This window comes from Pan paniscus, chromosome 20 (assembly GCF_029289425.2).
Source record: "Pan paniscus chromosome 20, NHGRI_mPanPan1-v2.0_pri, whole genome shotgun sequence".
Taxonomy (NCBI): Eukaryota; Metazoa; Chordata; class Mammalia; order Primates; family Hominidae; genus Pan; species Pan paniscus.
Window position 1 is genome coordinate 62273170 of NC_073269.2, and position 132954 is coordinate 62406123.

Below are 132954 nucleotides of genomic sequence, written 5' to 3' on the forward strand. Positions count from 1 at the left end.
CTAAATAGTTATAGGAATGTGTAGAAAAGCTTATTTTCTTGCTATGGTTCTATTTTGAGCAATACAGCACATAAACTTCAATGTTCTATCATCAGTGTTCACGTGTACCTAGTTTTTTGGTCTTCCATGGATGGGTAATTGTAAGAATACCTCAATTGTTTTGATGAAATTCATTTATGTCTACTTATCTTCTACTAAAATGATTTTTTAATGGGAGGTACTTTTTAGTATTTGGTGATTTTTGGTGTGTGTGTGTTAGACAAAGTCTCCCTCTTTTGCCCAGGCTGGAGTGCAATGGCGTGATCTCTGCTCACTGCACCCTCCGCCTCCCAGGTTCAAGCAATTCTCCTGCCTCAGCCTCCCGAGTAGCTGGGATTACAGGTGCCCGCCACCACGCCTGGCTAATTTTCATATTTTTAGTAGAGACGGGGTTCCCCCATGTTGGCCGGGCTGGTCTGGAACTCCTGACCTCAGATGATCCACCCACCTCAGCCTCCCAAAGTTCTGGGATGACAGGCGTGAGCCACTGCGCCCGGCCTTTTTCAGTATTAATTTGAAAGAGCAGCAATACGAGAAGGTGTGGCGGGAAGTGTGTCCTTCCCTGCCCCCATAGTGTCTCTTCCCTATTTTCTGCTCATCACCCAAAGACATTCTGCGCACGTGTATGGCGTTAAGAGCCTTACAGATGGGGCAACTTTCTGTGCTGATGTGCGTTTTTAAGGATGCAGGGCACGTTGGTGCTTAACCCACCTGTTATTAATCGACTCCTAAATGGTCTTCAGTCTAGCTGTTTTACACACGGCTGGGTCTAATTGTATTTAAAATGGATAAAGATTGCTAAAGTACCGTCCAAAAAGATGGCACCCATTTACACTTCCACTAATGTAGGAGCACCTTTTCCCTCACCCATCACAAAGCAGGGTCCAGTGACACATTGTGGACATTGTCAGCCTCACATGTCAAACGTGGTACATCATTTTGACTATTTACCTTATCAGTAATATTTTTTTTAAAGTACATTTAAAAGTCATGCCGTTTCTTTTTTTTTTTTTTTTTTTTTTTTTTTTTTTTTTTTTGAGACATTGTCTTACTCTATGCCCAGGCTGGAGTGCAATGGTGCGATCTCAGCTCACTGCAACCTCTGCCTCCCGGGTTCAAGCAATTCTCCTGCCTCAGCCTCCTGAGTAGCTGGGACTACAGGCACACGCCGCGATGCCCGGCTAAATCACGATGTCCGGCTAATTTTTGTATTTTTAGTAGAGATGGGGTTTCACCATGTTGACCAGGCTAGTCTCGAGCTCCTGACCTCAGGTGATCCACCTGCCTCGGGATCCCGAAGTGCTGGGATTACAAAAGTCATATGCAGTTTTTTAACTCTTCAAAATCCTTCTAATAGGCTGGGCACAGTGGCTCATGCCTATAATCCCAGCACTTGGGGAGGCCGAGGCAGGTGGATCATTTGAGGTCAGGGGTTTGAAGACCAGCCTGACTAACATGGCGAAATCCCCTGTCTACTAAAAATACAAAAATTAGGCCGGGCGCGGTGGCTCACGCCTGTAATCCCAGCACTTTGGGAGGCCCAGGCGGGTGGATCACGAGGTCAGGAGATCGAGACCATCCTGGCTGACACGGTGAAACCCCGTCTCTACTAAAAATACAAAAAATTAGCTGGGCGCAGTGGCGGGCGCCTGTAGTCCCAGCTACCGGGAGGCTGAGGCAGGAGAATGGCGTGAACCCGGGAGGTGGAGCTGGCAGTGAGCCGAGATGGTGCCACTGCACTCCAGCCTGGGCGACGGAGCTAGACTCTGTCTCAAAAAGAAAAAAAGCCAGGCATGGTTGAGGGTGTCTGTAATCCCAGCTACTGGGGAGGTTGAGGAAGGAGAATCACTTGAACCCAGGAGACGGAGATTGCAGTGAACTGAGATCATATCACTGTACTCTAGCCTGGGCAACAAAAGCAAAACTCCATCTCAAAAAAAAAAAAAAATTCCGCTGAGCTGTTGATCATTATCATGGATTGGAAGAGCTGTTTATGTAATGCATTCTTTGTCATGTCTCAAATTTATTTGCAGCAGTTTTTTCAGTGGGACTTTAAAGATTTGTTTGTTTTTCTGGAGTGAGGAGGGTACTGTATTGAATTAATCTGTCATCTTGTCTCTTTTATACCATTTGATTGAGACCTTCTATTCCATTTGCTCATTATTTGGGGGCTAAATGTAAAGTAGGAATTCATGAACATAAATATTTCAAAATTTAGCCCCCGGAAATGGTGACCTTCTATCGTAGATGTTAAAGTGCAGCCTAGACATCAACAGAATGAATATCATTCTTCTTAGAATTCTCTTGTCTAGTTTTGGCTTTTCATAGAAACATTGAGTTTCTTGTCCTGATAACATTATCAGCAGGACTTCTTGGATGATGATATACTGATGGAGGATCACTGATGTGTTGGGAATCTGCCTCTGCCTCACCACATTGAGCCTTTTATCTAGTAGCCACATTTTAAAGCTCTCAAAACAGAGATGCCACTTTTCTAAATTATGCATGTGTTTTACCTCTATAGTTGCTGTTCATTTGATCTCACGTTTAACTGGTTATTAGATTTTGTATGGGATTTCATAGTTACATTTGTTACCAGCCCAATTTAATAACTACATATAATTTAAAATTGAGTAATTTATTAGGCATACATACCTACATACAAATGTTAATTTTCACCTTTTTTCCACTTTTATACCTCTTCTTTATCTGATTGCTTTCCTATCAAATATAAATTAGGTAAATATAAATAATAGTGGAATATCAAATATAAAGAATAGGGAGAGAGTACAAAACTGAACGGAAGTGCTGACAGCTAACATTCTTTTTTTACCTTTTAGTTTTGGGGGTACATGTGAAGGTTTGTTACGTAGGTAAACTTGTGTCATGGGGGTTTGTTATACAGACTATTTCCTCACCCAGGTATTAAGCCCAGTACCCAGTTGTTATTTCTTTCTGCTTCTCACCCTCCTCCCACCCTCCACCCTCAGGTAGACCCCAGTAGCTGTTGTTCCCCTCTTTGTGTCCATGTGTTCTTATTTAGCTCCCATTTATAAGTGAGAACATGTGGTATTTGGTTTTCTGTTCCTGTCTTAGTTTGCTTAGAATAATGGCCTCCAGTTCCATCCATGTTCCCGCAAAAGACATGATCTCATTCTTTTTTATGGCTGCATAGTATTCCATGGTGTACGTGTACCACATTTTCTTTATCCAATCTGTCCTTGATGGGCATTTAGGTTGACTCCGTGTCTTTTCTATTGTAAACAGTGCCACAGTGAACATTTGCATGCATGTGTCTTTATGGGAGAATGCTTTATATTCCTCTTAGTGTATATACCCAGTGATGGGATGGCTGGGTCCAACGCTACTTCGGCTTTTAGCTCTTTGAGGAATCTCCACACTGCTTTCCACTATAGCTGAACTGATTTACACTCCCACCAACAGTGTATAAGCTTTCCATTTTTTCCTGCAACCTCAGCAGCGTCGGTTTTTTGACTTTTTAATAATGACACATAACATTCTTATGGGATTCTCTGTAGGGCTTGTATGTCAAATCCAGCCCATTGCCCGGTTTTGTAAATAAAGATTTATTGGAACACAACTTTCCCCCTTTGCTGACAAATTGTCTACAGCTACTTTCCCAGCGCAGGAGCAGCTAAGCAGGGGTGGCAGAGAGCAAACGTCCCCAAAGCCGAAAATGCCTGGCTCCTTCTGGGAGATTTGCTGACCCCTGATCTTTGCCAAAAATAGATACATTTGCTGCAGTTTTTCCTTTATTTTAGGTGACACATAACTGTACATATTTATGGAGAGATTTTTGTTTTGAAATGAATTTTTGCTCTTGTCGCCCAGGCTGGAGTACAGTGGTGTAATCTTGGCTCACTGCAACCTCTGCCTTCCAGGTTCAAGCGATTCTCCTGCCTCAGCCTCTTGAGTAGCTGGGATGACAGGCGCACCACCATGCCTGGCTAATTTTGTATTTTTAGTAGAGATGGGGTTTCTCCATGTTGGTCAGGCCGGTCTTGAACTCCCGACCTCAGGTGATCCACCCACCTCGGCCTCCCAAAGTGCTGGGATTACAGACGTGAGCCACTGCGCCCGGCCCGAGTGATATTTTGATTCCTGTATACAATGTGTCATGATCAAATCAGGGGACTTAGCATATTCATCACCCCAAACATTTGCGTTGTGAACACTCTGTCCTCCCTTCTAGCTTTTTGAGAGTGGACAATAAGTTATAGTTCACCATATTCACCTGCAGTGCTGCAGAACACCTGCACCCATTTCTCCCTTCTACCTGTAATCTTAGCACCCATGAGCCATCCTCTCCCCCCTCCTCTCCCCCTCCTCTCCCCCTCCTCTCCCCCTCCTCTCCCCCTCCTCTCCCCCTCCTCTCCCCCTCCTCTCCCCCTCCTCTCCCCCTCCTCTCCCCCTCCTCTCCCCCTCCTCTCCCCCTCCTCTCCCCCTCCTCCCCCCCTCCTCCCCCCTCCTCCCCCCCTCCTCCCCCCCTCCTCTCCCCCCTCCTCTCCCCCCTCCTCTCCCCCCTCCTCTCCCCCCTCCTCTCCCCCCTCCTCTCCCCCCCATTCTCCCCCCCACACCCCTCTCCCTCCTCTCCCCCCTCCCTGCCTCCCCCCACTCCCCTATCCTCTAATACCCACAATTACATCCCCTACTTCCATAGTCCCATTTGCTCAATTTAACTCCCACATATGAGTAAAATACATTCCGTATTTAGTTTCCCATGCCTGGTTTATTTTGCTTCACACAATGAACTACAGGCTGTAGCTCACATGAAGAGCTAGAGGCTCATCCATGTTGTCACAAATGGCAGGATTTTTTGAAGGCTGAATCATGTTCCCTTGTGGGTGTATACCACGTTTTCTTGATTCATTTGTTGATGGACAGTTAGGTAGATTACATATCTTAGCTATCGTGAATAGTGGGGTGGTAAACATGAGAGTGCAGACATACCTTTGATATACTTCGGGTAAATCACCAGATCGCTGGATCATAGGGTATTAATCTATTTTCAGTTTTTTGAGACACCTCTACACTGTTTTCCATAATGGCTGTGCTAATTTACATTTCCACCGACAGTGGAAAGGAGTTTCTTTCTCTGCATCCTTGCCAGCATTTATTTTTCATCTTTTTTGATAATACCCATTCCAACTAGAGGGAAATGCAAATCAAAACCACAGTGAGATTGTGATGATGAGTAATGTTGAATCTTTTTTCATATCTGTTGGTCATTTGGATGTCTTTTGAGAAATGTCTGTTCAGGTTTTTACCCACTTCTTAAATGGATTACTTGGAGTTTTGCTATACAGTTGTTTGAGTTCTTCGTGTATTCTGGGTATTAGTTCCTTGCCAGATCATTATTTTGCAAATATTTTCTCCCATTCTGCGGGGTTTTTTTGGGAGGGGGGACAGAGTCTTGTTCTGTCACCAGGCTGGAGTGCGGTGGCGCCATCTCAGCTCACTGTAACCTCCAACTCCCTAGTTCAAGTGATTCTGCTGCCTCAGCCTCCCCAGTAGCTGGGATTTCAGGCACGTGCCACCACACCCAGCTAATTTTTGTATTTTTAGTAGAGACGGAGTTTCACCATGTTGGCCAGGATGGTCTCGATCTCCTGACCTCATGATCCACCTGCCTTGGCCTCCCAAAGTGCTGGGGTTACAGGCCTGAGCCACTGTGCCCAGCCAGGTTGTCTCTTTACTCTTGGACTATTTCCTTTGCTGTACAGAAGCTCTTTAGTTGGATATACTCTTATTGGTCTATTTTTGCTTTTGTTGCCTGTCCTTTTGAAGTCTTAGCCACAAAATATTTGCCTTGACTTGTATTCAGAAGAGCTTTCCCTATGTTTTCTTCTGGTAGTTTTATTATTTCAAGTCTTATATTTAAGTACTTTATCTTGAGTTGATTTTTGTATATGGTGAGAGACAGGGGTCTAGTTTAATTCTGCATATGGTTATCCCGTTTTCTCAGTACCACTTAGTGAACACAGTGTACTTTCCCTAATCTTGGTGCCTTTGAAAATGAGTTGGATGAGTTCATGCTCTTTGTAGGGACATGGATGAAGCTGGAAACCATCATTCTGAGCAAACTATCACAAGGACAGAAAACCAAACACCGCATGTTCTCACTCATAGGTGGGAATTGAACAATGAGAACACTTGGACACAGGGCGGGGAACATCACACACTGGGGCCTGTCCTAGGGCGTGGGGCTGGGGGAGGGATAGCATTAAGAGAAATACCTAATGCAAACAATGAGTTAATGGGTGCAGCAAACCAACATGGCACATGTATACCTGTGTAACAAACCTGCACGTTGTGCACATGTACCCTAGAACTTAAAGTATTAAAAAAACTTAAATATTAAAATATTCTAACAAGTCCTGAAAAATACATTAAAAAAGAAAGAATTGGCTATAAATATATGGATTTCTGAATTATCTATTCTGTTGGTCTGTCTGTTTTCATGACAGTGCCATGCTGTTTTGGTTACTATAGCTTTGTGAAGTCAGGTAATACGCCTCCAGCTTTCTTTTTGCTCAAAATTGTTTGGGCTATTTGGGATCTTTTGTGGTTCTATACAAATATTAGGATTGTTTTTCTATTTCTGTGAAGAATGTCGTTGATGTTTTGATAGGGATTGCATTGAATCTGTAGATTGCTTTGGGTAGGATGGCCATTTTAACAACATTGTTCTAATCCGTGAACATTAGATGTCTCCATTTTTATCTATCCTCTTCAATTTTTTTCAGTATTCTGTGGTTTTTACTATAGATATTTCTTAGCTCCTTAGTTAAATTTATTTCTAGGTACTTTTTTGTAGCTATTATAACGGACATTGCTTTCTTTTTCAGCTAGTTCATTATTAGTGTTTAGAAATGCTGTTTTTATGTTGAGTTTTGCATCATACTGAGTTCATTTATTATATAAAAACTTGCATCATACTGAAAAATTTATCCAAAAATCAACATTTTTGTATGTTGATTCTGCAACTTTACTGAATTCCTTTATCAGTTCTCTGTCTTTTGGTGGGGTCTGTAGGCTTTTCTAAATGAAAGATTATATTGCCTGTAAACATGAACAATCTGACTTCTTCAATTTTGATGCCCTTTGTTTCTTTTTCTTCCCTAATTGCTCTGGCTAAGACTTCCAGTACTGTGTTAAATAGGAGTGGCGGAAGTGGGCACCCTGTGTGCCAGTTCTTAGAGGAAAGGCTTTCTTCTTTTCCACATTCAATATAATGCTAGCTGTGGGTTTGTCATACATGGCCTTTATTGTTCTGAGTTATGTTTCTTCTGCGTCTTATCATAAAGGGATGTTGAATTTTTTTTTCTTTGTTCATCTTTTCTTATAGTTTAAGTTCTAGGGTACATGTGCACAACGTGCAGGTTTGTTACATATGTATACATGTGCCCTGTTGGTGTGCTGCACCCATTAACTCGTCATTTACATTAGGTATATCTCCTAATGCTATCCCTCCCCCCTCCCCCCTCCCCCCACAACAGGCCCCCACAACGGGCCCCCCACAACAGGCCCCTGTGATGTTCCCCTTCCTGTGTCCAAGTGTTCTCATTGTTCAGTTCCCACCTATGAGTGAGAACATGCAGTGTTTGGTTTTTCATCCTTGCGATGGTTTGCTCAGAATGATGATTTCCAGCTTCATCCATGTCCCTACAAAGGACATGAACTCATCCTTTTTTATGGCTGCATAGTATTCCATGGTGTATATGTACCACATTTTCTTAATCCAGTCTATCATTGATGGACATTTGGGTTGGTTCCAAGTCTTTGCTATTGTGAATAGTGCCACAATAAACATACGTGTGCACGTGTCTTTATAGCAACATGATTTATAATCCTTTAGGTATATACCCAGTAATGGGATGGCTGGGTCAAATGGTATTTCTAGTTCTAGATCCCTGAGGAATCACCACACTGACTTCCACAGTGGTTGAACTAGTTTACAGTCCCACCAACAGCGTAAAAATGTTTCTATTTCTCCACATCCTCTCTAGCACCTGTTGTTTCCTGACTTTTTAATGATCACCATTCTAACTGGTGTGGGATGGTATCTCATTGTGGTTTTGATTTGCATTTCTCTGATGGCCAGTGATGATGAGCATTTTTTCATGTGTCTGTTGGCTACATAAATATCTTCTTTTGAGAAGTGTCTGTTCATATCCTTTGCCCACTTTTTGATGGTGTTGTTTTTTTTCTTGTAAATGTTGAATTTTATCAAATGCTTTTTCTGCATGTCTTGATGATCGTGTGGTTTTTGTCCTTCAGTCTGCTGATGAACCACCCTTGCATCCTTGAGATGAATCCCACTTGATCATGGGGAATGATCTTTTTGATGTGTTCTTAGATTTGGTTGGCTAGAATTTTGTCAAAGATTTTTGTATCTATGTTCATGAGAGACGTTGGCCTGTAGTTTTCTTTTTTGTGTGTCCTTTTCTGGTTTTGGTATCAGGACAATGCTTGGCTCATAGAATGAGGAAGAATTCCCTCCCCTTCAATTCTCGGAATAGTTTGAGAAGAATTGGTATAAGTTCTGTAAAAGTTTAAAAGGTAGCTGGGCATGGTGGCTCATACCTGTAATCCCAGCACTCTGGGAAGCCAAGGTGGACATATTACTTGAGGACAGGAGTTCGAGACCAGCCTAGCCAACATGGTAAAACCCCATCTCTACCAAAAATACCAAAATACCAAAAATTCTGGTTAAAATACCAAAAAAATAGCTGGGTGTGGTGGCTGGCACCCGTAATTCCAGCTACTTGGGAGGTTGAGGCAGGAGGATCACTTGAGCCCAGAAGGCAGCAGTTGCAGTGAGCTGAGATTGCACCACTGCAGTCCAGCCTGGGTGACAGAGCAACACTCTATCTCAAAAAAAAAAAAATTAATTTGAAGTATATCTAGTCCTGGTTTGTAAAGTGTTTCTGTTGATACTATTTATACATCCATTGAAGCTATATATTTTTTTATTCTCTGAATGTTGAAGGTAGGGAGCAGGAAGTACTATCTACTCTTACAAATGGTTTTATCATAATCAAAATAATCAAAACAACCATGGTAGCATACACACACAAAGAAAACATCTTTTCCTGGAGGGTAGGTAGGTTAATGAAAACCTTGCCTCTTTTAATGAAATTAAGTAGGAATTCCAAAGATTGGATTAGATTTATCTTATCTCAGTCCTGAATTTCAGACATTCTAAAATTATAAAAATACAAGAAACCAGGTGTGGTTGTGTGCACCTGTAGTCCCAGCTACTTGGGGAGTCTGAGGCAGGAAGATCACTTGAGCCCAGGAGTTCAAGGCTATATGGTGAGCTATGATAGTCACCACACTCCAGCCTGAGGGACAGAGTGAGACACTGTTTCTAAAAATATATATGAGGCCGGATGTGGTGGCTCACGCCTGTAATCCCAGCACTTTGGGAGGCCGAGGCAGGTGGGCCACAAGGTCAGGAGTTCGAGACCAGTCTGGCCAACCTAGTGAAACCCTGTCTCTACTAAAAATACAAAAAATTAGCCGGGCATGGTGACAGGTGCCTGTAATCCCAGCTACTCGGGAGGCTGAGACAGGAGAATTGCTTGAACCCGGGAGGTGGAGGTTGCAGTGAGTTGAGATTGTGCCACTGTACTCCAGCCCGGGTGACAATGCAAGCCTTCGTCTCAAAATATATGTGTGTGTATATATATATGTGTATATATATATATACACACACACTTTAGCCTCACCTGCAGATTGACAAATTGAAGCAATCCTAAATCCACTTTTATTTTTAATTGACAATAATTGTATATATTTGCGAGGTACAATGCGATGTTTTGATATATGTATACATGGCAGAAAAAAGCTAACATGTCCATCGCCTTAGTTACTTTTTGTGGTGAGGATGTTTAAAGTCTACTTTTAGCAATTTTGGAGCATATATTAATAATCTTTTCTTGAATTCCATGGCAGGTTAAATACATCATCATTAACTCTAGTTGCCATGCTGTGCAGGGGATCCCTAAAACTCATTTCTCTGACTGAAACTTGTTTGTACATTTTCATCAATATTTCCTTTTTCCCCATTTTATCCCCCAGTCTCTGGCAACCACCATTCTTCTCTCTGCTGCTGTGAATTTAATTGTTTTAGAATCCACACAATTGAGATCCTACTAAATCTTTTTTTTTCTTTTTTTTTTTTGAGACAGAGTTTTGCTCTTGTTGCCCAAGCTGGAGTGCAATGCCGCAATCTTGGCTCACTGCAACCTCTGCCTCCCAGGTTCAAGTGATTCTTCTGCCTCAGCCTCCCGAGTAGCTGGGGTTACAGGTGTGCACCACCATGCCTGGCTAATTTTTTGTATTTTTAGTAGAAATGGGGTTTCACCATGTTAGCCAGGCTGGTCTCGACCTCCTGACCTCAGGTGATCTGCCCGCCTCGGCAGTAGCGTCGTAAGCCTGAGCGCTTGTGTACCGTAACATACTCTTCTGCTCAGGACGTCTCGGTCTGGCAGGTAGCTTTAGAGCAGGTGGCGTTCAGGGTTCCCATGCATGCTCTGTGCCAGCCCTTCTGACCGGCTCACTTGTTGCTTCACTGAAACCCCACAGTAACCCTTGAAGAGGCAGGTACTCTGATTTCCAGCTTCCAGAGGAGAGCCCAGCCTTAGACGTTCAGTTACTTTCCATGGGGATGTTATCATGAAGGTTGCAGGAGGACTTGAACTTGGAGCTGTTGCTCTGCTCTGAGCATCACATGAGTCGACAGCCTCTTAGAGTTGAGTTACCTATGAGGAAACTGACCCTCAGCCTTGGTACCATGACACACGGATCGAATTCCCTGCCCTCGCTGCTGTCTGCTGCAATGTTATTAGCAATCCGTTGCAGCAGAACACTCCCCGGGGTAGAAAGAAAGTGAAAGAATGCAGGAAAAAGCCTATTAGCTTCTCCAGGGAGGTGGTCAACCCATGACAGTTGTCCAGGGACTGCCGCCTCCCCACTCTTTTCAATGACAGTTGTCCAGGGATGGCCACCTCTACACTCTTTTCAATGACAGTTTTCCAGGGACGGCCACCTCTCCACTCTTCTCAATGATGGTTGTCCAGGGACTGCCACCTCTCCACTCTTTTCAATGACAGTTGTCCAGGGACGGCCACCTCTCCACTCTTCTCAATGACAGTTGCCCAGGCACGGCCACCTCTCCGCTCTTCTCAATGACAGTTTTCCAGGGACTGCCACCTCTCCACTCTTTTCAATGACAATTGTCCAGGGACTGCTACCTCGCCACTGTTTTCAGAGGCCCTTCCTATAAAGAGGATATTCATGATAACATGTCCCCTGTGTCCCAGGGGAAAACGTGTACCCACATATATCACCTCATGTTTTTTTTTTTTTTTTTTTTTTTAAGACAGAGTCTCATTCTGTCACCCAGGCTAGAGTGCAGTGGCATGATCTTGACTCACTGCAAGCTCCGACTCCTGGGTTCACACCATTCTCCTGCCTCAGCCTCCCTAGTAGCTGGGACTACAGGCACCCGCCACCACGCCCGGCTAATTTTTTGCATTTTTAGTAGAGATGGGGTTTCACCGTGTTAGCCAGGATGGTCTCGATCTCCTGACCTCGTGATCCGCCCACTTTGGCCTCCCAAAGTGCTGGGATTACAGACGTGAGCCACCGCGCCCAGCCACCTCATCTTGTAAAGCATATTAAATTACTAAATCAGAACAGGGTTAGAAATATTCAAACTTGGTCGGGTGTGGTGGCTCACGCCTATAATCTCAGCACTTTGGGAGGCCGAGGCTGGTGGATCATGAGGTCAAGAGATCGAGACCATCCTGGCCAACATGGTGAAACCCTGTCTCTACTAAAAACACAAAAATTAGTCAGGCATGGTGGTGCATGCCTGTAATCCCAGCTACTTGGGAGGCTGAGGCAGGAGAATCGATTGAACCCAGGAAGCAGAGGTTTGCAGCAAGTAGAGATCATGCCACTGCACTCCAGCCTGGGGACAGAGTGAGACTCTATCAAAAAGAAAAAAAGAAGAAGAAAATATTCAAATTTGGCTGGGCGCAGTAGCTCATGCCTGTAATCCCAACACTTTGGGAGGCCAGGGGTAAGAGGATTACTTGAGCCCAGGAGTTTGAAACCAGCCTGGGCAACATAGTGACACCTTGTCTCTACTTTTTTTTTTTTTAAAGGCCTGGTGCAGTGATAGCAAGCCTGTGGTCGCAGCTACTAGGAAGGCTGAGGCGGGAAGCTTGCTTCAGCCCAGGGGTTCAAGGCTGCAGTGAGCTGTGACTGCACCACTGCACTCCAGCCTGGGCAACAGCAAGACTCAGTCATTTAAAAAAACAAACAAACAAACAAAAAACACCACAGCTTATTGAATAGATTTTAGCTACCATGACATCTCTAGGCTCTTGTCTCCCACCTCTACCCTCCTTTAAATATTTTCTTCTGTGTATTTTATAATTTATCTTCTGACTCTCCTAATTAATTGAAGTAATCTCAGCAAGCCCATCTTAAAACTTTCCCATGGAAAGAATGGTAGGCAGAAGGAAAGACGGGGGCTAAATACTGGGGACAACTTTGTCCCTGCAGGTCAAGGGAGTATAAAGCAGGTGCCCCGTCTAAGCAAGCAGAGCCAAAAATCCGTGTTAACAGAAACCCTGCAGGCTGATTTTTACCTTGGTGGGATGCTTCCAGTTCCAGGGAGGTGACATGACAGGACCTTACTGTGTATCTGCAAGTTTAGCTCAAAAACTATAAACGCACAGATGGCAAGCAAGGGTGAACTCACACCAATACCACCCCTCAGACAATGACAAGCTGCTGTCTACCTGAGTCTTTAAAATGTTTTATTACATGGTATTCCTTCGATTGCTTTGTCGTCTACCACAAAGTAATGGTGGGGGGAAAGAAGATTTGCTCAAACTGGCCAACCAGTACTGGCTGTCAGTATTTATAGGGCTCTTACAATGACAAGAGAAAAGGAAATTTGAGAGATTTAGGAATTATTCCTGGGGCCTTATAACAATGGCTACATTTTGATGTCATCATAGACCAGGCTTCTAGACAACTCAGAGAGGTAATTGATAGCAGAGGTCCTGGACGTGCACCTATAAAATGAGTTAGCAGGTAGGGATAGAATTGGTCCTGATGGTGATTTACGACATTAATCTTTTCATGTGCTCATTAGCCATTTGCGTAGCTTCTTTGGAGAAACGGATATTCAGACCCTTTGCCCATATTAAATTGGATCGTCTCCCTTTTAGTGCATGTATATTATCTAGATATAAATCCCTTATCAGATATGACTTTTAAGTATTCAGCAGTTTATTTTTACACCAAAACTGTTTACTGTGTTTATGGAACCTGATGTTAACCGGTGTAACAGAAATCAACTGATCTAAGAACCCTGTAACTGGTTATTAGTAACTGGTAGGAATCTATTTGCCAGTGGTTTTTTTTTTTAATTTTATTATTATTATACTTTAAGTTTTAGGGTACATGTGAACAAAGTGCAGGTTTGTTACATATGTATACATGTGCCATGTTGGTGTGCTGCACCCATTAACTCATCATTTAGCATTAGGTATATCTCCTAATGCTATCACTCCCCCCTCCCCCCACCCCACAACAGTCCCTGGTGTGTGATGTTCCCCTTCCTGTGTCCAAGTGTTCTCATTGTTCAATTCCCACCTATGAGTGAGAACATGCGGTGTTTGGCTTTTTGTCCTTGCGATAGTTTGCTGAGAATGATGGTTTCCAGTTTCATCCATGTCCCTACAAAGGACATGAACTCATCCTTTTTTATGGCTGCATAGTATTCCATGGTGTATATGTGCCACATTTTCTTAATCCAGTCTATTGCTGTTGGACATTTAGGTTGGTTCCAAGTCTTTGCTATTGTTAATAGTGCGGCTATAAACTAGAATGGCGATCATTAAAAAGTCAGGAAACAACAGGTGCTGGAGAGGATGTGGAGAAATAGGAACACTTTTACACTGTTGGTGGGACCGTAAACTAGTTCAACCATTGCGGAAGTCAGTGTGGCAATTCCTCAGGGATCTAGAACTAGAAATACCATTTGACCCAGCCATCCCATTACTGGGTATATACCCTAAGGATTATAAATCATGCTGCTATAAAGACACATGCCAGTGGTTTTTTGTTTGTTTTTTGAGATGGAGTTTCACTCTTGTCCAGGCTGGAGTGCAATGGTGCAGTCTCGGCTCACTGCAACCTTCGCCTTCCAGATTCAAGTGATTCTCCTGCCTCAGCCTCCTGAGTAGCTGGTATTACAGGCATGTGCCACCACTCCTGGCTAATTTTTTTATATTTTTAATGGAGATGGAGTTTCACCATGTTGGCCAGGCTGGTCTTGAACTCCTGACCTCAAGTGATCCACCTGCCTTGGCCTCCCAAAGTGCTGGGATTACAGGCGTGAGCCACTGCACCTGGCCATTGCCAGTGTTTTTGAGTATGACATACTAGCTAAGAGCATCTGTGGCATGCATGTCCAATTTTATTCTAAGATGCTGTTTGGGAACTAAGGGTACAGACAACAAAATGTCCCAGCACTGATGTCTAGTAATAGGATAAACAGATATTGTGGCAACAAATGCTTCGTCCATGATGAATTGAAAACAGAAGGCCGTTCATCTAGTGAGGTGATTGACATTAGTTGTATCTACTTGAGAATTTGCTGCAAGATCCTCTTTTAAGTCTTGTCACTCTTTCCACAGGTCCTACTTGCTCTATATTACCAAAGAATCCACTTTTCCCCCAAAACCTGAGTTCTCAGCCTTGTATCAAGATGGAAGGAGACAAATCGCTCACCTTTTCCAGCTACGGGCTGCAGTGGTGTCTCTATGAGCTAGACAAGGAAGAATTTCAGACATTCAAGGAATTACTAAAGAAGAAATCTTCAGAATCGACCACATGCTCTATTCCACAGTTTGAAATCGAGAATGCCAACGTGGAATGTCTGGCACTCCTCTTGCATGAGTATTACGGAGCATCGCTGGCCTGGGCTACGTCCATTAGCATCTTTGAAAACATGAACCTGCGAACCCTCTCGGAGAAGGCACGGGATGACATGAAAAGTAAGCGAGACTTGGGACAAGTCTAGGGCAGGGAGGGGAGGTGATTTCAGGTTCTCATGGGAACAGGGAAGAATCGTTGTTCAGTAACCGGGTCCACCTCTGCAGTGTGAGTCTGAGCCGTGAGAAGGATCTCATTGGTCATAGTCATTGGCTAGAAATCATTGTAGTCTCTAGCCTGTAAAATAATGGAGGAGGGAGAAATGGGTAGACAACGGCTCCACCCACACGGACTTCATTGAAGTTAATAGGATTTGAGTTGTAAGTGCTAAGCTTGAGCTCTGGCGCTATCACGGGTCGGTTGTGAGACTTCGGGCATGTCTCCTTTTGTTCTGACCCTTGGATCCCACATCTTGGAACAGGAAATGTGTTACTGTGTGTGCCATTGCAAAAGTTCAATAATGTGTAATGCATAGAAAGTGGCTAAGAACCTCATTGGTTGATAACACTGGTAGTCGTTTGGTGCGAGTCTCGTGCTTGGCCGTGGGATGAAGGACTGAGGTTCCAGGTGCTCATCTGAGGCTTGGACTTTCTTGGGCTATTGGTGTCCGTAGTGCAGCAAGAATTCGGATCAGATTCTATGATTATTTTAGGGTACTTAGGAGAAAGGTCATTTAGAAAATAGCAGTTCTTTTTTATCTAGAGAATCTCTCCAACTGTAGACTGAAAACAAATCCCTTGACTGAGCCCTTGAATTGGCCCTACAAATACAGGTGTGGGCTGGATGCAGTGACTCACGGCTGTGATCCCAGCACTTTGGGAGGCTGAGGTGGGTGGATCACCTGAGGTCAAGAGATCGAGACCAGCCTGGCCAACATGGAGAAACCCCGTCTCTACTAGAAATACAAAAAATTAGCCAGGCGTCGTGGCACATGCCTGTAATCCCAGCTACTCAGGAGACTGAGGCAGGAGAATCACTTGAATCCAGGAGGCAGAGGTTGCAGTGAGCCGAGATCATGCCACTGCACTCCAGCCTGGGCAACGGAGTGAGACTGTGTCTCAAAAAAAAAAAAAAAAAAAAAAAAAAATATATATATATATATATAATATATACACACACACATATACACACACATATACACATATATTTTTATATATACACACATATATTTATATATACACATACACACACATACACACATATATTTTATATATACACACATATATTTATATATACACATACACACACACATACACATATACACATATATTTTTATATATACACACATATATATACACACATATATACACATACATACACACATATACACATATTTTTTTATATACACACATATATTTATATATACATATACACATATACACACACATATACACATATATTTTTATATATACACATATATTTGTATATACACATATACACACACATATACACATATATTTTTTATATACACACACATATTTATACACACACACGCAGGTGGCATGCCTATACACATATATATTTATACACACACACACACACGCAGGTGGCATGCCTGTACACACATATATATTTATACACATGCACACATGCAGGTGGCATGCCTATACACACATATATACTTATACACACACACACGCAGGTGGCATGCCTGCACATCCGTGACCTGGATGCAGCTCAGCAGCATTAGCTGCAAAACGCTTCAAGGGCTCTCTCTCCTGAGCTTGGAAAGGCCCAGTGTGGAGGGCATGAGGGTATTATTCCCAGGAAGAGAGTGCATAAAAATGAGAGCTAGGGTTTATCAAGTCAGCACTGCACTGAAACTGTCATGTCCCCACCATCTGACTCTCAACCCCACCCAGTGAAATGGGTTCCCCATGGCTGAAGCTGTGATAGAGGATCTTACAAGTTACATAACTTGACCAACTTCATGGGCTAATAAGTGGCAAAGATGAGATTGATTGTTGAACATTCATCTACCGTGGCATATGTTTAAATTCTCATATGTCTAGTGTCAGAGATTTGCAGTTTTCCATGAGGTAGAGAGAAAGAAATGGGCAACTTTAAAAATGAATGGTAGCCATAAAAAAGGATGAGTTCATGTCCTTTATAGGGACATGGATGAAGATGGAAACCATCATTCTCAGCAAACTATCACAAGGACAGAAAACCAAACACCGCATGTTGTCACTCATAGGTGGGAATTGAACAATGAAAACGCTTGGACACAGGAAGGGGAACATCACACACCAGGGACTGTTGTGGGGTGGGGGGAGGGGGGAGCGATAGCATTAGGAGATATACCTAATGTAAATAACGAGTTAATGGGTGCAGCACACCAACATGGCACATGTATACATATGTAACAAACCTGCACGTTGTGCACATGTACCCTAGAACTTAAAGTATAATTTTAAAAAAAAAAGGATGGTATAGGCCAGGTGGTTGTGGCTAATGCCTGTAATCCCAGCATTCTGGGAGGCCAAGGTGGGTGGATCATTTGAGGTCAGGAGTTTGAGACCAGCCTGGCCAACATGGTGAAATGCTGTCTCTACTAAAAATACAAAAATTAGCCAGGCATGGTGGCACACACCTGTAATCCCAGCTACTTGGGAGGCTGAGGCAGGAGAATCACTTGAACCCGGGAGGTAGAGGTTGCAGTGAGTCAAGATCGCGCCACTGCACTCCAGCCTGGGTGACAGAGCGAGACTCCGTATTTAAAATAAAATTTTTTTTTTTTTTGAGACGGAGTCTGGCTCTGTTGCCCAGGCTGGAGTGCAGTGGCGCAATCTCGGCTCACTGCGAGCTCCACCTTCCGGGTTCATGCCATTCTCCTGCCTCAGCCTCCTGAGTAGCTGAGACTACAGGTGCCCGCCAGCACTCCTGGCTAATTTTTTGTATTTTTAGTAGAGAAAGGGGTTTCACCTTGTTAGCCAGGATGGTCTCGATCTCCTGACCTTGTGATCCGCCCACCTTGGCCTCCCAAAGTTCTGGGATTACAGGTGTGAGCCACTGCGCCTGGCCTAAAATAAAATTTTTTAAAAATTGTATATAAAAATGTCTTATGGCTGGGCACCGTGGCTCACGCCTGTAATCCCAATACTTTGAGAGTCCTAGGCGGGTGGATCACTTGAGGTCAGGAGTTCAAGACTAGCCTGTCTAACACGGTAAAACCCTGTCTCTACTAAAAATACAAAAAATTAGCCAGGTGTAGTGGCAGGCACCTGTAATCCCAGCTACTAGGTAGGCTGAGGCAGGAGAATCGCTTGAAGCTGGGAGGCGGAGGTTGCAGTGAGCTGAGATTGTGCCGTTGCACTCCAGCCTGGGCGACAGATTGAGACTGTCTTTTTTTTTTTTTTTATAGAAAGTCTTACAGTTCCTATTCCAGATGAGAGGGAAGTTTAGAATCACTTCCTAGAAGGAGTAAGCTTTAGACTGAGACAAATGAAGAAGAGGAGTTGGCCGAGTTGCCTGAGCATGGTAGAGAAAAACATTCTGAGCATAAAGTCGAGGCATCCCAAAGCCTTTAACAGAGGGTTTGGCTGGGCCACGGAGAATGAGCAGGAGGTGAAGACGGAGGGACTAGAAGTCAGACAACATGGCATCTTGAAAATACTTGTAATAGCAAGTAGAAGCAATTACATAGTTTGAAAGGGGTGGTAATAGAAATCATCAAACTTTCATTTCAGCACTGTTGCAAAAGTGTTGAGTGACCCAGAGGGAGTTGTGGAATAAACACAGGGAGACGAGTTTGAGGTCTTTCTACTGTCCATGAGATAAATAAAGGTGGCTTGGAATAGGGTGATGGCACAGAAAGAAGTAGAAATGGAAGATGCTTCCGAAGTGTACAAGACAGTTTGTGTGTGTGTGTGTGCACGTGTGTGTGTGTGTGTGTGTGTGTTTGAAACAGAGTCTTGCTCTGTCGCCCAGGCTGGGCTGTCGCCCAGTGCAGTGGCGCGATCTCGGCTCACTGCAAGCTCCGCCTCCCGGGTTCACGCCATTCTCCTGCCTCAGCCTCCCTGGTAGCTGGGACTACAGGCGCCTGCCACCACGCCCGGCTAATTTTTTGTATTTTTAGTAGAGACGGGGTTTCACCATGTTAGCCAGGATGGTCTCGATCTCCTGACCTCGTGATCCACCTGCTTCGGCCTCCCAAAGTGCTGGGATTACAGGCGTGAGCCACCGCGCCTGGCCACAAGACAGTTTTTAAGAACTAAATGCAGAGAGAGAGAACGCAGTGTCATGGGTGATCCCCAAGTTTCTGGCATGATAAACTGGGTGGATGGGGTTCCATGGCCTCACCTCATGGAAGAGATGTTTTGCAAAAAGTAGATTGGGGGATGGGTAGTCAAGCTTGGACCTTGTAAGTTGTTGAAGGTACCTGTATTTGGGTAACTCATAGGCATCTAGTGAGTCATTGACTAACTGGGTCTGGAGTTCAAGACAGGTCTTGAGGAGGACTCCTGAAAAGAAAAATCACCATAATTAACCTCATTGTGTGACTTACCCAAGGCCATCCAGCAAAATGGCCAGAGAATTCATAAACCTCTGTTTCTTCAGTGTGCTTCTGCTGGCTCAGGAAAGTCTGACTCTGTTGTCTCCGTTATAGGCCAATCATGGAATAAACTGAGATCCTGAGGTTTGTCTTGGTTCCCCTCCATAATTTGGACACAGGACATTCTTATCCTTGGCTTGGGTAATTACAGTGACTTCATTGAGGCCAATCTCCCTTTTTCTTTGTCTTGCAGGACATTCACCAGAAGATCCTGAAGCAACGACGACTGACCAAGGACCAAGCAAGGAAAAAGTACCAGGTTAGTGGGGTGGAGTTGGGGGAAATAGGATGTGCTTAAAGACACATGGCAGCCAGTTTGCATCTCTAGGGGTTAGAATCATGACTTCTGATAGTCTAGTGTTCTTTCTAGTCTAACTACCCTACCATTAGCTGATCGGATAGGTTCTGAGGATCTGGTAATTCTGGTATTTCTCTTTCCAAGTTGAAGAGTTCTGTGGCCTGGGGCCAGGCCCAGTGGCTCACACCTGTAATCCCAGTACTTTGGGAGACCGAGGCGGGGGCAGATCCCCTGAGGTCAGGAGTTCAAGACCAGCCTGGCCAACATGGTGAAACCTCGTCTCTACTAAAAATACAAAAAAATAGCCAGATGTGGTGGTGGGTGCCTGTAATCCCAGCTACTTGGGAGGTGGAGGCAGGAGAATCGCTTGGACCTGGGAGGCAGAGGTTACAGTGAGTCAAGATCACGCCACTGCACTCCAGCCTGGGTGACAGAACGAGACTCCATCTCAAAAAAAAAAAAAGTTCTGTGGTCTTCAGGCTTTCTTAAAACTTGAGGACTTCCCATCATCTTCAGTTTGGGTAACCTTATGACCCCACTATGACAAGCTCCTCCCAATAACCCAGTGGGAGGCTTTGGTGGAAAGAATCAGATAGCATGAAACCAGATTCAGTACAATTCCCCAAACATTTGAGCACTGACCTCATGCCAGCCACTGCTCTGCATATTTACAATACATCGTTGGCCGAAGCACACGTGTTCATGAAATTCACACGTTGTGGGACAGGAAAGACAAACCGAAAAACTAAGATGACACCGGGGAAGGCAAAACACACAGGGAGAAAGGCAGGCTGCGTAGACACCATGAATTCTCTGCTGCTACCTGCGCCGCCACCATCTTGCTCAGCTCCCAGCAGCCAGTGTTGACCGTGAAACCTAACCTGGTTTGGAAGGGGTTGAAACCAACCTCGTTTTGATGGAGCTTTGCTCAGGCTGTGGGTGGGAAAGAGCTCTTCAAAGCTAACATCTGAGTAACTGGCATCTGAGTCAGAGGCTCTGAGTCCCAAAGGTTCTACATTGCTCACAGTTTGATGTCAATCTAGGCTTCACCGGGTGAGTGTGACGTGTTATCCTTCATGTGATAGGACTGTGTCTCAGAGGTTTTATAAGTTACCGAATGGTGGCTTAGAGAGAGCGTAAAATAAACACACAGAGTAACCTTGATAGTAGGACTGAAACAAACCTGACAAAAGCCGGGGGTCTTGCCATCAGCCACATTAGGAGATCCCTCTGAGCTGCTCCTGGACACGAGAACTACCACTTCTCGAGACCACGTGGATCACGCACCGTGCCAGTGCTTTAGCCCACGCTTCTCAATCCTATGTGGTACTGACTGTCGTTAGTCATGCAGTGAGACCCAGAAGCTCAATGCACACCAAAGTCTCACATGGTTAAATTGAGGCAAGGTGGGCTTGTGCCAGAAAGACCTGACTACAGGTGTTATCCATGTACAAAGATGAAGGCCATCAGAGACAGACACTCTACCCTCAAGGAGCTTACATCATAGGGGATCACAGGCCTTCATTGTTGCTCCTGATGGGCTGGGTATGGAAAGATGTCCCTCAAAGGCTGGGCGCGGTGGCTCACGCCTGTAATCCCAGCACTTTGGGAGGCCAAGGTGGGTGGATCACCTGAGGTCGGGAGTTCGAGACCAGTCTGACCAACATGGAGACACCCCATCTCTACTAAAAATACAGGGAAAAAAAAAAAACTAGCCAGGCATGGTGGCACGTGCCCGTAATCCCAGCTACTCGAGAGGCTGAGGCAGGAGAATCACTTGAACCCAGGAGGTAGAGGTTGTGGTGAACCACTGCACTTCAGCCTGGGAAACAAGAGCTTAACTCTGTCTCAAAAAAAAAAAAATCCCTTGAAACTAAGCCAACCCAATAAATGCAGTTGTTTTTTATCAAGCTATAGAATCAAATGTGGTATATGTATATAATAGTATATTATTTGGCATAAAAAGGAATGATGTGGCTGGACACGGTGACTCATACCTGTAATCCCAGCACTTTGGGAGGCTGAGGCAGGCAGATTGCTCGAACCCAGGAGTTCGAGACCAACCTGGGCAATGTAGCAAGACCCCACGTCTACCAAAAAATTAGCTGAGTGTGGGAGTGCGCACGTATAGTCCCAGCTACTTGGGAGGCTGAGGCAGGAGGATTGCTTGAGTCCAGGGGGGTTGAGGCTGCATTGAGCCATGATTGTGCCACTGCACTTCAGCCTGGGTGATAAAATGAGACTATGTCTTTAAAATATATATATAGATAGATAGATAGATAGATATATGTATACACATACATACACACACTAATGTATGCTACAAGATGGACCTTGAAGACACTAGGCTAAGTGAAGGAAACCATCACAAAAAGATATATATTGAATGATTCCATTCATATAAAATGTCTAGAATCGGCAAATCCATTTAAATACTAGATTAGTGGTTGCCTAGGGCTGGGGTGAATGGGGAAACTTAGAGGGTGAGGACTAAGAGGGCAGGGTTTTTCTCTTTGAGGGTGATTAAAACGTTCTAAAATTGTACTGATGGTTACAATCTGAATATTCTCAATCATGATTGTACACTTTCAATGGGTGAATTGTATGATTTGTGAAATTTATTTCTGTAAATCTATTACAAAACTCTAGAGAAGACAATAAGATACATCCATCTGAAGTCAACATCGTACGTATGACGACTCCAAAGCCCAGAGAGACAGATTTGCCCAAGGAAGATCAGCCAACAGAAAGCCTGATTTTTTTTTTTTTCTTTCCAGACTGAGATGTCATCTTTGTGTTAGATCTTTTTTCTTTTCCTATTTTTTTTTTCTTTCCCGCCTAGATAGTCTCGCTCCATTGCCCAGGCTGGAGTGCAATGGCTTGATCTTGGCTCACTGCAGCCTCTGCCTCCCAGGTTCAAGTGATTCTCCTGTCTGCCTCCCAAGTAGCTGGGATTACACACATGCACCACCATGCCTGGCTAATTTTTGTATTTTTGGTAAAGATGGGGTTTCACCATATTGGTCAGGCTGGCCTAGAACTCCTGACCTCAGGTGATCCACCCACCTCGGCCTCCCAAAGTGCTAGGATTACAGGCATGAGCCACCACACCCAGCCTAGATCTTATAAATTCTATGTAAGTTCAGATTCTTTCATCTCTTACGTGGTGAATCTATTTAGTCTAATAGATTGAATGTATTATGATGCTCAAGACATAGCTCCTAATATAAATCCACCCCCACAAGGAAAGGTGTTCTTCCCGTAGTGGCTGCTTTTTTTTTTTTTTTCTTTCTCCCACAGAGTCTTGCTCTGTCACCCAGGCTGGAGTGCAGTGGTGCAGTCTGGGCTCACTGCAAGCTCCACCTCCCAGGTTCACACCATTCTCCTGCCTCAGCCTCCCAAGTAGCTGTGACTATAGGCACCTGCCACCATGTCCGGCTAATTTTTTGTATTTTTAGTAGAGATGGGGTTTCACCATGTTGGCCAGGCTGCCTTCGAACTCCTGACCTCGTGATCCGCCTGCCTTGGCCTCCCAAAGTGCTGAGATTACAGGCATGAGCCACTGCGCCTTGGCCTTTTTTTTTTTTTTTTTCCAGATAACTCGATTCAGGTTTACATATCGTAAAATCTTGAGAATACAATTCGAAAATTTATAAACATGAACCTATTACCATAATCCAGTCTTAGGACATTTCTATAACCCAAAAAAAAAAATCCTTCAGCAGAGACAAGGTGGACAAAATTGGCCTGTCTTACTTTTGCATAATTTGGAACGATCTTACAATTATTTTCCCAGAACCTGTTATTGTAATGAATGACACTTACAGCCTTCTTTCAAGTGTTAAACTGCTGTTGCTTTCCTGGAATACCTGTGAAATAAGCACCATTACATACCTTTGATACACTTCTGATACAGTTTGCTGATAAGTCACTTCAAATTTGGCGTCTGTGTTTGAGTGAACTGGTCTGTAATCTCTTTATATACTTTCCTTGCTTTTTTAAAGTTGAGAGAAAATTCATATATCATAAAATTCATCTTAATACAATTCAGTGTTTTATTTTATTAACAAAGTTGTGTAACCATCACTGCTATCTAATTTCAGGAAATTTTCATCACCCCAGAAAACCACATACCTGTTAGCCATCACTCCCCCATACCCAGCCCCTGGAAACCATTCATCCACTTTGTGTCTGTGAATTTTGCCTCTTCTGGACTTGCCATGTAAATGAAATCAGACAATTATATTGTGTGATTGGCTTTCTTCATTTAACATAATGTTTTTCTTTTGAGACGGAGTCTTGCTCTGTTGCCCAGGCTGGAGTGCAGTGGCGCGATCTCGGCTCACTGCAACCTCCGCCTCCCTGGTTAACGCCATTCTCCTGCCTCAGCCTCCTGGGTAGCTGGGCACCCACCACCCCGCCCGGCTAATTTTTGTATTTTTAGTAGAGATGGGGTTTCACAGTGTTAGCCAGGCTGGTCTCGATCTCCTCACCTTGTGATCTGCCCACCTCAGCCTCCCAAAGTACTGGGATTTTAACATAATGTTTTAAAGATTTGTCAATATCATAGCCTGTCTCAGGACTTCATAACTTTTTATGGCTGAACAGTATTCCTTTTATGTATATACCGCTTCTTGTTCATTTATCACATGATGGACATTTGGGTTTGGTTTTGTTTTGTGTTTTTTGTTTGTTTGTTTGTTTGTTTGCTATTATGAACGATGCAGCTATGGATTCCCACGTGTGTGTTTGTGTAGACGTGTTTTCGATTCAGGGAGGCCTATACCTAGGAGTAGAAGTGGTGGGTCATATGGCAACTCTGTTTAACTTTTTGAGGAGCTGCCAAATGGTTTTTCTTAAGTGACTGCACCAGTTTGCATCCTCAACAACACCTTAATGAAAGCTACAGTAACATTTGCTCCTCTATTTTTTTATTGTAACCATCCTAGTAGGTATGAAACATTCACTGTGGTTTTGATTTGAATTTCCGTAATTATGTTCAGAATCTTTTCATGTGCTAATTGGCCACTTCTATGTCTTCAGAGAAATGTATATTCAAATCCTTGGTCCGTTTTTAACTTCATTATATTGTTGACTTGCAATACTTAGGTTTTATCATCTAGATTATGTAGAGACATAATTTTATATATTCCCCTGTTCTCTGAGTTGTCTTTTCACATTCCTGATACTGTCCTTTGAAGCATAGCGGGCTTTTATTTTATGAAGACAAATTTATTTCCTTGATTGTGCTTTTGGTGTTATATCTTTAAAAAATTGTTTAACCCAGCTGGGCACGGTGGCTTATACCTGTAATCCCAGCACTTTAGGAGGCCCAGGCGGTGGATCACAAGATCAGGATATCCAGACCCTCCTGGCCAACATGGTGAAACCCTGTCTCTACTAAAATACAAAAAAATCCGCCGGGCATGGTGGCACTTGCCTGTAGTCCCAGCTACTTGAGAGAGTGAGTCAGGGGAATTGCTTGAACCCAGGAGGTGGAGGTTGCAGTGAGCCAAGATCGTGCCATTGCACTCCAGCCTGGTGACAGAGAAACGCTCCATCTCAAAAAAAAAAAAAAATTGCTTAACCCAAAATCGGAAGGTTTATACCAATATTTCCTCTTAAGGATTTTGTAGTTACAGCTCTTAAAAACATGTAGGTCTTTAAACATTTTGAGTTAATTTTGTATATAGCATGAAGTAGAGGGTTCAACTTCATCCTTTTGTGTGTAGATAACCAGTTCTCCAGCAATATTTATTGAAAACACTATTCTTTATCATTGTCTAGATATTCTTGTCTAAAATCACAGATATATGGGATTATTTTTAAACTTTCCAGTCTATTCCATTGATCTCTATATCTGACCTTGTGCCTGAACCACACTGACTTAATTACTGTTGCTTTATAGTTTTGAACTCAAAGTGTGATTCTCCAACTTGACTTGAAGATAGATTGGCTATTCTGGGTCTCTTGAATTTCCATGTGACTTTTAGTATCAATCAGCTTTACAATTTCTGCAAACAAAAAAAGGTAGCTGGGATTTTGATGAAGATTGCATTATGTCATGTAGATTAATGTTGGGTATATGACACAGTAACAACATTAAGTCTTCAACCCATGGACACAAGGTGGTCTTTCCATTAATTTAGGGTTTTCTTAATTTTTTTTGGTTACGTTTGTGGCTTTCAGGATACAAGTCTCTCATTTCATTTGTTAAATTTGTCCTGAAATATTTTGTTCTATGCCATTATAAGTGTGGAGTGTTTGTTTTGTTTTTGTTTTGTTTTGTTTGTTTTTGTTTTGTTTGTATTTTTTTTGGACAGAGTTTCGCTCTTTTTGCCCATGCTGGAGTGGTGTGATCTCGGCTCACTGCAACCTCTGCCTCCTGGGTTGAAGCAATTCTCCTGCCTCAGCCTTCCAGTAGATGGGATTACAGGCACACGCCACCATGCCTGGCTAATTTTTTTGAATTTTGAGTAGAGACGGGGTTTCACCATGTTGGCCAGGCTGGTCTTAAACCCCTGACCTCAAAAGATTCGCCCGCCTCAGCCTCCCAAAGTGTTGGTATTACAGGAGTGAGCCACTGTGCCTGGCGTTGTTCATTTTATTTTGTTTACTGCCAGTGTATAGAAATACTTTTGATTTTGAATCGTCAGATCTTGAATCTAGTGCTTATGTTACTGGCGCACACTGCCCTGCCGCTGAGCCAGTGGTTCTGTGCTCTAAACTGGTCAGAAAATTAACTATGGCATGACTAAGTTTATCTGGGGTGTCCAACATCTCTGATTTGAATAATATACACAGTACGTTTGTGTTGATTCTTCTCCCTTCTCTTTTGCAGGAATTTCACAAGCTGTGCAACAAGATAGTGCCACAGCTGCCGAGACAAAAGAACAAGGTGAATGAAATAGATCTATTCATTTCTTGCCCTCCTAGAAGAAAGTTGGGTGAGAGAAGTCCATGTAGTTCAAACGACGGGGAAATCCACTTTCCCTTTCTTCATCCTCATTTGTCTCTGGTGTGTGAGTCCCTCTTCCCTAAGAGATCTTGGGATCAGCACCATGGACAGAACCTTGCGTGTTCACTACGATTATTTTCACTACAGTTTTTTATTTTTAACTGAAAAATAAGAATTGTATATACTTATGGGGCGTGAGGTTTCAATACACGTATATATTGTAGAATGTTCAAATCAGGGTAACTAATGTATCCATCACCTCAAATATTCTTTGTGCTGAGAACATTTTATTTTTACTTATTTATTTATTTTGAGATGGAGTTCTTTTCTTGTGGCCCAGGCTGGAGTGCAATGGTGTGATCTCGGCTCACTGCCAGCTCCGCCTCCCGGGTTCAAGCGATTATTCTGCCTCAGCCTCTCAAGTAGCTGGGGCTACAGGTGTGCACCACCACACCCAGCTAATTTTGTATTTTTAGTAGAGACAGGGTTTCTGCATGTTGGTCAGGCTGGTCTGGAACTCCCGACCTCAGGTGATCCACCCGCCTCAGCCTCCCAAAGTGCTGGGATTACAAGCTTGAGCCACCACACCCAGCTGTGCTGAGAACATTTAAAATCCTCTTAGCTATTTTGAAATATACATTGTTATTAACCAGTCACCACGTTGTGCAATAGAATACCAGAACTTACTCCTCTTGTCTAGCTGTAACTTTGTACCTGTTGACTAATGTTTTCCAACTTTCCCGGTCCACTCTCTGCCCCACCAGCCTCTGGTAACCACCGTTCTACCCTCCAATTCTGAGTTCGACATTTTTAGATTCCACATGTCAGATCCTCTGGTATTTCTCTGTGCCTGGCTTACTTCACTTAACATAATGTCCTCTAGGTTCCTCAATGTCATAGCAAATGACAGAATTTCCCGTATGTTTTAGGGCTGAATAACCCATTGTGTATATATACCACATTTTTTTAAGGGAGTCTTGCTCTGTTGCCCAGGCTGGGGTGCAGTGGCGCGATCTCAGCTCACTGCAAGCTCCGCCTCCTGGGTTCAAGTGATTCTCCTGCCTCAGCCTCCCAAGTAGCTGGGATTACAGGCGTGCACCACCATGCCCAGCTAATTTTTGTATTTTTAGTGCAGATGGGGTTTCACCGTGTTAGGCAGGATGGTCTCAATCTCTTGACCTCGTGATCTGCCCGGCTCGGCCTCCCAAAGTGCTGGGATTACAGACGTGAGCCACTGCGCCCAGCCAAAATCCCTTTCATTTCTTTAAGGCTGTTAGTTGTGACCCTCTTTCATTCCTGACTCCAGTAATTTTAGCTGTCTCTTTTTTTCCTTGGTCAGTCTGGCTAAAGGTCTGTCAATTTTGTTCTTTTCAAAGAACAAACTGGTAGGTTTGTTTTCTCTACGGTATTTCCATCTTGTATTTTGTTTACTTCTTTATTCCCTTTCTCTGCCTGTTTTGGGGTCAGTTTGCTACTCACTAACCCCAAAGGGGGTTCTTTCCTACTTTAAGGTGGGAAGTTATATTATATTTCAGATCTTTCTTAGGCATTTATGGCTATAAATTTTCCTTTATGCACGGCTCTACCTACACGCCGTAAATATTGCTGTGTTTTGTTTCCACTCATTTCAAAGTATTTAATTCCCTTTTGTTTCCCCTTTGACCTATTGAGGATTGTGTGGCTTCACTTCCATATATTTGGAAATTTTCAAATTTTCTGACTGATTTCTAATCTTATTTCATTGTGTTAAGAGAGCATACTTTGTATAATTTCAAGGAACATAAACTTGAAGCATGTTTTATGCCTGATATATCTATCTTGAAGAAGGTCTGTTTGCAGTTGAGAAGGGCATATTTTCTGCTGTTGGGTGGAGCGTTCATTTGATATCTGCCTTCAATGTTTTCCATATCGGTAAATAGCATCACTATATGCCTGGTCATTTACACCAAAAGCTTAGTCATTTTTTGTTTGTTTGTTTGGTTTTGAGATGGAGTCTCACTCTGTCTCCCAGGATGGAGTGCAGTCGCGCAATCTTGGCTCACTGCAACCTCCACGTCCCAGGTTTAAGCAGTTCTCGTGCCTCGACTTCCTGAGTAGCTGTATTTTTTAATATTTATTTTCTCCACCTTATATCTAGCAAATCAGAAGATCATATGGTCTCTACCTGTAATATATGACCCATTTTTACACAGTTCTTCCCATCTGCTGTATTTAAAGGCATTTCATTTGCGTCTCAAACGCAATCCACTTTTACATACAATCAATTTTTCATACAATAACCAAGGCGATCTAAAAATTTACACCTGTAACTTTACTCCCATGCTTAAAAATCCTTAAATGGTTTTTATTCTGTTTGTGATTTTAAAAAATCTATAATTTTTCTCTAATTGACAAGACAAAGACCACCCTAATGATTGTTCTTTAAAATGGCAAATCTCTTCTCATATATCCTAAGACGAATTTGTATTTAGCCTCACATGGTAACTATTTCCTGATAAATATATATAGTGGTTATTCTGAGTCAGTGGTAGCTACTGTATGCCAGAGGCTGTGTTATTACTCTACCAAATCATCTCCACAGCAACTCGACAACATAAGAACAATTTCTTTGCTTTTCTAGATGAGCATACAGAAACATTTAACTTCAGTAACTTGATGAAGATCTTACAAATAGTTTATGACAACTCACATTTGAATCCTGTGTCTAATTCAAATCCAATTCTTTTTTTAAGAGAGTGAGTTTTGCTGTATTGCTGAGACTACAATGCAGTGGCTATCCACAAGCACAACCGTAGCTCACTACAGCCTCAAACTGCTGGACTCAAGTGATTCTCCTGCCTCAGCCTCCCAAGTAGCTGGGACTACAGGCACGTACCACAAAATCTGGCTCTAAGATCCTAAGATCCTTAATTCTTAACTGTAGGTTTTGCCCCTCATTTAGTTTTTGTATTCTTATTATTATTTTTGGAGTGCAGTGGCATGATCTCAGCTTACTGCAACCTCTGCCTCCAAAGTTCAAGTTATTCTCCTGCTTCAGCCTCCTGAGTAGCTGGGATTACAGGCACGTGCCACCATCCCTGGCTAACTTTTTGTATTTTTTAGTAGAGATGGGGTTTCATCATATTGGTCAGGCTGGTCTCGAACCCCTGACCTCTGGTGATCTGCCCGCCTTGGCCTCCCAAAGTGCTGGGATTACAGGCGCAAACCACCACGCCCAACATACCCTTCATTTTAATAACTTGTGCAAGGCTCTCCAAGGAGAAATGAGCCTGGGACCCCCTCACCCTCAAGCTTTGAATTAGTGCTCATTGTACTAGTGCACTCTGTCTTCTAGCTGAGACAGTGGTTGCCATGTTTTCAACTGGCCAGAAAATAAATATGGCATGACTAAGCTTATCTTGGGGGTGTCTGACATCTCTGACTTGAATAATAAACACAAATATGTTGGAATTCATTTTCTTTTGCAGAAATTTCACAAGCTATGGAACAAGAAGGTGCCACAGCAGCAGAGACAGAAGAACAAGGTGAGGAAAATAGATTTATTCCTTAGTTGCCCTCCTGGAAGAAAGTTGAGTGAAAGAAGTGTAAGTAACTTAGATTTCAAGGGTATGTAGTTTAGATTGCCTTTCTTCATTCTCATTTGTCTCTGGTGTCAACCCCTTCCCTTCAAGCTCTTGATCAGTACCATGGATAGAGCTACACAAGTTCACTGTGATTATCTACAGTCAGATACTATGAAGACAAAATTCTAAAGAACCCATAATTCTAGGGGACTCGAATCAATCACAACTTTGATGGATGTTAAACATATGGCCAAGAGTAGTCAAATGCTTTCTTCAAACTTAAGTAGCAGTAATTATTTTCATAATTACTTCTATCAACTAATATGTATGTGAATACCTGCCATTGAAGAATTGTGCTGGAATTACAGTGGTAAGAAAAACATGTCTTGCCTTCATGGCTTTTTTTTTTTTTTTTTGGAGAAGGAGTCTCGCTGTGTTGCCCAAACTGGAGTGCAGTGGTGGGATCTCGGCTCAGTGCAACCTCTGCCTCCCAGGTTCAAGCGATTCTTCTGTCTCAGCCTCCTGAGTAGCTGCGATCACAGGCACCTGCCACTGTGCCCAACTAATTTTTGTATTTTTAGTAGAGATGGGGTTTCACCATATTGGCCAAGCTGGTCTCGAACTCTTGACCTCGTGATCTGCCCACCTCGGCCTCCCAAAGTGCTGGGATTACAGGCATGAGCCACCACGCCCGACCTACCCCTCATTTTAATAACTTGTGCAAGTCTCTTCAAGGAGAAATGAGCCTAGGACCCTCACCCTCAAGCTTTGAATTAGTGCTCATTGTACTAGTGCACTCTGTCTTCTAGCTGAGACAGTGGTTGCCATGTTTTCAACTGGCCAGAAAATAAATATGGCATGACTAAGCTTATCTTGGGGGTGTCTGACATCTCTGACTTGAGTAATAAACACAAGTATGTTGGAATTCATTCTTCTTTTGCAGAAATTTCACAAGCTATGGAACAAGAAGGTGCCACAGCAGCAGAGACAGAAGAACAAGGTGAGGAAAATAGATTTATTCCTTGGTTGCCCTCCTGGAAAAAAGTTGGGTGAAAGAAGTGTAAGTAGTTTAGATTGCCTTTTTTCATTCTGATTTGTCTCTGGTGTCAACCCCTTCCCTTCAAGCTCTTGATCAGTACCATAGATAGAGCTACACAAGTTCACTGTGATTATCTACAGTCAGATACTATGAAGACAAAATTCTAAAGAACCCATAATTCTAGGGGACTCGAATCAATCACAACTTTGTTTGATGGATGTTAAACATATGGCCAAGAGAAGTCAAATGCTTTCTTCAAACTTAAGTGGCAGTAATTATTTTCGTAATTCCTTCTATCAACTAATATGTACGTGAATACCTGCCATTGAAGAATTGTGCTGGAATTACAGTGGTAACAAAAACATGTCTTGCCTTCATGGCATTTTTTTTTTTTTTTGAGAAGGAGTCTCGCTGTGTCGCCCAAGCTGGAGTGCAGTGGCACAATCTCAGCTCACTGAAACGTCTGCCTCCTAGGTTCAAGCGATTCTTCTGTCTCAGCCTCCCGAGTAGCTGGGATTACAGGCCTGCCACCATGCCCGACTAATTTTTGTATTTTTAGTAGAGATGGGGTTTCACCATATTGGCCAGGTCGGTCTCACACTCCTGATCTCGTGATCTGCCCACCTCAGCCTCCCAAAGTGCTGGGATTACAGGCATTTGCCACTGTGCCCAGCTGCCTTCATGGCATTTATCATCCAGACTTACACATTAGCTAAACCTTATGGAATGAAGATGAGTCTAAATGCTATAACTTTGCAGGATGATGATTAAACAGCCAAAGATGTAAGAGCAGGCTTCCCTGAGAAACTGTTGATTGAGGCTTTTTTGTTGAGATATAATTAGGATTTTATATACCATAAAGTTGACCCTCCTGAAGTACATGATTCAATTATTTTTAGTCTATTCAGTTATCTAACTGTCATCACTAATTCCAAAACATTTTTTTTCTCCCAAAAAGAAACCCCATACCCCTTTGCAGTCACCAGTTTCCTCTCCCTCAAAACTCTGGACAACCACTAATCTACTTTGTGTCTCTAAACTCTCCGATTCCAGATCGGTCATGTAGATGGAATCATATGATACGTAGTTTTCCGTGACTGGCATGTTTCACTTGGCATAAAGTTCCAAAGCCCGTGTTCCAGTGTCTATCAGCACTTCATTTTTGTTGCTGAATAATATTCCATTGTATGGAAAGACCCCATTTTCTTCATCTGTTGTTCAGTTCGTGGGAATTTGGCTTTTTTCTCACTTTGGGGCTGTTAACAGTGCTCCCTGAACACTCATGTCCTAGGAGGCAGTAATGGAAAGAAGTGACTTGACTAGCATGAGATATTGAAGATATAAAGCTAACTGGAATTGGTGATTGGCAGAGTTCTGAAAAAAGGGGCTCTGGGAATTGCTCTCACCTTTCTTCTGGAACGATCTGGTGGGTGGTGATGCCAGGAGTCAATGACTAACATTTTGAGCTCTGAGACAGCTTCAAGCTGGGCTGTTATCCCACCTGTGCAATGTAATGTCGATCCTGTGTGAGCTACGTAATCATTCACTAACCAATATTTGAAAAACTAATGGTTGCCAGTGTTGTCAACTTTAAATTGGGATGAATAATATACACAAATATTGGTGACATTTTTAGAATAATTACTCTGGTCTAGGCACTGTTCTCCACATTTTGATTGTCAAGACACCTTCACGCTAACCTAGTAAGGGGAGATACACTCTCCACTCCACCCCTTTTTTGAAACAGGGTCTTGCTGTGTCGCCCAGGCTGAAGTACAGTGGCACAATCACAGCTCACTGCAGCCCCTAACTCCTGGGCTGAAGCAGTCCTCCTGCCTCAGCCTCCTAAGTAGCTGGAAATTAGGCATATGCTACAACATCTGGCTAATTTTCATATTTGTTATAGAAAGGGGGGGGCAGGGGTCTCGCTGTGTTGCCCAGGCTAGTCTTGAACTCCTGCCCTCAAGTGATCTGCCCATCTCAGCATCCCAATGCACTAGGATTACAGGGCTGAGCCACTATGCCCAGCCAATCCCTACTATATAAATGAACAAATTACCATATACCGGATTGATGGGAAGCTACAATTAAATTTATGTAAAACAAGAAAAACAATGAGCTCAGCATCTGCTCCAAAGTAGGATCACAAACACAACATTTTTTCTTATTATCACTTAGAAAAAACCTATGAGAGAATATTTTTTGTTAGAAGTAAAAGATGAGGTATTTTGTTTTTTGTTGTGAGACTGAGTTTAGCTCTTGTTGTCCAGGCTGGAGTGCAATGGCGCGATCTCAGCTCACTGCAACCTCCGCCTCCCAGGTTCAAGCGATGCTCCTGCCTCAGCCTCCCGAGTAGCTGGGATTACAGGCATGTGCCACCACACCTGGCTAATTTTGTATTTTTAGTAGAGAGATGGGGTTTGTCCATATTGGTCAGGCTGGTCTCAAACTCTCAACCTCAGGTGATCCGCCTGCCTCGGCCTCCCAAAGTGCTGGGATTACAGGCGTGAGCCACTGCACCCAGCGAGACAAAAGATGAGTTTTTGATGCTTTGAATTTGTGGTCCTGTGACCCCTTAAGGGGGGAGAGTTAGACACACGAGTCTGGAATTTTAGGAAAGAAGCCCTCACAAAGGAGAGGATGGGAACTCTGAAGTATAGACGTGATAATTAAATCCATAGAAAAAGAGGTGTTTGAGGAAGAACTGAGGGAGGCCTGAGTTTGAATGCAGACTGGCTTCCTGGGGTTTCCCTCCCTCTGTAAAAACCTACATTCCAGTGGCACAGCCAGTCCTCTGAGGACAACAGGTCGGTCTGAGCTCAGCAAATAGAGCTTCTATTCTTAAGGTGTATTTCCCGTGGTTTTAACGTGGGTCTGTTAATGGCTTCCCCTGATGTGGACGACAGACGGCCCTCCGTTTCCATGTGTTCTGTGTCCATGGATTCAACTAACCATCAATCAAAAATATTCAGGAAAACTCCACAAAGTTCCAAAAAGCGAAATCCGAATTTGCCACATGCTGAGCGGTGCATTGAGTCCACACAAATTGAAGCGATGTGTAGACATCGTGTTAGATATTATAAGCAGCCTAGGGATGACTTAAACTACATGGGAGGATGTGCATAGATTATATGCAGTAATACCATTTTATATCAGGGACTTGAGTATCTGGAGATTTTGATGTCATTTGGGGATGTCCTGGAACCCATCTTGGACTGATTCAGAGGATACAACTGCAATGAAGTGTAAGTTCTAGAATTTTTATGTGGAGACTTTGCATACAGTTAGTAATTGTATTACACATTTGTGCAGAGAGACTCTTGCTGCCTTTTTAAGGTAAATAGTGGTACCAGTAAACTTAAGGTCCCAGGATATGAATCTTTTTCACGTTCATTGAGTACCTATCAGATATCAGAGGCTGAAGAGGCTGGAACTATTGAGGCAAAAAGACAAGGTATTTTTCTCATGGAGCTTACATGATAAGCTAGGGGCTGACAAAAACTAAATGCATAAAAGAGTTGAAGTTTGTGATAAATGTCAGGTGGTATAAAATAATTATAGTTTGTGATAAGTTTCATTTTTTCACATTTTCAGGCCCTGTGCTAATGTTGAATGCATATTCTTAAATCTTTATCAGGTGAGCCGGGCACAGTGGCTCACGCCTGTAACCCGAGCACTTGGGAGGCTGAAGTGGGCGGATCACTTGAGGTCAGGAGTTCAACACCAGCCTGGCCAACATGGTGAAACCTCATCTCTGCTTAAAAAAAAAAAAAAAGAACAAATATATATGTGTGTGTGTATATAGATGTGTGTATATATATGTGTATATATGTATATGTAACATACGTATATGTACATATATGTATATACATATGTATACACGTATATACATACGTATACGTATATACATATGTATATACGTATATACGTATATGTATACATATATATACACATATATACATACACACACACACACACACACACACATACATATGAAATTAGCTGAGCATGGTGGCAGGCACCTGTAATTCCAGCTACTTGAGAGGCTGAGGCAGGAGCATTGCTTGAACCTGGGAGATAGAGGCTGCAGTGAGCCAAGATCACGCCGCTGCACGCCAGCCTGGGCAACAGAGTGCAACTGTGTCTCAAAAAAAAAAAAAATCTTCATCAGGTGGGGAAACTGAACAGCAACTTGTATCAAATCACACAGATGCTCTACAGCAGGGGTCCCCAACCCCCAGGCCATGGACTTGTAGGGTGGCCTCTTAGGAACCGGGCAGTATAGCAGGAGGGAGCAAAGCTTCATCTGTATTTACAGCTGCTTCCCATGACTCATGTCACCACCTGAGCTCTGCCTCCTGTCAGATCGGATGTGGCATTTGGTTCTTCCAGGAGCATGAGCCCTATTGTGAACTGCACATGCGAGGGATCTGGGTTGCTTGCTCCTTATGAGAATCTAATGCCTGATGGTCTGTCAGTGTCTCCATCACCCCCAGATGGGACCATCTAGTTGTAGGAAAACAAGCTCAGGCTCCCACTGATCCTACATTATGGCGAGTTGTATGATTATTTCATTGTATATTACAATGTAATCATAATAAAGTGCACAATAAACGTAATGTGCTTGAATCATCTCAAAACCACCCCCTTCCACTCCAGTGTGTGGAAAAATTGTCTTCCATAAAACCGGTCCCTGGTGCCAAAAAGGTTGGGGATCACTGCTCTACCGTAGAGCTTGGGTTCCAGGCGGGATCTGTCTGACCTCAAGGAACGTGCTCTGTTCTCTCTCTCTCTCTTTTTTTTTTTTTTTTTTTTTTTGAGATGGAGTCTCGCTCTGTTGCCCAGTCTGGAGTGCAGTGGCACAACCTTGGCTCACTGCAAGCTCCACCTTCTGCGTTCATGCCTTTCTCCTGCCTCAGCCTCCCGAGTAGCTGGGATTACAGGTGCCCGCCAACACATCTGGCGAATTTTTTTTTTTTTCGTATTTTTAGTAGAGACGGGGTTTCACTGTGTTAGCCAGGATGGTCTCAATCTCCTGACCTTGTGATCTGCATGCCTCGGCCTCCCAAAGTGCTGGGATTACAGGGGTGAGCCACCACATCCGGCCATTCCCCTCTTTATGTACAGCAGGATTCCCCCATTGCATGGGGGAAACCAAGGGATGGAACAGGAAGGGCACACCTGTCCTACAGATGTAGAACTTGGGGCCATGGTACATGCATCCGTGGCTCCCTCAAGTTCCCCTCCCCCTCCCCAAGGCTACGTATGTTGGCATACATCATTCATTTAACAAATACTTGAGTTCCTACAGAGTGCCAGGCACTGTCATAAATACTGAAGGTCCAAGAGTGAGTAAGAAAGTCCATGTTTAGATTCTACGGGAGGAGACCATCAGCAAATACAGCGTAACCCATCAGGTCCCCAGTGCAAAAAGGGACATCGGGTTGAACAAGGGAAGCAGAGCTATTGCGTAGATTGTTAAGAAGCTTTTGAGGCCTTTAAAGTAGGGAATGAAGAGTGAGCATGTTCTCATCACCTGGCTAGGAAGAAACAAGACCCATGTCTGGAGGCTGACTCAGGCCCCACTGATGCTCAGTCCAGGGTTTCTGTGAGGTATATTTTTACTAAAATTCAGATTGGCTTCAGCTGGGCGCAGTGGTTCATGCCTGTAATCCCAGCACTTTGGGAGGCCAAGGTGGGCACATCACTAGGTCAGGAGATTGAGACCATCCTGGCTAACACAGTGAAACCCTGTCTCTACTAAAAATACAGAAAATTAGCTGGGCGTGGTGGTGGGCGCCTGTAGTCCCAGCTACTCAGGAGGTTGAGGCAGGAGAATGGGGTGAACCCAGGAGGCGGAGCTTGCAGTGAGCTGAGATTGCGCCACTGCACTCCAGCCTGGGTGACAGAGCAAGACTCCATCTCAAAAAAAAAAAAAAAAAAAAAAAAAGACTGGCTTCAAATTTTGTTTCCCGATTTATTTTTATTTTTATTTTGAGATGGAGTCTCGCTCTGTGACCAGGCTGGAGTGCAGTGGTGTAATCTCAGCTCACTGCAACTTCCATCTCCCGGGTTCAAGCAATTCTCCTGCCTCAGCCTCCTGAGTAGCTGGGGACTACAGGTGCCAACTACCATGACTAGCTAATTTTTGTATTTATTAGAGACGAGGCTTTGCCATTGACCAGGCTGGTCTCAAACTCCTGACCTCAGGTGATATGCCCATCTTGACCTCCCAAAGTGCTGGGATGACAGGTGCGAGCCACTGCCTGGTCCGTTTCCTGATTTTCATTCTACCCTCTCTGACTTCAGGACATGGAGGTGACACATGGGACTACAAGAGTCACGTGATGACCAAATTCGCTGAGGAGCAGGATGTACGTCGTAGTTTTGAAAAAACTGCTGCTGACTGGCCGGAAATGCAAACGTTGGCTGGTGCTTTTAATTCAGACCAGTGGGGCTTCCGGCCTCGCACGGTGGTTCTGCACGGAAAGTCAGGAATTGGGAAATCGGCTCTAGCCAGAAGGATCGTGCTGTGCTGGGCGCAAGGTGGACTCTACCAGGGAATGTTCTCCTACGTCTTCTTCCTCCCCGTTAGAGAGATGCAGCGGAAGAAGGAGAGCAGTGTCACAGAGTTCATCTCCAGGGAGTGGCCAGACTCCCAGGCTCCAGTGACGGAGATCATGTCCCGACCAGAAAGGCTGTTGTTCATCATTGACGGTTTCGATGACCTGGGCTCTGTCCTCAGCAGTGACACAAAGCTCTGCAAAGACTGGGCTGAGAAGCAGCCCCCGTTCATCCTCATACGCAGTCTGCTGAGGAAAGTCCTGCTCCCTGAGTCCTTCCTGATCATCACCGTCAGAGACGTGGGCATAGAGAAGCTCAAGTCAGAGGTGGTGTCTCCCCGTTACCTGTTAGTTAGAGGAATCTCCGGGGAACAAAGAATCCACTTGCTCCTTGAGCGCGGGATTGGTGAGCATCAGAAGACACAAGGGTTGCGTGCGATAATGAACAACCGTAAGCTGTTCGACCAGTGCCAGGTCCCCGCCGTGGGCTCTCTGATCTGTGTGGCTCTGCAGCTGCAGGACGTGGTGGGGGAGAGCGTCGCCCCCTTCAACCAAACGCTCACAGGCTTGTACGCAGCTTTTGTGTTTCATCAGCTCACCCCACGAGGCGTGGCCCGGCGCTGTCTCAATCTGGAGGAGAGAGTTGTCCTGAAGCGCTTCTGCCGTATGGCTGTGGAGGGAGTGTGGAATAGGAAGTCTGTGTTTGACGGTGACGACCTCATGGTTCAAGGACTCGGGGAGTCTGAGCTCCGTGCTCTGTTTCACATGAACATCCTTCTCCCAGACAGCCACTGTGAGGAGCACTACACCTTCTTCCACCTCAGTCTCCAGGACTTCTGTGCCGCCTTGTACTACGTGTTAGAGGGCCTGGAAATCGAGCCAGCTCTCTGCCCTCTGTATGTTGAGAAGACAAAGAGGTCCATGGAGCTTAAACAGGCAGGCTTCCATATCCACTCGCTTTGGATGAAGCGTTTCTTGTTTGGCCTCGTGAGCGAAGACGTAAGGAGGCCACTGGAGGTCCTGCTGGGCTGTCCCGTTCCCCTGGGGGTGAAGCAGAAGCTTCTGCACTGGGTCTCTCTGTTGGGTCAGCAGCAGAAGGCCCCAGGAGACACCCTGGACGCCTTCCACTGTCTTTTCGAGACTCAAGACAAAGAGTTTGTTCGCTTGGCATTAAACGGCTTCCAAGAAGTGTGGCTTCCGATTAACCAGAACCTGGACTTGATAGCATCTTCCTTCTGCCTCCAGCACTGTCCGTATTTGCGGAAAATTCGGGTGGATGTCAAAGGGATCTTCCCAAGAGATGAGTCCACTGAGGCATGTCCTGTGGTCCCTCTATGGTGAGTACCCCAGGCAGTTTTATCCTATGCCGTGTGCTGAGCTCTGTGTCTCTACTGCTGGGACTTGACGTGACTTCCAGGAACTTCAAGGTCCCAGAGAATTCTCTCAGGATGAATGGCCCAGATGACGTCCAGCTGGCTAAAATGCCAGGACCGGAATCTGGCGCATTGTCCACACCTGGGAAAGGTCTTTCACAATACAGGGCCCCGCCTAAGACTCTAAAGGAAAGGCTCTGGGGTTGAAACCCAGGAATATGTGGTTTATTTTATTATTTTAAGTCAGAGTCTCACTCTGTTGCCAGGCTGGAGTGTAGTGGCACGATCTCGGCTCACTGCAAACTCCACCTCCCAGGCTCAAGAGATTCTCCTGCCTCAGGCTGCTGAGGAGCTGGGACTACAGGCATGCACCACCATGCCCAACTAGTTTTTGTAATTTTAGTAGAGATGGGATTTTGCCACGTTGGCCAGGCTGGTCTCGAACTCCTGACCTCAGGTGATCCACCCTCCTCAGCCTCCCAAAGTGCTGGGATTACAGGCGTCAGCAAGCCCCTCCCATGAATGTGACCGCTCAGGTTTGTGGACTGCTTATTTGGTATGGGGTCCAGGGCCGTGCTGTCCAGTAGAGGGTTCTGTGATGGAAATATTCCATGTGCCTTGTCCAGTAGGACAGCCACCAGCCTCATAAGCCTGTTGAGCATCTGAAACGTGGTGAGTGAGACTGTGGAGGTGAAACTCATCTCACTCCATTTCAACTCGTTTGTATTTCTTTTCTTTTTTTGAGACAGAGTCTCACTGTGTCACCAAGGCTGGAGTACAGCAGCATGATCTTCGCTCACTGCAACCTCTGCGTCCCGGGTTCAAGTGATTCTCCTGACTCAGCCTCCCAAGTAGCTGGGATTATAGGCATGCGCCACCATACCTGGCTAATTTTTGTATTTTTAGTAGAGACAGGGTTTCACCATGTTGGCCAGGCTGATCTCGAACTCCTGACCTCAGGTGAGCCACCTGCCTTGGCCTCCCAAAGTGCTGGGATTATAGGCATAACCTGCTGTGCCCGGCCTCATTTGTATTTAAATAGTCACATGTAGCTGATGCTTACTGAATAGTGCAGGTCTAGAAAACACACTTTGCTGGACTGTCTCAGTGTCATCCTCCTATGACCCAGAACACAGCAGTGACGAATGTGGACAGGCTGGCTGGACGAGGATTGCTTGAGGGCAGGTTTTTGAGCCCAGCCTGGGCAACAAAGTAAGACCCTGTCTGTGGACAGGCTGGGTGCAGTGGATCATGCTTGTAATCCCAGCACTTTGGGAGGCTGAGGTGGGTGGATCACGAGGTCAGGAGTTTGAGACCAGCCTGGCCAACATAGTGAAACCCCATCTCTACTAAAAATACAAAAATTAGCCAGGCATGGAGGCGCACACCTGTAATCCCAGCTACTCAGGATGTTGAGGCAGGAGAATTGCCTGAACCCAGGAGGCGGAGGTTGCAGTGAGCCGAGATCACGCCACTGCACTCCAGCCTGGGCATCAGAGTGAGACTCCATCTCAAAAAATAAAAAAATAATAAAGCATCAAATTATCACATGGGGCTGGGCGCGGTGGCTCATGCCTGTAATCCTAGCACTTTGGGAGGCTGAGGCAGGTGGATCACATTAGGTCAGGAGTTCGAGACCAGCCTGGCCAACATAGTGAAACCCCATCTCTGCTAAAAATACAAAAATTAGTGGGGCGTGGTGGTGGGTGCCTTTAATCCCAGCTACTCGGGAGGCTGAGGCAGGAGAATTGCTGGAACCCCGCGGGCAGAGGTTGCAGTGAGCCAAGATGGCACCACTGCACTCCAACCTGGGTGACAGAGTGAGACTCTATCTCAAAAAAAAAAAAAAAAAAAAAAAAAATTCACATGGGAGAGGTCTGGCACAGCACCTGCTGTGAGCTAAGGCCTTGATAACATGGCAGCTACCCTTGGTTGGAAAACAAGTACAAATGCTTGCTTTTTAGGAGGTGAGCTCATGTCAGTGCAGAAATAAAGAACAGCTTGCCTGTTACTTTGTTCTTTCCACAGCCAAGGGGAGTCACAGTCTGGGCAATTTTCCTGTAGATTGGCTGAAAACGTGCACAGCCACAGGCTAAGCACTGAGATGGGAAATTTACATATAAAAAGTCACAGCTACTTGTGTTCACAGCTACCCTGTGCTATACTTCCATTCATTCACTTTCTTCTTCTTTTTTTTTTTTTTTTTTTTTGAGACGGAGTCTTGCTCGGTCACCCAGGCTGGAGTGCAGTGGTGCGATCTCGGCTCACTGCAACCTCCACCTCCTGGGTTCAAGCGATTCTCCTGCTTCGGCCTCCCTAGTAGCTGAACTACAGTTGTCCACCACCACACCTGGCTAACTTTTGTATTTTTAGTAGAGATGGGGTTTCACCATATTGGCCAGGCTGGTCTCGAACTCCTGACCTTGTGATCCTCCCACCTTGGCCTCCCAAAGTGCCGGGATGACAGGCGTGAGCGACTGCGCCCGGCCTCTATTTTTCTTTTATTCTTCAGGGCAAACCCATGAGGTTAGCTCCCTGTTCACAAACGTGGGAAGGTATACACTCAGACACGTGGGAAGGTATAAACTCAGACAGGAGGTGATTGCCAGTGGACGGGAGACTAATTGCTCCAATTTTTAGGTGTACGATACAATATTAACTACAGGCAAGACATTGTACAGTGGATCTCTAGAACTTTTTCATCTCACATCACTGACCCTTCATGCCCATGAAACGATAACTCCATCTCCCCTGCTCCCCAGGCCCCCGGCAGCCTCCACTCTATTTTCTGCTATTTTAGACATTTCAAAGTAGAATCATGAGCCCAGTGTATTGGTGGCTCACGCCTGTCATCCCAGCACTTTGGGAGGCCAAGGTGGGTGGATCACTTGAGGTCAGGAGTTCGAGACCAGCCTGGCCAACATGGTGAAACCCCATCTCTACTAAAAAAATACAAAAATTAGCCAGGCATGGTGGTGGGCACCTGTAATCTCAGCTACTTGGGAGGCTGAGGCAGGAAAATCACTCGAATTTGGGAGGCAGAGGTTGCAGTGAGCCAAGATCATGCCACTGCACTCCAGCCTGGGAGATAGAGACTCCGTCTCCAAACAAAAAGTAGACTCGTGCAGCATTTTGCAGTGTTTGTCCTTCTGTGACTGGTACAGCTCACCTAACAAAATATCCTCCAGGTTCGTCCACGCTGTCATAAACGGTAGAATGTCCTGCTCTAAGGTCGAGTAATATTCCATTAACGTATGTATCACATGTTCTTCGTTCGTCCATGGATGGACATGTAAGTTTTCCAGATCTGAGCTATTATGAAAATACCACAGTGAGCGTGGGAGACCAAACACCTCTTCCACATCCTGATCTCAGTTCTTCCAGGTATATACCCAGAGGTAGGATCGCTAGGTCCTACGGTAGCTCTATTTTAATATTTTTTTATGAACCTCTGTACTGTTTTCCACAGCTGTTGCACAGTTTTCCACAGCTGTTGCACAGTTTTACGTGCAAGTGGGGCTGGAATTGAAGCAAAGATCTGATGCAGGGCTGGGCGCGGTGGTGGCTCACACCTGTAATCCCAGCACTTTAGGAGGCCAAGGCGGGGGCAGATCATGAGATGAGGAGTTGGAGACCATCCTGGCCAACATGGTGAAACCCCATCTCTATTAAAAATGCAAAAATTAGCTGTGCGTGATGGCATGCGCCTGTAGTCCCAGCTACTCGGGAGGCTGAGGCAGGAGAATCGCTCGAACCCAGGAGGCAGAAGTTGCAGTGAGCCGAGATTGTGCCACTGCGCTCCAGCCTGGGCAACAGAGCGAGACTCCATCTCAAAAAAAAAAAAAAAAATCTGATTCAGGAGCTGGTGGTTCCCAGTCATGCCTGCATACCCCCTCAGGTATCGATATATCCGGGAGGCAGGGTGGACACAGGGCTAGTCATGCAAAGTGTGATGGCAGCCGCTAAGTTGCCTCAGGGCCTCTAAAGCCACCCTGGTCTCACCTCGACAGCTCGGTCCCTCTCCTCCGACGTGTTGTCACGACTGCTCATGTTAAACTCCATCCCACGAGCCCATGTTTCTATCCCCCCTGATGTAGGATGCGGGGTAAGACCCTCATTGAGGAGCAGTGGGAAGATTTCTGCTCTGTGCTCGGCACCCACCCACACCTGCGGCAGCTGGACCTGGGCAGCAGCATCCTGACAGAGCGGGCCATGAAGACCCTGTGTGCCAAGCTGAGGCATTCCACCTGCAAGATACAGACCCTGATGTAAGGCTGCCCGCCCCCTACGAGAGAATCCCTTCCCATGACGCTATCCAAGCTCTCCCCTACCTCCTGAGAGACCCATCTGAAGCCTTTCAAGTGCAGCCTGAGGGCATAAGTGCCACCAAAGGTGTAGGAACCAAGTTCCCAAAAGCACAGAGTGGGGAGTCGCTAAAGACCTTGTGATCGGCCGGGCACAGTGGCTCACGCCTGTAATCCCAGCACTTTGGGAGGCCGAGGCGGGTGGATCACCTGAGGTCAGGAGTTCAAGACCAGCCTGGCCAACATGGTGAAACCCCATCTCTACTAAAAATAAAAAAAAAAATTAGCAGGGCATGGTGGTACGTGCCTGTAATCCCAGCTACTTGGGAGGCTGAGGCAGGGGAATTGCCTGAACCAGGGAGGTGGAGGTTGCAGTGAGCCAAGATCGCACCACAGCATTCCAGCCTGGGTGACAGAGTGAGACTCCATCTTAAACAAAAAACAAAAAAAAACCTTGTGATGATGTTACTGAAGCAGGCTCCTTGACACCAGGTTTGGACGGGTTTGGATGGATTAAGCTCCCCAAGGCAGGGATTGTTAATACTCTTTCATACACCATTCCCAGTAGCTGGCCCATCACAGGCACTCAGGTATTCGTTGTTTTAAAAGGAAATACAATTAATTAGAAATTTGCAAGTTAGAATGGGAAAAGGATGGGAAGGAAAAATGAGGATACAACTAAACATCACCAGTGTCGAATGTGTCTCCCCTTCCCCATTGCAGGTTTAGAAATGCACAGATTACCCCTGGTGTGCAGCACCTCTGGAGAATCCTCATGGCCAACCGTAACCTAAGATCCCTCAACTTGGGAGGCACCCACCTGAAGGAAGAGGATGTAAGGATGGCATGTGAAGCCTTAAAACACCCAAAATGTTTGTTGGAGTCATTGAGGTACGTCTCTGGTAGAGCTTTTGCCTTGTTTTTCTTCGTTTACTTGCGTTTGAAATGATTACATAAAGTGGCAAAAATTAAAGAGCTGCAAAGATGGAAAAGTTTTGGTGATGGATGGTGGTGACTATTGCAGGAGTTGAGTGCCACTGAATTGCACACCTAAATAGTTAAAATAGTGCATTCGGTTATAAATACTTTATCACAATTTAAAAAACTCAGTTTCATTAAAAATTGTTCATGCAGAGGCAAGGTCTCGTTTGTTTGCTCAGTCTGATCTTGAACTCCTGGGCTCAGGTGGTCCTCCCACCTTGGCCTCCCAGAGTACTGGGATTATAGGCTTGAGCCACCATACCCAGCGAGATTTTAATTGTATAGAGGTTGAATGTGCCCTTCTGGGCCGGGCACGGTGGCTCACGCCTGTAATCCCAGCACTTTGGGAGGCCAAGGCAGGCAGATCACTTGAGGTCAGGAGTTCAAGACCAGCCTGGCCAACATGGTGAAACTCCATCTCTACCAAAAATACAAAAATTAGCCAGGCGTGGCAGGCACCTGTAATCCCAGCTACTCGGGAGGCTGAGTCAGGAGAATCTCTTGAACCCGGCAGGCGGAGGTTGCAGTGAGCTGAGACCGTGCCACTGCACTCCAGCCTGGGCAACAAGAGCAAAACTCTGTCTCAAAGGAAAAAAAGTGCCCGTCTGGCAGTTTCTCCCAGTGGTTAATCTTACATACTATCGCATAATATCAAAACTGGGAAACAGATCCTGGTATGGTGTGTGTACATTATTCTATAGCAGTTTATTACATCTAGATTTGTGTAACAGTCACAGTAACCAAGATGCTCTGGGGTCACACACCCCTCCCTAACCGCACCGTTCCTAATCCTCAGCAGCCACGTGTGTCTTCCATCTCTGTATAACCTTGTCATTTTGACAATGCTCTTAAAGTGAAATCGGTGTGGTACATCGTCGCCTGAGACTGGCTTTGCTCCATCAGCGCTTGAGATCCACCCAAGCAGTCAAGTGTTACACACTTTGTTCCTTTCTGTTGGTGACGGCCATTCAATGCTATGGAGTGCCACAGTTTAACCATTCATCCAGGGACACGTTGGTTGGTTGGTCGGTCCCAGTTTGTGGCTCTTACTGTGGTTTGTAAGTCCTGGGAAGGTGGTTTTTTCATTAGATTAGCTTGGTTTAGAGATACAACTATTTCATGTTTATATAGTTTTCTTTTCTTTTTGACTGAGTCTAGCTCAGTTGCTCAGGTTGGAGTGCAGTGGCGTGATCTCAGCTCACTGCAACCTCCACCTCCCTGGTTCAGGCGATTCTCCTGCCTGAGCCTCCCAAGTAGCTGGGATTACAGGCACCCGCCACCATGCCTGGCTAATTCTTGTATTTTTAGTAGAGATGGGGGTTTCACCATGTTGGCCAGGCTGTCCTCGAACTCCTGACCTCAAGTGATCCACCGGCTGTGCCCTCCCAAATAAAGTATTCTGAGACAGACAAGTACAAGCCCTGCTTTGAGCTTTGTTAGCTGGCACATCAACTAACATCGAAGAATAGTAAGAAAGAAGAAGAATTTGCTTTGCACCATGTGGTGTTTGCCTGGCAGCCAGGGAACTGCACTTTAAGAAGATGTAACCCAGGGAAATTAGCCAAAGCATAAATGTTGTCTCAGGATGGAAATGCTGTGCCTGACATTGTGTGGGGTTTATCTGGGAACAGATGGAGGAAGCTGCATGCTCACTCTTTTGCTCACTGTCTGCACCACAAGTGCAGAGAGCTGGAGCTTAGATTCAAAGAATAAATAAGATAGACGTTGTCGGAAAAGATGGATGGAGGCTATTTGGGGCCAAGGAAGGAAAAAGCATGAAGTCACTTAGGTCCAGCTTCCTGGAAGTCTAACGAATTTACCTTCTCATAACTCAACTAATGAATTTACCTTCTCATAACTCACAGGGGCAGGAGTGTTGCTCTCTTCTCTTCACTCCTGTATTCCCGGAACCTAGAACTGCTCTATTCCTAACACCTGGCCCGTATTCCCCAAAGTACTTATTGGATAGAGGGATGGGATGATCAGCTAAGTCTCTAAATGGGAGACTTTGATGTTGGAAGATGGATTGGGCCACATCGTGAAGGGTTTCCATTTCACTATCACATTGAGGAGTTGGAACTTCCTTTATTCAATAACGACAGATGCTTGATTCTGCGTATAGTACATGTTCCAGGGATGTGCTGATGAATGAAACGAGATTCTTTGATTCGATAACGACAGATGCTTGATTTTGCATGTAGTACTACGACATGTTCCTGGGACATGCTGATGAATGAATTGAGATTCTTTTTTTTTTTTTTTTTTTGGAGACAGAGTCTTGCTCTGTTGCCCAGGCTGGAGTGCAGTGGTGAAATCTCGGCTCATTGCAAGCCCCACCTCCTGGGTTCACGCCATTCTCCTGCCTCAGCCTCCTGAGTAGCTAGGACTACAGGCGCCTGCCACCACGCCCGGCTAATTTTTTTGTATTTTTTTAAGTAGAGACAGGGTTTCACCATGTTAGCCAGGATGGTCTCGATCTCCTGACCTCGTGATCTGCCCGCCTCGGCCTCCCAAAGTGCTGGGATTACAGGCGTGAGCCACTGCGCCTGGCCGAGATTCTTTTATTCAATAACGACAGATGCTTGATTCTGTGTGTAGTACTATGACATGTTCCTGGGACATGCTGATAAATGAAACGAGATTGTTTCATTCAATAACGACAGACGCTTGATTCTGCGTGTAGTACTACGACATGTTCCAGAGATGTGCTGATGAACGAAACGAGATTGCTGCTCTCATGGTGCTCACAGGCCAGCACAGGGAGAGCTGAACAAGACAAAAAGAATGATGTGTGCACACACACGGCAGGAGCATGTATAGGCTTGGAGAGCTCTAAAAGTTCTGTCCAAAATTCAACACAGACCAGGCACGGTGGCTCATGCCTGTCATCCCAGAACTCTGGGAGGCTGAGGCGGGTGGCTCACCTGAGGTCAGGAGTTCGAGACCAGCCTCGCCAACATGGTGAAACCCCGTCTCTACTATAAATACAAAAATTAGTCGGGCATGGTGGCATGCACCTGTAATCCCAGCTACTTGGGAGACTGAGGCAGGAGCATCACTTGAACCCGGGAGGCAGAGGTTACAGTGAGCCGAGATTGCGCCACTGCACTCTAGCCTGGGTGACAGAGTGAGACTGTCTCAAAAAATAATAATAATAAAATAAACCTGCTTCCTTCATCTCTGCCCTAGCCAGGCACTGGCCTAAGTGTTTCTTGGCTATTCTAATATTCTAATCCTCACAACCATCGCTGAGGTCGGTAGTGCTGTTGTCCTCATTTCCAGGGCATAAACTGAGTCACAGAGATGCTAAGCTATTTGGTTAACAGGGAATTAAGTGATGTGTTAGATTTGGGGGTGGATGTGCTGGCTCGTGGGGTAGCTGTGTACGTTCCTCTTTCGTAAATACTGCCGGTCATCCCGGAAGCTCGTGCCCTTCAGCAAATGCTCGAGTGCCCTTTGTGTACCAGGCACTGTCGCAGCTGCCAAGGGGACCATAGAGAACAAAGCAACCAGGCCTCCACCTTCATGGAGATGACATTCTAGGAAGGAAGACAGGCAGGAAACAAGCACTAACATAAGTATGTGGAACGTTGGGTGGAGGCCGGGCACAGTGGCTCACGCCTGTAATCCAGTGCTTTGGGAGGCCAAGGCGGGTGGAGCACAAGGTCAGGAGTTTGAGACCAGCCTGGCCAACATGATGAAACCCCATCTGTACTAAAAATACAAAAATTAGCCAGGTATGGTGGTGGGCACCTGTAATCCCAGCTACTCAGGAGGCTGAGGCAGGAGACTCGCTTCAATCCGGGAGATGGAGATTGCAGTGAGCCAAGATTGCGCCACTGCACTCCAGCCTGGGTGACAAGAGCAAGACCCTGTCTCAAAAAAAAAAAAAAAAAAAAAGTTGGCTGGGGTGGGTTGCTATTGAATGTTGAGACAATGGAGGGAAGTGGGGTAGGCACCATTTAAGGTCTGGCTTACCCGAAAGGCGACCTTCAAGAGACATGAAAGGACGTGAACCCCATGAAAACCTGAGGGAGGGAGGAGGGGAGGTTGCACTGGAAGGAACAGCAATTTCTCAGGCCCGGAGGCAGGAGCAGACAGAGTTCGAGGACCAGGAAAACGGCCAGCGCTGCTGGCGTGTGCTGAGTAGAGGGGAAATGGGCTGTTTTGGACAAGAGCTGGGATTGCTTCATGCTGCCTGTCTCTGCAGGCTGGATTGCTGTGGATTGACCCATGCCTGTTACCTGAAGATCTCCCAAATCCTTACGACCTCCCCCAGCCTGAAATCTCTGAGCCTGGCAGGAAACAAGGTGACAGACCAGGGAGTGACGCCTCTCAGTGATGCCTTGAGGGTCTCCCAGTGCGCCCTGCAGAAGCTGATGTGAGTGCCACTTCCTTTCCACCAGGATTATCGTAACTTCCACCGGGATTATCGTAACTTCGATTCTCCAGGTCATGGTGGGAGGGAAATGAGCAGATGTACAAACCAGGGGTGAGGAAGGAAGTTGGGACCTCCCAAGACCTGCCCAGTGTGGGGTGTAAGAGTGACCTGAAAAACATCTGTTCTTGCTCCCAAACTCTAAATGGAGATAAAAGGTGGACGCGGGAATCAGCCAGGTGGAAATTGCATAATGACCTTCCCTCCTGATAAAGCTCTCCTGGGCGTGAGGCTTATGTGTGCAGCTTACACTGTGGGTTAGTGAATGCTTGGCCCCACGACTGGAGAGGTATACCCACTCAGTCACTCAAAGAACACGGGTGGGGGTCAGGCTCCCCTCTGCCTGGTAAAGTCCAGGCCAGAGCTCATGCATTCTGGGCTTCTGGGCACAGAGAGGCTCAAAAAGGAGGAGGGTCACCCAAAATCCCAATCCCACCTCCTTCTATGGAGACGAGGGAGCCCAGTGCAGGGATGAACCCAGGCCTGTGTTGTTCTAGCAGAAGGGCCTCCGAGTGGAAACGCAGGGGGCAGCAGTTCTGCACCCCTAACACCTAAAGGGATATCACTTCTTTCCTTTTCCGTGTCAGAGTTTTGTTGTTGCCCAGGCTGAGTGCAGTGGTAAGATCCTAGCTCACTACAGCCTCAACTCTTGGGCCCAAGTGATCCTCCCACCTTGGCCTCCCAAAGTTCTGGGACTACAGGTGTGAGCCACCATGCCTGGCCCACTTGCTTACTGATAACTGATCTAGGCAGGGAGGCGAAGCAGCAGCAGCAGTTATAGCAACCACTATTCAATGCTTACTGAGCTGTGCCAAGCACAGCGCTAAAATCCCTCCAACCCTTCCTCGCCGAGTTCTCAAAACAGGTCTACGGAGCAGGTGCTCTTGATAACCCTATCGACAGATGAGACAGCTTCAGAAAGGCCGTGTCACTTGTCCACAGTTGGACGGTACTGGGATAGTGATGCCGGGAGTCAAGGGTGGAGCTGATTCAGCTGAGCCACCCAGTATGGCAGCCACTATCCACGTGTGGCCAGCCAAATCTAAATTAAATGGGAAAGTCAGTTTCCTCATCACACTAGACCCATGTCAAGAGCTCAGTAGCCATGTGGGGCTAGCAGCTCCCATTCTGGACAGCGCCGCTCTAGGTGACCTTTAATCTTACCTGGATGGCAGTGCTGGTATCAGCAGTGAGACATCCAGGCTCAGAGGGTGACATCTGAGCTCTCGATCTTGGGTGTCATATTCTCAAGGGGAAGGGGCGTTCACTCCAAGTTCTCGTTACAGGAAAACACATATCACTCATGTAGCAGACTGTGTCTGGAATCACTTCAGTGCTACATAAAAAGCTGCTTAAATAGCCAGGTGTGGTGGCTCACGCCTGTAACCCAGCACTTTGGGAGGCCGAGGTGGGCAGATCACCTGAGGTCGGCAGTTCAAGACCAGCCTGGCCAATGTGGTGAAACCCCATCTCTGCTAAAAATACAAAAAAATTAGCTGGGCATGGTGGCAGGCGCCTGCAATCCCAGCTACTCGGGAGGCTGAGGCAGGAGACTCACTTGAACCCGGGAGGCGTAGGTTGTGGTGAGCCAAGGTCACGCCATTGCACTCCAGCCTGGGCAACAAGCGCAAAACTCCATCTCAAAAGCAGACAGAGTATCTAGTTTATGCCTAAGGGTCATGATGTGTTAGATGTAGTTTTGGGGGGTGGGTCTTGCTCACTGTTCTGGAGTACAGTGGCACAATCACAGCTCACTGCAGCCTCTACCTCCCAGGCTCCAGGGATCCTCCTGCCTCAGCTTCCCAAGTAGCTGGGACTACATGCATGTACCACCATGCCCGGCTAATTTTTTCTTTTTAGAGACAGAGTCTTGCTATGTTGCCCAGGCTGGTCTCGAACTCCTGGGCTCAAGCAGTCCTCCTGCCTCAGCCTTTCAAAGTGCTGGGATTACAAACACAAGCCACGGTGCCCGCCCTAAGTGTACTTTTAAATTGGAAAAATTGGCCCAGTACAGTGGCTCACGCCTGTAATCCCAACACTTTGGGAGGCTGAGGCAGGCAGATCCCCTGTGGTCAGGAGTTGGAGGCCAGCTTCGAGACCAGCCTGACCAACATGGTGAAGCCCTGTCTCCACCAGAAATACAAAAATTAGCCAAACATGGTGGTGCATGCCTATGATCCCAGCTACTCAGGAGGCTGAGGCCGGAGAATCATTTGAACCTGAGAGCAGAGGTTACAGTGAGCTGAGATCATGCCACTGCACTCCAGCCTGGGCAACAGAGCGAGACTCCATCTCAAATAAATAAATAAAAATAAATAAGAAAATAAATAAATTGGAAAAATTACTCATTTCGGCAAAGCCTTACATCACAGCCATGTGGGGACTGGAAATGGCTGAGCAGTGATTGTTGCCCAGCCATTCCCCATTGTGACTGGCAGATCTAATCACCCACAATACTTAGAGTATTCTTTTGGGGCTGATGCACTGGAGTTGAGTTTGCAAGTTAAAGGCAGAGAGGATGCGACTTCACCATATGTCTGCAAGGACATGCCAACTATGGGGGTGGTACGTCTTTCCCCTCCTTGTAAAGGAGGGAGAGATGGAACTTTAAGAAGGCATCTCATCATGTCCTCTCTGGGGCTCTCTTCTTGCAGACTGGAGGACTGTGGCATCACAGCCACGGGTTGCCAGAGTCTGGCCTCAGCCCTCGTCAGCAACCGGAGCTTGACACACCTGTGCCTATCCAACAACAGCCTGGGGAACGAAGGTGTAAATCTACTGTGTCGATCCATGAGGCTTCCCCACTGTAGTCTGCAGAGGCTGATGTGAGTCTGCCTTGCTCCCCTGCAAGGACTTCCTAGCTTTCTAACATAGCGTGGTGTAGCTCTCAAAGCAGAAAGCAGTGGGGAGGGGGTGTGGACATCATCACATGAAGGGACCTGGTATATGCTGAATTCTGTCCATGTCTCCTAGGTTTCATCCTTTCTTGGAAAATTCTGTGTCTGCCTTTGTGTTATCTTACAGTGGGAAGTCATTTGTTCAAGGACAGTCAGTTCTCATAATTGGAGGTCATCATGTTCTACAAAGTCACTCTTGAGCACTGAACCAGCCAGCATGGAGCCATTGCCCCTGGGAGAGGTACAGGGTTAGCTTCCTGTGAACCTCTAGTCACGTTTTCATCAATCGATGAAAATGTATTTCATGTTTCTGTTCAATGACTTTTACTTGATACACATCGTTGATTCGTTAACATGGAGCACATGACCAACGGCACCATGACTCGTGCCTGACAAAGCCCATCTGACACAAGTGATGGACCTCACAGCCTCCCCACGCTCCCCAGCATTGGAGAGCACTTTGGCGCTATGCTAGGAGGTCATTTTAAACATTATTGCAGCGGGGCGCGGTGGCTTACGCCTGTAATCCCAGCACTTTGGGAGGCTGAGGCAGGTGGATCACTTGAGCTCAGGAGTTCAAGACCAGCCTGGCCAACATGGTGAAATCCCATCTCTACTAAAAATACAAAAAATTAGCCGGGTGTGGTGGTGCATACCTGTAATCCCAGCGACTCAGGAGGCTGAGGCAGGACAATCACTTGAACCTGCGAGGTGGAGGTGGCAGTGAGCTGGCATGAGCTGAGATCGTGCCATTGCACGCCAGCCTGGGCAACAGAGTGAGACTGCATCACAAAACAAACAAAATTGCCCACAAAAAGCACAAAAATCCAACAAACACGGCACTCTAAATACCCTCAAAAAGGACATTGTTGACAGTGGAGAGCTGAAATCAGTTCAGCCTCCACTGGGAGCAACGTGTGTCTGGAGACTCAAGTTCTTCTCTGCTCTGCACACGTGCATGACCAGGAAGAACTGAGCACTCCCAGTATTGATTTGGAGAATTACCAACACATTATAGCAAGTAGGAAAATTCACAAATACAGAATCCATGAATAATGAGGATCAATTGTGTTGATTACTACTGTGTTTATTAGTTGCTAGTGATACAGACACAGATGCAGTTCTCATTATTTTTCCAAAAGTTATTGGGGTACAGGTGGTTACATGAGTAAGTTCTTTTCTTGTTGTGTTTTGAGACAGTCTGGCTCTGTCATCCAGGTTGGAGTGGCATGGCGCAATCTCAGCTCACTGCAACCTCCACCTCCCCTCCTAGGTTCAAGCGATTCTCCTGCTTCAGCCTCCCAAGTAGATGAGATTACAGCTGTGCACCACCACACCTGGCTACTTTTTGTATTTTTAGTAGAGGCAGGGTTTTGCCATGTTGTGTAGGCTTGTCTTGAACTCCTGACCACAGGTGATCTGCCTGCCTCGGCCTCCCAAAGTGCTGGGATTACAGGCATGAGCCACCATGCCCAGCTAGGTTACATGAGTAAGTTCTTTAGTGGTGATTTGTGATATTTTGGTGCATCCATCACTCAAGCAGTGTACACTGCACCATGTTTGAAGTCTTTTATCCCTCGCCTCCCTCCCATTCTTCCCCCAAAATCCCCAAAGTCCATTGTATCATTCTTATGCCTTTGTGTCCTCATAGCTTAGCTCCCACATATCAGTGAGAATATACGATGTTTGGTTTTCCATTCCTGAGTTACTTCACTTGGAATAATAGTCTCCAATCTCATCCAATTCACTGCAAATGCTGTTAATTCATTCCTTTTTATGGCTGCATAGTATTCCATCATATGTGTGTGTGTGTGTTTCTTTATCCACTCATTGATTGATGGGTATTTGGGTTGGTTCCACGATTTTGCAATTGTCAGTTGTCCTGCTATAAATATATAGGTACAAGTATCTTTTTCGAATATTGACTACTTTTTCTCTGGGTGGATGCCCAGTAGTGGGATTGCTGGATCAAATGGTAGTTCTACTTTTAGTTCTTTAAGGAATCTCCACACTGCTTTCCATAGCGGCTGTACTAGTTTACTTTCCCACCAGCAGTGTGGATGCGTTCCCTGATCACCACATCCACCCCAGCATCTACTGTTTTTTATTTTTTGATTATGGCCATTCTTGCAAGGGTGATGTGGTATCACATTGTGGTTTTGATTTGCATTTCCCTGATTATTAGTGATGTTGAGCCTTTTTCATATGTTTGTTGGCCATTTGTATATCTTGAGAATTGTCTATTCATGTCCTTAGCCCACTTTTTGATGGGATTGTTTTTTCTTACAGATTTGTTTGAGTTCATTGTAGACTCGACTCTAGATTATGAAGATTTTCTCCTACTCTATGGATTGTCTGTTTACTCTGCTGACTTTTTTTTTTTTTTTTTTTTTTTTTTGAGACGGAGTCTTGCTCTGTCGCCCAGGCTGGAGTGCAGTGGCGTGATCTCCGCTCACTGCAAGCTCCGCCTCCCAGGTTCACGCCATTCTCCTGCCTCAGCCTCCCCAGTAGCTGGTAGCTGGGACTACAGGCACCCGCCACCACACCCGGCTGATTTTTTTGCGTGTGTTTTTAGTAGAGACGGGGTTTCACCATGTTAGCCAGGATGGTCTCGATCTCCTGACCTTGTGATTCGCCTGCCTCGGCCTCCCAAAGTTCTGGGATTACAGGCGTGAGCTACCGCGCCCGGCCTCTGCTGACTATTCTTTTGCCATGCAAAAGCTCTTTGGTTCAATTAGGTCCCAGCTATTTATCTTTGTTTTTATTGCATTCACTTTTGGGTTCTTGGTCATGAAATCCTTGCCTAAGCCAATGTCTCGAAGGGTTTCTCCCATGTTATCTTCTAGAATTTTTATAGTTTCAAGTCTTAGGTGTTTGTTTTTTTTTTTTTTGGAGACAGAGTCTTGCTCTGTCACCCAGGCTGGGGTGCAGTGGTACGATCTGAGCTCACTGCAACCTCTGCCTCCCAGGTTCAAGTGATTCTCCTGCCTCAGCCTCCCCAGTAGCTGAGATTACAGGCACCGGCCACCACGCCCAGCTAATTTTTGTATTTTTATTAGAGATGGGGTTTCACCGTGTTAGCCAGGCTGGTCTCGAACTCCTGATCTGCCCACCTCAGCCTCCCAAAGTGCTGGGATTACAGGCGTGAGCCGCCGCACCCAGCCAGGTTTAAGTCTCTAATACATCTTGAGCTGATTTTTGTGTTAGGTGAGAGATGAGGATCCGGTTTCATTCTCCCACATGTGGCTAGCCAATTATCTCAGCACCCTTTGTCGAAAAGGGTGTCTTTCTCCACTTTAGGTTTTTGTTTGCTTTGTTGAAGATCAGTTGGCTGTAAGTATTTGGGTTTATTTCTGGGTTCTCTATTCTGTTTCATTGGTCTATGTGCCTGTTTTTGCACCAGTACCACACTGTTTTGGTGACTATGCCTTATAGTTTGAAATCAGGTAGTGTGATGCCTCCAGATTTGTTCTTTTTGCTGAGTTTTGCTTTGGCCACACTGGCTCTTTTTTTGGTTCCATTTGAATTTTAGAATTGTTTAATTCTGTGAAGAATGATGGTGGTATTTTGATGGGGATTGCGTTGAATTTTGTAGATTGCTTTTGGCACTGTTATCGTTTTCACAATATTCTACCCATCCATGAGCATGGGATGTGTGTCCATTTGTTCATGTCGTCTGTGATTTCTTTCAGCAATGTTTTGTAGTTTTCCTTGTAGAGGTCTTTTACCTTCTTGGTTAGGTATATTCCCAAGTTGTGTTGTTTTGTGTTGTGTTTTGCAGCTGTTGTAAAAGGGGTTGAGTTCTTGATTTGATTCTCTGCTTGGTTGCTGTTGGTGTATAGAATTATTGATTTGTGTACATTAATCTTGTATCTGGAAACTTGAATTATTTTATCAGTTCTAGGAGCTTTCTGGGGGAGTCCTTAGAGCTTTCAAGGTAAACATTCATATTGTCAGCAAACAGTGACAGTTTGACTTTCCTGACTTGGATGCCCTTTTTATCTTTCTCTTGTCTGATTACTCTGGCTAGGACTTCCAGTACTGTATTGAAGAGGAGTAGTGAGAGTGGGCATCCTTGTCTTTGTTATGCATGCATCTAAGTGAAGAGACAACCTGAACAGGCCAAGTGTGAGCAACAAGGCTGTGTATTCACTTGGGTGCGAGCAGGCTGAGTCTGAAAAGAGAGTCAGCGAAGGGTGATGGGATTGGAGCTAGTTTTTTTTTCTTTTTTTATTATACTTTAAGTTGTAGGGTACATGTGCACAACATGCAGGTTAGTTACATATGTATACATGTGGCATGTTGGTATGCACCCATTAACTCATCATTTAACATTAGATATATCTTCTAATGCTATCTCTCCCCCCACCCCACAACAGGCCCCAGTGTGTGATGTTCCCCTTCCTGTGTCCATGTGTTCTCATTGTTCAATTCCCACCTATGAGTTGAGAACATGTGATGTTTGGTTTTTTGTCCTTGGGATAGTCTGGAGCTAGTTTTATAGGTTAGGGGTAAGCAGTGGAAAGTAACAGTCTGGGACCGTTTATTGCGGGCAGGGGAAGAATGTCACATGGTACACTGTCACAAGGTGGGAGGGGTCACAGGGCACAATGCCACAAGGTTGATTGATCAGTTAGGGTAGAGCATGTTACAATGATAGAATGTTGCAGGGTTGGCTAATCAACTAAGACAGGAGCTAGCTGTTTTTCTTTTGTGGTTTTCCTGTTATCCTAGACTTTCTGGCTCCAGGAGGCCTTCTGGATGTGTACATGTGGGTCACAGAGGTCACCACGGCTTGACCATGTTGCATGCTGCTCAGAAGACCTCAGTCTTATTCCAGTTCTCAAAGGGAATGCTTTCAACTTTTCCCCATTCAGTATTATGTTGGCTGTGGGTTTGTCATAGATAGCTTTTATTACATGAAGGTATGTCCCTTGTATGCCAACTTTGCTCAGAGTTTTAATCATAAAGCATTGCTGGATTTTGTCGAATGCTTTTCCTGCATCTATTGAAATCACGTGATTTTTATTTTTAATTCAGTTTATGTGGTGTATCACATTTATTGACTTGTACATGTTAAACCATCCCTGGTATGAAACCCACTTGATCATGGTGGATTATCTGACATGTTGTTGGATTTGGTTAGCTAGTATTTTGTTAAGGATTTTAGCATCTATGTTCATCAAGGATATTGCTTTGTAGTTTCTTGTGTGTGTGTGTGTGTGTGTGTGTGTGTGTGTGTGTGTGTGTGTTTCTGTTATGTCCTTCCCTGGTGTTGGTATTAGGGTGATGCTGGCTTCATAGAATGAATTAGGGAGGGTTCCTTCTTTCTCTATCTTGTGGAATAGTGTCGAAAGGATTGGTACCACTTCTTTTTTTTTTTTTTTTTTTTTTTTTTTGACACGGAGTCTCACTCTGTCGCCCAGGCTGGAGTGCAGTGGCGCGATCTCGGCTCACTGCAAGCTCTGCCTCCCAGGTTCACACCATTCTCCTGCCTCAGCCTCCCTAGTAGCTGGGACTACAGGCGCCCGCCACTGCGGCTGGCTAATTTTTTTTTGTATTTTTAGTAGAGACGGGGTTTCACCGTGGTCTCGATCTCCTGACCTCGTGATCCGCCCGCCTCGGCCTCCCAAAGTGCTGGGATTACAGGCGTGAGCCATCGCGCCCAGCCACCACTTCTTCTTTGAACGTCTGGTAGAATTCTGTGAGTCCGTCTGGTCCTGGACTTGTTGGTAATTTTTAAATTACCATTTCAATCTCGCTGCTTGTTACTGGTCTGTTCAGGATATCTAATTCTTCCTGATTTAAGCTAGGAGGGTTGGATCTTTCTAGGAATTTATCCATGTCTTCTAGGTTTTCTAGTTTATGTGCATAAAGGTGTTCCTTATAGCCTTGAATGATCTTTCGTATTTCGGTGGTGTCAGTTGTAGTATCTCCTGTTCCGTTTCTCAGTGAGGTTATTTGGATTTTCTCTTCTCTTCTTGGTTAATCTTGCCAATAGTCTATCAATTTTATATTTTCAAAGAACCAGCTTTTTGTTTCATCTATCTTTTGTGTTTTTTTGTTTCAGTTTCACTTAATTCTGCTCTGATCTTGGTTATTTCCTTTCTTCTGCTGGGTTTGGGGTTGGTTTGCTCTTGTTTCTCTACTTCCTTGAGGGTGTGACCTTACAGTGTCAGTTTATGCTCTTTCAGCCTTTTTGATGTAGGCATTGAGGGCTATGAACCTGTTAGCACTGCCTTTGCTGTATCCCAGAGGTTTTGATACATTGTGTCATTGTTGTTCAGTCTGAAGAATTTTTTAATTTCTGTATTGATTTCATTTTTGACCCAGTGCTCATTCAGGAGCAGGTTATTTAATTTCCATGTGTTTGCATGGTTTTGAAGGTTCCTTTTGGAGTTGATTTCCAGTTTTATTCCACTGTGGTCTGAGAGAGTGCTTGATAAAATTTCAATTTTCTTAAATTTATTGAGGCTCATTCTATGGCCTGTTATGGTCTATCTTGGAGAAAGTTCCATGCACTGTTGATTAGAATGTGTATTCTGCAGTTGTTGGATGAAATGTTCTGTATAGATCTGTTAAGTCCATTTGTTCCAAAGTATAGTTTAAATCCATTGTTTCTTTGACTTTCTGTCTTCATGACCTGTCCAGTGCTGTTAGTGGAGTATTGAAGTCCCCCAGTATTACTGTGTTGCTATCTATCTCATTTTTTAGGTCTATTAGCAATTGTTTTATGAATTTAGGACCTCCAGTGTTAGGCGCATGTATGTTTAGAATTTTGATATTTTCCTGTTGGACAAGGATTATATAATTATATAATGTCCCTTTTTGTCTCCTTAACTGCTGTTGCTTTAACATTTGTTTCATCTGATCTAAGAATAGTAACCCCTGCTCGCTTTTGGTGTCGATTTGTGTGAAATGCCTTTTTGTACCCCTTTACTTTATGTGAGTCTTTATGTGCTAGGTGAGTCTCCTGAAGGCAGCAGATGGTTGCTTGGTGAGTTCTTTATTCTGCATTCTATATCTTTTAAGTGGAGCGTTTGGACCATTTACATTCAGTGTTAGGATGGAGATGTGAGGTACCGTTGCATTCATCGTTCTCTTTGTTGCCTGTGTATCTTAGGTTTTGTTTTTTGTTTTTGCTTATTAACTTATATTTTTGTTTTGTAAGTCCTGTGTGATTTATGCTTTAAAGAGGTTCTGTTTTGATGTGTTTCCAGGATTTGTTTCAAGATTTAGAGCTCCTTTTAGTGGAGTCTTGGCAATGGCAAATTTTCTCAGCATTTGTCTGTCTGAAAAAGACTGTATCTTTCCTTCATATAAAATGCTTAGTTTTGCTGGATACAAAATTCTTGGCTGATACTTGTTTTGTTCGAGGAAGCTGAAGATAGGGCCCCAATCCCTTCTGGCTTGTAGGGTTTCTGTTGAGAAATCTGTTAATCTGATAGGTTTTCCTTCATAGGTTATCTGGTGCTTCTGTCTCACAGTTCTTAAGATTCTTTCCTTCATCTTAATTTTGGATAAGCTGATGACAATGTGCCTAGGTGAAGATCTTTTTGTGATTAATTTCCCGGGTGTTCTTTGTGCTTCTTGTATTTGGATGTCTAGTTCTCTAGAAAGGCCAGGGAAGTTTTCCTCAGTTATGCACCCACGTATGTTTTCCAGGCCTTTAGAATTCTTTTTTCTCAGGAATACCAATTATTCTTAGGTTTGCATTTAACATAATCCCAGACTTCTGGAGGCTTTGTTCAAATATTCTTTTTTCTGTCTTTGGTGGATTGGGTTAATTCAAAGACCTTGACTTCAAGCTCTGATTTTTTTTTTTAATTTTTTTTTTTTTTTTTGAGACAGAGTCTTGCTCTGTCACCCAGGTTGGAGTGCAGTGGTGCAATCTTGGCTCACTGCAACCTCCGCCTCCTGGACTCAAGCAATTCTCCTGCCTCAGCCTCCCAAGTAGCTGGGACTACAGGTGTGTGCCGCCACACCCAGCTAACTTATTTTTTATTTTTTATTTTTATTTATTTATTTATATATTTATTTACTTATTTATTTATTTTGAGACGGAGTTTTACTCTTGTTGCCCATGCTGGAGTGCAATGGTGCAATCTCGGCTCGCTGCAGCCTCTGCCTCCTGGGTTCAAGCGATTCTACTGCCTCAGCCTCCCGAGCAGCTGGGATTACAGGCATGCACCACCATGCCCAACTAATTTTTTGTATTTTTAGTAGAGACAGGGTTTCTCCATGTTGGTCAGGCTGGTATCGAACTTCCAACCTCAGGTGATCCACCCGCCTCGGCCACCCAAAGTGCTGAGATTATAGGCATGAGCCACCGTGCCCAGCCTGTATTTTTAGTAGAGATAAGGTTTCACCATGTTGGCCAGGATGGTCTCGAACTCTTGACCTGGTGATCCTCCTGCCTTGGCCTCCCAAAGTGCTGCTGGGATTACAGGTGTGAGCCACCGTGCCCAGCCTGAATTTCTTTCTTCTACTTGTTCAATTCTATTGCTGAGACTTTCCAGACCATTTTGCATTTCTAAAAATGTGTCTAAAGTTTCCTGATTTTTTTTATTGTTTTTAAGCTATTTCCTTGAATATTTCTCCCTTTGCTTGTATCATATTTTGGATTTCCTTACATTGGGCTTCACATTTCTCTAATCCCTCTCTGATTAGCTTAATAACTAAGCTCCTGTATTTTTTCAGGAAATTCGAGGATGTCTTCTTGGTTTGGATCCATTGCTGGTGAACTAGTGTGATTTTAGGGGGATGTTAAAGAGCCTTGTTTTGTCATATTACCAGAGTTGGTTTTCTGCCTCCTTCTCATTTGGGTAGGTTCTGTCAGAGGGAAGGTCTTAAACCTGGCCAGGTGTGGTGGCTGACACCTGTAATCCCAACACTTTGGTAGGTCAAGGTGGGCAGATCACCTGAGGTCAGGAGTTCGAGACCAGCCTGGTCAACATCATAAAACCCCATCTCTACTAAAAATACAAAAATTAGCCAGGCGTGGTGGTGCATGCCTGTAATCCCAGCTACTCAGAAGGCTAAGGCAGCAGAATCTCTTGTGTCCAGGAGGCAGAGGCTGCATTGAACTGAGAGCTTGCCACTGCACTCCAGCCTGGGTGACAGAGCAAGACTCCTCAAAAAAGAAAAAAAGAAAAAAAAACAAATATGACCCCACCCTACACAGAAGCAGACTGCAGCTGGGAGGAGAGCAGCAGCTCACTTGAGGCCATGCTGGGGAATGAGCGTCATGATCTTCTTTCCCATGTGTGTGCCCCACAGGCTGAATCAGTGCCACCTGGACACAGCTGGCTGTGGTTTTCTTGCACTTGCGCTTATGGGTAACTCATGGTTGATGCACCTGAGCCTTAGCATGAACCCTGTGGAAGACAATGGCGTGAAGCTTCTGTGTGAGGTCATGAGAGAACCATCTTGTCATCTCCAGGACCTGGAGTGAGTTTCCCATGGGCGTTGGGTCAACTCTATCATACTGGGGTCTGGAGTTCCTGAAAGGTCAAGAGATAGGAGCAGGGAGACCGGAACCAAAAACTGCTTTCAGGGTGAGCTGACACTCATTTTCCCAAGGGCAATCTAGGTAAACTGAGGTGTTGACACCACGGTGAGCATGGGAAGGGCCGATGGAGCCTCATGGGAGGAACCATGAGTTCTGAGAAGCCCTTGATACCTAAACACTGTGCATTCCTCAGAGGAAGGCATCTTGCCCTAAGTTCATCTTCAGCTATTTATCTGTATGGAGAAGGGAGAGTGCTTGTCTCTTAATCTCTTTCCCTCTGGGGCTCAAATTTCTTCACCCTTTGTTGAAATGTTTCTATTGAATAGGAATATCCCATTATTAAACAGACTGTAGAAAAAGTAAAAGAGCTCAGTGAGCAAAAATCGATCTTCAGTCTCACAACCATGCAGTCATCCCTGTTAGTGGTTTGGATGTCTTCTGGGGTTCTCTTGTTCTAGATGCAAGCGTGCATTTGATGTTTTACAAAGAAAGGATCATAGTAGTCAGCACTTAATGCAACTTAATGCGTTCTCTTTTTTTCTTTTTGTTTGTTTGTTTGTTTATTTTGAGTCTTGCTCTGTTGCCCAGGCTAGAGTGCAGTGGCATGATCTCTGCTCACTGCAACCTCCGTGTTCCAGGTTCGAGCGATTTTGATTTTTCTGCCTCAGCCTCCTGAGTAGCTGGGATTACAGGCGTGTGCCACCAGGCCTGGCTAATTTTTGTACTTTTAGTAGAGACGGAGTTTCACCATGTTGGCCAGGCTGGTCTTGAACTCCTGACCTCAGGCAATCCACCCGCTTTGGCCTCCCAAAGTGCTGGGATTACAGGTGTGAGCCACTGCACCCCGCCAAGCACTTAATGCATTCTTAACATGTGGCAGGCAGAACACTTAATATTTTGTATATCTAATCTCATGTAGTCTCACCACCCCCCATCATATCCAGTGGAGAACTGAACTCCCAAGAAACCAAAACTTTGGCATTGGTCTCACATTGTGTCTAAGGATATGTCTATTATAATAAATGAAGTACAGTAAGGTATTCCATTGAATGGTGTAGCCTTTAAAAATCTTCTAAACTTTAAAAATCTCCTAAAGCTGGACACGTACCTTATATCTAGTGTTTTCATCATGAGCATAAATGATTTCATTCCAAACGCTTGTATGCTTGGTAGCATTTGCTTATTCATTACAAAGGCAGAATTAATGGACCACAAGTGGGGTATCATTTTGAGATCTCTCCCTTCCCAAGAATAAAATAAAGGACTTTGGTATGGATTCTAGTTCACAAACTTCTGAGTGCCCCCAAGTATTAATTCTACCATTTGTTTTAATTGTTTCAAGCCCTACTTCTGCATGGTGTAGAATCTTAATCTTAGTCAATTAGAGACATCGTTTTTTTGAGATGGCATTTAAGTGCTGGGAGATTAACTGGATCTCTCCATCACCATTTATCCATGCTAGCGCCAATGACTAGGTCACCCCCACCTGGTCTTCAAGGGTTGGCCCTCACAACTGCATCCGTTTTTTCTTTTGTTTGTTTTTTGCTTTGCTTTGTTTTGGTTTGGTTTTTTGTGTGTTTTGTTTGGCTTTGGTGGGGTTTTGTTTTTGTTTTTGTTTTGAGACAGAGGTTCTTTCTTGTTGCCCAGGCTGGAGTGCAATAGCGCAATCTCAGTTCCCTGCAACCTCCACCTCCTGGGTTCAAGCAGTTCTCCTGCCTCAGCCTCCCGAGAAGCTGGGATTACAGGCACCTGCCACCATGCCTGGCTACTTTTTTGCATTTTTAGTAGAGACGGGGTTTCACCATGTTGGTCAGGCTGGTCTCAAACTCCTGACCTAAGGTGATCCACTCACCTTGGCCTCCCAAAGTGCTGGGATTAGAGGCGTGAGCCACTGTACCCAGCCTGCATCCCTCTTTATTCTTCACCCGATGGCTCCTGAGGATGGACCGTCCCCCTCCCCAGTGCTATCATCCTACCCTTAGCCTCCCAAGCTGAAGACAGACTTGGAGGCCGTTTCAGTAATTTCTCCTGCGATAAACCATTTAGATGTTATTTATGGGGCCACCCACCCCATCTTCCCCATTTTTCCTAAGAATAGAAGCACAAAACTTCCCCTTTTGGATTCCAGACCTTTCAGCATTTCAGTAACTTCTGTCCCCTTTTCTCTCCATCTTGGCTCTGTCAGAATCTTTCCAGTTTCTCCTCCTCCCCCGTGGAGAATCTTGACCTCATCTCCAAGTGGAAGCAAACTCTGCTGTGCTCATTTCTTTTAAAGATACCTTTAGCTGGGCGTGGTGGCACACGCCTGTAATCCCAGCTACTCGGGAGGCTGAGGCAGGAGAATCGCTTGAACCCAGGAGGTGGAGGTTGCAGTGAGCCGATATCGTGCCATTGCACTCCAGCCTGGGCAACAGAGTGAGACTTTGTCTTGAAAAAAAATAAAAAATAGGCTGGGCGTGGTAGCTCACGCCTGTAATCCCAGCACTTTGGGAGGCTGAGGCAGGTGGATCACCTGAGGTCAGGAGTTTGTGACCAGCCTTACCAACATGGAGAAACCCCATCTCTACTAAAAATACAAAATTAGCTGGGCACAGTGGCACGTGCCTGTAATCCCAGCTATTCGGGAGGCTGAGGAAGGGAGAATAGCTTGAACCTGGGAGGTGGAGGTTGCAGTGAGCCGAGATCACACCATTGCACTCCAGCATGGGCAACAAGAGCAAAACTCCATCTCAAAAAAAATTAATTAAAAAATAAAGATACCTTCAATCACACCAGACACTTTCCCCGCCTCCGCTATTATTCCTCTCTCAAGCCAACAGATACCACGTGGTCTAAGCCCTTCGCAGGAGTGGACAAAACAGTGGCCCGTCAGGAAGGAATAAAGGAAACTCCAGTTAATGCTGCTGAACCTTCTCCCGCTGTTCCACTTTCCTCGAGAGAAGCAGACTCGCTCTATTCCCCGCCTCTTGCAGGTTGGTAAAGTGTCATCTCACCGCCGCGTGCTGTGAGAGTCTGTCCTGCGTGATCTCGAGGAGCAGACACCTGAAAAGCCTGGATCTCACGGACAATGCCCTGGGTGACGGTGGGGTCGCTGCGCTGTGCGAGGGACTGAAGCAAAAGAACAGTGTTCTGACGAGACTCGGGTAACTTCCTGGGGCGCCTCTTTGCGGGCCGGGCTGGGAGGAGGTGGGGGACCCCAGCATGAGGTTGCTTGAACAGGGATGATGATGATCTGGTTTCCATGAGTCCCTCAAGTTAGATGGAGTGCAACCTTCGCAGCACCACAGATCTGGGTGTAAGTTCCAGCTCGGCTCCTATGGATGAGACGGATAAAGTGGCAAATGCTTGGGAACAAGGTCTGGAGGTAGAAAACTCTCAACTGCCGATTGAATGACCCCTGCGTGCTAGTCCTGGTGCTAAATGGCGGAAGTATGGAAGTGAAAAGACCTTTGCGTTGTAGTGTGAACAGTCTAGAGACAAAGACGGGCAGAAAGCAAGTGATTACCCGAGTGGTCCTTAAAACTTCAGTGAGCATCAGAGGCAGCCGGGGGCTTAAGACAGAGCTCCAATATAGTGGACTATGGTTCAGCCATAAAAAGAAAAGTGCTGAGGCCGGGCACAGGGGCTCACACCTGTAACGCCAGCACTTTGGGAGGCCGAGGTGGGCAGATCACTTGAGGTCAGGAGTTCAAGACCAGCTGGGCCAACATTGGGAAACCCTGTCTCTACTAAAAATACAAAAATTAGCCAGGTGTGGTGGCGCATGCTTGTAATCCCAGCTATTCGGGAGGCTGAGGCAGGAGAATCACTTGAACCCAGGAGGTGGAGGTTGCAGTGAGCCGAGACCACACCACTGCACTCCAGCTTGGGTGACAGAGTGAGATTCCATCTCAAAAAAAGTGAAAAAAAAAAAAAAAAACGTGCTGATACGTTCCACCACATGGATGAGCCTTGAAAACGTCGTGCTGAGTGAAAGAAGCCAGCCACAAAAGGTCACCTGGTATATAATTCCATTTGTATAAAATACCCAAAACAGTCAAATTCGTACATAAAGTAGAGGGGTTGTCATGGCTAGAGGGAATGGGAAGTAGAAGGGGGGCAGCTGAATTGGTATGGGGTTTCCTTTTACGGTGATGGAAATATTCTGGAAGCTAGCAGAGGTGGCTGCAGCGCACTGTGAACTACTCTAGAATGGAATGTTTACCATGTGTGAGCACTGACCATGCACTAGTCTTGTATGTGTGCTGCTTATAACCCTCCATGGCACTAGGGGAAGTCACATTCCTATTGTGTTGAGTAAGAGGCTTTAATCTGGACACCCCTCCCCTTTTTTTTTTTTTTTTTTTTTTGAGACAGAGTCTTACTCTGTCACCCAGGCTAGAGTGCAGTGGCACAATCTCGGCTCCCTGGAATCTCCGCCTTCCGGGTTCAAGCCTCAGCCTCCCGACTAGCTGGGACTACAGGTGCCTGCCACCATGCCCGGCTAGTTTTTTTTGTATGTTTAGCAGAGACAGGGTTTCACCGTGTTAGCCAGGCTGCTTTTAAACTTCTGACCTCAAGTGATCCGCCGGCCTCAGCCTCCCAAAGTGCTGGGATGACAGGCGTGAGCCACCGCACCTGGCCGGGACCCTTTTCCTTCTTGAAGTCACACATTGTTCTTCAAGCTCATCACACCTTGGTTCTCTGTCCCCTCAACTTCTTTCTACGTGGTCATGTCCCTTCTTTAGTTCCTCTTCGATCTAGCTTTGTGTTTTATTTTTATGATTTTATTAAACTTTATCTTATTTCTTATTAAATCAAGGCTTACTTATCTTACTATAATACCATCACTCATCTTTTAGCTCCATGTTCTATTTTTCTTTCTCTGTCTTTTTTTTTTTTTTTTAAGATAGAGTCTTGCTCTGTCCCCCAGGCTGGAGTGCAGTGGCACGATCTCAGCTCACTGCAAGCTCCGCCTCCCAGGTTCACCCCATTCTCCTGCCTCAGCCTCCCAAGTAGCTGGGACTACAGGTGCCCGCCACCACGCCCGGCTAATTTTTTGTATTTTTAGTAGAGACGGGGTTTCACCGTGTTAGCCAGGATGGTCTCAATCTCCTGACCTCATGATCTGCCCGCCTCGGCCTCCCAAAGTGCTGGGATTACAGGCATAAGCCACCGCGCCTGGCCTGTTTTTCTGTCTTTTAAATGTAGTGTCTCCCTTAGCCTTCTGTTCTGGGGTGTGTCCACCTACAAACACTCCAAGCTTCACTGAACCGCATTCTGCACCCTCTCGGCACCTGCACTTTGGTAGCTGAGAATCGCAGGATCAAAACAGGCAATGGCGAGTTGCTGTTGTGTGCAGTCAGGGATCATGGATGTAAATTTGTTTTCCCAGCATTAGTTGTCTGGTCCACTCGTTTTCCCCACCACCTGAGTCAATTTCACAACAATTCATTCCCTGGAGACATGCGCACCTACCTTGTTCTACTGGGTGCTTAACAAATGACCCCTACCCCTTCAAATAATATAAAATCATTTACTAGGAAAGCCCTAAATCTTCTATCAAGAAGCCAACTATGATCTGCACCAGTACACACTTCCTTCTGTAACAATAAAGAAAGCATGGCTGGGTGTGGTGGCTCATGACTGTCATCCCAGCACTGTGGGAGGCTGAGGGGGGTGGATCACCTGAGGTCAAGAGTTCGAGACCAGTGTGCCAACATAGCAAAACCCCATCTCTACTAAAAATATAAAAGTTAGCCGGGCTTGGTGGCAGGCACCTGTAATCCCAGCTACTCAGGAGGCTGAGGCAGGAGAATCACTGGAACCTGGGAGGCGGAGGTTGCAGTGAACCGAGATCGTGCCACTGCACTCCAGCCTGGGCAACAGAGCGAGACTCCATTTCTAAAAAACAAAAGCATCCCTGCGGTAGTTAATTTAACCCATGTTAATCAGAGGTTAGTTTCCTCCACGTTGGGAATCCCACAATCGTCCGTGTGCAGCACCTTATACCATCACTGATTTACCTCTCCCTTGCCTCTATCCTCAGCCTCCCTACTGGATGTTTTGTCTTTATAAATGCTTAGATATTATTTTAGAAGCAAAACGAAAAATAAGCATTCAATCTTATCTCACCATCTCGCCATAGGTGGCTAAAACAACTTGAGCTGCATCTCATTAACTTTTTATTCTATCATAAGAATTCCAGCCGGGTGCAGTGGTGCACGCCTGTAATCCCAGCACTTTGGGAGGCTGAGGCCAGTGGATCACTTGAGGTCAGGAGTTCAAGACCAGACTGGCCAACATGATGAAACCCCATCTATACTAAAAATACAAAAATTAGGCATGGTGGCAGGCGCCTGTAATCCCAGCTACTCAGGAGGCTGAGTCAGGAGAATCACTTGAACTGGGGAGGTGGAGGTCACAGTGAGCCGAGCTCGTGCCACCACACCCCAGCCTCAGCGATAGAGCAAGACTCAGTCTGTGCATTTTGGATTTTTTCTTTTTCAATCTAGAATGATTAGGACATGTAAAACCTATATACCCACCACCTAATTTAAACAATCATTAGTATTTTAGTATATCTGGTGAACGATTTCAGAGCAGCTTACGGATTTTGACATCCACCCCAAAATAACCAGAGTGCTCCCTTCAAAATAGAACACGCCTATAAAATGCCATTATTATATTCAATGAGGTCCCTTGGCTTTCTGTTGCTCTTAAGATGAAATTCTAAACCCTTAGTATGACGTAGGTGCCCAGCCTCCGCTCTCACCACTGTCTGGGACTCTGTTCTAGCCATCTAGTCATCTTTGTTTCTCAAATGTGTCTCCTTCTTTCCGCAAGCACAGTGTACAGGTGATTTTTTTATATCAATGCATATGTCAATATGTCCTTCCGCCTTCTCACCTTTCTTCAGGTGCAGTGTTGCTTTCTCTGCAGGTCTGTGTTCCTTGTTATGTTCCCTTGCTACAGGCACTCTCAGCCTTTCTTTCATTGTTTTCCACAACTATAATTTGAGTTACCCACCATCTCTCAAAGTGAGAACCAAGCACGGTAGCCTCACCTGGGAACTCGTTAGAAATGCAAATATTTGGCTGGGTGCAGTGGCTCATGCCTGTAATTCCAGCACTTTGGGAGGCTGAGGCAGGTGGATCATGTGAGGTCAGGAGTTCAAGACCAACCTGGCCAACATGATGAAACCCTTTCTACTAAAAATACAAAAAATTAGCCAGGCATGGTAGCACGCGCCCATAATCCCAGCTACTTCGGAGGCTAAGGCAGGAGTATCGCTTGAATCCCAGAAGTAGAGGTTGCAGTGAGCCAAGATTGTGCCACTGCACTCCAGTTTGGGCAACAAGAGTGAAATGCTATTTCAAAAAAAAAAAAAAAAGGCGAACATTTGGGTCTTTCATCAGAACAACTAAACCAGAAACTGGGAGGCAGAGCCCACCAGTTTCATTTTTTGTTTGTTTTTGTTTTTGTTTTGTTTTGTTTTGTTTTCCCAAAGAAAAAGTATCAAGGTCAAATTCATACGGGTTGAATGAAGGGTCCATCATCGATCTTTGGGGTTATTTTCTGGGTGTCGTAACCCTGCAGGTTGAAGGCGTGTGGACTGACTTCTGATTGCTGTGAGGCACTCTCCTTGGCCCTTTCCTGCAACCGGCACCTGACCAGTCTAAACCTGGTGCAGAATAACTTCAGTCCCAAAGGAATGATGAAGCTGTGTTCGGCCTTTGCCTGTCCCACGTCTAACTTACAGATAATTGGGTAAGTCCCCAGCAATTGTCTTCTGAGATACAGACCTGCTTCTGTTCCAGGCTTGTTAGCTGGTGGAGAAGCAGTTTATGGGAAAAGTTGACGTCATACCTTGGGAGCCACATTTTACTCCATTGGTGAGTGCCCACTACGTTCTGGGTACCATGCTGGATGCTGGAGATACAGGAATATGGGAGATAGAGGCCAGGTGCCTGATATCTTGGAGTTCACTTCTGGGTAGGTTGGGAAGGGCACAGAAAGAACGTTATAAATGTTTATGCTGAAAAAACTAGAATTGCTGTATGATCCAGCAATCTTACTTCTGAGTATGTTACCCAAAAGAATTAAAAGGAAGATCTCAGATTTCACACCCATGTTCATAGTGGCATAATGCCCAATAATAGCCAAGAGGTGGAAGTAACCCAGGCGCTCATGGATGAAAGGATAAACAGAATGTGGTGTATACCAACAATGGAATTGTATTCAGTCTCAAAAAGAAAATTCTGACACATGCTACATGATGGAATCTTGACATGCCGAGTGGAATAAGCCAGTCCTAAAAAGACAAATACTGTAGGATTCTACCTCGAAGAGGTACTTATAAGAGTGAAATTCATAGAGACAGAATGGTGATTTCCAAAGGATTGGGGAGTTGTGTAATAGGTGCAGAGCTTTAGTTTTGCAAGATGAAGAATTCTGGCGATAGATGGTGGTTGTGATGCTTGCACAGCCGTGTGAATGTAGTTAACAGCACTGAACAATTCACCTAGCAGAAAGTTTCTTCAATAGCTCACACACATCATTTCAGCTTCCCCTCTCATTCAGTCCTTGTACAAGTCTGGAGGGCTGAGTTGATGGAGTTCACAGAAGTTCTTCAGGACCATCTCTTAAGACTAGAAGTTTCTTTCATGACAAAGTGGCAGTTCACTGATGTCTTCAGTGTTTAGTGGTAGAAAAAGCATTTGTCATTTAGGACCTCATATCCGTAGACAAACAGGAGTTCAGAGACTTCCCTGAGCATGAAGGAACACAGTTGTACTTGAAGGGAGTAAAATCTTGACCAGAGAAATATACAGCTGGCAGCATTGATAGCCCATTTGAGGTTGGTTGTGGTATATTTATTTATTTTATTTTAAGTTTTTTGAGATGGAGTCTCACTCTGTTGCCTCCAGGCTGGAGTGCAGGGGTGCAATCTTAGCTCACTGCAACCTCCGTCTCGCAGGTTCAAGCAATTCTGCTGCCTCAGCCTCCTGAGTGGCTGGGATTATAGGTACGTGCCACCACGCCCAGCTAATTTTTACATTTTTAGTAGAGAAGAGTTTTCACCAGGCTGGTCTCAAATTCCTGACCTCATATGATCCACCAGCTTCAGCCTCCCAAAGTGCTGGATGACAGGCATGAGCCACCACGCCCGACTTCCTTGTGGTATATTTATATCAATAGAAAATTTCTCAGTTGAGTAACTGTTTTCTCCAGTATGGTCCAGCTGATGGCAGTTGAGTTTATCCAGGGTTCAAGTTATGGCACATGGGTATAACCAGGAAGAAGTCAAGAGTGGCTGTGGTAGACCCTGGAATCATAAGAAGAAAGTAAAGACAGGATGGGGAAGGTGAATTGAGAAACATGGCTCAATGAATCTGGGAGTCTTGGTTTGGTCAGGACTGTTACAGTGACAAAATGAGCTGAAAAGGTGGAGTGTTGTTGAAAGAATGTGTTTATATCCTTGATTTATGAGGCACTATAGCTGTTGACAAGATCAGTGGTGACTATGGGACTTAGTAGTTGAAGTAGGATAGAAGTCAGACCTGGATTTACTGATTGACCTATTATGGGTCTATTTCCCCATCTGTGAAATGGGGGTGGTGCTATGTATCTATTTAAATATGTTTATTTCTCCTCTAGTAGACTGTAAGCTTGGTAAGGGTGGGAAATTTGCCTTGTCCATCCCTATATGGGAAGTCCTCATTTAATGTCATTGATACATTCTTAGAAACTGTGACTTTAAGCAAAACGACATATATTGAAACCAATGTTTTCTCGTTGTTATAACAATGACTCTGAAGAAAATGACGTTCTTCGAGAATCTGCTCTAGTAGTTTTGCTTAAAGTCACTGTTTCCAAGAACCTATCAATGACATTAAGGGAGAACTTACTGTACCTCCCCAAACCCTATAACAGGACCCGGCACAGAGACTCTGAGGAAGGAATTCATGGATGGACTGAAAGGTCATGCCTGCATCTTAGGACTGTTAGGACTGTTGTAAGGAACAGATGCCTTTAAAAGCTCAGCATAGTATCTGACATGTCCAAGTTTTTTTACATGCAGAGAATTACTTTTATTCTATAGGGAACATGCTACTGTTATCAAGCAAAAGTGGCTCACTGCCTGATGTGCTAGAGGCCAATACTGTGACACTGGAGATTTGTCGGGGAAAAAAAGCCCTATATTGCAGGTCAACTCACAAGGAGACAGGAGTCAAGCTCAAATCTGTCTCCCCATGCTGGCTTCAAGGCAGTATTATTATTAGAAAAGGTTCAGGGAGTAGATCTTGAGATTAGTAGGTGATTGGAAGAAAAGAGCAGATCTTAGAAAGTCACTGGGCATGCATAATTATCTATTCATGCTACATCATGGGTTGCATGTGCCAATTTAGGGAGAGTTAGTATAAAACATGGTGGAAATTCAGGCTGTGACATCAGCAAGCTCATTCTGTGCAAACTCCAGTCTGCCATACTTTTTCTAACCGATTTCAGCCAGTTCTTTCATAAGTAGAGGGGGAGTCTCCATGTTTCAGCAAGCTGTTTCTTTTCTTGTCTGCCATCCTACAAACTCAATAATTTGTTAGTCATTGGTTTAACTCTTTGGGGCACGTTCCTTAAGAGTACAAGAAAAGGTTTGAGATCCTTGATGAGGCTACCAGGAATTTTGAAGAAGGGAGAAGAGTCGAAAGCAACGTCTCAGTAACGAGTCCTCTCTCTGCCTCCCCAGGCTGTGGAAATGGCAGTACCCTGTGCAAATAAGGAAGCTGCTGGAGGAAGTGCAGCTGCTCAAGCCCCAAATCGTAATTGACGGTAGTTGGCATTCTTTTGATGAAGATGACCGGTACTGGTGGAAAAACTGAAGATACGGAAACCTGCCCCACTCACACCCATCTGATGGAGGAACTTTAAACGCTGTTTTCTCAGAGCAAGCTATGCACCTGGGAGTTCCTTCTCAAAGATGGAGAATGATTTCTGATTCTCACAAAGCCCTCAATGGTAGTGATTCTTCTGTGTTCACTATATGTTGGTTACTGGATTTGAAGGCTAGAGACCTTCAAGTGATAGGACTCAGTATCTGTGAAATGTCCGTCATATCTCAGAGCATATAGAGGGAATTAAATAAACACAAAGCATTTGGAAAAGTTGTCAAGTGGTTTTCTTAACTAGTGGGGATATGGTTTAGGAGCAGAGAGGTTGGGAGGACCTAGATCTTCAAAAGCAGCCCCTGAATTTGGGTACCACAACTAGTGGTGGTTTTTTGTTTTTTGTGGGTTTTTTTTTGTTTTGTTTTTTGGTTTTTTTTTTTTTGAGATGGAGTCTTACTCTGTTGCCCAGGCTGGAGTGCAGTGGCACGATCTTGGCTCACTGCAACCCCTGCCTCCTGGGTTCACACCATTCTCCTGCCTCAGCCTCCCAAGTAGCTGGGACTACAGGCACCCGCCACCACGCCCGGCTAATTTTTTGTACTTTTAGTAGAGACAGGGTTTCACCATGTTGGCCAGGATGGTCTCAATCTCTTGACCTCGTGATCTGCCTGCCTCGGCCTCCCAAAGTGCTGGGATTACAGACGTGAGCCACCGCACCTGGCCAACTACTGGTTTTTTAAAGCACATACCTGAATACCAAAGGATGGTGTTACTGTCACTCAATATCTGAACTATAAACATAAAGCCGAATTTATTCCTTAGTGTAATGAAAAGCTGGTCTACCACAGTCTCTCTGAGTAGAGCAGACTTCTGATCTTTGCGGGGAGGAATTTGGGGAGGTACAGAATGAGGCTGAACCTTGAAGGTGTAAGTTGGCCTGTGGTTACTCAGGTGAGGCTGATTGGTAGAGGTGTGTTCATCAGAGTGCGTCCCTTCTGACTGGCTGAATTTCCAATGCAAAGGGCAGCTGTTGGTTGCTTGCAAAAGCATGTTCACTGAGGTAAGTTGTCTTGGATCCATTGAATGGATTTAAACCTGTCTAGGTAGCTACTTATTACCATGGCTACAGAACCATCAGTCTATTCCTAGAAGAGTGGAAAACTCTTATATTCTTACCAAAATATACTTCTTATGATTTCTTGTATTTATTTCTCTCATCCATGATGACGATGATGAATGATGATGATCTAACACAGCCCTGTATACCATGCCCTGTCCTAAGCAGTATGAATTAACTTATTTGGTCTTTACAACATCTTAGAGGTAAGTATATTTTTTGCTTCCATCTTACAGATGAGGACATTGAGGTGCAGAAAATAATGCACAGCAAGGCCGGGCGGGGCAGCTCACACCTGTAATCCCAGCACTTTGGGAGGCTGAGGCAGGCGGAACACTTGAGGTCGGTGGTTCGAGACCAACTTGGCCAACATGGTGAAACCCCGTCTCTACTAAACATACAAAAATTAGCCCCGTGTGGTGGTTCATGCCTGTAATCCCAGCTACTCGGGAGGCTGAGGCAGGAGAATCACTCGAACCCGGAAGGCAGAGCTTGCAGTGAGCCAAGATCATGCCACTGCAATCCAGCCTGGGTGACAGAGCGAGACTCCATCTCAAAAAAAAGAATGCACAGCCAATAAGTAGCAGAGCTGCCATTCAGACCCAGGAAATCCATTTCTGGGGTTCATTCTACTAATTGAAATGTTGCCTCTACCATACAACCACCTTCCACGAGCCATTCACTGTACTGTGTGTAAACCTATAACTCCAGCAGCCCCTTTCAAACTGGGGGAATGTTTCAGCATCATTCCCTGTCAGCATATATTAGACAGGGGCTGGCATGCCCCCTTTTCTGCTCCCATTGCAATGGAGCTAATAAAGTTTATATCAGATATAGGAGGAACGTCAACTCTGCAGTTTATTTGTGCTTATAGTATTAGCATTATCTTCAACCTATGGTTTCTTTGCAGGAATACTTTTTAAATACTTGCGTGTTCTGGGAGTGTTTGTTTATAAAATACTTGGACATTGGACCAATGTGATAGGGTTTACGAGGTGAATGGGTGGAGTAGTGGGGGAAAAGTTAGCCCTTCCGAATCAGAGTATCTGTCTTCAGGATACCTCTTCTCCCACATGGGACACAGGGCCATCTAACATAAAGACAGGGCAAGGAGGCCGGGTGCAGTGGCTCATGCCTGTAATCCCAGCACTTGGGGAGGCCGAGGTGGGCAGATCATGAGGTCAGGAGATTGAGACCATCCTGGCTAACAGGGTGAAACCCCATCTCTACTAAAAATACAAAAAATTAGCCAGGCGTGGTGGTGGGTGCCTGTAGTCCCAACTACTTGGGAGGCTGAGGCAGGAGAATGGCGTGAACCCGGGAGATGGAGCTTGTAGTGAGCCAAGATCGCGCCACTGCACTCCAGCCTGCATAATAGAGCCAGACTCTGTCTCAAAAAAAAAAAAGGGGGGGGGGGGAGGGGGGCAAGGAAACCACCATTAATGTTTGTGTTAACAAAGCATTACTATGTTAGTCTTGTTAAAGATCTATCACCTTGTATATAGCTAAAAATACACAATGCCCTCCTGTGTCCAGTGCATTATCTTGAGCACTGCCGCCTACCCCACCCCCAACAGTTACAAATATCCCACTTTGTAAAGTTACAGCCAAAGGGAAGGTCAAAGGGAAAAGCCAAGTTTAGAAACAATATTTTTATTTTTTAGAAACATCTCATTATCTTGCCCAGGCTAGTCTTGAACTCTTGGGCTCAAGTGATCCTCCTGCCTCAGCCTCCCAAAGTTCTGCAATTACAGGTGTGAGCCACTGTGCCCGGCTTCAAGTTTTTTATGCTGACCTGTGTTCAAATTCTGGCTGTTTCAAATGATTTTTATGACACTATAAAAATGTCAACCTCCATGGGCTTTTGATTTCTTATCTGTAAAGTAGGAAAAATTGTACTTACCCTATAGAATCAAGAAGAGATGAATCTCTGTAAATCAGCTGTAGAAGTGGCTGGAGCATTCACTCCACCAGTATTTACCTACTTGTATTAGTTGTTTGTTGCTGTTTACAACATTACCACAAACTCGGCAGTTAAAACACGTGATCTCGGTGTTTGAGTCCAGATATGACTCAGCTGGATCCTCTGTCTCAGGGTCTCACAAGGCTGTGATGAAGGTGTTGACCAGGGCTGTGGTCTCATCTGAGACCCAACCGGGACAAGGACCTCTTCCAAGTTCATGTGGGTCCCAGGAACATCCATTTTCAGGCTGCTGGACTGAGGGCCTTGGTTTCTCGACTGTCAGCCCCAGGCCATCCCCAGCTCTTTTCTGCTTGGCCGTCTCCATATGGCAGATTGGATCTTCAAAGCCAGCAAAACAGTCACTCAGCAAGACAGACTTACAATCTCATGGCATCACAGAAGTCAGATCCCATCAACCCTGCCACATTCCGTTTGGATAGAAGTAAGTCACAAGTCACTTGAGGGAAGGGGATCTGGCAAGATGGGAACACCAGGAGGAGGATCATGAAACCGCCTAGAATGTGATGCACTACTCCACACTGGCAGAAAGCTGTGTTCTACTCACTGCTGCCTGTTGGAAAAGAGTTTCTTTCTCTTGAGCCTCTTGGCCGTTTCCAAGGGTAGAGGGAGTTACCCAGGTGCTACGGCTAGGAGGGAGGAACTGGACCTTCTAAGTGCTCTTCACAAGCCTCCTGTCTCCAGATGTGTACACACTTTCCTCTTTCATGCGGCAAGCTTTGCTGAGGGTGGGATGGGTGGGCAGAATACTGATTGTGGAGAAGTGCTAGGAGGCTGCAGATACAGGCCACCTGCCTCGGAGTCTGTGTGTGTGTGTGTGGCGGTGGGCGGGGTGGCGGGGGTTGGGTTTTTTTTTTTTTTTTTTTTTTGAGACAGTTTTGCTCTTGTCACCCAGGCTGGGTTGCAATGGTACAATCTAGACTCGCTGCAACCTCCGCCTCCCGGGTTCAAGCAATTCTCATGCCTCAGCCTCCTGAGTAGTGGGGACTACAGGTACCCGCCACCACGCCTGGCTAATTTTTGTATTTTTAGTAGCGATGGGGTTTCTCCATGTTGGCCAGGCTGGTCTCGAACTCCTGACCTCAGTTGATCCACCCGCCTTATCCTCCCAAAGCACTGGGATTACAGGTGTGAGCGACCATACCCAGCCTGGCCTCAGAGCTTCGAATAATAGGGATGATACCTTGATTTCTACCCAACTCCTTGTTTCTTATTCTAAATTCCTAAACGTAGAGGATGAAGTAATGATGAGTCTGTGTAAACCCTATAATCCTATGTGCTGGCCGCTGCCCTCAGGCTGATGGTGCAGGACAAAGATCCCTGTTCTCCTAAAATGTATTACCTTCTAATGAAGGACAAATGCATGAATTGCAGCTGTTCTCACAGCTAAAATGGCAGGTTCGCAAGAGACTAGGACTATTCTATTTTTCTAGACTAGCTATCTTTGAGGTCTGAGAAAAACTTTTTTCTGCACTGCTGGTTTTTCGTCAAGTTCGGGACATGACATACAATGAAAACGTACCCTTCCTACATAGTTTTTTGTTTTGTTTTGTTTGTTTGTTTTTAACATTTGTACCACGGAGAGGGAAGAGCATCAGGAAGGCAACGGACCCGGTCCTGGAGGGCAACCGTGGTGAGTCCCAGGCCCCCACTGCCTGGTGCATCACACCGTGGGTAGGACAGGCGGGGGCGCTGTCTCCCTGCTGATCTGGGCTCTTATCTCTATGTGGAAGGACCCTTTCCTCACCCGCGAGTCAAACGATAGAGAATTCACCTCCACCTGCCAGCCACGCTGTAGCTGGGGTCTGTGTGGAGCCGCACAAACTCTGATGCTTTGAGCTGCATGGCACAGAACGTCCACCTGAGATCACTGAGTAGAAGCTTCCTGGGAAGGCAATTCCAGGGTCAGTGAACCCCGCGGGACGCCAGCTCCCTGGTTGAGTTTCCCCTGATGCCAGCTGGGTGGCAGCAGAGCGTCATCTTCCCTGAGACCCTCCCGGGAGCAGGGCGGGCTCCTCCCCGCATCCCCACTGTGGATTTTCTCACCGTAGGCACTGCTGACGGTGGGACCGGCCACTTCCACATCGGGGTCCCGCCTGTGGGCTGTAGGGTGTTCAGTGACGTCCCTGCTTTTACCTGCCAGGTGCCTTCCCTCCCGCAGTTGTGACAACCAAGGAAGTCTTCAGACACAGCCAGATGTTACCCGGGGCACCAGCCTGAGACCCGCTGGTCCACGTGAAGCAGGGAGCCCTCCCTCACCAGCACACCCAGCGGCCTCCCCTTCCCCTCGCTGGATGCGACTGGCTCACAGGAAATCCGTGTCAGCCGTGCTCAGAAGGTATCAGCCACTTTTTGGTTCTATTGGAGGTGACAGCTGCTTAGCAGACACCCAAGAATGTAGGTTTATTCTTTAGCTTTATTCCCCATTGTCAAAATGGAATCAACCAACATTATCTGGAGGCCCAGGCGTAAAATGAAAATGTGGGTGCTTTGTTCAAAAATTAAGAATTTCAGGATGGCTGTGAGTCACTATACTGAGTACAAAGCCATTCTGAGCCGGGGTCCTGGATGAATGACCCAAGCAGCTGGCCTCCATTGCAGCTGACTGGACCAGGAGCTAGCGTTTGAAGAACAGCCAGTCTTTAAGCTGCCTAATGACCTGTAGGCTGCCTGTGACCAAGGTAAGAGATGAAGTAGGTATCCTTGTTCACAACAGCCAAAAGGTGCAGACAACCCACGTGTCTATCAGCAGATGAATGGGTAAACAAAATGTGGTCTATCCACACAATGAAATATTATTCAGCCATGAAAAAAAGAATGCAGGCTGGGTACAGTGGTTCATGCCTGTAATCCCAGCACTTAGGGAGGCTGAGTTGGGAGGCTCGCTTGAACCCAGGAGTTTGAGACCAGCCTGTGCAACATGGCGAAACCCTGTCACTACTAGAAATACTAAAAATTAAATAGGTATGGCGGTACAAGCCTATAGTCTCAGCCCATTGGGAGGCTGAGGTGGGAGGATCACTTGAGCCTGGGAGGTCAAGGCTGCAGTGAACCGAGATTGTACCACTGCGGTCTCCAGCTTGGGTGACAGAGTGAAACCCTGTCTCATTTTAAAAAAAAAAAAAACCAACAACAACAGGTGCAGTGGCTCATTCCTGTACTTCTAGCACTTTGGGAGCCTGCAGCAGGCAGGTCACCTGAGGTCAGGGGTTCAAGTCCAGCCTGGCCAACATAGTGAAACCTCATCTCTACTAAAAATACAAAAATTAGCCCAGGGTAATAGCGTGTACCTGTAATCCCAGGTACGCAGGAGGCTGAGGCAGGAGAATCACTTGAACCCGGGAGGCGGAGGTTGCAGTGAGCCGAGATGGCACCACTGTACTCCAGCCTGGGCAACAAAGTAAGACTCCATCTCAATTAAAAAAAAAAGGAATAAAGGAATATAGTAGCGATACGTGCTACAACATGGATCAACCTCATAAACATTATCCTCTGTAAAGAAGCCAGATACAAAAGGCCACTTGTATGATTCCGTTGATATGAAATGACCAGAAGAGGGAAATCCACAGAGACACAAGATGAGAATTTGCCCAGGGCTGGGAGGGGAGCACGGAATGAGTGACTCTTGCTGGTACGGGGTTTCTTTTTGGAGTGATAGACGTACAACTATGTGAACATACTAAAGCATCATTTAATTGTACACCTTAAAATGGGTGAATTCCATGGTTTGTAAATTATTTTTTAAAAAGCAAAAAATGATGAACCAATATAGTTGCCTCCATCTGAGATCTGATTCAGAATTCCTGAGGAAATAAAGCAGTTAAAAGGTAGGAAATTAGGCTGGAAATTTATTAGCGAAAGTGGAAGATGTGGTGTGCAGAGTGGAGAGAGCTCAGGGCTGTACTTTTATGCAGGGGGTGTTATCAGCCAGTATCCAGGGCTTGTGAAGTTTTCATTAGCTTGAAAATATAGTGGAAACCTGGCAGGGTGTGGTGGCTCACACCCATAATCCCAGCAATTTGGGAGGCCAAGGTGGGTGGATCACTTGAGGTCAGGAGTTCAAGATCAGCCTGGCCAATGTGGTGAAACCCCATCTGTATTAAAAACAAAAAATTTAGCTGGGTGTGATGGCAGGCACCTGTAATCCCAGCTGCTTGGGAAGCTGAGGCACAAGTATCACTTGAACCCAGGAGACAGAGGTTGCAGTGAGCCAAGATCATGCCACTGCACTCCAGCCTGGGCAACAGAGTGAGACTGTCTCAACTGGGGAGAGAGCAAGCTTCAGGTTCCTGAGCCCCACGGCCAATTCTGGTATGGCGGGACCCAGGTGAAGCCTGGGAATATGAATTTTAAAAAGCTTTCCTAAGCCATTCTGATGCAAGTGCTCTTCGGATCACACTCTCAAAGCCAGAACTGCAAAAACGAAGCTCTGAGTGTACCACAAGTGTTGGTCAGAGAGAATACGGGCTGGAGGGTGAGGACCCTGTTTGATGGAGACAGAAAAGAGAAGGAAACTCTGGAGGAGAAGAGCAAAGACAAGTCCTGACTAAGACCGTAAACCAGGGGTTGGCAATTTTTTTCTGTAAAAGGCCAAATAGGCCAGGTACGGTGGTTCATGCTTACAATCTCTGCACTTTGGGAAGCCAAGGCAGGAGCATCACTTGAGCCCAGGAGTTCAAGACCAGCCTGGGAAATGTAGTGAGACTCTGTCTCTACAAAAAATAAACTTGAAAAAAATTAGCCAGGTGTGGTAGTGCACGCCTGTGGTCCCAGCTACTCAGGAGGCTGAGGTGCAAAAATCACTTGACCCCAGGAGGTCAAGGCGGCAGTGAGCCATGATCGCACCACTGCACTCCAGCCAGGGCAACAGAGTGAGATCCTGTCTCCAAAAAAGAGCCAAACAGTAAATATTTTAGGCTTTGGGGGCCATTTAGTCTATTGTAACTGCTCAGCTCTGCTGATACAGGGTAAAAACAAGCATAGAAAATACAAAGAGAATTTTGTCACATGCAACATGGATGAACCTGGAGGATATTACATTAAATAAAATGAGCCAGGCACAGGAAGATACAGATGGTCCCTGACTTGTGATGGATTTGACCTTACTTACACTGGTATGAAAGTGACATTTGTTCAGTAACAACTGTCCTTCGAGTACCCACAGAACCATCTGTCTTTCACTTTCAGTATGCCATCAATCACATGAAATAGTCAACACTTTATTATAAAATGGACTTTGTGTTGGATGATTTTACCCAACTGGAGGATAATGTAAGCATTAGGAGCAGGTGTAAGGTAGGGTAGGCTAAGCTATGACCTTCTGTGGGTTAAATATATTAAATGCATTTCCCTAGACTGGGCAACATAGTGAGACCCCATCTCTTAAAAAAATTTTTTTTTAATTAGTCAGACGTGGTGCACACCTGTAGTCCCAGCTACTCAGAAGGCTGAGGCAGGAGGATGGTTTGAGCCCAGGAGACCGAGACTGCAGTGAGTCATGATTGTACCACTGCACTCCAGTCATGGTGACAGAGTGAGACACTGTCTCAAAAATTAAAAAGTATTTTCAACCTGTATTTTCAACTTATAGTGGGTTTATGAGGACGTAGCCCCGTTGTAAATGGAAGAGCATCTGTATTGCATGATCTCAATTATATATGGAATCTAAAGTCAAACTCACAGAAGCAGAGAGCAGAATGATGGTTACCAGAGGCTGAAAGTGATGGGGAGGTGGAGTCTGGGGAGGTGTTGGTCAAAGGATATAAATGTTGATGTTACAGGAGGAATAAGTTCAGGAGACCTATTATCGTACAACGTGGTGACTATAGTTAACAGCAAAATATCACGTACTTGAAACTTGCTAAGTGAGTAGATGTTAAGTGTTTCTTTGTTTTGTTGAGACAGGGTCTCCCTATGTTACCCAGGCTGGTCTTGAACTGGGCTCAAGGGATCCTCCTGCCTCAGCCTCCCAAAGTGCAGGGATTACAGGCACAAGCCACCACACCTAGCCCTGATGTTAAATGTTCTTACCACAAAAAAAAAAAAAAAAGCATGTAAGGTAACATACAAGTTAATCAGCTCAATTTAGCCATTCCATAATGTATACATTTTTTTTTAATGGAGTCTTGCTCTGTCACCCAGGCTGGAATGCAATGGCAGGATCTTGGCTCACTGCAACCTCTGCCTCCCAGGTTCAAGCAATTCTCCTGCCTCAGCCTCCCAAGTAGCTGGGATTACAGGTGCCCACCACCACACCCAGCTAATTTTTGTATTAGTAGAGATGAGGTTTCACCATGTTGGCCAGGCTGGTCTGGAACTCCTGACCTCAGGTGATCCATCTGCCTCAGCCTCCCAAAGTGCTAGGATTACAGGAGTGAGCCACCACACCTGGCTGTAAACATATTTCAAAACAGCAGATTGCACACCATAAATATATATAATTTTTGTCCATTTTAAATTTTTTTAATTAAAAAAAAAAACATTTGAAGAAAACACAAAAGCAAATGGGTATGGCTGTGTTCTCATGAAATTTTATTTTCAGAAACAGGCGGCTGGCTCCATTTGGCCTTTGAGGCATTTTGCTGACCCCTGCTGGAGATGAGGATCTTGCAGACCAGCTTGTCTGTGTTCCCTGTTTGTCCTGGACTGACTGTTACTCTGTTACCTGCATTTCTGTAAGGGTTATGAGCTGGGTGCCAGGGATCAGTGGTGCAATCCTGGAAAGGAGCCTCCTGGCAGCTTGAACAGTTGAGGGTACACAGGACCGCTCAGGTTAAGGCCCTAGCCCATCCTCTTGCCAAACCCGCCACACACTGGACCTGCTTGTCTGTGATAGTAGGTTTTATATGTCAACATGCCTGAGCCACGGGATTCCCAGATTAAGCATTGTTTCTGAGTGTGTCTGGGAGGGTGTTTCTGGTTGAGATTACTGTTTGAATTCGTGGACTTAGTAATGCAGATTGCCCTCCCTTCTGTGAGTGGACTCATCTCATGAGAGTCTAAATAGAACAAAAAGGTGTAGAGGGAGTCATTTACCCTGTTTGCTCCCCGCCTGCCTGTTGGAGTGGGGACGCCTATCTTCTCCCGCCCTAGAACTGGGATTTGCACCCTTGGCTCCTCTGGTTCTCAGGCCTTTGGACTTGGACTGGAACCACCCCACAGGCATTCCTGTTTCTCCAGCCTGCAGACGGCAGATCGTGAGACTCCTCAGCTTCCACAATCATGTGAGACAATTCTCATAATAAACCTCTTTCTCTGTTCTGAGAACTGCATCATCAGTCATGTGCAAATATCGAGTGTATTTACACAAAACTAGATAATACAGCCTACCATACACCTAGGCTATATGGAGAGAAGTGGCATAATCACAGCTCACTGCAGCCTTGAACTACAGGGCTCAAGCCATCCTCCCACCTCAGCCTCCCAAGCAGCTGGGACTACAGGCATGTGCCACCATGCCCAGCTAATTTAAAAAATAATTATTTTCTAGGCCGGGTGTGGTGGCTCACGCCTGTAATCCCAGCACTTTGGGAGGCCGAGGCAGGTGGATCACCTGAGGTCAGGAGTTCGAGACCAGCCTGGCCAACATGGAGAAAACCCCATCTCTACTATAAATACAAAAAGCAGCTGGGCATGGTGGCGCACGCCTGTAGTCCCAGCTACTTCGAAAGCCGAGGGAGGAGAATTGCGGGAACCTGGGAGACGGAGGTTGCAGTGAGCCAAGATCGCACCACTGCACTCCAGCCTGGGTGACAGAGCAAGACTCCGTTTCATTCATTCATTCATTCATTCATTCATTTATTTTGAGACGGAGTCTTGCTGTATCGCCCAGGCTGGAGTGCAGTGGCGCGATCTCAGCTCACTGCAAGCTCCGCCTCCCGAGTTCATGCCATTCTCCTGCCTCAGCCTCCCGAGTAGCTGGGACTACAGGCGCCCACTACCACGCCCAGCTAATTTTTGTATTTTTAGTAGAGACGGGGTTTCACTGTGTTAGCCAGGATGGTCTCAATCTCCTGACCTTGTGATCCGCCCGCCTCGGCCTCCCAAAGTGCTGGGATTACAGGTGTGAGCCAGACTTCATCTCAAAAAATAATTATTATTTTCTGTAGAGAGGGACTCTCACTGTATTGCACAGGCCGGAGCCTATTTGCTCTTAGAGCCTATTGTTTTTAGGCTACAAACCTGGACAACATGTTACTGTACTGAATACTGTAGGCAACGGTAACACAACACTAAGTATTTGTATATTTAAACGTAGAAAAGTTACAACAAAATACCAAAGAAAATATTTGAAGATGGTATACCTATATGCGGCACTTACCATGAATGAAGTTTGCAGACATGGAAGCTGCTCTGGGTGAGTCGGTGTGTGAGTGGTGGGTTAATGTGAAGGCTGGGATGTTACTCTACACTGCTGTAGACTTTATAAACACTGCACACTTAGGCTACCATAATTTATAAAATATTTTTCTTTCTTCAAGAATAAATTAACCTTAGCTTACTGTAACATTTTTACTTTATAAACTTTTATTTACTTATTTTTGAGACAAAGTCTCACTCTGTCGCCCAGGCTGGAGTGCAATGGTGTGATCTCGGCTCACTGCAACTTCTGCCTCCCGGGTTCAAGCAATTCTCCTGCCTCAGCCTCCCGAATAGCTGGGACTACAGGCGCCTGCCACCATGCCCGGGTAATTTTTGTATTTTTAGTGGAGATGGGGTTTCACCATATTGGCCAGGCTGGTCTTGAACTCCTCACCTCAGGTGCTCCATCTGCCTCGGCCTCCCAAAGTGCTGGGATTACAGGTATAAGCCACTGTGCCCAGCTAACTTTTAATTTTTTTTTAAATTTTTTGACTCTTGTAATAACACTTAGCTTAAAACACAAACATAGATCAGACACGATGGCTTACACCTGTAATCTCAGCACTTGGAGAGACTGAGGCAGGAGGATCACCCTCAGGAGTTCAAGACCAGCCTGTACAACATAGACCCCACCTCTACAGGAAATAATTATTTTTTAATTAGCCGGGCATGGTGGCACATGCCTATAGTCCCAGCTACTTGGGAGGCTGAGGTGGGAGGATTGCTTGAGCCCAGTAGTTCAAGACTGCAGTGAGCTATGTTCATACCATGCTCTCCAGCCTGGACAAGAGAGCCTGACTGTCTCTGAACACACACACACACGCGCACACACACGCATGCACACATGTGCATTGTGCAACTGTATAGAGAGATTTTCTTGCTGTATATCCTTATTCTATAACCTTTTTCGTAATTTTTTTAACGTTTTAATTTTTGATTAAGAAAGACACACACATTAGTCTAGTCTGCACAGAGTCAGGATCATCACGATCCTTCTCTTCTAACTCCGTATCTTGTCCCCCTAGAAGGTCTTCAGGGGCAGTGACATACATGGGGCTGTCTTCTTCTATGACAACGGTTCTTCTGGGTTCCTCCAGAAGGACCTGCCTGAGGCTGCTCTACAATTAATTGGTTTTTTTTTTTTTTTGTAAGTAGGGGTATGCTCTAAAATAACGTTTAAAAATTATAGTATACCCAGGTGCCGTGGCTGACAATTATAATCCCAGCACTTTGGGAGGCTGAGGCAGGCAGATCGCTTGAGCTCAGGAGCTGAAGACTAGCCTGGGCAACATAGTGAGACCCGTCTCTACCAAAAATACAAAAAAATTAGCCGGGTGTGGTGGTATGTGCCTGTGGTCCCAGCTACTCAGGAGACTGAGGTTGGGGGATCGCTTGAACCTGAGACGCAGAGGCTGCAGTGAGCCAAGATTGCGCCACTGCACTCCAGCCTGGGTGACAAGGCAAGACTCCATCTCAAAAAAAAAAAGTATAGTAAATACATGAACCAGTAACATAGTCATTTATTACCATTATCAAGTATTATGTGCTGTACATAATTATATGTGCAATGGCGTGATCTTGGCTCACTGCAACCTCTGCCTTCCAGGTTGAAGCGATTCTCCTGCCTCAGCCTCCCGAGCAGAATAGCTGAGACTACAGGTGTGCACCACCATGCGCGGCTAATTTTTTGTTTGTTAGTTTTGTGGTTTTTTTGTTGTTGTTTTTTGAGACAGAATCTCGCTCTGTCTCCTAGGCTGGAGTGCAGTGACAGGATCTCAGCTCACTGCAGTCTCTGCCTCCTGGGTTCAAGCAATCCTGCCTCAGCCTCCTGAGTAGCTGGGATTACAGGCGCATGCCACCATGCCCAGCTAATTTTTTTATCTTTAGTAGAGATGGGGTTTCACCATGTTGGTCAGGCTGGTCTCAAACTCCTGACCTCAGGTGATCCACCTGCCTCAGCCTCCCAAAATGCTGGGATTACAGGTGTGAGCCACCATGCCCAGCTAATTATTTTTAGTAGAGACGGGATTTCACCTTGTTGGTCAGGCTGGTATGTGCCCAACTTTTATACAATTGGCAGCACAGTTGGCCTGTTTACCACATCACCACACACATGTGAGTTGTGCATTGCACTGTGATGTTACAAGGCCTATGACAGCACCAGGTCGAAGACTTTTTTCAGCAGCATAATCTTATGTGACCATCATGGTCCGTGCAGCCCATTGTTTGGAATGTCATGCAGCACATGACTACACGCACACATACAGCATATTGATTCTGCTTCTCGAAGAACCCTAATGCATTTTCCACACTGGCAGATTGTCTGTCTTCTAAGCTACAGCAGCAACCAAATATCATGAATGCTTTTTGGGTTCCTAACTCTAGTTGGGAGTCACAAGTGACTTGCTATGGTTAAGCCCCCAGAATGAGTTGTCAAGGTTCAGGCTCTGTTGATAATGAGGAAGAAGAACCAGGACCACCTACCAGATACCTCTATTTGACAGTCACTTGGCTCAGTTCTTTGGCTTGGGGGTGTGTGTGTGTGTGTGTTTGAGACAGACTTGATCTGTTGCCCGGGCTGGAGTGCAGTGGTGTGATCTTGGCTCACTGCAACCTCCGCCTCCCAGGTTCAAGTGATTCTCCTGCCTCAGCCTCCCGAGTAGCTGTGATTACAGGTGCATGCCACCACGCCCGGCTAACTTTTGTATTTTTAGTAAAGACAGCATTTTGCTGTGTTGGCCAGGCTGGTCATGAACTCCTGACCTCAGGTGATCTGCCCACCTTGACCTCCCAAAGTGCTGGGATTACAGGCGTGAGCCACTGCATCCGGCCTTTGCTTAGTTCTTTGAGTAAGTTATCTTCTTCAATTTTCAAAGTAAATATGCGAGATAAACATCATTTACCGTCTTTAAAGGACGAAAAAGCTGGAGCTCAGAAAGGTTGGTCTCTTGAACAGGATGGTAAGACTAGTACGTTGCTGACCAGGACCCTAAAGTTTTTCCCCTACCACCACCATGTACTCTTCATGAGCCATCCTTTCCCAAATAACCTAAACACACACACACATAAGGAAAAAAGCACTTGCTATACAAGCAAGTCCAGCTTCAAGACAAGCCCCAGGCTCCGCTCATCATGCAGAATGCTGGGCCTAAGCTCCTCCTGTGTGGAATGCTGAAGCAATCACCACCCCTGATGCAAAACGAGGCCTGTCTCAAATCAGCTTGTGGTGACTGAGGCAAAGGTGGGAATGGGGAGTGACTGTCTAATGGGTACAAGGTCTCCTTTTTGGATGACAAAAATGTTTTGGAACTAGACAGAAATGATGGTTCTACAACACTGTAAATGTACCAAATGCTACTGAATTGTGCACTTTAAAATGGGTTCATTTTGTTATGTGACTTTTACCAGATGAACAAAAACACTGTCTATCTAACACAGATCCATGCCTTTACATGGTATGTTATATAATACACTTTACCATCCTTTATCCAGGACCACGACTTTTCGTGATTTCACAGACACTGCAGTTCTCAAGAATCCAGGTGGTGGCAGCAGAGAGCTGACAGAAACCAGCACTTCCCTACCGGCCCTAAGGAAGGTCCAGAATAAGAATATTGACCTTGTCCAGTTGCAGTGAGCATTTCTGTATTGCACCAGTCACAGTGGCGAATGCAGCTAAGGAGAGGCAGGTAGATGGAGCCACAGAACCAGATGTGGTCTGGGCAGTGTTTCATCCCACCAGGAATGACAGTGCATCTGCAGCTCCCAGAGGGCTGACACCCTGCCTCCAACTGTGAGCAATCATCTTTACCTCCTCATCCAGAGGAAGGAGGCCAGCGGGATGCAGAGCCTCAGCAGCTTCAGCCCAGGCTCGGGGCTGAAGTGGAGAAGCATCCAGGCCAGTTCTGGCATTGGTGGAACCAGCTGGGCTGGGGCTTGCCCCTAGGTAAAAGGAACAGGACCCGTCACTGAGACCACAGGACAGAGAATACTGAGAATATAGACTCAGGTGAGATGCACGGTTGAGGCTCGTTTGGTTTCTGAGAACCAGCATGTTGGATTATACCCAGAATAACTGTAATCCTTTGCCCAATTTTCCCATTTTCCCTCCCAGACACAAAATAGGACTTACTTCCCGGCTCCCTGAAAGCCGGGCATGGCCATGTGCCTTGCTGTGGGGGATGAACTGTGAGCAGAAGCAGCATGTGTCACTTCTGGCTGGAGACTTCAAGAGCAGTACATGATTTGCCAAGTCCCTCTGCCTGGCCACGGCAAATGGTGAGTCCCAGAGAGTTGACAAGGTGGAGCAGAGCTCCGCGCAACCCACGGCAGGCACGGAACACAAACAAGATAAAATGTTGAGTGTTGTGAGCCCCTGACATGGGGGCTGTTTGCTTGCAGCATAACCGGTCCTATCCTGACACACGCTTGGGGTTGGGGGTCACAAACTCAAATGCCAGGCAGGCGATGTGAGGGACCACATGGGAAAGAGTGGGTGAGGGCTTGTTCAAACACAGGTGACAGGCTGGGTGTAGCGGCTCATGCCTGTGATCCCAGCCCTTTGGGAGGCCGAGGTGGGCAGATCACCTGAGGTCAGAAGTTCAAGACCAGCCTGGCCAACATGGCGAAACCTCATCTCTACTAAAAATACAAAAATCAGGCCAGATGCAGTGGCTCACACCTGTAATCCTAGCACTTTGGGAGGCTGAGGCGGGCAGATCACCTGAAGTCAGGAGTTCAAGACCAGCCTGGCCAACATGGTGAAACCCCATCATCTCTACTAAAAATACAAAAAATTAGCCGGGCATGGTGGCAGGAGCCTGTAATCCCAGCAACTCGGGAGGCTGAGGCAGGAGAATCGCTTGAACCCGGGAGGCAGAGGTTGCAGTGAGCCGAGATCGCACCACTTCACTCCAGCCTGGGTGAAAGAAACTCCATCTCAAAAATAAAAATTTAAATTAAGGCAGATGCCGGGTTGTTTACCAGTCCAGCTGTTCTGTACCTCACCTCCGATTTCTGTACATCTTTCCCTTTTTTATGTCTACAGATCTTGCACCGCATGGTCGCGCTGGAGTCTCTGTGAATCGGTTGTGATTCTGGGGGCTGCGTGATTCGCGAATCATTCATTGCTCCATTAAACTCCTTTAAATTTAATTCGGCTGAAGTTTTTCTTTTATCAGAGAGGAGACATGTGAGACACGTTCCTTCTCTCTCTGCCCAATTTTCCCATTTTCCTTCCCAGGAGGACACGGAGAAGGCCACCGTCCGCATGCTGGGAAGCAGCCGACACCAGACATGCCAGCACCCTGATCTTGGACTTCCAGCCTCCAGAACTGTGAGAAATGAGCGTCTGTTGTTTAAGACACACACACTACGTATTCTCTTAGAGCAGCCTGAACAGACTAAGCAGGGGTGTCCAAGGTAGAGAATACAGTCATGGGTTCTCAGTTTCTGTTTGCGGTTGGACCAGTAAAGACCCTTCCTCATCCCTCTTTTCCACTTATCACTAGAGACAGAAACTAAAATCCATGATTTCAGGTTGCTAAAAGCCTAAAACAAACAGAACAGCAACAAAATAAGGTGGGTTGGATGAGCTTGGTCTACAGCAATATGTTTTATTTGGTTCTCATGGAGGTATTCCACTGTTTTTCTTTCAACATACTGTTGCTGGCTTGAATCATGGAGATATTAAGGAAGAAAGTCTAATAATTATGATGTTACATGTTACTAAATCTGTCTTGCCAGCTTCTTTATTTAAAAAAAATATATAAGGCCAGGTGCGATGGCTCACGCCTATAATCCCAGCACTTTGGGAGACTGACGGGGGCAGATTACTTGAAGCCAAGAGTTTGAGACCAGCCTGGCCAACATGGTAAAACCCCATCTCCAAGAAAAATAAAAATTAGCCAGGGGTGGTGGCGCACACGTGTGGTCCCAGCTACTCAGGAGGCTGAGGCACAAGAATCACTTGAACCTGGGAGATGGAGGTTGCAGTGAGCCGAGATCGTGCCACTGCACGGCAGTGTGGGTGACAGAGCAAGACTCTGCCTCAAGAAAAAATAAATTAAAAATGAAGGCCGGGCACGGTGGCTCACGCCTGTAATCCCAGCACTTCGAGAGGCCGAGATGGGCAGATTACGAGGTCAAGAGATCAAGACCATCCTGGCTAACACGGTGAAACCCCATCTCTAAAAATACAAAAAATTAGCCCGGCATGGTGGCGGGCACCTGTAGTCCCAGCTATTCGGGAGGCTGAGGCAGGAGAATGGCGTGAACCCGGGAGGCGGAGCTTGCAGTGAACTGAGATCATGCCACTGCACTCCAGCCTGGACAACAGAGCAAGACTCCATCTCAAAAAAAAAAAAAAAAAATCTCTGGCATCGTTAAGTCTGACTTCCTACTGGTGACCACAGTCAGTGTAAGCTGGAAACGGAGCTCCTTTCTCCTGGGCTACAGTGCTCTGGTTTCCCCACTCTACCATCTCACACTGGCTCCCTTATTAGCCTGGTGCTCTCTCCAGCCCCGTAGGATGCACTTGTAACCCCGAATCCACCCCATGCACGGAGCTGGATGGTTTGGGCACAACTCCCTCTTTTGGCTTTAGTTGAAACACTCATTCCAGGCTCTTGGTTTTACAAATGAGAAAATGGGGTTTAGCAAAGAGAAATGAGTTTTCAAACCAGAGGCCAGTGGTTAGGCTGTGCAGCCACCTCTCCTCTCCTCCCCTCCCTGTGTCAGCAGGGATATTCCGGAGCCTGGTCTGAAACTGCTGAGCTCGAAGGGCTTGGATCCAACAATGCTGATCATGACCACGGAGGTATGGCCTGGTCACTAGGGAGCAGCTGAGCTCGAGGGGCTTGTGTCTAACAGTGCTGATAACCACAGACGTCACATGGTCACTGGGAGCGGCTGAGCTCGAGGGGCTTGTGTCTAACAGTGCTGATGACCACAGCGGTGTGGCCTGGTCACTAGGGAGCAGCTGAGCTCGAGGGGCTTGTGTCTAACAGTGCTGATGACCACGGCGGTGTGGCCCGGTCACTAGGGAGCAGCTGAGCTCGAGGGGCTTGTGTCTAACAGTGCTGATCATGACCACAGACGTCACATGGTCACTGGGAGCGGCTGAGCTCCAGGGGCTTGGGTCTAACAGTGCTGATCATGACCACAGACGTCACATGGTCACTGGGAGCGGCTGAGCTCCAGGGGCTTGGGTCTAACAGTGCTGATCATGACCACGGCGGTGTGGCCTGGTCACTGGGAGCGGCTGAGCTCCAGGGGCTTGGGTCTAACAGTGCTGATCATGACCACGGCAGTGTGGAATGGTCACTAGGGAGAGGCTGAGCTCAGGGGCTTGGGTCTAACAGTGCTGATCATGACCACGGTGGTGTGGAATGGTCACTAGGGAGAGGCTGAGCTCAGGGGCTTGGGTCTAACAGTGCTGATCATGACCACAGGTGGGACATGGTCACTAGGGGGCGCCACATCCCACTTTCCTACCCTAACCGCCTCCTCCCCCCTCAACTTTTTTCCAGCTGGGGCGCTTTGCATTTGTGGCTATTGGTGCGTGTGAACAAGCGCTCCTTGCGCCCCACAGGGCCTCTCCCCTGCTGTGGCCCCGCCTGGACCGCGCTTCCTGAACTGCCCTTGGAAGTTCCCCTCTTTCCTCGCGGCTCAGCTTCTCCGTCCACTTACTCGCCCGTGTTTATCGGGCACGCACTTCCTGCCAGTGGCTCTGCTAAGCAAGGGGACACGGCGGTGACCTCGACAGGCACAATCTCTGCCCTCACGGGGAGTGGGAGTGGTTGGGGGGGGGGACACACACAGATGATGACTGAAGAGACAAAAAGAGACCCCTGGGGGTGAGACATGGAGGAAGTCCTGGGCATGGGCAGGTGTGACAGGCAGCTTTGTGGGAGGCGGGTCCCAGGGGAGTGAGATCCAGACAGACGTGGGCAAGAGGAAGGGGACCCTCCACCCAGCTCACTTCCTGCTCTGAAGGCCGCAGTCTGTATCCCTGAGGGCAGGGACTAGTGTGTCTGCCCCGCTGCATCCCCAGTGCCTGGAGCGGACGCCGAGTCGAGGGCGACTCCGCCAGGCGGCTACGGTGTCAAAGCAGCTCCGGCGTGGGGCCCGACTGTCCTGAGTTTGAATCGGGTTCTCCATTTACTGAGCGTGTGATCTAAAGTGAGTGGCTTGACTTCTCTGAGCTGGCTTGCTTCTCTGTGACCAGCGACATCCAGCCATGTCTAAACAGTGTGGGCAAAGCCAGGCAGCTGAAACCAACTTTGCTGTGTCTTGTTTTAAGTCCTGGAGAAGTCCCTTCCCTCTGAGCCTGCTTTCCCGTCTGTAGAGTGGAGGGTTAAAAGAGGTTGTTTTGTTTTGTTTTGTTTTGTTTTTTGAGATGGAGTCTCACTCTTTTGCCCAGGCCGGAGCGCGGTGGCACTATCTCGAATCACTGCAACCTCTGCCTCCCGGATTCAAGCAATTTCCTGCCTCAGCCTCCCGAGTAGCTGGGATTACAGACGCCCACCCCCACGCCCAGCTAATTTTCATATTTGTAGCAGAGACGGGGTTTCGTCATGTTGGCCAGGCTGGTCTCAAACTCCTGACCTCAGGTGATCGGCCCGCCTTGGCCTCCCAAAGTGCTGGGATTACAGGCGTGAGCCACCGCGCCCGGTCTAAACAAGGTATTAGTGAAGCACCTGACACACAGTGGTGCACATTGAACCGTCACCTTGCTCCCCAGGGTCCCAGCTATCAGCCATATCCAAGCCCTCACTGCGGAGAGTAGATAGGAGACAGTCACTTCATACATTCTTGGGGACATGATAAGCGTCTGACCTCTGGGGAGGGTGATACAGCCGGATCTGTTGGGATCCAAACGCACATTCCCCTTCATCTTACAGTTCCTGTCAGGACAAGCAGCACAGGGTGTGGGTCGGATTTGGTGCTACTGCTGCATTGCTACAGTAGCAGAAGACTAGAAACAGGCAGACTGCACGTCAGTCAGGAATTAAACACTGTGTCTGCACAAAGGAACACTTTGAAAGTGTTTTTTAAAATAAGAAATGTAGATAGGGCTCTTTGGAACAATCATAGGTAGATACATAAATAGGTATAGTTGATAGATACATAGATAGCTAAAGATAGATGACAGATAACAGAGTACACAAATAGATTATTGAGAGATAATAGATGGTGAAGATAGGAAGATCACAGATATGTACTATGAAGGTAGATGATAAATTGATACATACCTATGTAAGTAGATAATAGATGATATACATGGATGATATAGATTATAGATGATAGACACATGGATGGTGTAATGATAATAGATGACAGATGACTGATACATAAATGATAGCTGCATATAGATGACAGATATAGATAACTGATGCATAGATGGAATAATAGAAGACAATGGATTGGTATATAAATGATAATATATGTAAATAGATGATGTATAGTGGATATATACATGATACATGATGATGATAGAGATACATATGTAAGGGGCAGAATAATATGCAAGGAATGCTTTCATTTGATAAATTTATTTTATTTATTTATTGAGACAGAGTTTCGCTCTTGTTGCCCAGGCTGGGGCACATTTGTTTGTTTGTGTTTATTTATTTATTGAGATGGAGTTTTGCTTTTGTTGCCCAGGCTGGAGTGCAATGGTACGATCTCAGCTCACCGCAACCTCTGCCTCCCAAGTTCAAGCAATTCTCCTGCCTCAGCCCCCTGAGTGGATGGGATTACAGCCATGTACCACCATGCCCAGCTAATTTTTTGTATTTTTATTAGAGACAGGGTTTCTCCATGTTGGTCAGGCTGGTCTCGAACTCCCAACCTTAGGGATCTGCCTGCCTCAGCCTCCCAAAGTGCTGGGATTACAGGCATGAGCCACCGCACCCAGCCTGATAAATTTACGTTTTAAACCCACTTGTAGATTCACTGAGTATTTCAAGGGATAATGCAGGAAGAAGAATGAGGAATTTGGGAGTTGAGATTTGGTAAGTAATCTCTTCCTCAAAGTATCCATTACTTTTTTTAAAAAAATCTTATTTGTGACCAAACATCAGTTGCTGATCCAAATCCCCCTGCCAGAGTCCCCACCAGCCTGAATGAGGCTGTCCTTCCACAGTCTACTTGCTGTCATGGCTAGTGGCCACCCCACTTCACAAGCATCCCATAAGGTACAGATAGACTGATCTATTAAGCTCTGCTACTTATCAGCTGTGAGAGCCTGGAGGACTGTTTAACCTCCCCAAAGCCTCTGTTCCCTTATCTGTAAAATGGGAACAATACCCTCTTCGAACTGATCGGGAGGCGTTAAAAGGGAACGCGTATGGATTAAACTGAGCTCCATCATCCCAGACTCAGCTGTGGGGGTGGGGGGGGGGGGAATCTCTATCCATGGTGCTGAAAGACCGGCGCCAGAAGATAGGGAATTTCTGGATAGACTTGTCCATCAAGGCAGGAGAGGAGGCAAAATCAATGGTGCCAGGGGCAACTCCGTCCCCACCCACAGCCTCTTTGAGTGGTAGATATGAGGGGAAGGATGGGTGGATGTATACCACAGACACACACATACCCACATGCGCACAGACATACATATGCACAAAGATACAGATGCACCATCCACACAGACAGACATGCATTCATACATGCAGAGACACACACAATTCACATGCATGCACTTCTCTAAGGATGGCCTGGAGTACACCAGCCCAAGATGCTCTATAAATGGAAGGTTTTCTGACAGAACAAGTTCAGAAAATGCTGCATGTTATCACCTACCCCTGCCCTGGCCCCCAGCCCCACCCGGGTATACAGAATCATAGTGAAAAGTTCTGAGCCGGGTGGGTGTGGGGGGCTAGTTTTATAATTCATCCAGTCAACTAAATCTTGGCTCAGCACCTTCCATCTGCCAAGTACTGTTCTGTGTATGAGAAAATTTCAATCCGGCAGGGCGCAGTGGCTCACACCTGTAATCCCTGCACTTTGGGAGGCTGAGGTGGGTGGACTACTTGAGGTCAGGAGTTCAAGATGAGCCTGACCAATATGGTGAAACCCCATCTCTACTAAAAATACAAAAGTGAGCCGGGTGTGGTGGTGGGTGCCTGTATTCCCAGCTACTTGGGAGGCTGAGACAGAATTGCTTGAACCCAGGAGGCAGAGGTTGCAGTGAGTCCAGATTGCACCACTGCACTCCAGCCTGGGTGACAGAGCGAAACTCCATCTCAAAAAAAAAAAAAAAAAAAAGAAAACTTGAATCCAGCATTTTCCCAGGTTATTTGAATACAAGATCCTGTTTTCTCCAAACATCTTAACAATATTCCCTGGAACCTACACTCTCCAGGCTACCCTTAGGGAAACGGGGCTATATGGAATAAAATCATTTCCAGATCAACACTGCCTTCAGGCTGGGGAGTAAGCTGGGTGGAGGGTCCCTTTCCACTCACCTGTCTGGCCCTCACTTCCCCTGGGATTGCCTGTCACACCTGCCCCCTGCCCAGGACTCCTCTACCTCCTGCCTTCTGAGAGCCTCTTTTTGTCCCTTTAGCCCTTAGCTGTGTGTCCCCTCCCAGCCCCCATGACAGCAGAGATTTGTGCCTGTTGAGGTCACTGCTGTGCCCCCATGCTTAGCAGAGTCCCTCACAGGAAAGAAGTGCCCGATAAACATCAAAGATTAAGTGGATCATCAACTCAGCAGGGGGCTGGGGGTGGGGGGCATGGGTGTCAGGACTTTAGATCCATATTAAGGTTCTACCACTTTACAAACCAGTAGCCTGGGCAGGCTGCTTCCTCTCCTCGTACCAGCTTCAGCAGCAGCAGCCGAGGAATGATGCCGACCACACAGGGCCTTTGTGAGGACTGGACTCCGTAAGGGGCGTGAACGAGTCTGGGCGTGCCCTCCATCAAAGTGAGCATGAGAGGAATGGGGGCCGAAGGAACTTCTGCGGTCACTGCCAGGGTGGGTTCATGAGCATGGAGCGGCCGCCTAGCCTCACCTTGCCGTGGGTAAGCAGCTCCAATGCAGGTGCACTACAGGGCCGACGGCAAGTGCCACAAGAACCCATGTTCCTTTCTTTACCTGAGACCCATGCCGTGCCCACTGGGCACGGAGCTGCTGCCCAAAACACATTTGTAGAATGAGTGAGTGAGGGGTGGGCATTGACTACCTGAGTGCATGAATCAGTAACGGATGGCGTGTGACAGACACCAAAGCACAGGTCAGGTGCTGGGTCCGGTGCAGGCTGATGTCAAGGTGGTCATGTGAGCTCGCTGAGTTCTGTATTACAAAGTGGGATGGGTAGTGCAGAGCCGGGATTTGAGCCTGGTTCCTCGCCCCTGCATCTTTGCTCATGCCTGGGAAGGCAGCTCCAGTGAGTTAACACATGGCTTGGGGATTCCCCCCTCCACACACACAGTCACACAAGGCAGGCAGGCAAGCTCTTCTTTCCACAGGGCAGGAAGCCAAGGGTCAGAGAGGTTAGTCCACTTGCCCAGGGTCACACAGCCTTAAGGGGCAGGGTGGAAACTTGCCCTGAATCTTTCTTGCTGTAGGTGTCAGCTCCTGCCACCATATACTGGAGCAGGTAGAGGAGGCTGACCCGAGACTCAGTGTGCCAGACTTACGGGGCACCGAGCTGCCAATTCTACCAGACAGACAGGGCACCTCCCATCCTCCCAGGCCTCCAGAAGTGCCCAAGGCCAGAGCTCCACAGAAGGACCCTAGGAGAACTGAGCAATGCTTCCTCAGTCTTTGCTAACCCAGCCCACTCTGAACCGCCAAGGTTCACCCCCTCCTTTCGAGTGACCTGAAATTTCAAAAACTGACATGCAATACCAATTATCTAAGCAAGGCTATGGCCACTTGAGAACACGCTTTTTTGATCCACAATCACTCCTTAGTCCTCTAACAAATCCTCCAGGATCTGTAGACCATCAGTGGCCCTGGTTTCTAAACCCCCTGCCTCCAGATGAGGCCCCAGGACCCTGCTCAAGCACATCAGGGTGTGAAAGGACAGATTAAGGGCTCTAACTGGAAATCCGAATTTCTCCAAGTCCCCCTCTACTATGAAACCCCCAAGTCAAAGACGCCTGCAGCTTGCCGCCTCCAATCGCTCCTGAGTAATCGCAGCCTTCAGCCAGGTTGAAAATACCCCTTTGGGACCCTCACTGCGGCCTCCCAAGGCCCCAGGAACATGGGTCCTCAGGACCTGGGCTGTGGGTCCAGGAAACCAGTCGCCATGGTCGAGCCCCCTTCTGATCATGAACAACAGCGCTCACCTGGCAGGGCGGCTGCAGCGGCTCTACGGGACCAAGCCCCTCAGGCACGCGCACTGCCTGAAATGCCCTAAGCGCTCGGCTTGACTGTGGCCTACCCGCCCTCTCCCCCAGCCCCTGGCTGGCTCGTCTGCCTGGCCCCTGCAGCAGAGACAGCTGAGCGCACCATCCTCCTCCCGTAGGGGGCGGGCGGTCCTGTCCCCGAAGCGGCAGCCGCCGGGACCTCATCTCCCAGTCTCCTTCGCAGGGAGACGCAACCACGGGACCAGCCCCGTGAACGACCCAGGTAGGGAGATGTGCGCCCTTTGCAGAGTCTCCCCAGCAGCTGGAGGCAGGAGGAGGGTGCTTTTGGGGTTAGGGGCGGGAGCCACACGATAGGAGTGGAGGAAGCCAGCCGCCCCTGTGAGAGGGTGGCAGAAGCCGTGGGGGCTCCTTCCCCTGCAGCGGGCAGGCCTGGCCCCGACCAGTCCGCCCTACCCCATCTACAAGCGGCTCCCAGGCCCTGTGAGCGCCCGCACCACAGTGAGGCTATCCGCGGACAGGCCCCCCCCTGCCCAGAGCCCTCCGCGGGCGACCCACCGGGTCACTCCCGGGGCGCGGCTGACACTCTGCTGCTGCCCCGGCGGGAGCCTCCGTTTACCCCTCTTGCCCTTCTTCCTCCCGGACTCAAGAACCACGCAGAGGGGGACGTTTGGATAGTGCCATTTATTGTTCTAGCACCCCTTCCTCCACCACGCCCAGGCCTGGGACAAACGGGCACCCGCCTCCTGCGGCGCTGCCTCTACTACCCGGAATCCAGGTAGGGGAAGGAACGACTCGAGCTCTAAGGATGGGACCCGGAAGGCAGAAAAAAATAATGGATTGGGGCAGGCGGGGAGTCAAAAGGCGGGCTGATTAAAAGAAAATTCTAAAAGAGAAAAGGGCCCCTAGTTCTCTTCCCTCTCTGGGATCCTCTAAACGCAAAGGGCCTGGTTTCTCCATTCCTCGCAGCACCCCCACCCCCACCCCGGACAACTGAGGAAGAGTAGGGAAAATGGCCTTCTGCTTGAGGCCTGGTCGCCACTCGGCCTCTACAGTTCTCTCCATTGTCTCTCTCCGGCTCGCAGGCCGATAACCTAGGAAGGGCGGGCCAGGCTGAGGGGGGCAGAGTCTCGAGGCGGAGAAGTGAACTGGCCCTAATACCCCCCAGTGCCCCACATTGACGGCGCAGGGACAGAGGAAGGCGGGGAGCTGAGGATGCCGCGGGGTCCATCGCACCCCGTCCGCTTCTCCCTGGGTCTCTCGGTCTTGCACGTCGTTGTTCCCGCCAAGCCCGAGGGGCCCTGCCCACGCCCCCCCCCGGGCCCTTCCCCTACCGGCCCTCCCCAGCGCGGCACTCGGGGCACCGCCCGCCCACGGCCTCGTCGTCCTCCTCCTCCTCCCCGCCCGCCCGGTAGTAGCTCTGTCCGCAGCTGCTGCAGACCGAGGGCGCGCCCACCGCGTGGATCTTCTTGTGTCTCCGGAGCGCGGCGCCCTGCACGAAGCCCTCCCCGCACTCCACGCAGATGTGGGCCGGCTCCTCGCCCCCCGCCGCCCCGAGCCCGTCCCCGTGCTGGGCCCGCTGGTGCGCCAGGAGCCCGGCCCCGTGCCCGAAGCCCTTCCCGCACTCCAGACACACGTACGGCTTGGGGGCCGGGGCGCGCCGCGACCGGGGCCCCGCGGCCTTTGCCCCCGCGCCCGCCATGGCTGCCGCGGCCGCGGCCCCCTCGCCCGGCGCGCCCACCACGATGATGCCCTCGCCATCGCCCACGGGGATGGCGATCTCGCCGTCCGCCGCCACCGCCTCTTCGGGCCCCTTGGCCCGCCGGACGCTGGCCGCCAGCACCTTGGCCGCCACGCCGGGCCCTGACAGCTCCGGGTGCAGCCGCAGGTGACGCGCGAGGCTCTTGGGCTGGCTGAAGCCGCGGCCGCAGCGCGGGCACACGAAGGGCTTGAGGCCGCTGTGCGAGCGCCGGTGCTTGGCCAGGCTCTTGCTCTGAGTGAAGCTGCGGCCGCAGTCGGGGCAGGTGTAGGGCTTCTCGCCCGTGTGGATGCGCTGGTGCTGCATGAGGTTGGAGCTCCAGCTGAAGCGCTTGCCGCACTCCAAGCAGGCGTAGGGCTTCTCGCCCGTGTGGATGCGCCGGTGCTGCACCAGGTGCGAGCTCTGCGAGAAGGTCTTGCCGCAGTCGGCGCAGGCGTTGGGCCGCTCGCCGGTGTGCGTGCGCTGGTGCCGCGTCAGCTTGGACCAGTGGCTAAAGCTCTTGCCACACTCGTTGCAGATGTAGGGGGCGGGCGGCCGCGGCCGGGGAGGCGGGCCGGCTGGGGGCGCAGACTGGGGCGGGGACAGCTTGGTGGGAGGCCAGCTGGGGACGTCGTCATCATCCATGATGAGGATGTCCACTGGAAAGCAAGAGGGTAGGGGGAGGTGAGTCAAGAGAGGCAAGGGCTCCACGCCTGCCTTGGCTGCTACGCTGGCCTCGGGTGCCTCGCTCCCCCTGGCGCAGGACCTGCCCTGGTGTCCTCAGAGTGTGCATCACTCCCTGCATTTTACTGAGTATTTATTACCCCTCTCCCCAGCTAAGACCTCAGCTCTGTGTGAGTTAAGACCCTCAGTTTACCCCCAACCTCTAGAACAATGCCCCAGACACAGAACGCCTGGTCTGTAAACAACCAGGCAACATAAGAGGCATGGGCGAGGGGCGGGATCCACAGAAGGCTCCCAGAAAAGGACCCCGAAACCCAAAACACCAGCCTGGACGCCGGGGGCAGAGGATGAGGAAGGCTCACAGGCAAAGGTTCCACTAGGCAGAAAGGCTGCAGGGCTTGAATGCAGCCCTGGACACCTGGACCTGAGCCAGGGAGTGGGTTTGGCACCCTGAAGACATGCCCGCCAGGGAGCGATGGTGTCACATTCGGGCTCCAGGAAGACAATCCTGGCTGCAGACAGGTAATGGGATTGGAGATGAGCATGAAAGCCCCGCCTCCGAACCTGGGAGTAAAACCTGGCTCAACGCCACCTCCATTACAGAGGCTATGGTCAGCCCCTGGTGTGGGGGCTCCTGTCTGCTCAGTGAGGACAATTCGGGCACACAGGGCTTTGCCTGCACATCTTTACACTGAGGACGCCCTTCCAGCAGTCAACGAGGCCTTTCACGCATCTGCACCAGGCCTGCCCCTGGGGGCTCTCCCGGGAGGGATGGGCTTGCCTCCTCCCCAGCTCATTCACTCCTGAGAAGGGTCTGTGTGCAGCTTCTACATTTGCTCTCCCTTGGGGCCTGGTCCAGAGCAACAGAATCAGGTGGGAGGGCCTCAGCAAGTGCATCTCTGACCCCCGTGGACACCCCAGGTGCACCCCACAGGGTTTTTTCAAAGCCATGAATCACAATTACAACGTTCTCACTCCTGACCTTACTAGACTGTAAGCTCCTAAGTCTCTATCCCAACACCTGGCACGGTGGTGCCCAGCACACAGAGCCCAAACACCCTCCCAGATGCCACGCTGGCAAACACGCAAGGAAGGGCCATGACGCCCCCCTGCGCTACACACTTCAGCATCAGGTCCTCATAAGCTGGGAGCACAAAACTGAGCCTTTACAAGGGAGAAACTGAGGCACTAGGGAGTCGAGTCACGGCCCACAGCTACACGACTGCAAAGTGGCAATGCCCAGAAGCGCATTAGTAGACTGGGTCCAAGAAACAGCCATCTACCACTAACTGCGGCCGCCCACCGCTAAATCCCCCACCCACAGGCAGCACACCCTACACGCTAAGGGAGTGCTCCACAAAGTGGGATCCTGCGACCAGTAGCATCGGCGCCACAGAGAACATATTAAAAACATTTAGGCACTGCCGGGAGCGGTGGCTCACGCCTGTAATCCCAACACTTTAGGAGGCCAAGGTGGGCAGATCACTTGAGGTCAGGAGTTCAAGACTATCCTGGCCAACATGGCAAAACCCCATCTCTAATAAAAACACAAAAATTAGCCGGGTGTGGTGGCGCATGCCTGTAGTCCCAGCTACTTGGAAGGCTGAGGCAGGAGAATGACTTGAACCCGGGAGGCAGAGGTTGCAGTGAGCTGAGATCACACCACTGCATTCCAGCCTGGGCAACAGAGCAAGACTCCATCTCAAAACAAAAACGCTTATGCTCAGGCCTCCCTCCAGACCCACTGTATGAGAAAGTGCCGGGCCGGGCCTGTGCTTCGGCAAGCCCCCCAGGTGATTCTGATGCCAGCTCCAGTGTGAGAATCACTATTCCAAGGCAGAGAGTATTCGAATATGGCTCTTGAATCACCTGCGGCAGAAGAAAAAACTCTCCAGGTAAAGTCAGGAAGGGGGGAGCCTTCTGGAGAGATGGCATGGAGCCCACTGCATTGTCAACATAAATCAAAAAATGTTGTAAGTTATAAGCACATTACTTAAAGATGTAGAGAGAATTAAAAACAAACATCAGAAGCTATTTGCCCCGGGGCAGTGTGACTGAAGGGGACAGAAAGGGACGGGTAGGAAAGAGATTTGTTGTCACTGTAAACCGAGCCATACTATCTGAACCTTACAAGTGCTTCTACGCCTTTAATTAAAATAACTGCTTTGTTTTCGAAGTTGTGAAGAAAGAAAGTGTAGCAATGCTCCCTGTGACTCAGCTATGAATAGCATTTATTCATGACGACATGAATTCTGAACACAAAACTTGTGACACAGTGGCAGCTAAGACAGGGGCACTGGGGCGGGTGTGCAGTACGTGGAGAGCGCAGTGAGTGGAGAGTGGGGAGAGGATGTGGGAGCCATGTCCTCACCTCCCATTAGATTTGCAACTATCAAAGCAATTTCATGAGCTCTTTACCTAGAACCAGGGAGAACCCCAAAGAGTGCATGGAGGGGCTCCTTCCTCTAGAGGCAAACTGGGAGTGGGGAGGGCAGGAGGTGGGAGCTGTTTTCTGCTTTAGGCCGTAGGCGATCTGGCTTCTCTACAGGCATCTCTGCACTACTTTTTCTAAGTACGAGTTAAGCACTGTTAAATGGACAGGGTTTAATTACTTAAAAGGCAGGGCTCTTTTACATCTTGCAGATTCCTGGGCTCTGCGCAAACCTTCCCGTGCTGCATCTCAGTAAGGCCCAGGAAACCGCGCTTCACAGGCACAGACTGGTTTCTGACAAAAGGCTGCGTCTGCACCGCGCATGGGCCAAGATGAGCCGCTCCACTTGCCGCAGACGCAGACGCAGCCGCAGCCAAAGCCGAAACCGAAGCCAAAGCCGAAGGCGAAACCGAAGCCAAACGGAAGCCAAAGCCGAAACCGAAGCCGAAGCCGAAGCCTCACCCTCACAGGAGCAATGAGGCTAACAGCTTTCTCCACCTCACAGCACCATCTTTAAAGGGATTCAACGAATTCCCAGCAAGAGAAGAGCACGGTGAGGAGCACAAGAGTTCTCATTCAATTAAAAAAATAAGAAACAATGAGGGCCGGAGCCACTCTGATGGTGGCAGCAGTTACCCTTGGGGGAGGGCAGTGTCCCCAGACGCCTGGCCCTGGGCTAAATGTGTTAAGAAACAATGAGGGCCGGGGCCACTCTGATGGTGGCAGCAGTTACCCTTGGGGGAGGGCAGTGTCCCCAGACGCCTGGCCCTGGGCTAAATGTGTTCCGTGGATTACCACATTTAATCCATGGCCAACACTATCACTGTCCTCTCACTGAAGGACTCAGCTGAGGTCCCGAGGGGATGGGCTGGGGGGCGGTCCTCCACTCCAGATCCCCTACGCCCCAGGCTCTACCTCTACGCCTCCTGCCCCACCTGCAGCACCACTACTCCAGGAAGCCCAGGTTTCCCCTCCACGGGAGATAAATGTTTCTAGAGCAAAATCTGGAAATGCTTTTTTTTTTTTTTTTAAGATAAAATTCCTGAGTTCACACTGATACTTCCCATAGAAATTCAGGACTAAGGTTTTCATTTAGCCTTTTCTTTGTGACATCTGCACCTCCCTTCAGCCCCACGGAGAATCCTGGTTCTCAAGGACATAGGGGATGACAGAACTGGAATATCCCACAGACGCAGGGGATGGCGGGAGTGGGATACCCCACAGACACAGGGGATGACAGAGCTGGAATATCCTATAGACACATGGGATGGCGGAACTGGGATACCCCATAGACGCAGGGGGTGGCGGAAGTGGAATATCCATAGACACAAGGGGTGGCAGAAGTGGGATCCCCATAGACACAGGGGATGGCGGAAGTGGGATACCCCATAGACACAGGGGGTGGCGGAAGTGGGATCCCCATAGACACAGGGGATGGCGGAACTGGGATACCCCATAGACACAGGAGGTGGCGGAAGTGGGCTACCCCATAGACACGGGATGGTGGAAGTGGGCTACCCCATAGACACGGGATGGTGGAAGTGGGCTACCCCATAGACACGGGGTAGCGGAAGTGGAATATTCCATAGACACAGGGGATGGCGGAAGTGGGATATTCCATAGACACAGGGGATGGCGGAAGTGGGATATCCCAGACACAGGGGTTGGCAGAAGTAGGATATTCCATAGACACAGGGGATGACAGAATTGAGATATTCCATACATACAGGGGATGGCGAAAGTGGGATATTCCATAGACACAGGGGATGGCGGAAGTGGAATATTCCATAGACGCAGGAGATGGCGGAACTGGGATACCCTATATTACAACCCTCTTGCTGGGTGCACACGCGATCTCAGGGTAACAATGCTACTGCTACCACTGCCAGGCACAACTCCTGGACTGTGCTGCACGCACCGTCCTCCTTCCCCTCAGTGTTTTCTCGGCTGCATCCCCTCCGTCAGGTGCAGGTCTTGGCCGACTGAGACATGTTCGGGCTCAGGAGACTGACCTGCTCACACCCTCCTCCCATCCCTTTCCCTGGTCAGTTGTCTGAGGCTCATTCGCTTTTAGGTTCCTCAGGAAGGGCACAGAGGAACGAGGTTCACAGGGCTGTTGCTGGGTAGCCTGTCTGTGCCCTTCCCATCTGAAGGTCCCTTTTCCGTGAGTCATAATGCCATTTTCTCATGGCATAAAGTGCTAAGTCCGAGCATAGTCATGTTGACTTTCCAAGTCTTCCACGCTTTCTGCCACAAAGGATCGGTGACTTCCTTTAGCGTCCAGCAATTCTAACGCAACCATCTGTGATTTGCTCTTTCAATGCGCAGCTTTCATGTGTTAAGGGGTGTTCCTTGAGTTTTTACTATCCGCTCTATTCTTTTGCTTTGGGTCTCTTCTTCAGGGACTCTGCCTATCCATATGTTGGATTTTCTTTTCCTAACTTGTTTCCTTTAAAACTGTTTTAATCTTTTTTCATTTTATTTATTTATTTTGAGACGCAGTCTCACTTTGTCACCCAGGCTGGAGTGCAGTGACGTGATCTCGGCTCACTGCAACCTTCGCCTCTCAGGTTCAAGTGATTCTCATGCCTCAGCCTCCCGAGTAGCAGGGATTACAGGCATGAGCCATCATGCCCGGCTTTTTTTTTTTTCATTTTCAGTAGAGGCAAGGTTTCTTCATGTTGGCCAGGCTGGTCTTGAACCTCTGCCCTCAAGTGATCCACCCGCCTTGGCCTCCCAAAGTGCTGGGATTACAGGCATGAGCCACCACACCTGGCTAATTTTGTGTGTGTGTGCTCTTAGTAGAGACAGGGTTTCTCCATGTTGGCCAGGCTGGTCTCAAACTCCTGGCCTCAAGTGATCCACCCGCCTTGGCCTCCCAAAGTGCTGGGATTACAAGCATGAGCCACCACGCCCAGCCTTTTTTTTTTTTTTTCTCATTTTAAAATGATCCTCCTTCTTGCCTTCAATTTTTTTAAAGAACGATGTTTTTATTCTTGAGTTCCTTCTACATTAGTCTTCATTCTGAAAGGTTTTGTTCTTATTTGCAAATCTTTGCCGAGGCTGCCCCCTCGTTGCTGAGTTTGTGATTATGCTGTTCTTTCACATGCTGCACTGCCTCAGCTCGTTCACAATCAGCGGCCCCCAACCTTTTTGGCACCAGGGACTGGTTTTGTGGAAGACAATTTTTCCACGGACAGGGTGGGGAGGTAGCGGGGGATGGTTCAGGGATGAAACTGTTCCACTTCAGATCACCAGGCATTAGATTCTCATAAGGGACCAGGCTCGGTGGCTCACACCTGTAATCCCAGCACTTTGGGAGGCCGAGGCAGGCGGATGACCTGAGGTCAGGAGTTCGAGACCAGCCTGGCCAATGTGGTGAAACCCCATCTTAACTTAAAAAAATACAAAAATTAGCTGAGTGTGGTGGTGTGTGCCCGTAATCCCAACTACTCGGGAGGTTGAGGCAGGAGAATCACTTGAACCCGAGAGGTGGAGGTTGCAGTGAGCCAAGATCGCACTATCGCACTCCAGCCTCAGTGATAGAGCGAGACTCCATCTCAAAAAATTAGATTCTCATAAGGAGCACACAACCTAGACCCCTCATATGTGCAGTTCCCGCTCCTGTGAAAATCTCATGCTGCCGCTGACCTGGCAGAAGGCGGAGCTCAGGTGGTAATGCTCGCTCATGCACCACTCACCTCCCCAAGTGTGGCCCAGTTCCTAACAGGCCACGGAGCAGCACCAGTACCAAGGACTGGGGACCCTGTACTAAATGATCTTGATCTTGTTGGGATGCACTTCCGGCCTGCCTATCTGTAGAAATGCCATCCTGTCCCTTATCTTTTTTATTATAATCACTTTTGGGAAGGTTGAACTCAGTATTTTTCTGTTGCTCATTTTATGTATAAGTTTCCTTGAATTTCTAGGAGGAGGCTTGGTTCAGGGTAGCTGTTCTAACTTCTCAGAGGTTCTCACACAGCAGGTAAAAACGCTGCAACCAGCCTGCACAGATGCACACACTCCAGCCGCTGTCCCCACTGTCATCAGGACCTTCTCCTGCCTTCCTCTGTTGCCAAGGACAGGGGCCCTGCTCGATTCTGATTCCTCACATGAGGTTCTGCCCTGCACAGCACTTTACCTGGTTGCTTAGAGAGCTGCAGGGCCTGAGCTGCCCCAGCCCCTTTTGGGCCTTCCCACCAGCCTCTCTCCCCACTACCCTGGTTTGGACAAAACAGCTCCTACTTCAGCTGCTGGTCCTAAAGTGACCCCGACTCCCCTGCCCAGCTTTGCAGTGAAGACCTGCAGGCTGTCTATGGCTCTCCTCTGCTTCCCTCCTCCCAGTCAGATGCTAACACCACACAGGCCTCGGTGGTTTATCCTCATCCAGCTGTATTTTGCAACTCATGGGGATAACTTAGGACCTAGTAACTTTGCAACTGTGGTCCAGGGAACTTGAGTTTTGCTACCTGGTTGCCGTGTTTTTATGCAGGGATACAGGAGATTCAAGGGCCACGCTGTGGCTGCTCTGCCATCACCCAACACTCAGAACTGTCATCTGGCCGGGCACGGTGGCTCACACTCGTAGTCCCAACTACTTAGGAGGCCAAAGCAGGAGGTTAACTTGAGCTCAGGAAATTGAGACCAGCCTGGGAAACATAGTGAGACCCCGTCTCTCAAAAAAAAAAAAAAAAAAAAAAACTAGCTGGGTGTGGTGGCGTGTGCCTGGAGTCCCAGCTACTCAGGAGGCTGAGGTGGAAGGACAGCTTGAGCCCAGGGGGTCAAGGCTGCAGTGAGCAGAGATGGCACCACTGCACTCCAGCCTGGGCAACAGAGCGAGACCCTGTCTCCAAAAAATAAAAAGAGATAGGCTGGGCCGCTCATGCCTATAATCACAACACTTTGGGAGGCCGAGGCGGGTGGATCACGAGGGCAGCAGTTTGAGACCAGCCTGACCAACATGGTGAAACCCCGTTTCTACTAAAACTACAAAAATTAGCCGGGCATGGTGGCGGGTGCCTGTAATCCCAGCTACCCAGGAGGCTGAGGCAGGAGAATCGCTTGAACCCGGGAGGCGGAGGTTGCAGTGAGCCGAGATCGTGCCATTGCACTCCAGCCTGGGCAACAGAGTGAGACTCCGTCTCAGAAAATAAATAAATAAATAAATAAATAAATAAATATAAAACAAAATAAAATAGAGATGAGGGTGTGCTGAAACATGGAGCCCGTGCTCACCCGAGGGCAGCCAGAACTCCAGCTGTAAGACACCAGCTGAAGCTTTCCTGTTGGCACCGCTCCCTCCTCAGAAGCGGAATGTCTTTATTTCGTTATCTGAACAGCTCTGAGGCTGCCTGAGCTGTCGCTGCCCGGTCCCACACCCCTCACCCTCTCAACATCGGGAACTCCATCTGGGGTCATCAGGAGAAAAGGCCCCAGGAGGCAGGTTAGGAAGCGCCAGTCAGCCTAGAGCCATGGGTCTCACCCTCCTGAGATCTTCAGGAGCCCCGGCCTCAGCCTGCAGGAGGCTGCATGCCACCCACCAGCCCCAAGCTCCACGGCCCAGGCAGATGTCTCGGCCCCTTTTTCCCCAGCACCCAGACCTCATGGGGTTTTGTGCAAATCCAACAAGGTAACCACCTAAGGGGGCTGCACTGACTGCAGGCACACAGGACGCAATTATGAAGCGCCGGCCATTATTCCTACCAGTATTAGCTCAGAGGATCTGAACACACCTCCCAGAAATACTCAAATACAGAAAAAAATCACAAAATTTCTAAGGTTTCAAAAACGCCCCAGGTCAATCTATCTAACCAGAAAGAACACTGGCTTTGTGGCTTTTCCAATCTCACATGCAGTTCTTCACCGTGCTACACATGGGAAACGCCGTGCTGTGAACTTCACGCCCACCACAGGCCACGCCTCGCGTCTCCACTGCGGGCCTCAGCCCGGCAGGCAGTAGGATGGACTGCGTGGACGGCGGCCAGCATGTAAATGAAACGGAATGGAGGCAGGAGGAGGAAACACCCGCACGTGCTGCTAGCACAGGAAGAACTGTTCTGTGGAACTTTTATTTTGGTCTCCTATAAATCCGTACGTTTCTTTTTATCTGGCTGTGTTCCTGCGTGCAGGCACGGCGCGAGGGATCAACTACCCCCGGCCCTGACGGCAAAGGCGCTGCAGAGCCAGTTTACTAAAATGAAGGAAGCCGAGACCCCAGGGACAAAGCCACCTGGCCCAGGGGACACACAGCACCCTGCTGTGCCACGTCTCTCAGGGGCCTTCTGGTCATCAGGAGGGGCAACCCTACTGGAGTGACCTCCAGTAAGAGATGGGGTGGGGAGGTTCAAACCTTTGGAATTTCGGGAGGCTTGGGGGAGAAGAGGCATGGAGACTTTTGTTCAGACAACCTCATGCTGAAGCCCGGCCTGCTAAGCCCAGCAAGGGCACCCCCAGTCAGCACCCGAGGCCCCAACCCCTGACCCAGGTCTCCAGGGACACTGAGGCAAAGCCATGGGCCTGGGTGAAGGAGCCTCGGGCCCATACAGCTCCATGGAAGAACATGTGCCAGGGGTTCCGGGCACACTGCTCTCCCCACAACAGCCACAGAAAGCTTTCCAACCACCCAAGCCTCCCTGGGGACACCTCTGAACAGGGGACATGGCCGGGAGCTACCCACAGTCCAACTCCTTTCCTCTTCACAAGAAGGTCCCAAGTGTGGGCTGCCTGGGATTCCTCTGGATCGTGGGGACCCACCTGCCCTGGCCAGTGAGGCCTGCCTGGGAGCTCCAGAACCCATTCTCCTCTCACACTCCTCAGAAGGAGAGGACCAAAGACAGGCAACCCCATGCTGCAGGGTGATGCCGCCCAGGTAATACGGCCGCAGGGTGATATGGCCACCGGGTGATTACGGCCGCAAGGTGATGCCGCCCGGGTGATTACGGCCGCAGGGTGATACAGCCGCAGGGTGATACAGCCGCAGGGTGATACAGCCGCAGGGTGATGCCACCAGGGTGATATGGCTGCCGGGTGATGGAGCCTAGGTGATACACCCACCAGGTGATTACAGCCGCAGGGTGATGCCGCCCGGGTGATTACGGCCGCAGGGTGATGCCGCCCAGGTGATTACGGCCGCAAGGTGATGCCGCCCGGGTGATTACGGCCGCAGGGTGATACAGCCGCAGGGTGATACAGCCGCAGGGTGATGCCACCAGGGTGATATGGCCGCCGGGTGATGGAGCCTAGGTGATACAGCCACCAGGTGATTACGGCCACAGGGTGATGCCGCCCGGGTGATTACAGCCGCAGGGTGATACGGCCGCAGGGTGATGCCGCCAGGGTGATACGGCCACCGGGTGATGGAGCCTAGGTGATATGGCCACTGGGTGATTACGGCCGCAGGGTGATGCCGCCCGGGTGATTACGGCCGCAGGGTGATACGGCCACAGGGTGACACGGCCGCAGGGTGATATGGCCACCCGGGTGATAACGGCCGCAGGGTGATGGAGCCTAGGTGATAAGGCGGCGCCAGAGAGAAGTGGCACAGCAGGACACTGCCGGAGCTTCCTGGGGACCCACCACCTGGGGCTGAGGCACTGCCTCGGTGTGGCCAGGACGTCACAGCGAGGGGCCCAGAGACAAGCGGCTCTCAGGAGAGAGGCCACCCTGGATCTGTCCCGCCTGCAGGCCGGCTGCCCGAGAACATATCAAGTCCTGGGCTAGGCCACTGCTGTCCGGGTTCCCTGTAATCAGCAGCTGAGAGCATCCCCACTGCCCAGTGGCTTCCCAGGGCCCTCGAGCCACACTGCCACATCCCCTGCAGGGCAGCCCAAAGCCCCTTCCTCCGTGAACGAAGCCTTGCCTGGCCCCCGAGACGGGACCCTCTGGTTGAACAGTCTGCACCCTGAGCGACCTGGTGCCCCAGGGAGTGATCTCCAGGAAGCTGAAGGACAGGCACGCAGGGGAGGGGACATGGGGACGTTTCTGCTGAGACAGCATTTCATGGAGCAGAGAGCTGGCGGAAGAGGACAGAAAGGGGGAGTCACACCAGGTGCGGTGGCTCACGCCTGTAATCCCAACACTGGGAGGCCGAGGCGGGCAGATCACCTGAAGTCAGGAGTTCAAGACCATCCTGGCCAACACGGTGAAACCCAGTCTCTACCAAAAATACAAAAATCAGCCAGGCATGGTGGCGGGTGCCTGTAATCCCAGCTATTTGGGAGGCTGAGGCAGGAGAATCGCTTGAACCCAGGAGGTGGAAGTTGCAGTGAGCCGAGATCGCACCACTGCACTCCAGCCTGGGAGACAGAGTGAGGCTCCGTCTCAAAAAAAAAAAAAAAAAAGAAAAGAGAGAGAGAGAAAGGACGAGTCACACAACACCCTCTGGGGAAGAAAACTGCAGCAGGGCCACGCAGGCTGGGGGCCGTGTCAGGGGCCCAAGACCAGCTGGGAGGCAGACGGGGAGACAGTGTGTAGGGCTGGGAGGCTGGACAGGCGGCGGATTCTCGCTCCCGTCAAGCCAGGACACCTTCACAGGGTTCTGAGCACGGCGCCGGGATCTCGCCTCCTCCCCAAGAGGCTCAGGAGGGGACAAGGATAGGGACAGAGGTCGCGGGAAGGCCAGCGCGCCATGACTGTGTGTAAGGCCACAGGGCTGGGGCCGTGGTGGGAAGAAGTGACCATACTCAGGATGTATTCCCAGAGCAGGTGCCGGGACACACGGAAGTCAGGAGCTGAGGAAGGGTCCGGGGTGAGGGCCCGCTGGTCCACGGCATCTACCCCAAGGCCTCTCTGTGCTGAGTGCCTGCAGCCTGGCTCGGGTGGCACCCTCCCTCTTTGGCACTCCAACCAGCATCTCCTGCCTCCAACACAGGACATGGACACCCTGCCCCATGCCCCAGCACTGCAGGGCTGGGGTTGGCAAGTGCTCAGGCTGGACACCTCCTGCTGCTGGTTCTCTCTGCCTCCTTCTCAACCTTCCCTAGGCCACTGCTCACATGCAGGATGGTGAAAGTTGCCTCCTCCCTGTCTGAGGACCCCACAAGGTAGGCTGAGGGCCTGGACGCTAATTCCGCAGAAGAGGCTGGAGCCAGGTGGTCTGCGAGCCCTGCTGGTTCCCTTTTCTCTGCCTGGCGGGCATGCTCCCCTGCCCCTCCAGGGTATGCTCCTCTCCAGATGCCTGCCCCATGGGCCCCCATATCCCTCAGCAATAGGCTAGAGGAAAAGGGACCACACACGCCATGGCCAGGCCAACACCCGCCACCCCACCCCCGCCTACGATGTCTGTCACTGTCACATAGGAGGGACGCACGTAAGTGGGACCCCACATGCTATGGCCAGGCCAACACCCGCCACCCCACCCCCGCCTATGATGTCTGTCACTGTCACATAGGCGGAATGCACGTAAGCGGGACCCCACATGCTATGGCCAGGCCAACCCCCGCCACTCCACCCCCACCTACGATGTCTGTCACTGTCACATAGGAGGGACGCATGTAGGCGGGACTCTACACGCCATGGCCAGGCCAACCCCCGCCACTCCACCCCCGCCTACGATGTCTGTCACTGTCACATAGTGGGGACGCATGTAGGCGGGACCCCACACGGGAGTTACGCGAACGCCGGACGCCAGAGCAGCTTGGGAGCGTGCGCAGCCCATCCTTGACAGCCGAGCAAGGGCGTCACGCGGGGGTGATGCTCCAGAGGCGGCGCCAAGCGCAGGCCCTCCCCGGAGCCAGCTGCCTGGTGGGGGACAGGACTCCCACAGACGCAGGGCCAGGGCTGGGCAGGGCAGCGGGCTGGACAAGGGGACCTGACACCTACCTTCTACAAAGAGAGTGAGTGTATGAGTGACTTGTAAAATTAAAGATGAACTTACTCAAAGACGAGCATTTTGGAGACAACGAAGTATTTTAAAAAGGACCGGGTGCTAGATTAGATGATGTTCCTAAAAAATGACATTTTGTTAGATGAGATCAGCTTCCTGTAGGGCTTTTTCTTTTTTTAAAGGAGTCCTTACATGTTGGAGAATTTACAGACAAAATGACGTGATGGATATTTTCTCTAAAACGCTGTGGAAAGAGAACCACAGTGGGCAGAAAGGGACCAGCAGTGCCGCGAATCGCTGGCGCAGGAAGAGGGATTCATCACACTGCGTCCACACACTTGAGATTTCCACAAAATTAATTTTCGAAAAGGTTCAAAGGCCAAGGATGTATGCCAGGGAGAAGGCAGGGGCAGCCCTCGAGGGCTGTGGCGGTGCGGGATGGCAACCACCCACTGAGACGCGGGGCAGCCTGGGGCCGAGGTGTGGGCCCCCTGGGCATGCGGTCCTGGCAACGCACTCAAAACCCCCATCATAGTTTCTACCCCGGGACCAAGGCTGCCACAGCCCCGCCCACAGGGAGCTTCTGTTCATGCTCCATCCACAGATCTCAGAAATCACTCAAAAAGGGGCTGAGGTGCTTTACAAAATCAATCCCAAACTTCACCCCGGTCTTTGTATGGGACGACTCAGCTATGCCAGCCTGAGCTGGCAAGCTCTGCCGGCCTTTCTGCATCAAGTGTGCCCACGCATTTCCGTGTGGACTGTGGCTGCGTGGTATCTGTGAGGCCCGCAGCCTGCAAGATGAACCGTATTTCCTCTCTGGCTCTCTGCAGAAAAGGTCTGCTGAGCCCGGGCCAGCGTGGGGCCAGCATGGGGCCAGCGTGGGCCTGGGACCTGGGGCCTGACATGCAGACACAGCAAGGAGAGAAGCCGCCGCACCTTATTCCTCAGGTCTGAGGCAGGGAGGCGGCCTCCGTGGAGGGGAGGGAGGCCATGAGGTGTCAGGGGCCACAGCGGGGTCACCAGGGGGCCTTCGCAAGCAAACCTGGGCCCCACGTAGCCCACAAATGAGTTTTGCTCAACCCCAATAATGCTTTATTAAACAAACAAAACACATTGCCAATGTCCAAAAAGTGAAGGATTTCACATAAAAACCCAAACTGACAACTTTCCCTGAAAAGTCCGCATCAGCCTGCGGGTTCCCTGCACTCCTGAGCTTTCCCTGAAAAGTCGGCATCAGCCTGCAGGTTCCCTGCGCTCCTGGGCCACCCCTGGTCTAAGGAGTTTCCTGCCAGGGAGGGCCACAGGCCCGCCTGGAATAGCAGAGGGTCCAGGATGTGGAGGCGGGGCTGTGGAGAGAGGAAGGGGGCACCCTCAACAGACGGGGGTGCTGCCCAGGCTGGAGGGGCAAGGACAGAGGAAGTCAGGCAGAGAAGGTGGCCCCCAGGGGTCCCCAAGATCATCCAGCAGAAAGGAAACTTGGAGCCACAACACTAGCCCTCCCTCTACAGCCAGGAGTGCAAGGCCCAGGGCGGGAGGGGAGGCCAGGGTCGGGTGGTCCCAGGGCCCCAAGAGGGGAAAACAGGGAAGGGGGGTTTCCTCCCACCCAGAGGCAAAGGAAGCCAGGGTCAGGTGGGAGGCAGCGGGGTCAGCTGGGAAGGCCTCTGGCCGCTCACCTGGGTTCTCGTGACTGGCCATCTGCTGGTCCTCAGAATCCAGCGGCCCCGGAGACCAGGCTTCTTCCCGCAGCTCCATGTCTGGGTCCCTGTTAGACGGGGATGAGACAGAAGGACAGAGTTTATGGGGTGCCAGGCTGCACCGAGGGCCCTGCAGGGAGGCAGCCTGCAGACCCCGGCGTGGCAAGCACAGCGCCCGGCAGACAAGGCACACAGCACCTACCCCAGGACACCGAGAACTGGCCTGGAGCTAGCCTGGCCGCTCCCCACTGCAGGGGCCAGCCAAGGCCTCACACAGCCGCAGGAAGGACTCAAGGACCCTCAAGGGCTACAACCACTGCCAGTTCCCATCCCAGCCCCACCACTCCCCAGCTGGACCTGGGGCAAGCAACCCCACCTCGTGCCTCCTCGCGCCTCAGCTTCCTCACTGGCAAGATGGAGAACATGTTACTGTCAAGCGTACACAAGACAGTGTACGTGTGGTGCTCATGCCAAACAGGGACTGAAGTTCCCACACCCCTGGCAGATACTTACCCATCACAGCAGAAACAGGGCAACAGGCGCCTAAGGGTCTCTGCACACGACACTCCCAACCCGTGCCACGCACCGTGAGGGTCTCACCGACCCGTGCCACACACCGGGAGGGTCCCTACACACGCCGCCGACCCGTGCCACGCACCGGGAGGGTCCCTATGCACGCCGCCGACCCGTGCCACGCACCGGGAGGGTCCCTACGCACGACACCACCGACCCGTGCCACGCACCGGGAGGGTCCCTACGCATACCGCCGACCCATGCCACACACCGGGAGGGTCCCTACGCACGCCGACCCGTGCCACGCACCGGGAGGGTCCCTACGCACGACACCACCGACCCGTGCCACACACTGGGAGGGTCCCTACGCACGACACCACCGACCCGTGCCACGCACCGGGAGGGTCCCTACGCACGCCGCCGACCCGTGCCACGCACCGGGAGGGTCCCTACGCACGCCGCCGACCCGTGCCACACACCGGGAGGGTCCCTACGCACGCCGACCCGTGCCACGCACAGTGAGGGTCTCTACACACGCCACTGACCCGTGCCACGCACCAGGAAGGTCTCTACGCACACCACCCACCCGTGCCACGTACCATGAGGGTCTCTACACATGACACCACCAACCCGTGCCATGCACCAAGAGGATCTCTACACACACCACCAACCCGTGACTGTGAAAGTCTCTACGCACACCAACACCAACCTGTGCCATGCACTGTGAGGGTTCTCTATGCACACCACCAAGCAGTGCCACGCACACACACAGCTAAAGTGGAGAGCAGAGCCTTTGCCACGTGCCCGAGTTGTTGAAGGGTTCATACCCGGATCTCTCTTTTAAAACAGGCTCCCTGGCTGGATGCGGTGGCTCCCACCTGTAATCCCAGCACTTTGAGAGGCCAAAGCAGGTGGATCAGTGGAGGTCTGGAGTTCGAGACCAGCCTGGCCAACATGGCGAAACCCCATCTCTACCAAAACACAAAAATTAGCCAGGCCTGGTGGCAGGGGCCTGTAATCCCAGCTACTCAGGAGGCTAAGGCAGGAGAATTGCTGAAACCCAGGAAGCAGAGGTTGCAGTGAGGAGAGATCACACTCCAGCCTGGGCGACAGAGCAAGACTCTGTCTCAAAAATTAAATTTAAAATAAAATAAAATAAATAAATAATAAAAAAATAAAATGAAACAGGCTCTGAGGCAGCCCTCCCAGCCCTTCTCCCACCCTCCTGCAGGCGCGGCTGGAACCTGAACCCTCGCACAGATCAGGGAAGGGCAGGGCCGCCAGGTGGAGCTGTGGCAAACGTGCCCTCCCAGCTTTCCACATGCTGGGGTTTCATAAACCAGGAGCGCCTCAGCGAAACTCCACGGGGCGGACACAGGGCTGCCAACTTCGACAGCCAAATAAGGGCAATTTAAAAAAACCTCCTGCCGGTCTGAGTGCAGCGGTGTTTACAACTAACTGCCAGTTACGGATCTCTTTGTTCCTTCTCCACGCCAACTGCTTCACTTGACTAGCCTTAGAACAAAAAAACCTCCTACCTCCCACGGTAGAGATTTGGGGCTTGGCTCCCCGAATCCCCCGGCACCTGCAGGAGGCAGGGGCTGTAACCACCCAGCTTCTCGGGGCAAGCCTCCAGCAGGAGCCACGAGAAACCTGCCCGAGGAGGCACAGCCTCCCACTGCTGGGCCAGGGCTCCAGGGCTCACACCCCAGGGCCCACACTTCTTTATTAAAACAGCTTCATTAAGATGTGATCCCCTCACCACAACATTCCCCCATGTAAAGTGTACGATGCAATGATACTTAGTGTATTCAGTTTTGCAACCCTCACCACAATCAACTTTAAAACAACTCCAAAAAGCCCGCGCGCCCACGGCAGTCACCGCGCATTCCCCCGGCCGCGCCCACGGCAGTCACCGCGCATTCCGCCCTCCGCGCCCACGGCAGTCACCGCGCATTCCCCCGCCGCGCCCTGCAGCCTCTGAACTCCTTTCCGTCCCTCTGGACTTGCTGCCGTGTGCTCTGCACAGGAGAGGGACAGCATCTGCTCCTGCGTGTCTGACTCTTCACACAGCATGGTGCTGCGGCGTGCCGGCGTGTCGCTCCTCTCTCGGGCTGAACCCCACTCCACTGTACGGCGGCCACAGTGGTCCATGCACCCACCCATCGCTGGCGGACAACTGTGGGCTGCTTCCACAGCGGGCATTGTGAATACTCCAGCTTCAACGCCGCGTCCATCCATTTATTTCTGTGGACGTTCGCGTTCATCTCTCTGGGAAGGAGAAGCCTGCGCAGGCCCTAGCCCCCCAGCGAGTCTTCAATTCTGTGTCTTATCAGAGTTGCCTACTGAGGTGGAGGCGGGCACAACGCTCGACCAACCATTAGCAAAGCCCATGCTCCGGCCGTCTGGCCCCAGTTCCTGGTGTGACCTCACTCCCAGGTGGGTAGGACTCCTGGTGAGACACAGCGCCCCCCCCCCCCCCCCCGCCGCCCCACCTCGTTCCCCAACAACCTCAACACCGGAAGAGAAAACCCAGGCGAGGCCCCCTTGGGCTGAATGCACTCGGCTCTGAGGAAACCTCCTCCGGCATCCAGGACCTCATTCCAGGCCGGGGTCTGCAGACCAGCACGTGGGAACGGCGGCATCCAGCACCTCATTCCAGACTGGGGTCTGCAGACCAGCACGTGGGAATGTTCGCATCCAGCACCTCATTCCAGACTGGGGTCTGCAGACCAGCACGTGGGAATGTTCGCATCCAGCACCTCATTCCAGGCCGAGGTCTGCAGACCAGCAAGTAGGAATGGTGGCATCCGGCACCTCATTCCAGGCTGTGGTCTGCAGACCAGCACGTGGGAACGGCGGCATCCAGCACCTCATTCCAGGCTGTGGTCTGCAGACCAGCACGTGGGAACGGCGGCATCCAGCACCTCATTCCAGACTGGGGTCTGCAGACCAGCACGTGGGAATGTTCGCATCCAGCACCTCATTCCAGGCTGGGGTCTGCAGACCAGCACGTGGGAACGGCGGCATCCAGCACCTCATTCCAGGCCGAGGTCTGCAGACCAGCAGGTAGGAATGGTGGCATCCGGCACCTCATTCCAGGCTGTGGTCTGCAGACCAGCACGTGGGAACGGCGGCATCCGGCACCTCATTCCAGACTGGGGTCTGCAGACCAGCACGTGGGAACGGCGGCATCCGGCACCTCATTCCAGACTGGGGTCTGCAGACCAGCACGTGGGAACGGCGGCATCCAGCACCTCATTCCAGACTGGGGTCTGCAGACCAGCACGTGGGAATGTTCGCATCCAGCACCTCGTTCCAGACTGGGGTCTGCAGACCAGCACGTGGGAACGGCGGCATCCGGCACCTCATTCCAGACTGGGGTCTGCAGACCAGCACGTGGGAATGTTCACATCCAGCACCTCATTCCAGACTGGGGTCTGCAGACCAGCACGTGGGAACGGCGGCATCCAGCACCTCATTCCAGGCTGGGGTCTGCAGACCAGCACGTGGGAATGTTCGCATCCAGCACCTCATTCCAGACTGGGGTCTGCAGACCAGCACGTGGGAACGGCGGCATCCAGCACCTCATTCCAGGCTGTGGTCTGCAGACCAGCACGTGGGAACAGCGGCATCCAGCACCTCATTCCAGACTGTGGTCTGCAGACCAGCACGTGGGAACGGCGGCATCCAGCACCTCATTCCAGGCGGAAGTCTGCAGACCAGCACGCGGAACAGTGGGGCGTAACCTGAGCACCTGAGTGGGGGGGAACCTGAGCACCACACACCTCCTTGGCGCAACCCCTCTGAACCGATTTTCCCAAGTCCCTCAAGTGACAAGAAGCTCACCACTATCCAGGTACAGAACGGAGCCAGCCCCACTGCAGGGTGCTGTCAACCTGCCCTCAGGAAGGGCCTGAGAGTCTGAGAACTCGGGACGTGCCTGTTTAAATAAATTCATGTGCACAGATATGCCATGTGGGTCACTGGGCAGCCCCTGGCCACCCCACCCCACGGTTCCAGGCACTGCTCTAAACGGCTGACGAACTGTGAGTAGATTGGGGTCCATGATAACCCTCTGGGTAGGTCTGACTGCTGTCCCCATTATGCAGATGAGGAAACAGAAGCCCAAGGTCTCTCCGTGGGGAAGGGGAGAAGGGAAAGGCTGGAGGAGTACAGAAACTGTTCACACACAGACCATCAGGCCCCAAATCTATGCCCAGTACCACCCACCACTACGCTCGCCTCAGAAACTGTGTTCAAATCCCACGTGGGAACATGAAGGCCGCGCTCTCCAGGGTCCTCATTTACTGAGCACCTGCGAGGACCAGCAGACATGGGGTCACCAGAAGACATAAGGGTCACCAGGAGGGACAAGGGTCACTGGGAGAAACGAGGGTTACTGGGAGACATGGGGTCACCGGGAGACACGGGGTCACTGGGAGAAACGAGTCACCAGGAGACATGGGGTCACAGGGAGGGACAAGGGTCACCAGGAGAGAGGGTCACCAGGAGGGCCGAGGTCCTGCCCCCAAGGCTCACAGACAGCAGGAAGGAACCACACGGGGAGGGGGGTCTAGGGGGAGAAAGTGACGGGCAGCTCTGCTGGGGAGGCTGGGGTGCGCCCTCAGAAAGAAGGCACCACAGGAGCATTCCCTGGATGGGCAGCGTGGAGGGGAGGGGGCAGGCAGCAGCTTGAAGGCCAGGCATGCTGGGGGCTGCAGGAGAGGCCGCTCGAAGGCCGGGCATGCTGGGGGCTGCGGGAGAGGCCACTCAAAGGCCAGGCATGCTGGGGACTGCGGGAGAGGCCGCTCGAAGGCCGGGCATGCTGGGGGCTGCGGGAGAGGCCGCTCAAAGGCCGGGCATGCTGGGGGCTGCGGGAGAGGCCGCTCGAAGGCCGGGCATGCTGGGGGCTGCGGGAGAGGCCGCTCGAAGGCCGGGCATGCTGGGGGCTGCGGGAGAGGCCGCTCGAAGGCCGGGCATGCTGGGGGCTGCGGGAGAGGCCGCTCGAAGGCCGGGCATGCTGGGGGCTGCGGGAGAGGCCGCTCGAAGGCCGGGCATGCTGGGGGCTGCGGGAGAGAGAGCTTGAAGGCCAGGCATGCTGGGGGCTGTGGGAGGGGCTGCAGGTGTGTGGGGCAGTTCCTGCCGGGAGGACTGCGAGTCACCTGAAGCGCAGGGGACCCTTAGAGGTGGGCACTGTTCTGACGCTTGTCTTATGGATGCAGAACATGAGGCCGGCAGGGCGAGACCCTCGGGTCCCCTGCAACACGTGAAGGGCAGCACTGGCGGCAGCAGCCAGGAGCAGTGTCTGTGCCAGGCACAGAGCCACAGGGACTCCCAGGAGACTCTCTCAGCTCCAGAAGCGGGAGGCACTGAAGGCAGCCCTGCCAGGAGCCGCCGCTCCCCGCTCTCTCCACCCAGCCCCTGCCCAGTGCTCCCTCCACCTCGCCCCTGCCCAGCACTCCCTGGCTCCCTCCACCCCGCCCCTGGCCCCTGCCCAGCGCTCCCAGCTCCCACCACTCAGCCCCTGCCCAGAGCTCCCCGGCTCCCTCCACCCCGCCCCTGCCCAGCACTCCCTGGCTCCCTCCACCCAACCCCTGCCCAGAGCTCCCCAGCTCCCTCCACCCTGCCCCTGCCCAGAGCTCTCCTCCAGTCCTCCCAGCTGCCTCCTCTGGACTCCAGGTGAGGGCCACCTCCTCAGGGTCCCCACTTGCTCCATCCGCCTGCCTTTCTCTTCCTAACGCCTGCTACTCTGCCACTCTCCGTGTCTCTGCTTAGCTGGCCTGTCCTCCCGGCATCCTGTCATGTCAGCGCCCGCTCTGACACCCATGTGGTCCCTAGCACCCAGGGCAGCGCCAGGCACAGCTGGGTGAGCACACAAACAGGTAGGTCTGGACAAAGCACAGGCTTAAGACCAGACACAGCAAATCCCAACACTCAGCCCCTCACCGGACCTGTCTCAGGAAGAGGTGAGACCCACGCGGAAGGACAGGCAGACCTCCCCTCGGACAGACCCCCATGGGCTCCGGGTGCCTCGGATGGAAGAGTTCAGGCTAAACTGCCATGAACATGCTTGCAGCCCGACCAGGCTAGCTCTACCTCTCCAGAGGCTACCGACAGGAAAGCCCAAATCTCAGGAAATGCTTCTTGCAGAGACAGCCTCCATCACAGTGAGGTTCCGAATGGGGAAACCGGGAGGAACCTATGAGACCCACGCCGGGGAGGTGGGTGGAGTCACCCCTCCTCCACGGGAGCAAGGGATCCGGCCAAGGAATGACGGCTGGCACCCCTCCCACGCCCAACATCAAGAGTGAGAGTGATCTCAACATTTTTCTTATGTTCATTTTCCTAATATTTTAATAACAGGTAATTACGTCTGTATTAAGGGAAAAAGCCTAAAGGGGTGTCTTGGACAGCGGCTGGGGCTACGTATCGGAACTGGTAGATGGCTGGGTGCTGGGGGCCAGCAGTGAAGGCGACGGCACAGAACAGGCCACCCCAGTGCAGCCCCAAAGGCACGGGGGCAGCAGCAGATGCGAGAAGGGTGCTCTAGCCTCCCCTTTCTTCCTGCAAGCAGATGAAACCCCACGTGAAACACGCCCTCCTCGTAGAGGAAGAGGACCTGCTCATCACCAGCACCGGGAGCTGAGGCTGAGAGACAGCTGCACACACCAACCCTTAGCTCCCTCAGCCTCCCCAAGGATTTTAGTTACTTCTTCACAGTTGCTATTCTTTGGCATAGAAGCCCTCAGGTCTAACTGCTTCAGGAGGCCTTCACTTTCTGAAGTCTCCCATGTACCTGTAAAAATAACATTCGTGGCCGTGCGCAGTGGCTCACACCTGTAATCCCAGCACGCTGGGAGGCCGAGGCGGGTGGATCACGAGATCGAGACCATCCTGGCTAACACAGTGAAACCCCATCTCTACTAAAAATACAAAAATTAGCCGGGCATGGTGGCGGGCGCCTGTAGTCCCAGCTACTCGGGAGGCTGAGGCAGGAGAATGGTGGGAACCCGGGAGGCGGAGATTGCAGTGAACCAAGATCACGCCACTGCACTCCAGCCTGGGCGACAAAGTGAGACTCCATCTCAAAAAAATAAAATAACATTCGTAAGCTTTTCTCCTGTTATTCTATGTCAACCTAATTCTCAGACTCTGCCAGAGACCCAAGGAGGGAAGCCACTGCACGCAGCCTAATGTTCAGGAATTACATAGTGGTGATGATTACACAACTTTGTGAATATATTTAAAACCAGTGAATTGTACATTTTAAAAAAGCAAATGTTGGCCGGGCACGGTGGCTCACGCCTGTAATCCCAACACTTTGGGAGGCCAAGGCAGGCAGATCACGAGGTCAGAAATTCAAGACCAGCCCGGCCAATATGGTGAAATCTTGTCTCTACTAATAATACAAAACTTAGCCAGGCATGGTGGCTAGTGCCTGTAGTCCCAGCTACTGGGGACGCTGAGGCAGGAGAATCGCTTGAACCCCGGAGGCAGAGGTTGCAGTGAGCTGAGATCACACGCCACTGCACTCCAGCCTGGGCAACAGAGCGAGACTCTGTCTCAAAAAAAAAAAAAAAGAAAGAAAAAGAAAAACGAAATGTTGTAATACATTAATTGCACCTCTATTAGAAAGTAAACAAACTTTTAACAGGCTTTCTAATTACAACACCCTAGACATTAAAAATGCGTAAGACTCAGCACTGTAGGAAAGGTTAAAAAAAAAAAAAGCACAAGAAAAAAAGGGAAGAGAGCAGTTTGCAACCAGGGGCTGAGGAGGTGGTGGGGGCTGCTCCTCACCTCCTCTTCTTGGCTGAAACCTGTTTGCCAAGTGGTGATAATGTACTTCCAGTGAAACTCTATCACATAACTCAATAAAAGCAGGGACTTCCCAGCTCAGAGCCTTCCCCTGGCCTCCACCTCGGGCCAGCTTCCTGCAGGGTGAAGGCCTTGACCAGGCTGTGGATGGGGGAGGCGGGAGAGTCTACCCTCCACACCCCTCCTCTCCACCGCACAGCAGCCTGCCCAGAGGCCAGCAGAGATCACCTCTCACTCAGCAGGGATCTGCCGCGAGCCGGGAGGCCTGCACTGCCCAGCTAGGCACAAGGCATGATTCCCGCTGTGGTGATAGTTGGGTAGGGGGGTAGTGAGGCAGCCTATAGAGGTGGAGGGGCTGACCCCGGGCGGGGAGCGCTGGGCCTCAAACTGCCCCCCAGATACTAATACCTTTTACATGTTTTCAATAGACAGCCATATACCTACATGAAAAGTAGCCTTGATTTCCCCTCCTTCCTAAAGCCTAAAATGTTTACTATGTGGCCCACTGCAGAGAGTCTGCTGACCCTGATGTAAATAAAGGAATGAGGGTGCCGGCGTTTGGGGTGCACACTTTCCAGGCCACAGCCAGGCCAAGGAGGCACAGCAGAGGGGCTGAGCACCTGGAATGGCGCCAGGAGGGAGGGGCAGGCAGGGACCTGGGGCAAGGCCTGGGCAGCTGGGAGGGAGGCCCAGCCTGGGGCTCCGTGCTCAGCAGCTGCTGCCCTGGAATTCCTGGTCACTTCACCTTTGACCCGTATTTTGTAAGTGGGGTCCAAGGGCACAAGGGCTCAGTGCCGGGGGCTCCTAGCCTGGGCTTGGGGGGTCTCTGCACCCACCCGTGGGTGAAATGCCAAACACAAAACACCCTGGCCGACCCAGAGACCTCCAGGAAAGGAAGATGCTTTTTTCCTGCCTTTTAGCATAAGGGTCCACAAATTCCATAGCCAGAGGGGCCGGGGGCAGCAGAGGAGGGGTAAGGGGCGAGGGGCCAGAGCTCAGGGTCTGGTCGCTCTTCTAAGAGGGAGGTGGGAAGGAACTCCGCACCGTGGCGACCTGGGACAGGGCCCACACTGCTCTGCATCCCAACTTCCTCTCCGAGAAGAGGGAGGGGCCGACACCTACCAGGGAGATGTGAAACAACCAGCCTGGGTGACAGCACTGTGCCCCTGTGAGCAACAGGCAGCCGCGGTACCAGTCCTTGGCGTCATCACCTGCTCTGCCACCCGCAGAAATGGCTGAGCCTCAGCTGCCTCCTCTGCAAAGCAGGGACGGGAAGGGCAGGTGCCTTGCTGAGCTGTGTGGGGACTGAGTGGAGGCTTCTGAGGACTCATCAGGGTTAAGACGGGTGTTCACTCAATGCTCCCCAGTTCTCTTCTTCTCCCGTCCCTCCAGGCATGCTCTCAGCCCCTGCTGAAGCCTGTGTCCTAATCCATCAGGCCCTACCCCCAGGACCTCATGGCGGGGGTATGGGACCCTCACCCGCAGAGGTGAACGATGGGAGAGGCGGGGGCACCAGGAGCTGCAGGGGCCTGAGGCAGCTCCTGACCCAGCTCTCAGGGTCCAGGCCAGCTCCCTAGGAGAAGGCCCCCCACTTGCTCTCAAGAAAACCCTGGGCTATTCAAGGAATCTACCAGAAGGCTGGGAATTGCACATCTTCGGAAACGAGGGTCCCGGCCTCCCTTACCAGCCTCCGTTTCTCAGTCGGGGTCTCAGGCTCTCCCAGCCTCTGCAGGTGCTCACGCACCTGGCTCTGACCTCCGCTGCAGAGAGGAAGCACCTGGAGCACGGGCAGGGGTGCGTTCCCCTCGCCCCAGCCCTTGAGAGATCCAATTAGCACAAATGATTGTTATTATTGTTGTTATTAAGTCCCGCCCACCCCTCTGGAGGCCTGCCTGCCAATTATCCCCTTTCTTCTGCTGCCAATCTCACCTCCTCCTCCCCCGCACTCTCGGAAGCAACTCCTCCTGGCCCTCCGTGGCCCCCCCTGCCCAGAAACTTCTCTGGCACCCACCTGCTTTCTTCCTCCCCCTAGTCTCTTATTCCTTCCCCTCTACTTGCAGCCTGGAGCAGCCACCTCCTTTCCTTCCCCCCAAGTCATCCTCTAACCACTGGGCTAACAAACACCCTCTCTGACTTTTCACCAAATCCTGTGGCTCCTTCTCAGCCTGACTCCACAACCTCTTTGGAGCCACCGTGCACCCCATGTGGCCCTGCCTTTGTGGGGCGGGGGAGGAGCTCTGGGGTGCCCAGACCAGCCGTCCCCCCCACCCCACCCCCTCCAGCACGGAGGGCTCTGGCCCTTTCCTCCCTCCCACCCTCTCTTCTCCCCATTCCCCTTCCCTTGGGGCTTTCGCTCCCTCCCACCACGATCCTGGCTCCCACCCTGCCTCTTGGAAGTGCCCTCCTCACACCACACACCAACTCATCTTCCTGAAGTCACTCAGTTCAAACAACCCAATTAGAACCCGGGCAAAGGATCCGAGAAAGCATTCCTCCAAAGAAAGACAAATATCAGATAGGCACATGCAAGGGTGTCCTCATGAGCCGTCTGGGAGAGGCAGACCAAACCCACAGGGAGGCAGCACCTCACACCCACTGCCGGCCTCAGAAAACAAGTGCTGGTGAGGACCAGGAGAAGTGGGGAGACCCCCATTGCTGGTGCGGCCGCCATGGGAAACACCTGGCAGTTAGTTCCTCAAAAGGTTAAGCCCAGAACTCCCATAAGAACCCGCAATTCCACTCCTTAGTATAGACCCGAGAGAAAACATGCGTCCGTCCACGCAAAAATCTGCACACGAATGTTCACAGAAGCATCAGGCATAACAGCCAAAATGTAGAGACAACCCAAATGTCCATATGGATGAACTAATTGTGGTCCATCCATGACCATAATGGAACACGACCATAACCAGGTGTGAAGTTCAGCTGTGACAGGGATGACCCTCGAACACGGCACGCTTGGTAAAACAAGCCCGATGCAGAACAGCACGATTCTATTTATACGCCTGCCCACAAGAGGCACACCCCGGGAAAGAAAGCAGATCAGCACTTCCCAGGAACCGGGACGCAGGGACGCAGGGAGGGAGGGACTGGGACGCAGGGAGGCAGGGAGGGAGGGACTGCTGAAGATGCACGGCGTTTCTTTTGGGATGAAGAACGGGTTCTAAAATCGACTGTGGTGATGGCTGCGTAAATCAGTGAATACACTAAAAACCTTACTGAACTGTATATTATTTATTTATTTATTGAAACAGAGTCTCGCTTTCTCGCCCAGGCTGGAGTGCAATCGCACCATCTCGGCTCACTGCAACCTTCGCCTCCCAGGTTCAAGGGATTCTCCTGCCTCTGCCTCCCGAGTAGCTGGGACTACAAGCGCTGAACTGTGTACTTTAAAAGGGCAAATTGTACACTATGGGAATCATATCATAATAAAACTGTTCTCAACAAAAAGCAACTCAGTTCATCACCTCCTTGCCCAAACTGCTGCCACTGCACGTGCTGGCTGCCCCTCAATCCAAAATCCAAGTTCCTCCCCAGGCACCACAGGGTTCCATCTGGCTCCGGCACCTCTGCAAACCCCCTCCCTTCCAGCTGGCCCGGATCTCGCTGTGCAGTGTACTGCTCCTGACGCACCGACAGGCTCAGTCCTGGCCAGGCCCAGTCTTTCACCCTGAAGGACCGGCCCCACTCCTCCACTTGCCCCGGCCAGGCCTGGTTCTCTCTCTCTGAGGGGCCAGCCCCACTCCTCCACCTGCCCTGGCCAGGCCTGGTCTCTCTGTCTGAGGGGCCGGGCTCATTCCTCCACCTGCCCCGGCCAGGCCTGGTCTTTCTCTCTGAGGGGCCGGGCTCACTCCTCCACCTGCCTGGCTCAGTCTCACCTTTCAAGGGTCTGCTCAAATGTCAGCTTCTCCCTGAGGCCCACACCCCACCTTTCCCATGGCAGGGCTGACTTCCTGGCTGGTCAGCACCTTCTGTCACCATGTCACAAGCGTGGTGATATCACTTCTATTGCTATTTCCTTCCTGGGACTCTGCATCTGCTCCTGGGCACAATGCTTCCTGAGGGCAGGTGCCAGGGGTGTCCAGCACCTGCTGCCCTGGTGCCCATGGCTGCTTCCGGAACCAACACTGCTGCCCGGCCCCGCCGCAGAGCCCTCTCCTGCTCGCCTTCCCACTCTGCTCCCAGCTCGAGAAGCCCAAGCGCCACCCCTCCACTCCCCCACCAGCTCTTTCACTGCCCTTTTCTGTGGCCACTTCACTCCCTCACTCCTGGCCTGAAAACCTCATTCTTGTTCCCTCCTGCACCTCCGCCTGGATCTGCAGGCTAGGTGGGGTGACATCTACCCGGCATCTTGCATGGGGCCCTCATTTCCTCAGCCCCGGGACATCTCTGTGACACCACGGAGATCCCAGGCCTGCCCTCCCTGAGGGTGGTGGGGAAAGCTCTACACACCCTTTCCTGTTCATTCTACAGTGACTGGTCTGCAGAGACCTTCCCTCTCGTCTGAGCCGGTTTTGGCAGGTCACATTCTCCTAGAGCACAGCCTGCACGACGTCCCTCCGGCGGGGTTCAGGACGCAGAGGGAAGCCGTTGTCCCTGGCCCCTCTCCCTCTCCTCTAGAGGCCGGCCGCGGCGCGTTGATTTCGCTGCTCTTTTTTTTTTTTTTTTGAGATGGAGTCTCGCTGTGTCGCCCAGGCTGGAGTGTGGTGGCGCGATCTCGGCTCACTGCAAGCTCCGCCTCCCGGGTTCACGCCATTCTCCTGCCTCAGCCTCCCAAGTAGCTGGGACTACAGGCGCCCGCCACCACGCCCGGCTAATTTTTTGTATTTTCAGTAGAGACGGGGTTTCACCATGTTAGCCAGGATGGTCGCTGCTCTATTCTTTTCCAGCCACTTCACACCTGGACTCGCGCAGCAGCCTCCCAAAGGTTTCCCGCAGGCCTCCCACCCGCACCACCCACACCCACCCCGTCAGAGCCGTCTTCCTCGGGGGCACCAGCACAGCCACAGCAGAGACAGCTCACGGCCCCAGCCACCACACTCAACTACTTTCCGAGAGGGCGAGAGAGAGGGACTTCATCTACTGTCAGGGTGCAGTGTGTTGTGGGGACAGCGGGGCACAGCCGGCAGGACTTGGTGCCTGCAGATCTTCAGATCCTTATGCGAAGCCTTCCGGGTCTTAGGGCAGCCGAGTAACTGAGAATTGTTTAAAAGACAAAACAGTCTTCAGGCCAAAAGCCCCACACACCTACAAAGTACACTACGGACTCTGGGTGATCATCAGGTGTCCGTGTAGGTTCATACATTGTCACAAAACGCGCTGCCCTGGAGTGGGAGTTGACAGTGGGGGGGCTGTGTCGGGCGAGGGTGCAGGCGGATATGGGAAATCTGTGCATCTTCCTCTCAATTTTGTTGCGAACCTAAAACTGCCCTAAAAAAAAAATAAAGCCCCTGGCCGGGCGCGGTGGCTCACACCTGTAATCCCAGCACTCTGGGAGGCCGAGGTGGGCGGATCACGAGGTCAGGAGATCGAGACCATCCTGGCTAACACGGTGAAACCCCATCTCTACTAAAAAATACAAAAAATTAGCCAGGCGTGGTTGCGGGCACCTGTAGTCCCAGCTACTGGGGAGGCTGAGGCAGGAGAATGGCGTAAACCCAGGAGGTGGAGCTTGCAGTGAGCCAAGATCATGCCACTGCACTCCAGCCTGGGCGACAGAGCGAGATTCTGTCTCAAAATAAATAAATAAATAAATAAAGCCCCTGGTCACCACTCAGGTGGCTGAGGAGGCAGGATCAATTAAGCCCAGGAGTTTGAGACCAGCCTGGGCAACTCAGCAAGATCCTATCTCTTAAAATATATATATATATGAAATAAAACACTAAAAATAAAGCCTTTATATTAAAAAAAAAAAGACATACACACACACAAAACCACACCTACGGACCACCTTACATTCTGTGACCCCTCTGCTGGGCCAACAGGGCACGCTGGCCATTTTCCAGATGGTGTGGATTCTCCCCCCGGGCCTTTGCACAGTCCCTTCCTCCCACCTCACCTGCCCTCTCAGTATACATCTGCTTAGCCCATCTGCCACGGCTCAGCATCAACAGCACCTCCCCGAGGAAGCTTTCCCAGACTGCTCCCTTCCCTCAGCTCTATCCTCTCTTATCCAGCGACAAAAGATCACACTCATCAAGCACGGATTAAATCCCAGGTCCTGGGTGCAGGGTGCCCTAAGCACATAAGCTCTGATCCTGGGCCCCACAATCAGTGGGAGACAGTGCGAGGCCATGAGGCCAGCGCAGGGACAAGAGGACAGCCGCTCTGGGCAGGGCAGGGTGGGATCTGGCCTCCCAGGAACCAGCCACATGACCTGGGCAAGGCGCTTGGGCCACCCGTCACTCCTGATTAAATGAGACGATGTGTGTCAAGTGCTCACCCAAAAGCCGTGGAGACGCCCAGTAAACACGGCCTATCACTGTGGTCCCTGTTGTATAGACAAGGAAACTGAGGCTTCCACAAGCAGAGTGGCTAGTACAGTATCACAGAGCCACAGCGAGGCTTCCACAAGCGGAGTGGCTAGTACAATCTCACAGAGCCACAGCAAGGCTTCCACAAGCGGAGTGGCTAGTACAATATCACAGAGCCACAGCGAGGCTTCCACTAGTGGAGTGGCTGGAGCAATGTCACAGAGCCACAACGTAGGAGGCTGGAGCCACACCTGAGTCAGCCGGCTGCCAAAGACAGCTTGCTTCCTTCTAACTCTTGGACAACGGCATTTGTCCCCTTTAACGTCCACCATTGAGGATGGTCCTGTGTCCCACAGGGGGATCCGTGTCTTACTCACCTCTGCGACACCTACTATAGGTCCCCATCAGCCCCACAGTGCATCCAGCAGACTGTGCACTTGAGGGCGGGGCTATTTCCAGCAAAGACCCTGCACACAGCAGCCTCAGGAATCCATGGCTCTGACTGGCTGGACCCTGGGCTGAGGCAAGGACCACTTCTGATGCATCTCTGGGTCCCAGCATTAGCCACTGCAAGGCCTCGAAACAGGGGGGCCAGATGGGACCCCCATTTAGCACAAGAGAGACGTCCACACTCTGTGAGCCCAAAGGGAGAAGGTTCAGGCCACGGCAGAGACGGAACCAGGAAAACTTCACGAAGGACAGCCTCAAGTTGCCAGGTCCCTTGCAGGAACAGACAGGCCCGGGGCCGCCCCACCTGGGCTCAGAGCTTGGGCTGGTTTCTCTGCAGCTGTAAGGTGACAGCTCTGGGCTCCTGGGACGGGGCCACTGACACTGGTGGTGTTGCTGCTCGAACTCCACACCTGCCTTGCTCTCCCTGATGCTGGGTGAGTGAGGCCTCCTTGGGGGTTGCATGGATCTCAGCACTCAACTTCCGAGCCACTTGTGCTTCTCCCACTATGCTGGGGTTCCCCTGAACCAGCCAGCAGCCCTGCGTGTAGGAGTCCTCATGGACAGTACACCCCACTAGGCAGGGAGTCCAGCGTCTCCAAGCCAATGACTAACACCTAGAGGACTTCGGAACAGCCTTTGTCCCCCTAGACCCCAACCTGGGGGCAGAAGGGGGCGGTCATGATGGTCAAGGGTCTGGGCTCTGGAATCGCAGTAGACACAGGTTCTGAAGCTGCTGGGGGCCTTGGGCTAACAAGTGCCATCCAGAGCCTCCATCCCATACCCCTAAAATGGAGGTGACCACCTCCATCCCAGAGCCTTGAGAATTTAGGACAGTGAGGACCAGGCACTGGGCCAGGTTCCTGCAAAGTGTGCACCAGCAAGTGTTGTCGAATCTGCAGTTTCTCACACCACAGAGGCCCCGGCACCTGGCACAGTCCTCACTAGGCTGGAGGCCTCAGGATGCACCAGAGGACACATGAACGAGGTTTGGAAAGGCCTGTGAAACATGTCTGAGGATGGGTGTCCTGAGAGCTGTGTATGCCTAGTAACAAAAGACCTCCCAGGGCAGCCAGGCAGTTGCTGGTGGCCTGGAGCTGTGACCCCTGCCATGCCCTGCCCAGAGCCCATTGTCATCCTCCCTTAAGTACCAGGTTCCTGGTAGCCAATCCTTCCTCTCTATCTTTCAAGACACAATACCTCCCCTGCACCACACACCCCTCCCTCAAGGTCAGAGCTCCCGAGAGCACTCTGGCAAATCTCCCCACCCCTCTGCCCAGTGTGAATGGGTCTCAGCTGCTCTGGGACAGGGACTGTATGATTCCTGCCAGGCTGCCCAGCACGGAGCACCACTCTACCTTGTGCTTGCACAGAAGGGGCCTTGAGATCCCTCTCTTCACCCAGGCTGGGCCAGGCACCTCATCTGGGCCCTCACAGGACAGTGCTGTGCCAAGACCATGTGTGACCTCATGCCCAGCACAGGGCCTGGCCTGTGCAGCCGCCTGGATGGATTACATTTACTCAGAGAATTGTGAACTTGCTCTCGTTTTTAGACAACTGAAGGGAAATTGAACCTGGGAAAAGGGAAGTGACATGTCCAAGGTCACAGAAGTGGAAGAGACAGTGCCAAGGCCAAGGCCCAGGAAAGGGCCTGGCTCCAGAGCCCTTTCCATTTACTTTACACCCATCTGTTGAGGTCTGCTCTGGCTCTAAAATGAAAGCATTAAGAGCCTTCCCGCTGAAGTCAATACTATTATTACCACTCCCACTCTGTCCTGGTGGAAAGTAAGGCACTGAAGTTACTCGTCTAAGGCCACGAAGGTGAGTGGTGGGGCTGGGACTTGAACCCAGGCCTGCCCAGTCCCAGAGCTCTTGGGAAATACAACCCAGTGCCTGCATGCACTCTGGCAGTGCACCAGGGAGGGGCCAGGCCGGGTGCCCGGATGGATGGATAAGACGTGAGATAAGCAAGCAGGAATCTGATCTGGATGTTCTCTGAGGCCGTGCGTGGCCGGAGGACCACAGGGACTGCGCAGAGGCAGGCAGGTGAATGTCAGCAGCGTTTAGCCAAAGAGGCTTACAGTCTTCAGAGGAGCTAAGCCAGGATCAACGCAACTGTGCTTCCCGGCGCTGGGGTCAATCGGATCCCCAGATGGATTCTAAGCACTGCCCAACATGGGACCTGGGACCAGGAAACCGCAAAAAGCAGACCAAGTCATTCCTTCCCTAAAGCCCTGACCATCCCCCGGACTGGGCTGGGTCAAAATGCCTCCCTGGCTCCCACAGCCCCCAGACCTCTCGATCAGGGGTCTGGTCACCTTGGATGGCGACTCTGTCGCCGGGGTCTCAGTCTCTGCCTTCCACCCAGACTCCAAGCCCTTGTTCATCTCCCTGCTCCCTGTCTCTAGCGCCCGGCACAGGGCCTGGCACTGGAAAAACTTCTGCCTCCACTCACTCCTGCCTTCTGTGTCTGTGGGTCACTTTTCTGTGTGACTCTGCAGGTCCCAGAGCACTCATCCACATGAACTGGGGTCACCTCCCTGGACTGGGGGTCGGGGTGGGGTGTCAGGAGGGCGGGGCTCCACTCTGATCCACTCGGCACAGGGGAGGGAGGCCTCAGGAGTCGCCACCCGATCCAGTCCCCGCCTTCGCCCTGCCCCGTGGGCCACGCGGTGGCTGACCTTGGCCCAGTCACTTCCCCCCCTGGGGACGCGCTTCCTCCCCGCCTGCCGAGCAAGGACGAATGAATGGGCCTCCTGCCGGCCAGAATCCCCGTAATTACCCGCCTGATCAAAGGCCACGCGCAGCCCGCCCGGGGCAGCAACGGGACCCGGGCTGACTCCAAAAGGGGAAGGAAGGGCTGGGGGGGCCGAGGGCTGAGACCGTGCCCTCGGGGCCGCGGTATCCGGCCAGGCCAGCCCAGCCCGCGCGGCCCCTTCCCCCACCTGGGCCTCAACTTCCCCCCGAAGTCGCCACCACTTCCGGCCACGACCGGCGGAGTTGGAACTTCGGGGGGACGGACAGCGGCCCCACCCCCGACGGCCCGCAGCAGAGGGACCCCCACCGAGGCCCCTGCTCCTGCCCCCGCCACGCGCACGCGCGCGCCCCGGACCCGCGCACGCGCACCCCCCTCCAGCCCCGCTCGCCGCCCGCGGGCCGCCCGGGCGCGCGTCCCCTCCCACAGCTCTTCGGCGCGCACGCGCACTCCCCCCGCCCGCGTCACCCCGGCCGCGCGCCCACTCACGCCCCCCCAGCAGCGCGCACGCGCGCCCGCCGCCCAGTCGCGCTCGCCCTCCAGTCTCCCCACCCACCCCCAGCCCAAGCCGAGCTTCCCGAAGCGCGCGCCCACCTGGCCCCCAGCGCACGGCCCCCGCCCCCGCCCCTCACCTCCTTGGTCCCGGGGCCGCCGCGCCGCACTCCTCCTCCTCTCTCCTGCCTCGCGGATGGTGGCAGCGGCGGCAGCGGCGACTCAGACCCTGGGGTCAGGGGGACGGGCGCCCAGGCCGGAAGTGACCTTCCCGGCCGCTTCCGCCCGCGCCGCTCCCCCCGTCTCCCTACTCCCTGCCCCCCGGGCCGCCACCCTGTCCTCGCCGCTCTAGGAAGGCGAGTCCGCTATCCCGGCCGCCGCCCCCAGCTCTATGGTGCCCGGCGGGCGCCTGAGGGAGCCACTTCCGGAAGTGTCTAGGACGCAGGTCCTCCGTCCATGCTCTATGGCGCCCCGCGCCGAGGGGCTTCGGCCCCGCCCCCTTCCCGGACAGGAGGTGCGGGCTGGGCCCGTTAGGCGGAGACTTCCGGGTGTCTAGGGCGGTGCCCCCCCACAACCCGGGCTCCTCGCGCCTGCGCGGCCGGGTCCCCGGGCCCGCCGTGAGGAGAGTGAAGTGGTGGAGAGGGACGCTCGTGCCACCCCGGGTCCTCCTACCGTCTCTATCATGGTAACCCCTTCTCTGCCGCGGCACCTCCCAGTGGCCCGAGTCCAGGTGCCTTAGTTACTGGACAGAGACCCCGGGTTCCTTAGTTACTGGACAGACAGTGCTGCGCTTCAGGTGCCATGGCCTCAGTTTCCTCCTTTCTGAAGTGATGAAAATACATTGTGCGCCTCCAAGTGCTTCACACGCACTA

General features: G+C 49.5%; 2 protein-coding genes and 1 long non-coding RNA gene across 3 annotated transcripts; 2 read left to right on the plus strand and 1 right to left on the minus strand.

Moving 5' to 3' along the window:
* The first annotated feature begins 9808 nt into the window (after window positions 1-9808).
* Window positions 9809-73496, plus strand: NLRP5 (NLR family pyrin domain containing 5). The gene is made up of 16 exons (XM_003809864.5): window positions 9809-10784; window positions 10978-10998; window positions 14770-15149; window positions 19836-19901; window positions 26782-26838; window positions 30366-30422; window positions 31405-31461; window positions 37810-39400; window positions 43534-43704; window positions 44464-44631; window positions 48932-49102; window positions 51814-51984; window positions 61336-61506; window positions 64540-64710; window positions 69146-69316; window positions 72294-73496. The coding sequence occupies exons 1-16, from the start codon at window positions 10744-10746 to the stop codon at window positions 72424-72426; spliced, it is 3597 nt and encodes a 1198-aa protein (XP_003809912.3). The 5' UTR covers window positions 9809-10743; the 3' UTR covers window positions 72427-73496.
* A 996-nt stretch (window positions 73497-74492) lies between these two features.
* Window positions 74493-92708, plus strand: LOC130541008 (uncharacterized). The gene is made up of 4 exons (XR_008955054.2): window positions 74493-77868; window positions 87384-87900; window positions 88006-88169; window positions 88939-92708. It is a non-coding gene; the product is annotated as an uncharacterized LOC130541008 (long non-coding RNA).
* Window positions 92709-97873: 5165 nt separating this feature from the next.
* Window positions 97874-132663, minus strand: ZNF787 (zinc finger protein 787). The gene is made up of 3 exons (XM_034944471.3): window positions 132223-132663; window positions 113561-113649; window positions 97874-99605 (listed from the first exon to the last, which is right to left on the minus strand). Exons 2-3 carry the CDS (start codon window positions 113637-113639, stop codon window positions 98539-98541), a joined length of 1146 nt encoding a protein of 381 aa, XP_034800362.1. The 5' UTR covers window positions 113640-113649; window positions 132223-132663; the 3' UTR covers window positions 97874-98538.
* Between the last annotated feature and the right edge of the window lie 291 nt (window positions 132664-132954).

What these genes read in the sequence shown, in the direction of transcription:
- NLRP5 (XM_003809864.5), top strand. Translation starts at nt 10,744, where the DNA reads ATGAAGGTTGCAGGAGGACTTGAACTTGGAGCTGTTGCTCT. An exon ending in GAACTTGGAGCTGTTGCTCT is followed by an intron (nt 10,785 to 10,977) that starts GCTCTGAGCATC and finishes TGCAGGAAAAAG; the next exon opens with CCTATTAGCTTCTCCAGGGA. An exon ending in AGCAGAGACAGAAGAACAAG is followed by an intron (nt 30,423 to 31,404) that starts GTGAGGAAAATA and finishes CTTCTTTTGCAG; the next exon opens with AAATTTCACAAGCTATGGAA.
- ZNF787 (XM_034944471.3), bottom strand. Translation starts at nt 113,639, where the DNA reads ATGGAGCTGCGGGAAGAAGCCTGGTCTCCGGGGCCGCTGGATTCTGAG. An exon ending in GGCCAGTCACGAGAACCCAG is followed by an intron (nt 99,606 to 113,560) that starts GTGAGCGGCCAG and finishes CTTGCTTTCCAG; the next exon opens with TGGACATCCTCATCATGGAT.